Source organism: Anomaloglossus baeobatrachus, chromosome 11 (assembly GCF_048569485.1).
Source record: "Anomaloglossus baeobatrachus isolate aAnoBae1 chromosome 11, aAnoBae1.hap1, whole genome shotgun sequence".
Lineage (NCBI taxonomy): Eukaryota > Metazoa > Chordata > Amphibia > Anura > Aromobatidae > Anomaloglossus > Anomaloglossus baeobatrachus.
Genome location: NC_134363.1, coordinates 73,806,375 through 73,950,553, shown reverse-complemented (window position 1 = coordinate 73,950,553; position 144,179 = coordinate 73,806,375). Strand labels below are relative to the sequence as shown.

The 144,179-nt window shown below is 47.8% G+C and overlaps 1 protein-coding gene and 1 long non-coding RNA gene across 3 annotated transcripts; both read left to right on the top strand.

The window, feature by feature from the left end:
* Positions 1 to 52,123: 52,123 nt before the first annotated feature.
* Positions 52,124 to 53,782, top strand: LOC142256716 (uncharacterized). The gene is made up of 3 exons (XR_012727562.1): positions 52,124 to 52,211; positions 52,917 to 53,067; positions 53,181 to 53,782. It is a non-coding gene; the product is annotated as an uncharacterized LOC142256716 (long non-coding RNA).
* A 28,290-nt stretch (positions 53,783 to 82,072) lies between these two features.
* Positions 82,073 to 141,374, top strand: LOC142256055 (uncharacterized). Of its 2 annotated transcripts, XM_075327556.1 has the most exons (6): positions 82,073 to 82,250; positions 101,407 to 101,699; positions 118,057 to 118,398; positions 119,643 to 119,746; positions 134,135 to 135,092; positions 140,031 to 141,374. In XM_075327556.1, the coding sequence occupies exons 3-6, from the start codon at positions 118,077 to 118,079 to the stop codon at positions 141,203 to 141,205; spliced, it is 2,559 nt and encodes an 852-aa protein (XP_075183671.1). In that variant the 5' UTR covers positions 82,073 to 82,250; positions 101,407 to 101,699; positions 118,057 to 118,076; the 3' UTR covers positions 141,206 to 141,374. The 2 variants fall into 2 exon arrangements, with proteins under 2 accessions (XP_075183671.1, XP_075183672.1); XM_075327557.1 differs by lacking the exon at positions 101,407 to 101,699.
* The last annotated feature ends 2,805 nt before the right edge of the window (positions 141,375 to 144,179 follow it).

Below are 144,179 nucleotides of genomic sequence, written 5' to 3'. Positions count from 1 at the left end.
TAAGGCACAGAGGAATGTCGGAGTACAGTTGTTCGATCTGCAAGGTACTACTTGAGCATCTGGGCAAATTTAGGATTTCTTGTGGCACTACCCCGCACCTCAGGGGCTGTGGTACGTGAGGGGCTGAGAAAACTGTCCCACATCTTAAAGACTGTTCCCCTACCTCTGTCGGATTGGACTTGTGCCCCTCACGGCTGTACGCCTTGGTTGTCCACTGATTCCTGACCTATGACGCTAGCGTTTTGTGAGGGGAATGCTTTGCCTACTTCCGTGACTATGGCCTTCCGGAACTGCAGCATTTTGGCTGACCTCTCCGCCTCAGGAATAAGAGACATAAAGTTCTCCTTGTAGCGTGGGTCTAACAGTGTTACCAACCAGTAATGATTGTCGGCCAAGATGTTCTTAACGCGAGGGTCATGAGACAGGCAGCTTACCATAAAGTCAGCCATGTGCGCCAGACTCTTAACAGCCAACACTTCAGTATCCAGACCAACACGATGACTGAACATGCTGTCCTCCTCCTCCTCCTCATCTACCCTGTCCTCTGGCCAGCCACGCTGAACTGAGGATATGACTGGTGTGCATGTCATATCCTCAATTTGGCCGGAGAGTTGCTCCATGTCTTCATCCTCCTCCTCCTTGTCATAGTCCTCCACTGCACGTTGTGATGAGACGAGGCTGGGCTGTGTGTTATCACCCACACCCACTACTGTTTCTTGCTCCAACTCATCGCGCTCCGCCTGCAATGCATCATGTTTGTTTTTGAGCAGAGACCGTTTTAGAAGGCAGAGAAGCGCTATGGTGACGCTAATAATGGCGTCATTGCCGCTCACCATCTTGGTGGAGTCCTCAAAGTTTTGGAGGATGGTACATAGGTCGGACATCCATCTCCACTCCTCAGGTGTTACATGTGGAGTTTGACCCATTTTCCAACGGCTTAGGTGATGCAGGTACTCAACAACTGCCCTCTTCTGCTCACATATCCTGACCAACATGTGCAGAGTTGAATTCCAACGCGTGGGGACATCACACACCAGTCTGTGAGCCGGAAGATGCAAACGACGCTGAAAGCCAGCAAGGCCGGCTGAAGCAGTAGGTGACTTTCGAAAATGTGCAGACAGGCGGCGAACTTTTACCAGCAGATCAGACAGCTCTGGGTATGACTTTAGAAACCGCTGAACCACGAGGTTGAGCACATGGGCCACGCATGGAACATGTGTCAGCTGGCCTCGCCTCAATGCCGCCACCAGGTTCCGGCCATTGTCACACACGACCTTTCCTGGCTTTAGGTTCAGAGGTGTGAGCCAGTGATCTGCCTGCTGTTGCAGAGCTGTCCACACCTCTTCTGCATTGTGGGGTTTGTCACCTATGCAGATTAGCTTCAGCACAGCCTGTTGCCGCTTCGCCGAGGCAGTGCTGCAGTACTTCCAGCTTGGAACTGGTGTGGAGGGTAAAGTGGATGAGAATGCGCAGGAGGAGGAGGAGGCTGAAGAGCATGACATTCTGGAGCTGTAGAGTGTGGGTGAAACCCTGACTGAGGTAGGGCCTGCAAACCTTGGTGTGCGAAGGACGTGTTCCGTCCCTCGGTCAGAATGGGTCCCAGCTTCCACAATATTAACCCAGTGTGCTGTCAACGAGATGTAGCGGCCTTGCCCACAAGCACTTGTCCACGTGTCTGTGGTTAGGTGGACTTTGGGTGAAACAGCGTTGTTCAGGGCACGTGTGATGTTTTGTGACACGTGGTTATGCAATGCGGGGACGGCACACCGGGAGAAATAGTGGCGGCTGGGGACCGAGTAACGTGGGACAGCTGCCGCCATCAGGTCGCGGAATGCTTCTGTCTCCACCAGCCTAAAAGGCAACATTTCCAGCGCAAGCAGTCGCGAAATGTTAGCATTTAGAAGTGTGGCATGTGGGGCGTTGGCAGTGTATTTGCGCCTGCGTTCAAAGGTTTGCTGAATGGATAACTGAACGCTGCGCTGGGACAAGGACGTGCTTGATGATGGTGTTATTTCTGCGTGGGCAACTGCAGGTGCAGGGCCGGAGGAGGCTTGTTCGAGGGCATCATGAACAGGGGATTGGCTCGAATGCACAACAAGTGAAGACGTAGCAGTGACATCAGCAATCACTACTCCTCGACTCTGTTGTACATCCCACAAAGTCGGGTGCTTGGCTGACATGTGCCTGATCATGCTGGTGGTGGTCAGGCTGCTAGTTTTGGTACCCCTGCTGATGCTGGCATGGCAGGTGTTGCAAATGGCCTTTTTAGAATCATCTGGAGCCAACTTAAAAAACTGCCAGACTCGGGAAGACCTAACATTTGTACAGGCACCTTGTGTCGTGTTGTTGTTCCGGGTAATGGTTGCCTGACTTCCGCCTGGGGCCACCACACTGCTTCTTACTGCCTGTTAGGATGCAACGCCTCCTTCCCCCTGTGCACTGCTGTCCTCGCTCTGTATATCCTCCTGCCAGGTTGGGTCAGTTACTGGATCATCCACCACGTCGTCTTCCTCTTCTGCACCCTGCTCCTCCTCCTGACTTCCTGACAATTGTGTCTCATCATCGTCCACCCCTTGTGGAGACACGTTGCCAACTTCGTGAGAACGTGGCTGCTCAAATATTTGGGCATCTGTACATACGATCTCCTCATGACCCACTTCAACAGGAGCTTGCGAGAGGCCAGAATGTGCAAATGGAAACGTGAACAGCTCTTCCGAGTGTCCAAGTGTGGGATCAGTAATGTCCGTGGACGTGTACTCGGCCTGGTGGTAGGAAGGAGGATCAGGTTCCGAAATGTGCGGTGCAGTATCACGGCTACTGACACTTGACCGTGTGGAAGACAGAATGTTTGTGGTGGTGCCAATCTGACTGGAAGCATTATCCGCTATCCAACTAACAACCTGTTGACACTGGTCTTGGTTCAAGAGCGGTGTACTGCTGCGGTCCCCAAGAATTTTGGACAGGACGTGCGAGCGAGTAGATGTGGCCCTTTGTTGTGGCGAAATTAGAGCTTGCACACGACCTCGGCCTCTGCCTGCACCACCATCACATCCACTTCCTTGTTCGTTGCCAACGCCCTTGCGCATATTGCAATGCTGTGCTGACGTGTATTATTCACTAGACTTGTGCGTTATATACTAGTTTGTGCAAAACGCAATTAAGTGCACCTGTACGCTGCCACCGACTGCCACACACGTGCGTTTTTTAAATGCAAGCACGGACGCAATAAGAACCTAACAGGTTTTTAGGAGCGACAATTACTGAGAAGTCTGACACTATCAGACACTGCTGACGTGTATTATTCACTAGACTTGTGCGTTATATAATAGTTTGTGCAAAACGCAATTAAGTGCACCTGTACGCTGCCACCGACTGCCACACACGTGCGTTTTTTAAATGCAAGCACGGACGCAATAAGAACCTAACAGGTTTTTAGGAGCGACAATTACTGAGAAGTCTGACACTATCAGGACTGTTTTAGACTGTGTACACCAGCCCCAGATATGATGAAGGCTGGTATACGGTCACCACTAGGAATGGCTATATACCCTGCCTGCCTGCCTGCCTGTATACAGCAACAATAGTCCTGAGAAGGACTCTTCTGGTCACTGACCTGTATTCCGACCTGGCTATACCCTGCCTGCCCTGCCTGTATACAGCAACAATAGTCCTGAAAAGGACTCTTCTCCTGTACTCTGACCTGGCTATACCCTGCCTGCCTGTATACAACTACAATAGTCCTGAGAAGGACTTCTGGTCACACTGTTTGCAGCCCTGCTACGGAAATAACTATAAAGGGCCGCAAACCTTTCCCTGAAGCAGCAACCCTCTCCCTGCACTGACTGTCTGGATGGCTGTGAGCAGAGCACAGCGCGCCCGCCGGTATAAAGGCTCGGTCACGCTGTGCGGGCCGGCCAATCACTGCAATTCCACAACTAACAGGGCTGTGGCATTGCAGTGGTCCGCCAGCCAATCCCTGCATGAGGGCTGGCTCTCAAAAGAGCGCCAACATGCAGGGATGAAGACCACGAGTACAGCACGAGTATCGCGAGATTACTCGGTCCCCGCCAAGTAGCCCGAGTACAGTGATACTCGTGCGAGTACCGAGTAGTGACAAGCATACTCGCTCAACACTACTAGTTACCTCTGAATGTACTGTAGATGGTATAGATACATTGAGATTTATCTGGATATAATGTGACAGTCGTTGTGCATACATGTGAGTCAAATTTTTGAGGTAGATATTTAATTAGTACTGACCATCTATATATATATTTAGCGGTATATGCAGAGCCTGATTAAGGTTGGTGGGGGCCCCTGGGCAGAAAATCTGGTGGGGGCCCCATAAACGTTAACATTTTTAGCCATAACAGTAGAGCGCGAACTGTAGCATTTAGATATAAATCCAATGAATATCTTACCCTGTTCTGCCACATTCAGATTTACAGTACTACAATACAGATACAGTCCATGTTAACTCACAGCTGTAACTTATACACACAGTACAATACAGACACAGTCCAGGATCACTCACAGCTGTCACTTATACACACAGTACAATACAGATACAGTCCAGGATAACTCACAGCTGTCACTTATACACACAGTACAATACAGATACAGTCCAGGATAACTCACAGCTGTCACTTATACACACAGTACAATACAGATACAGTACAGGATAACTCACAGCCGTCACTTATACACACAGTACAATACAGATACAGTCCATGTTAACTCACAGCTGTAACTTATACACACAGTACAATACAGACACAGTCCAGGATCACTCACAGCTGTCACTTATACACACAGTACAATACAGATACAGTACAGGATAACTCACAGCCGTCACTTATACACACAGTACAATACAGATACAGTCCATGTTAACTCACAGCTGTAACTTATACACACAGTACAATACAGACACAGTCCAGGATCACTCACAGCTGTCACTTATACACACAGTACAATACAGATACAGTCCAGGATAACTCACAGCTGTCACTTATACACACAGTACAATACAGATACAGTCCAGGATAACTCACAGCTGTCACTTATACACACAGTACAATACAGATACAGTCCAGGATAACTCACAGCCGTCACTTATACACACAGTACAATACAGATACAGTCCAGGATAACTCACAGCTGTAACTTATACACACAGTACAATACAGATACAGTCCAGGATAACTCACAGCCGTCACTTATACACACAGTACAATACAGATACAGTCCAGGATCACTCACAGCTGTCACTTATACACACAGTACAATACAGATACAGTACAGGATAACTCACAGCCGTCACTTATACACACAGTACAATACAGATACAGTCCATGTTAACTCACAGCTGTAACTTATACACACAGTACAATACAGACACAGTCCAGGATCACTCACAGCTGTCACTTATACACACAGTACAATACAGATACAGTCCAGGATAACTCACAGCTGTCACTTATACACACAGTACAATACAGATACAGTCCAGGATAACTCACAGCTGTCACTTATACACACAGTACAATACAGATACAGTCCAGGATAACTCACAGCCGTCACTTATACACACAGTACAATACAGATACAGTCCAGGATAACTCACAGCTGTAACTTATACACACAGTACAATACAGATACAGTCCAGGATAACTCACAGCCGTCACTTATACACACAGTACAATACAGATACAGTCCAGGATAACTCACAGCTGTCACTTATACACACAGTACAATACAGATACAGTACAGGATAACTCACAGCCGTCACTTATACACACAGTACAATACAGATACAGTCCATGTTAACTCACAGCTGTAACTTATACACACAGTACAATACAGACACAGTCCAGGATCACTCACAGCTGTCACTTATACACACAGTATAATACAGACACAGTCCAGGATCACTCACAGCTGTCACTTATACACACAGTACAATACAGATACAGTCCAGGATAACTCACAGCTGTCACTTATACACACAGTACAATACAGATACAGTCCAGGATAACTCACAGCTGTAACTTATACACACAGTACAATACAGATACAGTACAGGATAACTCACAGCCGTCACTTATACACACAGTACAATACAGATACAGTCCAGGATAACTCACAGCTGTAACTTATACACACAGTACAATACAGATACAGTCCAGGATCACTCACAGCCGTCACTTATACACACAGTACAATACAGATACAGTCCAGGATCACTCACAGCTGCCACTTATACACACAGTAAAATACAGACACAGTCCAGGATCACTCACAGCCATCACTTATACACAGTACAATACAGACACAGTCCAGGATCACTCACAGCCGTCACTTATACACACAGTACAATACAGACACAGTCCAGGATCACTCACAGCTGTCACTTATACACAGTACAATACAGACACAGTCCAGGATAACTCACAGCTGTCACTTATACACACAGTACAATACAGATACAGTCCAGGATCACTCACAGCCGTCACTTATACACAGAAAGTAGAGTTACTCACATATTTTTAATTGATCCCAATGTTAAGGCAGCCAGGGACGGCTCCAGGTTTTTTTGGTCCCCGGTTGAGTCTCAGTGGGCCCCATCCACACACAGACACGCAGATACACATACAGGCATACGTACATATACATATTTGAAGACAAATTCACAAAAATACATTTAAACAGACAAATATATGCACAGTCATATACACTGACATACATGCAGACACAGACGCATTACAGGTATTAATATGGAGAAGTCACAAGCAGCCTCACTCACCTCCCCCGCTTGTTTCCAGCTCCTCCAGGACATATGGCTGTGTTGCATGATGGCCATCAACAACAGACATGACTGCACACCATGCACACTGACACAGCATTGCTGTATATACATCACAGGAGGGGCTGGGGCCTACAATATATACATTACAGGGGGGACAGGGGGCATACACATTACTGGGGGGGGCATAGACGTTACTGGAGTGGCAAACAGCTCTGGTGGCGTACACATTACTGGGATGGGCGGTTTAGCGCTCTGGGGGACCCATATAGTTCTGGGGTGCCGCATAGACTGCTCTGATTCATATATACACACATACAGCTCTGCTTCACACACACACACACACACACACACACACACACAGCTCTGCTTCACACCACACATCTTTTTTCAGCTCTGCTTCACACACACACACAGCACTGCTTCACACACACACATCTTTCTTCAGCTTTGCTTCACACACACAGCTCTGCTTCACACCACACATCTTTCTTCAGCTCTGCTTCACACACACACACACACACACACAGCTCTGCTTCTCACACACACAGCTCTGCTTCTCTGCTTCACACACACACAGCTCTGCTTCACACACACACAGCTCCGCTTCACACCACACATCTTTCTTCAGCTCTGCTTCACACCACACATCTTTCTTCAGCTCTGCTTCACACACACAGCTCTGCTTCACACCACACATCTATCTTCAGCTCTGCTTCACACACACACACAGCTCTGCTTCACACACACGGCTCTGCTTCACACACACTCACACACACACACAGACACACACACACAGCTCTGCTTCACACACACAGCTCTGCTTCACACAACACATCTTTCTTCAGCTCTGCTTCACACACACACACACACACAAACAGCTCTGCTTCACACACACACGGCTCTGCTGCACACACACACACACAGCTCTGCTTCACACACACTCACACACACACACAGCTCTGCTTCACACACACAGCTCTGCTTCACACACACACACACACACAAACACACACAGCTCTGCTTCACACACACAGCTCTGCTTCACACACACACACACACACACACACAGCTCTGCTTCACACCACACATCTTTCTTCAGCTCTGCTTCACACACACACACACACAGCTCTGCTTCACACACACACGGCTCTGCTTCACACACACACACAGCTCTGCTTCACACACACACACACACACACACACACACACAGCTCTGCTTCACACCACACATCTTTCTTCAGCTCTGCTTCACACACACACACACACACACAGCTCTGCTTCACACACACAGCTCTGCTTCACACACACACACACACACACACACTCTGCTTCACACCACACATCTTTCTTCAGCTCTGCTTCACACGCACACAGCTCTGCTTCACACCACACATCTTTCTACAGCTCTGCTTCACACACACAGCTCTGCTTCACACCACACATCTTTCTTCAGCTCTGCTTCACACACACACACACACACACACACAGCTCTGCTTCACACACACACACACACACAGCTCTGCTTCACACCACAAATCTTTCTTCAGCTCTGCTTCACACACACACACAGGTCTGCTTCACACACGCACATGGCTCTGCTTCACACACACACACGGCTCTGCTTCACACACACACACACACACACACAGCTCTGCTTCACACACACACACACACACACAGCTCTGCTTCACACCACACATCTTTTTTCAGCTCTGCTTCACGCACACAGCTCTGCTTCACACACACACGGCTCTGCTTCACACACACACACAGCTCTGCTTCACACACACACACAGCTCTGCTTCACACACACACACAGCTCTGCTTCACACACACACACAGCTCTGCTTCACACACACACATACACACACACACACACCGGACTGCTTCACACACACACCGCTCTGCTTCTCACACACTCACACACAGCTCTGCATCACACCACACATCTTTCTTCAGCTCTGCCCTTACCTGCTCTGATGCCATCCTCCTGCTGCTCCGGTATAGGCCGCCATCCTCCTGCTGCTGTTCCGGTGCCGCGGCCATCCTCCTGCTCCGGTTAGTCTCCTCTCCTGGCCGCGCGTGGGTCTTTCCTCCGTGGCCGCACGCGTGGGTCTTTTCCTCCGCGGCCGCACGCGTGGGTCTTTTCCTCCGTGGTCGCGCGCGTGGGTCTTTTCCTCCGCGGCCGCGCGCGTGGGTCTTTTCCTCCGCGGCCGCGCGCGTGGGTCTTTTCCTCCGCGGCCGCGCGCGTGGGTCTTTTCCTCCGCGGCCGCGCGCGTGGGTCTTTTCCTCCGCGGCCGCGCGCGTGGGTCTTTTCCTCTGCGGCCGCGCGCGTGTGTCTTTTCCTCCGCGGCCGCGCGCGTGTGTCTTCTCCGCCGCGGCGTCCTGCTGTGACGTCCGCGGCGTCCTGCTGTGATGTCCGCAGCATTGGACGCCGCAGCAGAGCAGGGAGCAGGCACACCTCTGACCCCGGAAGTACAGGCGATGGTACTTCCGAGGTCAATCAGCGTCCTGCACCCGCAGTTTGTTTTTGCGTCTTAGAGACGCAGATACAAATAAATGTAGGTGCTCCCCCCCCCCCGAAAACACAGCTGATTTAGACTGTCTTTACGGAGGGGGAGCGGGTGTGAAGAAAAGAAAAAAAATTGCTGACGGGTGGCAAGTATGGCCCTGGTGGTGGGGGCCCCCCTTGGAAGCTCTTTTGGTGGGGGCCCCGGGGCTGAAGCCCCGCCTGCCCCGCCTATAATCCGGCCCTGGGTATATGTATAACTGATTGCTGTCCGTACATACAGGCTTTGAGTAAGCCACGTTTTTTCATTAAACTACCAGCTCAGTGTTTGTAAGGAAGGTAATTGAACCCTCCAAGTATTTTCTTGCTAATTTTTACAATTGGGAGTAACTGAAACCACAAAAATTGATTACATGAAATGATCATATAAATCTGCAATGTATTATATTTAAGATATGATCCTGTCTTGAGAATAACAATTACCAAGCATATATTGTTGTTCCCTACCATTACCTGCACTAATGAATAATTATATTTAATAATAATAAAAATTAAATTTGTATTCAATTATGTGTTTGGGCTTTTATGATCGCTTTCTCCTCCTTTCTTCGTTTTGATGGCGTAGACGTAGAAAGACTCACAGGTAAAAATAAATCCTGTAATAGGAATGCCTGAGCCCGTATGTGGGGGGAAATCAGACTGCACTTCTGGACATTATTGCACTGAATACAGTACACTGAGGTAACAGCTCCACACATAACATTTTGCCTCCTTTCACTTATTTCTTCATCACAGTTTCTTGTTTCTCCTCGGTCTCTCTTCCTTTTATTCTAGGACTATGCTGCCACCTTCTGGCCATCTAATATTACTACTCTATGTCCTTTTTTCCTCCATATGCTAATATTTGGAATCTTGTATTATTATTTTTTCCTCCATATTATTACTTTATTAATGGAGTATTTTACTGTCTTGTTGTTTGTAAATTCCAGGTGTCAAGCAGCGGGCCGCTGACCTTCCCATCTAGTAAAATCTAATGTATACATACAGTTAGGTCCAGAAATATTTGGACAGTGACACAATTTTCGCGAGTTGGCCTCTGCATGCCACCACATTGGATTTGAAATGAAACCTCTACAACAGAATTCAAGTGCAGATTGTAACGTTTAATTTGAAGGTTTGAACAAAAATATCTGATAGAAATTGTAGGAATTGTACACATTTCTTTACAAACACTCCACATTTTAGGAGGTCAAAAGTAATTGGACAAATAAACCAAACCCAAACAAAATATTTTTATTTTCAATATTTTGTTGCGAATCCTTTGGAGGCAATCACTGCCTTAAGTCTGGAACCCATGGACATCACCAAACGCTGGGTTTCCTCCTTCTTAATGCTTTGCCAGGCCTTTACAGCCGCAGCCTTCAGGTCTTGCTTGTTTGTGGGTCTTTCCGTCTTAAGTCTGGATTTGAGCAAGTGAAATGCATGCTCAATTGGGTTAAGATCTGGTGATTGACTTGGCCATTGCAGAATGTTCCACTTTTTTGCACCCATGAACTCCTGGGTAGCTTTGGCTGTAGCTTTGGGTCATTGTCCATCTGTACTATGAAGCGCCGTCCGATCAACTTTGCGGCATTTGGCTGAATCTGGGCTGAAAGTATATCCCGGTACACTTCAGAATTCATCCGGCTACTCTTGTCTGCTGTTATGTCATCAATAAACACAAGTGATCCAGTGCCATTGAAAGCCATGCATGCCCATGCCATCACGTTGCCTCCACCATGTTTTACAGAGGATGTGTGTGCCTTGGATCATGTGCCGTTCCCTTTCTTCTCCAAACTTTTTTCTTCCCATCATTCTGGTACAGGTTGATCTTTGTCTCATCTGTCCATAGAATACTTTTCCAGAACTGAGCTGGCTTCATGAGGTGTTTTTCAGCAAATTTATCTCTGGCCTGTCTATTTTTGAAATTGATGAATGGTTTGCATCTAGATGTGAACCCTTTGTATTTACTTTCATGGAGTCTTCTCTTTACTGTTGACTTAGAGACAGATACACCTACTTCACTGAGAGTGTTCTGGACTTCAGTTGATGTTGTGAACGGGTTCTTCTTCACCAAAGAAAGTATGCGGCGATCATCTACCACTGTTGTCATCCGTGGACGCCCAGGCCTTTTTGAGTTCCCAAGCTCACCAGTCAATTCCTTTTTTCTCAGAATGTACCCGACTGTTGATTTTGCTACTACAAGCATGTCTGCTGTCTCTCTGATGGATTTTTTCTTTTTTTTTCAGCCTCAGGATGTTCTGCTTTACCGCAATTGAGAGTTCCTTAGACCGCATGTTGTCTGGTCACAGCAACAGCTTCCAAATGCAAAACCACACACCTGTAATCAACCCCAGACCTTTTAAGTACTTCATTGATTACAGGTTAACGAGGGAGACGCCTTCAGAGTTAATTGCTGCCCTTAGAGTCCCTTGTCCAATTACTTTTGGTCCCTTGAAAAAGAGGAGGCTATGCATTACAGAGCTATGATTCCTAAACCCTTTCTCCGATTTGGATGTGAAAACTCTCATATTGCAGCTGAGAGTGTGCACTTTCAGCCCATATTATATATATAATTGTATTTCTGAACATGTTTTTGTAAACAGTTAAAATAACAAAACTTGTGTCACTGTCCAAATATTTCTGGACCTAACTGTAAATCGGAACGTATTCATTTGTTACCTGTATTCTGTATGATATTTTGCCACCATTATGATTGTATTTTCCTATTATCTAGTGTTATTTTATTTTCTGTTTATTCTTGCAGCTCACATTCTGATGAAGGTCAATTGTATGTGATTGAAACGTCAATTTTTTTTTTTTAAACAATTGCTATTAAAAACTTTTCCTACATTTCTTTTTTGAGTGTTGAGTTTATTTTGCAACATTATTTTGGACTGAACCCCTGCTCGAGCACCACACCTAGAAAGCGTTTATGAATTGCTTATTTATTTCTTGTTATTTACCTCCTTCCCTTTTGCACAATCTGGGTTATTGGCAATAGCAAAATATATGAATTTTGATTCTGCAACTTTTTATGCCCTTTATCACTTCATATCTATTTATTCATCACAATTAGGGTTATGTGTATTATAAATTATTAAAAACATAATTCTTTTCACCAGTTCACTTTGTGCATCTGATACAGGCTATGCGCAATTATTGCAGATTAAATGTATTTACAGTTGGATTTTATCTACTGCAGAGACCTTTAGTGGGTAATATTGCATTTCTTTTTATATGTGGGACATGTTTATCAATTATTGCATTTGGGGTTTTTTTTGCCTTACTAATTGAGAGATGTAATATCTCCCTACATTTGCTTTTTTCTTTTACCATGTGTATTTCTGCATCTCTTGTGCTTTGTACATGTGGGCAATTTTTCTCTGGAGGGATTAGTTTCATTGTGTATATCCCCTTCTCTTTTATCTATGTGTTTTCTATCTATGTGCTATATCATTTTTTTGTGTTATAATAAAGTTTACTTAAAACTCATCTTATTTATAGGTTTACCTGCGGTCACAGGTGGAGGACTGTGGGAACCTCCAGCTGTGACTGTAAATAACCTGTGACATCACTGCTCATCGCTTTGGCTCATTCTCTGCCTGAAGCTCACAGCAGGCTGTCATGTTTTTCAGTAATGTAGCAGAGCCGGAATTGTTGTGGGACCTTGTGTGGATTACGTCTCACCTGGGTGTTCCTGAGGCTAATAAAGGGGTGAAGGAGGTGTTTTTTTATATTTTAAATAAAGGTTGTTTTGGTGTTTGTGTTTGTTTCTTTTACTTACAGATTAGTAATGGGGGATGGGAGGATTTCAGATGCCTCCCATTACTAATCTAGGGCTTACTGGCAGCTGTGAGCCATTATTAATCATTATCACCGCACCAGGGTAATTGGAATGAGCCGGGTAAAGTTACGGGACTGTCAAATCTAATAAATGTGGCAATCCTGGGTGGCTGCAGGCTGCTATTTTTAGGCTTGGGGGGCCCAATAAGCATTGATCTCACCAGCCTGTGAATACCAGCTATCCGCTTTATCGTGGCTAGGTGTCAAATTGGGGAGGACCACGGGTTTTGTTTTTAATTATTTAAAAAAAAAAAGCCACTTGCCTTCTGGGGGCTGCAGCCAGTAGCCGTATGTTTTATCTGTGCTTGGTATCATAAAAAGGGGGACACTATGCTACTTATTTTATTTATTTTTACAGCAATATAAAACAGACAGCATCTGATTGAAATCAGTCAGACATGCTATTACACAGGGTGTGCGCGCGGTCGGACTGCAACCAGAGACGTGGGGACTGCCGGTAGGCAGGGGCACATTGCATATGTGAGGTTAATGAGTTGCTATGGAAGTAGCGTTGGTGCAGCATGGCGACTTGCAAGTATAACGCGCTTGCTCCAATCCCTTTATTCCTTCTACCACTATTTTTAAGCACTTGATTTGGGTTCCTATAGACTTACATGGGGACCAGCGTTCGGCCGATCAATATCGGGCCTGAACCATTTTTTTGTTTTTCCTCTTTAAAACCTGATTGACCCCACCAATCCCGGGTATCTGTAAGTCCGCAGTCACTACTCATCACTAAAAACGGCAACACCAAAAAGGAAAAGTCAAGACATCTCAATGAACATTCACTGATGGAATCCTTGGAAAAGCGGCTCTGAGACACTTAAGAAATATCTGTACATCCACAACTAAATCACTGCCACCCTACACCATAACCTCTGGAGAGCCAGTGTGATGGGCCATTAAAGAAAATGTCTAAAAAAAAAAAAGAAGTTTTTAAACAATTGAAAAAATGTGGTATTAATATTTAAATTAAAAAAATCATTTGTTTAATGGTATAATATCTGAAAAACAATTAAAAAAAAAAGGTTTTAATACTTTCCACTTTTATACACTAGGTGGAGCAGCTGCTGAAATTCACCATGAAAGCCTAGTGTACTGCTAGCTCACATTATGACTGCGGGAGGGGTCTGATACTTGTCTGGTGACTCCTCCCCTTATGGGCATATACAAAAGCATAAGGGACGTTAAAGTTTAGGCCCACGCTGCAGACATTACTGTAAAGTGATACTGAGATGTGGGCAGTAATCACAGAGGATGGATGAGACCAATTCTATTAGTTGGTTTTGCTCGCTATATTACGAGCAGAGATTGCATACGCAGACTGCAACACCCGTTGGAATTAGGGACAGAGCGCAGGGAAGAGAATCAACCTGGACGAGGTTATATACGCGACATTCATCACCCAGGACGGGGATAGATACTCAGCTCAGTGGCCCATATCATACATGGAATCCCAGATTCTTGGCTCTGTTCAGTCACTGTAATGCCTTATTCAGATATCTGTGTGCAGGAACATCTGAATGAGGGTTTTACTGCCACGTCTGCACAGATTTCTGATACACTTTGCAGACGCGCAGTGAAGCCTCATTCAGACTTCACTGCACACAGACATCTGAATGAAGCATTAGGCTATGTGCCCACGCTGCAGATTTACCGCGGATTTTGCCGCGGATTTACCGCGGATTTGCCGAAAATCTGCAGCAGCGGCACTTCCAAGCCATTTCAATGGCATTTTGGAAATGCTGTGTCCATGCTGCGGATTTTTCCGCTGCGGATTTGCCGCGGATTTTGATGCGGAAAAATCTGCAGCATGTCAATTGTTTGTTGCGGATTTTGGTGCGGATTTGGGTATATAATGGGGAAAAAAAAAAATCCGCATCAAAATCCGCGGCAAATCCGCGGGTGCGGATTTGCCGCGAAAGTCGCGGATTTTCAGGCAGAAAAGTCCGCAGGTACATTCTACCGTGGACACATAGCCTTACACTGACTGAGCAGAGCCAGTGCTCGATGCACAGCAGTAACATACCCCTGCAGTGTTCAGAGGACAATATTATAGAGTATAGGGCATCAGCCTGACAGTGAACTATTACTTCCAGTTTACCGAACAGTTCAACAGTGGAAAGTTACCACCACAGTTCTGTTCTCATGACTTAGGGCAGCCCACAACACCGTGGTAGTCTGGTATTCATAATACAATACCAGACTGCCAACTTACTGCCACAGCCCTGGAGTTCCTGTATTTTCACCTCTTGTCCTGCGCCACAAAACACTGAGCGATGAAAGGGAAACTTGTACTTCAGAGCGCAGCACCAACTCCTCCCAGAGCTGACAACTGCACAGCTCAGAGGGTGTGTCCAGTTCACAGCTGAGGCAACCAGTGTAGAAGATGGAGGTCGACGTCCGACCACAGTCTCTTGTGCCCAGGGGTTGCTGTGTTAGCAATAAATGTTGTGCTCAGACACTCAAACATCTGCAAATCAAAATGCCAGCCCCCAGGAAATAAATGTGTAAACAGTACATGTAATTTTGTATTAAAATATTTTATTACATAATCAATAATTAAAAAAAAATAATTCAATGCACTCCTTGAAGCTGATAACACTCTTAAAAGCTTTAATGGTGCAGACCAAGACAACAAAGGGCTATCCTTAACAGAAACGAGTCCCACTTTTGTCTTGGACACAATGATAGCCTGAGATTCATCTCGAAAAAAGGTGGACAACACCATGAAGAGGCATTCACGAGGGAACAGTGCACTGGTCCTACTCCCGGGATTATCGTGATGATCTGGTTGTGCACCCCTGTCCTAATGTACAAGATCCTGATTTCATATTATTTGGTCACAAGACCCTCCGGCCATGTTCCAGTTTCTTCCAGAGTGCACAGAAAGCGTGGACAGGTCACTACAGCATAGGAGTACAAGCAGGGTGACGAGCGCGGTCACTCGTAAGTGGTTGCAGGAATAATGAGAAACTGCCGGTGATGCTCCATATGTTGTAGAAGACTTGTGTACATAGTTGAAAAAAGGAGAAGTGTGAGTAGCGTCCTCAGAGAATATATAGTGTATACCTAAGGTGGAAGAGGGGTACAATTGGAGAGTGTAGAAGAGAGAGGGCATTTATAGTCAGATATAGAGGTGTATATCTTTGGGGGCTCCTTGAGGGGGGTGGGGAGTCCCTTCAATGTATAAAAAGGATTTGGCATGAGTATAAAGGTTTTGTGCAGTAGGGTAGACCTCTGCTCCCAGTTATGGGGTCCCAAATAATGCATGTCTGTACTGTGTGAGTTTGGGAAGTCAGTATTAGTGGGGCCCTGTCTCTGTGGTGTATTCAGGAGAGTTTAGAGATTATTATTATTATTATTATTATTATTTAATATGTTTTTCTCTGGTTTGAAATCTGTAAAAGTGGTTTATATTTAGTACTTCTGTTCTCCGGCATGCATGTCAGTCCTGCACAACCACTTTTAATGATCAGGTGATGACTATTTGCAGCCTCCAGACTATATGGTTCTCTGTATTATGTAAAGGGTTATAAAGTATTCAGATATGCCAATAAATAAACTTGACCAGTTTACGCCATCTTTAAGAGGTTCTCTGGGAATGTGATAAAAATGGCCCTCATTCCATATTTCAAACTGCATCCCACCAGTGTCACATATCAGGATGGGTCACAGAAATAACAAGCACAGCTCAAGAGATGTGTCAGAGGAGCAGCATCTTGAACAAATATGCATCACTCAGCTGCTGAGCAGGACTGACATGAGAGAAAGAATAAATCTTCCTGCTGGCTGAGAACAATGTTTTTTTTTCTCCAGCCTCAGTCCTGCTGCATGCACTGTCCCATGCTAGGACACTGGCAGCCTGAAAAAGCAGAAGAGGAGGACAAATAAGCACAGGGGAGGATGAAACAGGAAAAAAATAACAATAGTGAACAAATAGATTTATTATGTCCTCTACCATCACAGCCGTATCCAATGAAGTATGTTTTTTTGTAACGATGCTCCTCCAACAGTTTAAAATATCACAAGTAACAATGGGCGAGTGCACTGGCCACTGCTCGGTACTCGGTCAAGTATCAGGGTGCTCGGCAGTGTATCGCAGGTACTCGGACATTCCGTTTGTGAAACATCAAACACAAAGCATGGGCTTGTTTCACTGAATGTGTGCAGCTTTCAGTCTCTGAATGGCTCTCCCTGGTGTAAAACATTTTCACATGTAGTATATTCCAAATATAAACAAAAAAACCTGCCCTCCCTTCCCCAAAAACGCTTGTTATAGCTGGCTGTATGTGGACACAGAGCCAAACTGCCAGTCATTGACTTCCTGATACAGTAGAACCTTGGTTTACGAGAACTATCCGTTCTGGGAGTGTGCTTGTAAACCAAGATACTCGTCTAGCAAAGCAAAATTTCCCTTAGGAAATAATGGAAGCTCAGACAATTTGTTTCACAACTTGTTCAATGTCCCATCCTGGTCCCCTATTGTGCCTACCCATACCCATTGCTCACTTTACCCTCCGTTCCCTCACCCGCCTCCTGGTTCTTTTAGTCCGCAGGTACAGGATGTGTATCGGGTAACCATCGTGACCGTTGCGAGAGCTTCCGCTTTCAGCGCTTCAGCAGCGGACATCATATGCAGGAGCTGCTTGCGTGATTGGTCAGCGCACTACCTTTGAGAAGCGTCTGACAGCGGAAGTTCCTCCATCGTCGCAATAGTTATCCGATACACATCCTGTACCTGCGAACTACAAGAACCAGGAGGCCGGTGATGGAAGGGAAGGTAAGGTAAGGTGAGAATAATACGTGTGTGCGTGTTTGTGTGGACTGCAAGAGCGGGTCACAGCGCTGTTAAAGTATGGAACCAGAAGTGTGTGCAGTATTTGCTTATAAACTGAATTACAAATTTACAGCAAACTTTGCTCATAAAGCGAAATACTCACACACCAAGTTACCCGTAAACCGAGATTCCACTGTACTTATTACTCAACTTGAGCCTGTCCGAGCTTTGACCTGCTCAACTCGAATAACAAGCACTCAAGCACTGTAGTGATCATTCAGCATTTCGAGCACAAACATTACGCCCATCATTAGTCACGAGCAGTAGGTCTTCAGGCTACACCAGGGGTCTCAAACACGCGGCATGCGGCCCCTGAGGCTGTTTGTTGCGGCCCGCAGACCCCGTGACAAATCGCGGCTCTATGCTGAGGGTCGGCGCCGGCAGGACTTTACTGCATTTGAATCCATCTGCGGTGCCGCGCAAGGAGCTGTCAGTTCTATCCCAGTTGCTGCTGCTGTCTGCCAATCAGATGCAAGGAGGTGACGTCATACAGCGACGTCACTTCCTTGCATCTGATTGGCAGGCAGCAGCCATTGGTCCAGACACAGCTCCTCTGCGCTGCACCGCAAATGGAGTCAAATGCAGTGAAGTTCCTGCCGGCGCCGACCCTCAGCACAGAGCCGCAATCATCACGGGCCGCAACAAGCAGGTAAGGTACGTGCTCAAGATCAGGACCCGCTGCGTGCTGGACACAGCGCTTCCTGATCGGCGGGGCCGCAAGTCTACTCCTTAAGAGACCGCAGCTGCCCGTGCCTGCGATCAGGGGTTCGGGCTGCTGCGGTCTCCTCGCTGTGCTCTGCCTAGGGAGGACGCTTCAGACGCCGCAGCATAAATTCACATGCTGCGGCCTCTGGAAGCCACACCGCAGTTCCGTTTTCACTGCGGGCCGTACACGCACAGTGGGCATGGGATTTTTAGAAATCCCATGCCCACTGTGCTTTTACCATACATAGCAGGGTTTTGGACGCAGCTGAAGCATGCTGCATCCAAAACTCTGCAAGTACTGATCGTGGGCACACAGGGAACGGAGGAAAGGTGAGGAGATTTTTTTTTTTTGTTTGCGTATTACTAAGGGATGGCCACAATACTACAGGGATGGCCACAATACTACAGGGATGGCCACAATACTACGGGAATTGGCAGAATACTACAGAGCACAATACTACAAGGATGAGCACAATACTACAAGGATTGGAACAATATTACTGGGCACAATACTACAGGGCACAAGGATGGGCACTATACTACTGCATACCTCCCAACCGTCCCGGATACAGCGGGACAGTCCCTCTTCTGAGCCTTTGATCCCGGGTCCCGCCCGTGAGGCTGTTTATCCCGGGCTCCACCCACCCACTGTAGCCCCGCCTCGCTGTTTCTCCCTTCTATTCATTACAGAGCCGACCGCGCACCTACTCCTGTGACTGCTGCTGAGGTATGAATCACCCCCTGCAGCAGAGCGACCCCTCCCTGCAGCAGAGCGATCCCCCCTCCCCCAGAGCCGACCCCCCCAGTCCTGGAGCCTGCGTTTCTCTGCAGCTGTTCTCTGATTCCCCGTGTGCGGCTTCTCACTGCTGCAGATATGTGGCGCCCCTGACCTGGTCAGGCACTACTGAGTACTGCACCCATGCTGGGGACAGTACAACACAGGTAATCCAGAAGGCTGACCGGGGTGTGGAACACAGGCGCATAGTGATCAGGTCTCACACATGTACCCATGAGAGGACCCCTGGGGGTCCCAGGAGGGGGCAAAGCCTATACCTCCACTGGAATAGTGGCAGGGGGTCAAAAGCCTCCATCTCCTCTCAAGGGGTGTGGTGGAGAGTCTGGTTGCTAGGTGGCGTAGGCAAGAACAGGAGAGGAGGAGCAGTGAGTCAGTTAGGGCAGAACTCCAAATGGCTCAGTGAGGAGCAGACCTGTGGGGCTGTTGCTGTCTAACAGCGCCCGCGCAGTGGCTACTGACGGGGGAGAACGGTCAACTAGGAGTGCTACCTGAAAGCCAGCTTCAGCTAGAGAGAAAGCACGGAGTGGGAAGTAAGGAGACTGCTAGAGAGCACCAGGCCCAACCGGGCGGCAGATCCCGAAGCGAAGATAGATCCAGCTTTCTTCTGCTAAACCTGCCGGTGTGGGGCTCTCAAAGCCCACACCACAACACCACAAAAGCCGCAGCCACGTAACCGCAGTGAGGGCCCATAGGTCACAGGAGGCAAGCAGCTGGAGTGGCCTGGTCCGGGGAACAAGCACACGGCAAACAACAAGGGGGGAGAGGCTGCAGCATCTTCCCTGGGTGACCCCCATAGGGACTCAAAGTCGGGGTCACCCCAAACCACCGAGGGCTAAGGAAGGCGAGTCAGTAGTCACCCTCATAAAGTCAGCCTGAAGGATACCTGGTTCCTACCTGGTTCATCTCAGCTACGCCCGGGTTACTCACCCTGCCACCTGAAGTGAGTAAAAACCCTGAAAGACATTCCTGCCTGTGTGGTCATTCTGCGCCTTGTGGTACTACAAACCTACACAGGGCCCTGGGGCTTGCCTCACTCTCAGGAGGCTACTACATCTAACTGCACACACCATCAGCCCCAGGCGACCCTCAATCTGCAGTGGCGGTCCCTACTGGCCGCAATACTGAGAGTGGCGTCACGATCAAAACAGAAGATTTCCTACCAGTGACGGAGATCCAGCAACGTGGAGTCCCTGAAGGTAACGCACAGACACCGACACTACACCTGCGGGGCTTCACATCTGGCGTCACGAACAGGATAAGGACTAGACCTGTTCAGACAGGTGACCATGTGCCTGGGCGGTCCGCTTGGAAAATTGGAAGCGCCGCCATATTGCCACCATGAAAAGCGCGCTGAAAAACAACAGCAGCCCGCGCTGGGAGAAGTTACCGCCCACGAAGAGGTGTGGCTACCCAGAGATCCCCTGCAGAGTTCTGAGCTTGCGAGCGAAGAGAGCGGAAGCGTCCGGAGACGGCGGAGCAGAAGAGAAGCCAGCAGCTTGCTAATGAAGATGGCGTCTGAGAGCAGAGATCCAGAGCCAGGCTCCGCTGCCTGGTGGTGTCGGGAGCTTGCCGAGTTCTGCGATCAACTAGAAGCCAGGGTCGGAAGGCTGATCAGAGAGGGACGCGAGGAGTTCCTATGGATGACCGCAGCGGTTCGGGCCTACGAGGAGAGAGCCGCGCACCGAGTGCCAGATCGGGCGGTGACAACTCAGACCCCGATGCTGCCAACGATGGGTGAGTCGAGTGATGCCCCGGCTAGCGCAAGTGCCCCGACCCCTACTGCCACGCCCGCGGTCCCTGAAGAGGCGCCTGGCGCGGCGACGCTGAACCAGGCCGCAGCCACGCCAGGTGCGGCCCGCCAAGCCCCGGCCGCCGCAACGATGCCCTGCTCGGCCCGCCAAGCCCAGGCCGCCGCAGCGATGCCCTGCTCGGCCCGCCAAGCCCCGGCCGCCGCAACGATGCCCTGCTCGGCCCACCAAGACCCGGTCCCTGCAGCGATGCCCAGCCCAGCCTGCACAGACCCCATCGCAGCTGCGACGCCGATCCAGGCCGCCGCCATACAGGGCGCGGCCCGCCAAGACCAGGCCGCCGCCATGCCAGGCGCGGCCCGCCAAGACCAGGCCGCCGCCATGCCAGGCGCGGCCCGCCAAGACAAGGCTGACGTACCATTTACCCCGGCCTGCAAGGCCAGAGCAGACAAGGCTCCCCAGGTTCAGGAAGTCCCTGCTAGGCAATCCCTGGTAGGTGAGGACTCCGCATACTGGCAGCTAAAAGCCGACCTGGAAGCTAAGTTCCCACGGGAGATGGTGGAGCGGTACATGCTCCCTCCGCACACCCCAAAGAGTATCCCGACAGCTCCCGCAGCAACCACGGCAAAGAGTTCCCCACCTGGGCCGGCAGAAAGAAGTCCATCCCCAGCACTGCTACCCAAGGAGTGCCAGGAAGAACTAAGGGGGGGAGGAGGCCAGGAGGTTGAGGGGCTGACTCCAGAGCCATACCCAGAGCCAGAGATGCTGCCTTATTCTCGCTGGGATGAGGAAGACCTGACACCATCTGCAGAAGAAGAACTGCCCAAAAGCCTTACTTGGGAGTTTGTGAGCTGCACCCTACAGAATCCAGCCCGTAAGACACACCGCAACAGAATGCAACTATCCTCTGCACCGTCATCTCCAGAGCAGAGAGAAGTCACCGCCAGAGACCTGCAAGAAAAACGAGCCCTGAGAAGGTCCAAAGCCCAGGCCAGAGGACCCCTTTTCAGAGGAGTAGTGGAGGATTTTAATCTGAGAAGTGGATATGGATTCATCGTAGCACCTGGTATCAAAGAAGGGATATTTGTCAACAGAAGAGATGTGAGAGCTCATCTGCCTAGAGGACACCCTGGCAGAAATCTAAAGATGGGAGATTCAGTCCAGTTTACTATGCATCAAGGCGAAAGAGGATTGTATGCCCTGGACGTAACACAAAGTCCTAAAGAAAGAGAAGGAAGACAAAGCAGAGAAAAAGAACCTACGGATGAGACGACCACAGACGACGACAGAGAGCAGGAAAGCAGCAGGTGCCACCGCCATACAGGCTCAAGCCCTGGTAAAGAGGAGTAAAAGTGAAGTAAAGAAAGAAGTTACCAGTTAAAGTTTTGATAAGTTTTGGTTTGCAACGTTCTCAAGTTCAAGTAATGTGCCCACAAAAACTATTGTGAGAAAAACCATAAACCTTAAGGCTATGAACTGGCTATAGCCACAAACTCTCGCAGTGTAAATAGTTACACCAGAGGGCACCACCGCCACCAGAGTCAGCCTGTTTAGGGGCTTGGCTCGTCTGCAACCAGGAGGAGCCCGTCCGTATATAGGGCCTTGGCTCACCTGCGACCAGAGAGCATGCCTGTTTATGGGGCCTGGCTCTCCACCACAAAGAGGGTACCTGGTCAGCACCAACTGTGGAGGCCGCCTCTGCATCCTGCCAGAAGAGGCTGAAGGCGCGGATCCACCAGGCCAGGTATACCCTGAAACCACCAGCCCATGTAAGCCGCCTCTACATCCTGCCAGAAGTGGCTGAAGTCGCGGCCAACGTGAAAGGGTTTTGGGTGGGTTAACGGACTTGTGGGTGGAGGGTGGTGATGTATGGTACCTGGTGCTTTTAAATGTTTTACATGTTTTAATGTTTTATGCATTTTAAAATGTTGTCTTGCAGCCCGAGGACGTGCTGGTGATAACTAAGGGGGAATGTGGCGCCCCTGACCTGGTCAGGCACCACTGAGTACTGCACCCATGCTGGGGACAGTACAACACAGGTAATCCAGAAGGCTGACCGGGGTGTGGAACACAGGCGCATAGTGATCAGGTCTCACACATGTACCCATGAGAGGACCCCTGGGGGTCCCAGGAGGGGGCAAAGCCTATACCTCCACTGGAATAGTGGCAGGGGGTCAAAAGCCTCCATCTCCTCTCAAGGGGTGTGGTGGAGAGTCTGGTTGCTAGGTGGCGTAGGCAAGAACAGGAGAGGAGGAGCAGTGAGTCAGTTAGGGCAGAACTCCAAATGGCTCAGTGAGGAGCAGACCTGTGGGGCTGTTGCTGTCTAACAGCGCCCGCGCAGTGGCTACTGACGGGGGAGAACGGTCAACTAGGAGTGCTACCTGAAAGCCAGCTTCAGCTAGAGAGAAAGCACGGAGTGGGAAGTAAGGAGACTGCTAGAGAGCACCAGGCCCAACCGGGCGGCAGATCCCGAAGCGAAGATAGATCCAGCTTTCTTCTGCTAAACCTGCCGGTGTGGGGCTCTCAAAGCCCACACCACAACACCACAAAAGCCGCAGCCACGTAACCGCAGTGAGGGCCCATAGGTCACAGGAGGCAAGCAGCTGGAGTGGCCTGGTCCGGGGAACAAGCACACGGCAAACAACAAGGGGGGAGAGGCTGCAGCATCTTCCCTGGGTGACCCCCATAGGGACTCAAAGTCGGGGTCACCCCAAACCACCGAGGGCTAAGGAAGGCGAGTCAGTAGTCACCCTCATAAAGTCAGCCTGAAGGATACCTGGTTCCTACCTGGTTCATCTCAGCTACGCCCGGGTTACTCACCCTGCCACCTGAAGTGAGTAAAAACCCTGAAAGACATTCCTGCCTGTGTGGTCATTCTGCGCCTTGTGGTACTACAAACCTACACAGGGCCCTGGGGCTTGCCTCACTCTCAGGAGGCTACTACATCTAACTGCACACACCATCAGCCCCAGGCGACCCTCAATCTGCAGTGGCGGTCCCTACTGGCCGCAATACTGAGAGTGGCGTCACGATCAAAACAGAAGATTTCCTACCAGTGACGGAGATCCAGCAACGTGGAGTCCCTGAAGGTAACGCACCGACACCGACACTACACCTGCGGGGCTTCACAGATACACGGGGAGTCAGGACGCTGAGGAGACCGTGCAATCAGCGCTTCTCTCTCCTGCAGATAGCACTGGCCAGTAATAACCTATGCAGAGTGACATCTGCAGGCTTCTATTACCGATCAGTGGTCTCCTGCCTGTGGAGCAGAGCTGCTGGGTCCTAGCTTCCCAACAACTTCAGCTCTGCTTTATCCTGGCTGCCCTACCAGTTAAAGGGAACATGTCAGCAGAAATTTCACAATAAAAGTAATAGATTCCCCTCTCCAGCTCCTGGGCTGCTTCTAGAAAGGTTCCTGTTGTTATTGTGCCCCCTTTGAGACCTACAAAAATACTTTATGAAGTCTTACCTTTTTGTATGCAAATGTGTTTTTATGGTCACGGGGGCGGGCTGTCTGGCGTCCGTTATTCCCCCTCCTGCCGCTTTACGCAGTCCCCCATTGCTCATTTACATACACAAGAACGCCTTCCTCATGTAACTGTCCTCCCGAAGATTTGCGCATGTGAACGCTTTTTCAGGTGATTGCGCAGGCACGAGATTATGGGCGGCGCTGTGATTGTCATCAGCAGCGTTAACCAAGTACCCGCCCATAATCTCGTGCCCGCACTTTTCCCTCTGACTCCACCGTTATGCGCAAGTGCTGGCCATATGAACCATGTTACCTATTACCGCTTGCACGAGATTATGGGCGGGTACTTGGATGACTTTGCTGATGACAATCACAGCGCCGCCCATAATCTCGCGCCCACGGTAATAGGTAACATGGTTCATATGGACAGTGCTTGCGCATAACGGTGGAGGCAGAGTGAGAAGCGCGGGCACGAGATTATGGGCAGGTACTTGGATGACGCTGCTGATGACAATCACAGCGCCGCCCATAATCTCGCGCCCACGGTAATAGGTAACGTGGTTCATATGGCCAGTGCTTGCGCATAACGGTGGAGGCAGAGTGAGAAGCGCGGGCACGAGATTATGGGCAGGTACTTGGATGACGCTGCTGATGACAATCACAGCGCCGCCCATAATCTCGCGCCCATGGTAATAGGTAACGTGGTTCATATGGCCAGTGCTTGCGCATAACAGTGGAGGCAGAGTGAGAAGCGCGGGCACAAGATTATGGGCAGGTACTTGGATGACGCTGCTGATGACAATCACAGCGCCGCCCATAATCTCGCGCCTGCGCAATCACCTCAAAAGCGTTCACACTTTGCACAGTGCTCAGTCCCGCGAGAGTGGCACTGGGCATGCACAAAACTTCAGGAGGACAGTTACATGAGGAAGGCGTCCTCATGTATGGAAATGAGCAATGGGGGACGGCGTACAGCGGCAGGAGGGGGAATAACGGACGCCAGGCAGCCCGCCCCCGTGACCATAAAAACAGATTTGCATACAAAAAGGTAAGACTTCATAAAGTATTTTTTTAGGTCTCAAAGTGGGCACAAAAACAACAGGAACCTTTCCAGAATGCAGCCCAGGAGCTGCAGAGGGGAATCTTTTATTTTTTTTGCTAAATTTCTGGTGACAGTTTCCCTTTAAAGGGAACCTATCAGGTGCAATCTGCACTCAGAGCCAGGAGCAGTTCTGGGTGTATATTGCTAATCCCTGCCTAACCGTCCCTGTATACACTAGCATAGATAAAGGCATCTATAGAAAAAGTATTTTTAAAGAGCTTATATCTTATGCTAATTAGCGCGGGGACTAGTCCCAAGGGCGTTACTTCACTTGGCTAGTCGGCTCACATAGCGTATTAGTACTCACACAGGGGCGTAATAACATGCTAACATGCTATGCGAGCCGACTAGCCAAGTGAAGTAACGCCCTTCGGACTAGTCCCCGCGCTCATTAGCATAAGATATAAGATCTTTAAAAATATTTGTTCTTGATCTCTTTATCTATGCTAGTGTATACAGGGACGGTTAGGCAGGGATTAGCAATATACACCCAGAACTGCTCCTGGCTCTGAGTGCATATTGCACCTGACAGGTTCACTTTAAAGGGAACCTGTCACCAGATTTGGGGCCTATAAGCTGCGGCCACCACCAGCGGGATCTTATGTACACATTCTAACATGCTGCATACCTCCCAACCGTCCCGGATACAGCGGGACTTTCACGCTTTACGTTGTTTGTCCCGTTGCCACGGGCGGGACGGCCGGCTCCCGGGCTCCGCCCACCCACTCTCTCTCCGCCTCCCTGCTTTTCCCTCCTACCATCCTAGTAGACGTGGCATAGAGAGGAGCGCTGCCTGTGCTGCTGCTGGTACAGTAAACTAATCTCCCCAGCGCTGATTTCCCTCCCTCCCCCCTCACCCCCGGCCGGAGCCTGTCTGTGCGGTCGGCCGGCCGCCTGTCTGTGCGGTCGGCCGGCCGCCTGTCTGTGCGGTCGGCCCGCCACCTGTCTGTGCGGGCGCCCCCCTGCCGCCTGTCTGTGCGGGCGCCACCCGCCGCCTGTCTGTGCGGGCGCCCCCCGCCGCCTGTCTGTGCGGGCGCCCCCCCTGCCGCCTGTCTGTGCGGGCGCCCCCCCTGCCGCCTGTCTGTGCGGGCGCCCCCCTGCCGCCTGTCTGTGCGGGCGCCCCCCTGCCGCCTGTCTGTGCGGGCGCCCCCCGCCGCCTGTCTGTGCGGGCGGCCCGCCGCCTCATTGTGCGGGCAGCCGGCCGCCTCTCTGTGCGGGCGGCTGGCCGCCTCTCTGTGCGGGCGGCCCGCCGCCTGTCTGTGAAGGCGGCCGGCCGCCTGTCTGTGAAGGCGACCGGCCGCCTCACTGTGCGGGCGACCGGCCGCCTCACTGTGGCTGCCTGCGTGTCCGTGCTGGAGGCCCGCCGGCTGCCTGCGTGTCCGTGCTGGAGGCCCGCCGGCTGCCTGCGTGTCCGTGCTGGAGGCCCGCCGGCTGCCTGCGTGTCCGTGCTGGAGGCCCGCCGGCTGCCTGCGTGTCCGTGCTGGAGGCCCGCCGGCTGCCTGCGTGTCCGTGCTGGAGGCCCGCCGGCTGCCTGCGTGTCCGTGCTGGAGGCCCGCCGGCTGCCTGCGTGTTTGTGCTGAATGGGTGTGGATGGGGAGTGGATATGGGCGTGACTGTGAAATGGGTGTGGTTAGGGGGCGTGGCCTAAAAATTTGCCGCGGCGCGCTACGCGCGCCGCAAACTTTGTCCCTCTTTTCCTTCTTTAAAAGTTGGGAGGTATGCTACTGGGCACAATACCACAAGGATGAGCACCTTACTACAGGGCACACGGATGGGCACATTACTACAAGATTTTGGCTAAGATTACTATATGATGCTGCTAATTGTAAAACAATTACAAGAAGGTGATAAAATGTAAAAAAAAAAAAAAAAATCCTAAAGCATGACTTTTTTTATTTACATTAAAAATGCTTTTCTGTATATAAACTTAACAAAAAAAGTGCAAGTTTGTTATAATAAACAAGCAAAAAATGTTTACAAAAGTGATCCAAGATGTATAGAAAAAAAAAAAAAACATGGATTCATTAAAAATGTTCACTTTGTCCTGCAAATAATGCGGCCCTCCTCTTTTTTTTTTCTATATGCGGCCCATGCACCCAGCTGAGTTTGAGACCCCTGGTCTACACCATCCACACACTCAACTAGGTCAGGCTGGAGTTTGAAATATGTGAAAAGGCGATTATCCAGCAAATCTTTTCATAAAATCATCCTTTATTAGGATCCATAGACTGAAAGTACAGATCAAGACAAAAATGTCAGTGTTTAAAAGTTGTTTCTTTTTTGCAGTTTGAAATGTGTGACGAGACTATCACATTTACGGAAAAACCCTTTAAAGATAAAATTAAGCTAGTTAGTTTTATTGTTTAGTGCTTTGGCATATCTGAATGCTGTATCACCCCAAGTATAATAAAAAGAACCAAGAAGTCTGAAGGCTGCAAATTAATAATCACCTAATCAATAAGAGTGGCTGACCAGGACTGACAGACGACTGGAGGACAGAACTACTACGTATAGACAAGCAGGGTCTGCCCGCAAAAGCAACGCCTAGGAAAATTGTGCACAGGAAAGTAAAAGCAGCATTGCTGTGCATGTGTTTCATCTTGTCCCTCAGCAGCATCTAAGAGAATCTGTCTGCACATGTCCTTACAGAGCGCAAACCTGCTAATAAAGGACTTTGTCATTAATAGGGATGATCGCATATCACAAATATTCGGCAATAATCGGCTTCGCGAATATCCGACGAATAGGTCGCCACTATGCAAATATTCGATGCACTATGTAAGTCTATAGGAAGCGCGACTAGTTGCTATTCGGCAGCTATTTCGGTTTCCTATAGACTTACATTGCGCATTGAATATTCGCACAGTCGAATAGCGGCGACCTATTCGTCGAATATAGGCGTAGCCGAATATTTGAGGTATTCGATCATCCCTAGTCATTAATACACCACAGATCCAAATATACAGACAACCCCAAAAGTCACACAACACAGACCACTAGACATGCAATACTGAGGACCCCATAACAAAGCAGAGGTCTACATTCCTGAGGAAAAGCTTCAGAGGAGAAACCCCTTTATACACACCCCAAACACTTCTCATACAATAGAAAGACCCCCAAACTGTAAACCCTACATATCCCACCATTATAAATCTCCCTATATCCAACCAGACATCACCTTCAGCATTATACCCCCCCCCCAAATCCCACCACAGGATTCCCCCGTCCCGCAAATATTATACCCCCCCCATATCCCACCACAGGAGTCCCCCCCCCCCCATATCCCACCACAGGAGTCCCCCCTCCCGCAAATATTATACCCCCCATATCCCACCACAGGCGCCCCCCCTCCCGCAAATATTATACCCCCCATACCCCCCATACCCCACCACAGGAGCCCCTCAGCATTATACACCCCCTCCCCCCCCCCAGCATTATACACCACCATATCCCACCACAGGCTCTCCACCCCCCCCCAGCATTATACACCACCATATCCCACCACAGGTTCTCCACCACCCCCCCCAGCATTATACACCACCATATCCCACCACAGATTCTCCCCCTCCCCCCCATCATTATACACCACCATATCCCACCACAGGTTCTCCACCCCCCCTCCCCCCCATCATTATACACCACCATATCCCACCACAGATTCTCCCCCTCCCCCCCATCATTATACACCACCATATCCCACCACAGGTTCTCCACCCCCCCTCGCCCCCATCATTATACACCACCATATCCCACCACAGATTCTCCCCCTCCCCCCCATCATTATACACCACCATATCCCACCACAGGTTCTCCACCCCCCCTCCCCCTCCCCCTCCCCCCCATCATTATACACCACCATATCCCACCACAGATTCTCCCCCTCCCCCCCATCATTATACACCACCATATCCCACCACAGGTTCTCCACCCCCCCTCCACCTCCCCCCCATCATTATACACCACCATATCCCACCACAGGTTCTCCACCCCCCCAGCATTATACACCACCATATCCCACCGCAGGTTCTCCAACCCCCCCATCATTATACACCACCATATCCCACCACAGGTTCTCCAACCCCCCCATCATTATACACCACCATATCCCACCACAGGTTCTCCACCCCCTCTCCCCCCCATCATTATACACCACCATATCCCACCAAAGGCTCTCCACCCCCACACCCCAGCATTATACACCACCATATCCCACCACAGGTTCTCCACCCCCCCATCATTATACACCACCATATCCCACCACAGGTTCTCCACCCCCCCCAGCATTATACACCACCATATCCCACCACAGGTTCTCCACCCCCCCCAGCATTATACACCACCATATCCCACCACAGGTTCTCCACCCCCCCCAGCATTATACATCACCATATCCCAACACAGGTTCTCCAACCCCCCGAGCATTATACACCACCATATCCCACCACAGGTTCTCCAACCCCCCCAGCATTATGCACCACCATATCCCACCACAGGTTCTCCACCCCCCAGCATTATACACCACCATATCCCACCACAGGTTCTCCACCCCCCCCAGCATTATACACCACCATATCCCACCACAGGTTCTCCACCCCCCCCAGCATTATACACCACCATATCCCACCACAGATTCTCCTCCTCCCCCCCATCATTATACACCACCATATCCCACCACAGGTTCTCCACCCCCCCTCCCCCTCCCCCCCAGCATTATACACCACCATATCCCACCACAGGTTCTCCACCCCCCAGCATTATACACCACCATATCCCACCACAGGTTCTCCACCCCCCCCAGCATTATACATCACCATATCCCACCACAGATTCTCCACCCCCCCCTCCCCCCATCATTATACACCACCATATCCCACCACAGGTTCTCCACCCCCCAGCATTATACACCACCATATCCCACCACAGATTCTCCACCCCCCCCTCCCCCCCAGCATTATACACCACCATATCCCACCACAGGTTCTCCAATCCCCCCCAGCATTATACACCACCATATCCCACCACAGGTTCTCCACCCCCCCAGCATAGGTTCTCCACCCCCCCCAGCATTATGCACCACCATATCCCACCACAGGTTCTCCACCCCCCCCAGCATTATACACCACCATATCCCACCACAGGTTCTCCACCCCCCCCAGCATTATACATCACCATATCCCACCACAGATTCTCCCCCCCCCAGCATTATACACCACCATATCCCACCCCACAGATTCTCCCCCCCCAGAATTATACACCACCATATCCCACCACAGATTCTCCCCCCCCAGCATTATACACCACCATATCCCACCACAGGTTCTCCACCCCCCCAGCATTATACACCACCATATCCCACCACAGATTCTCCACCCCCCCCCCCTCAGCATTATACACCACCATATCCCACCACAGATTCTCCACCCCCCAGGATTATACACCACCATATCCCACCACAGATTCTCCACCCCCCCTCCCCCCCAGCATTATACACCACCATATCCCACCACAGGTTCTCCAACCCCCCCAGCATTATACACCACCATATTCCACCACAGATTCTCCCCCCCCCCCTCCCCCCCAGCATTATACACCACCATATCCCACCACAGGTTCTCCAACCCCCCCAGCATTATACATCACCATATCCCACCACAGGTTCTCCACCCCCCCAGCATAGGTTCTCCACCCCCCCAGCATAATACACCACCATATCCCACCACAGATTCTCCCCCCCCAGCATTATACACCACCATATCCCACCCCACAGATTCTCCCCCCCCAGCATTATACACCACCATATCCCACCACAGATTCTCCCCCCCCCCAGCATTATACACCACCATATCCCACCACAGGTTCTCCACCCCCCCAGCATAGGTTCTCCACACCCCCAGCATTATACACCACCATATCCCACCACAGATTCTCCCCCCCTCAGCATTATACACCACCATATCCCACCCCACAGATTCTCCCCCCCCAGCATTATACACCACCATATCCCACCCCACAGATTCTCCCCCCCCCCAGCATTATACACCACCATATCCCACCACAGATTCTCCACCCCCCCAGCATTATACACCACCATATCCCACCACAGGTTCTCCACCCCCCCCCCCCCCAGCATTATACACCACCATATCCCACCACAGGTTCTCCACCCCCCCCAGCATTATACACCACCATATCCCACCACAGGTTCTCCACCCCCCCAGCATTATACACCACCATATCCCACCACAGGTTCTCCACCCCCCCAGCATTATACACCACCATATCCCACCACAGGTTCTCCACCCCCCCCAGCATTATACACCACCATATCCCACCACAGGTTCTCCACCCCCCCAGCATTATACACCACCATATCCCACCACAGGTTCTCCACCCCCCCCAGCATTATACACCACCATATCCCACCACAGGTTCTCCACCCCCCCCAGCATTATACACCACCATATCCCACCACAGGTTCTCCACCCCCCCAGCATTATACACCACCATATCCCACCACAGGTTCTCCACCCCCCCCAGCATTATACACCACCATATCCCACCACAGGTTCTCCACCCCCCCCCAGCATTATACACCACCATATCCCACCACAGGTTCTCCACCCCCCCCCTCCCCCCCAGCATTATACACCACCATATCCCACCACAGGTTCTCCAACCCCCCCAGCATTATACATCACCATATCCCACCACAGGTTCTCCACCCCCCCAGCATAGGTTCTCCACCCCCCCCAGCATAATACACCACCATATCCCACCACAGATTCTCCCCCCCCAGCATTATACACCACCATATCCCACCCCACAGATTCTTCCCCCCCCAGCATTATACACCACCATATCCCACCACAGATTCTCCCCCCCCAGCATTATACACCACCATATCCCACCACAGGTTCTCCACCCCACCCAGCATAGGTTCTCCACACCCCCAGCATTATACACCACCATATCCCACCACAGATTCTCCCCCCCCAGCATTATACACCACCATATCCCACCCCACAGATTCTCCCCCCCAGCATTATACACCACCATATCCCACCCCACAGATTCTCCCCCCCAGCATTATACACCACCATATCCCACCCCACAGATTCTCCCCCCCCCCAGCATTATACACCACCATATCCCACCACAGGTTCTCCACCCCCCCCAGCATTATACACCACCATATCCCACCACAGGTTCTCCACCCCCCCCAGCATTATACACCACCATATCCCACCACAGGTTCTCCACCCCCCCAGCATTATACACCACCATATCCCACCACAGGTTCTCCACCCCCCCAGCATTATACACCACCATATCCCACCACAGGTTCTCCACCCCCCCCCCAGCATTATACACCACCATATCCCACCACAGGTTCTCCACCCCCCCAGCATTATACACCACCATATCCCACCACAGGTTCTCCACCCCCCCCAGCATTATACACCACCATATCCCACCACAGGTTCTCCACCCCCCCAGCATTATACACCACCATATCCCACCACAGGTTCTCCACCCCCCCCAGCATTATACACCACCATATCCCACCACAGGTTCTCCACCCCCCCCAAGTTATACACCACCATATCCCACCACAGGTTCTCCACCCCCCCAGCATTATACACCACCATATCCCACCACAGGTTCTCCACCCCCCCAGCATTATACACCACCATATCCCACCACAGGTTCTCCACCCCCCCAGCATTATACACCACCATATCCCACCACAGGTTCTCCACCCCCCCCAGCATTATACACCACCATATCCCACCACAGGTTCTCCACCCCCCCCAGCATTATACACCACCATATCCCACCACAGGTTCTCCACTCCCCCCCCACCCAGCATTATACACCACCATATCCCACCACAGGTTCTCCACCCCCCCAGCATTATAGACCACCATATCCCACCACAGGTTCTGCACCACCATAGGTTCTTCTCTCCCCCCCCCCCAGCATTATACACCACCATATCCCACCACAGGTTCTCCACCCCCCCAGCATTATACACCACCATATCCCACCACAGGTTCTCCACCCCCCCCAGCATTATACACCACCATATCCCACCACAGGTTCTCCACCCCCCCCAGCATTATACACCACCATATCCCACCACAGGTTCTCCACCCCCCCCAGCATTATACACCACCATATCCCACCACAGGTTCTCCACCCCCCCAGCATTATACACCACCATATCCCACCACAGGTTCTCCACCCCCCCCAGCATTATACACCATCATATCCCACCACAGGTTCTCCACCCCCCCCAGCATTATACACCACCATATCCCACCACAGGTTCTCCACCCCCCCAGCATTATACACCACCATATCCCACCACAGGTTCTCCACCCCCCCCAGCATTATACATCACCATATCCCACCACAGATTCTCCCCCCCCCCAGCATTATACACCACCATATCCCACCACAGGTTCTCCACCCCCCCAGCATTATAGACCACCATATCCCACCACAGGTTCTGCACCACCATAGGTTCTTCTCTCCCCCCCCCCAGCATTATACACCACCATATCCCACCACAGGTTCTCCACCCCCCCAGCATTATACACCACCATATCCCACCACAGGTTCTCCACCCCCCCCAGCATTATACACCACCATATCCCACCACAGGTTCTCCACCCCCCCCAGCATTATACACCACCATATCCCACCACAGGTTCTCCACCCCCCCCAGCATTATACACCACCATATCCCACCACAGGTTCTCCACCCCCCCAGCATTATACACCACCATATCCCACCACAGGTTCTCCACCCCCCCCAGCATTATACACCATCATATCCCACCACAGGTTCTCCACCCCCCCCAGCATTATACACCACCATATCCCACCACAGGTTCTCCACCCCCCCAGCATTATACACCACCATATCCCACCACAGGTTCTCCACCCCCCCCAGCATTATACACCACCATATCCCACCACAGGTTCTCCACCCCCCCAGCATTATACACCACCATATCCCACCACAGGTTCTCCACCCCCCCCAGCATTATACACCACCATATCCCACCACAGGTTCTCCACTCCCCCCCCCCACCCAGCATTATACACCACCATATCCCACCACAGGTTCTCCACCCCCCCAGCATTATAGACCACCATATCCCACCACAGGTTCTGCACCACCATAGGTTCTTCTCCCCCCCCCCCCAGCATTATACACCACCATATCCCACCACAGGTTCTCCACCCCTCCAATATTAACCCCCTACTATATCTCACTACAGGTCACCCCAGTATTATACCCTCCACCATAGTCCACTACAAGTCCCCCATGCCCCAGATTAAACATCTGCCCCATATCATACCGCAGGCTCACCCCTTACATCCTACCACAGGCTGCCCCCAGAATTTTACACAAACACATACATCCCCCCCAACTACCACCTCCATATCCCCGACAGCATGGGACACCCTTCAAATCCACCCACAGACATCCCCCCACAAAATGTGTTACACTCTGAGGATCATTGTCTTCGCCCCTTTTCCCCTGTAACTTCCCACCCGCAGTGAATGAACAGAGCAGAAACAGCGCGCGCCTCACAGCTCCGGAGCCAGAAAAACACGCCCACAAGTGACCACGTGACGAAAATGGCATACTTGAAGCAAATACATAATAGGAGGTCAGATCAGCACGTACGCCCCTCTTCCCTAAAGAGAGGACGGAGCATTGCCCCCCCCCTCCCCCCCCCGGGGCATTTGCGGAGGCCTGCATGACCCCTGATTGGTGGGGAGGTCAGGGTGTCATGGGTGGGGGGAGGGGGAGCGAGCCCGTTTTGAAAGGATTGGATGGCCAAAGGGGAGGAGCGGCACTTTCCCGCTCCCCTGGCTGAAGGAAGAGTCGCAGCCACCTTACCTGCGGCAATGGAGTCGGTGGAACAAATCCTGGAGCGGCTGAGAGCGGCGGCTGGGGACCATCCTCCAGGCTGGCTGCAGGCGTCTGTGCAGGGACTCATCGGAGGGAGTCGGGAGGCGGTGGGGGCTCCCCCCCCACGTGAGCGGCGCCTCCGTAGATCCATATGGGGAGATAAGGTATGCACACCAGTGACTATGGAAGGGGAATACATGGAATAGCAGAAACTGCTGTGTGAATACTGACATGAAAAATCCAATAGCCATTTGTAAGAATGAAATGTGAAAAATGGAACCTGCATTACTGCCATGAATATATGAATAAAGAGAAATTTAGCTACTGAATTGATCAATGCAGAAGAGCCCCAACACTACGCCAAAGTATTTCTCTACGTTGGGGTCCCTAGCTTGTGTGTGTCCTCTCATGCAGTTAAAAAACTTACCGTGTATGGGACGCTGAGACCCAGGCTATATATGCGTATAATGTGGATTGGCAATAGGTGTGTATGGGGAGGGTTCACAAACGAAAAACTACTAACATTAAGGAATAACGTTTGGAACTCCATTCTATGTCTGAACTGGGTGCAAAAAACCTAAAAAAACATCACTATGGGGAGATAAGGTATGCACACCAGTGACTATGGAAGGGGAATACATGGAATAGCAGAAACTGCTGTGTGAATACTGACATGAAAAATCCAATAGCCATTTGTAAGAATGAAATGTGAAAAATGGAACCTGCATTACTGCCATGAATATATGAATAAAGAGAAATTTAGCTACTGAATTGATCAATGCAGAAGAGCCCCAACACTACGCCAAAGTATTTCTCTACGTTGGGGTTCCTAGCTTGTGTGTGTCCTCTCATGCAGTTAAAAAACTTACCGTGTATGGGACGCTGAGACCCAGGCTATATATGCGTATAATGTGGATTGGCAATAGGTGTGTATGGGGAGGGTTCACAAACGAAAAACTACTAACATTAAGGAATAACGTTTGGAACTCCATTCTATTTTAACTGCATGAGAGGACACACACAAGCTAGGGACCCCAACGTAGAGAAATACTTTGGCGTAGTGTTGGGGCTCTTCTGCATTGATCAATTCAGTAGCTAAATTTCTCTTTATTCATATATTCATGGCAGTAATGCAGGTTCCACTTTTCACATTTCATTCTTACAAATGGCTATTGGATTTTTCATGTCAGTATTCACACAGCAGTTTCTGCTATTCCATGTATTCCCCTTCCATAGTCACTGGTGTGCATACCTTATCTCCCCATAGTGATGTTTTTTTAGGTTTTTTGCACCCAGTTCAGACATAGAATGGAGTTCCAAACGTTATTCCTTAATGTTAGTAGTTTTTCGTTTGTGAACCCTCCCCATACACACCTATTGCCAATCCACATTATACGCATATATAGCCTGGGTCTCAGCGTCCCATACACGGTAAGTTTTTTAACTGCATGAGAGGACACACACAAGCTAGGGACCCCAACGTAGAGAAATACTTTGGCGTAGTGTTGGGGCTCTTCTGCATTGATCAATTCAGTAGCTAAATTTCTCTTTATTCATATATTCATGGCAGTAATGCAGGTTCCATTTTTCACATTTCATTCTTACAAATGGCTATTGGATTTTTCATGTCAGTATTCACACAGCAGTTTCTGCTATTCCATGTATTCCCCTTCCATAGTCACTGGTGTGCATACCTTATCTCCCCATAGTGATGTTTTTTTAGGTTTTTTGCACCCAGTTCAGACATAGAATGGAGTTCCAAACGTTATTCCTTAATGTTAGTAGTTTTTCGTTTGTGAACCCTCCCCATACACACCTATTGCCAATCCACATTATACGCATATATAGCCTGGGTCTCAGCGTCCCATACACGGTAAGTTTTTTAACTGCATGAGAGGACACACACAAGCTAGGGACCCCAACGTAGAGAAATACTTTGGCGTAGTGTTGGGGCTCTTCTGCATTGATCAATTCAGTAGCTAAATTTCTCTTTATTCATATATTCATGGCAGTAATGCAGGTTCCATTTTTCACATTTCATTCTTACAAATGGCTATTGGATTTTTCATGTCAGTATTCACACAGCAGTTTCTGCTATTCCATGTATTCCCCTTCCATAGTCACTGGTGTGCATACCTTATCTCCCCATAGTGATGTTTTTTTAGGTTTTTTGCACCCAGTTCAGACATAGAATGGAGTTCCAAACGTTATTCCTTAATGTTAGTAGTTTTTCGTTTGTGAACCCTCCCCATACACACCTATTGCCAATCCACATTATACGCATATATAGCCTGGGTCTCAGCGTCCCATACACGGTAAGTTTTTTAACTGCATGAGAGGACACACACAAGCTAGGGACCCCAACGTAGAGAAATACTTTGGCGTAGTGTTGGGGCTCTTCTGCATTGATCAATTCAGTAGCTAAATTTCTCTTTATTCATATATTCATGGCAGTAATGCAGGTTCCATTTTTCACATTTCATTCTTACAAATGGCTATTGGATTTTTCATGTCAGTATTCACACAGCAGTTTCTGCTATTCCATGTATTCCCCTTCCATAGTCACTGGTGTGCATACCTTATCTCCCCATAGTGATGTTTTTTTAGGTTTTTTGCACCCAGTTCAGACATAGAATGGAGTTCCAAACGTTATTCCTTAATGTTAGTAGTTTTTCGTTTGTGAACCCTCCCCATACACACCTATTGCCAATCCACATTATACGCATATATAGCCTGGGTCTCAGCGTCCCATACACGGTAAGTTTTTTAACTGCATGAGAGGACACACACAAGCTAGGGACCCCAACGTAGAGAAATACTTTGGCGTAGTGTTGGGGCTCTTCTGCATTGATCAATTCAGTAGCTAAATTTCTCTTTATTCATATATTCATGGCAGTAATGCAGGTTCCATTTTTCACATTTCATTCTTACAAATGGCTATTGGATTTTTCATGTCAGTATTCACACAGCAGTTTCTGCTATTCCATGTATTCCCCTTCCATAGTCACTGGTGTGCATACCTTATCTCCCCATAGTGATGTTTTTTTAGGTTTTTTGCACCCAGTTCAGACATAGAATGGAGTTCCAAACGTTATTCCTTAATGTTAGTAGTTTTTCGTTTGTGAACCCTCCCCATACACACCTATTGCCAATCCACATTATACGCATATATAGCCTGGGTCTCAGCGTCCCATACACGGTAAGTTTTTTAACTGCATGAGAGGACACACACAAGCTAGGGACCCCAACGTAGAGAAATACTTTGGCGTAGTGTTGGGGCTCTTCTGCATTGATCAATTCAGTAGCTAAATTTCTCTTTATTCATATATTCATGGCAGTAATGCAGGTTCCATTTTTCACATTTCATTCTTACAAATGGCTATTGGATTTTTCATGTCAGTATTCACACAGCAGTTTCTGCTATTCCATGTATTCCCCTTCCATAGTCACTGGTGTGCATACCTTATCTCCCCATAGTGATGTTTTTTTAGGTTTTTTGCACCCAGTTCAGACATAGAATGGAGTTCCAAACGTTATTCCTTAATGTTAGTAGTTTTTCGTTTGTGAACCCTCCCCATACACACCTATTGCCAATCCACATTATACGCATATATAGCCTGGGTCTCAGCGTCCCATACACGGTAAGTTTTTTAACTGCATGAGAGGACACACACAAGCTAGGGACCCCAACGTAGAGAAATACTTTGGCGTAGTGTTGGGGCTCTTCTGCATTGATCAATTCAGTAGCTAAATTTCTCTTTATTCATATATTCATGGCAGTAATGCAGGTTCCATTTTTCACATTTCATTCTTACAAATGGCTATTGGATTTTTCATGTCAGTATTCACACAGCAGTTTCTGCTATTCCATGTATTCCCCTTCCATAGTCACTGGTGTGCATACCTTATCTCCCCATAGTGATGTTTTTTTAGGTTTTTTGCACCCAGTTCAGACATAGAATGGAGTTCCAAACGTTATTCCTTAATGTTAGTAGTTTTTCGTTTGTGAACCCTCCCCATACACACCTATTGCCAATCCACATTATACGCATATATAGCCTGGGTCTCAGCGTCCCATACACGGTAAGTTTTTTAACTGCATGAGAGGACACACACAAGCTAGGGACCCCAACGTAGAGAAATACTTTGGCGTAGTGTTGGGGCTCTTCTGCATTGATCAATTCAGTAGCTAAATTTCTCTTTATTCATATATTCATGGCAGTAATGCAGGTTCCATTTTTCACATTTCATTCTTACAAATGGCTATTGGATTTTTCATGTCAGTATTCACACAGCAGTTTCTGCTATTCCATGTATTCCCCTTCCATAGTCACTGGTGTGCATACCTTATCTCCCCATAGTGATGTTTTTTTAGGTTTTTTGCACCCAGTTCAGACATAGAATGGAGTTCCAAACGTTATTCCTTAATGTTAGTAGTTTTTCGTTTGTGAACCCTCCCCATACACACCTATTGCCAATCCACATTATACGCATATATAGCCTGGGTCTCAGCGTCCCATACACGGTAAGTTTTTTAACTGCATGAGAGGACACACACAAGCTAGGGACCCCAACGTAGAGAAATACTTTGGCGTAGTGTTGGGGCTCTTCTGCATTGATCAATTCAGTAGCTAAATTTCTCTTTATTCATATATTCATGGCAGTAATGCAGGTTCCATTTTTCACATTTCATTCTTACAAATGGCTATTGGATTTTTCATGTCAGTATTCACACAGCAGTTTCTGCTATTCCATGTATTCCCCTTCCATAGTCACTGGTGTGCATACCTTATCTCCCCATAGTGATGTTTTTTTAGGTTTTTTGCACCCAGTTCAGACATAGAATGGAGTTCCAAACGTTATTCCTTAATGTTAGTAGTTTTTCGTTTGTGAACCCTCCCCATACACACCTATTGCCAATCCACATTATACGCATATATAGCCTGGGTCTCAGCGTCCCATACACGGTAAGTTTTTTAACTGCATGAGAGGACACACACAAGCTAGGGACCCCAACGTAGAGAAATACTTTGGCGTAGTGTTGGGGCTCTTCTGCATTGATCAATTCAGTAGCTAAATTTCTCTTTATTCATATATTCATGGCAGTAATGCAGGTTCCATTTTTCACATTTCATTCTTACAAATGGCTATTGGATTTTTCATGTCAGTATTCACACAGCAGTTTCTGCTATTCCATGTATTCCCCTTCCATAGTCACTGGTGTGCATACCTTATCTCCCCATAGTGATGTTTTTTTAGGTTTTTTGCACCCAGTTCAGACATAGAATGGAGTTCCAAACGTTATTCCTTAATGTTAGTAGTTTTTCGTTTGTGAACCCTCCCCATACACACCTATTGCCAATCCACATTATACGCATATATAGCCTGGGTCTCAGCGTCCCATACACGGTAAGTTTTTTAACTGCATGAGAGGACACACACAAGCTAGGGACCCCAACGTAGAGAAATACTTTGGCGTAGTGTTGGGGCTCTTCTGCATTGATCAATTCAGTAGCTAAATTTCTCTTTATTCATATATTCATGGCAGTAATGCAGGTTCCATTTTTCACATTTCATTCTTACAAATGGCTATTGGATTTTTCATGTCAGTATTCACACAGCAGTTTCTGCTATTCCATGTATTCCCCTTCCATAGTCACTGGTGTGCATACCTTATCTCCCCATAGTGATGTTTTTTTAGGTTTTTTGCACCCAGTTCAGACATAGAATGGAGTTCCAAACGTTATTCCTTAATGTTAGTAGTTTTTCGTTTGTGAACCCTCCCCATACACACCTATTGCCAATCCACATTATACGCATATATAGCCTGGGTCTCAGCGTCCCATACACGGTAAGTTTTTTAACTGCATGAGAGGACACACACAAGCTAGGGACCCCAACGTAGAGAAATACTTTGGCGTAGTGTTGGGGCTCTTCTGCATTGATCAATTCAGTAGCTAAATTTCTCTTTATTCATATATTCATGGCAGTAATGCAGGTTCCATTTTTCACATTTCATTCTTACAAATGGCTATTGGATTTTTCATGTCAGTATTCACACAGCAGTTTCTGCTATTCCATGTATTCCCCTTCCATAGTCACTGGTGTGCATACCTTATCTCCCCATAGTGATGTTTTTTTAGGTTTTTTGCACCCAGTTCAGACATAGAATGGAGTTCCAAACGTTATTCCTTAATGTTAGTAGTTTTTCGTTTGTGAACCCTCCCCATACACACCTATTGCCAATCCACATTATACGCATATATAGCCTGGGTCTCAGCGTCCCATACACGGTAAGTTTTTTAACTGCATGAGAGGACACACACAAGCTAGGGACCCCAACGTAGAGAAATACTTTGGCGTAGTGTTGGGGCTCTTCTGCATTGATCAATTCAGTAGCTAAATTTCTCTTTATTCATATATTCATGGCAGTAATGCAGGTTCCATTTTTCACATTTCATTCTTACAAATGGCTATTGGATTTTTCATGTCAGTATTCACACAGCAGTTTCTGCTATTCCATGTATTCCCCTTCCATAGTCACTGGTGTGCATACCTTATCTCCCCATAGTGATGTTTTTTTAGGTTTTTTGCACCCAGTTCAGACATAGAATGGAGTTCCAAACGTTATTCCTTAACCTCCGTAGATCCAGACCGCCGGAGCGGTTATCCCCTGAGGTGACTCCCCGGGCCCAGCGACGCACTAGAAGCCCCTCCGGGGACCCTCCAGGCCGGGCGCCATGTGCCAAAAAGTCCAGCAGGCCCCGGTCTGGGAGGAATTCAAGAGTGCGGCCGGGTCCACCGGTGGAGAGCAGGCCTCTGCTGGAGTTGGGGGCGGGGCCTGCTCCCACTGTGTCAACGGTGGATGTCGGAGCTGCGGCGGGGCGCTCTGGTGATGTGCCTGCCGAGCGCCCTGAGCCCTGTCTGCGGTGGAGGTCGGATGAGGGGGCGGGCCCCAGCGGAGGGGGCGGATCAAGACGGCTGGGATCGGTAGTGCACCGGGCCTGGCGCGCAGGGCCCTCATCAGCAGAGGCCCCGAATGACGGGGGGGCCCCGTGTAGTGGGATGGGGGAGCTGCGTCGGCAGGATCCAGAGGACCGCAGACAGCCCCCTGTTGCAGCCGGCTGGGGGGGCGGACATCAGCCACAGGATCAGCTCCTGGAGGGATCTTCCGGCCCTGCAGCAGCAGGGGCCAACGGCGGCGAAGCGGAGGTGCGGAGCCGGGAGTCTACAGAGCAGCCGGAGGGACGTCAGGAGTCTGGTGGTCCGGCTGACGGGGCCTCTACCCTCGTGCAGCCCGGTGAGTATGCTTCTATGTCTTGTTTGTCTGCCCAGTATTGTCAGGTACAGAACGCAAGGGGGGATGTAGGTCACCCAGGGTTTAGGCAGGGGATAGCCACGGGGGGTGGAGGATATGTGTCAGGAAGGGGGGAGGTGGTAGAGCTTATAGGTTGTGTGCGTACGTTGCTGGAGCGGATTGGGGGGGCACGGGAACACTCAGGGCCAGTGGGGGCTTGGATTAATCCACCTCCCTTGGGCATTAGTGAAACGCCGGTTGCAGGTATTGCTTCCCCGGTGTCGGTGTCGGTTCAGACGGAAAAGAATAAGGAGGACAGGCTTCATTTAGATGATCGGGCGCGGGGCGAGGTTTTCGTCTGTTTTGAGGGTCCCTTGGGTTCCCATCTTAAGACAGAGGTGAGGGAGAAGATATGGAAGGATGAATACGTAGAGATCTTCTCCCTGCTGCCGTTGTCAAAATTTAATTTGGACAAAGGTAAAAAGGATGATAGCAAGAAAGAAGAGGAGAAGAAGCGGCGATGGCGCTTGATCCCTCAGACGTTCACTAATTGGTTGCAGGCTTTTGCTATTTTGGCGAGTGTGATAGGCGAAAAGGCGCCGGAGAACTGTTCACATTTGTTTTGCTATATGGACTCTATTGGAGAGGCTTACAGGGTATATGGGGGACAGACATGGCTTAGGTATGACGAACAGTTTCGTCAGCGGAAGGCCGTTCGACCTTCTATTGGATGGGACCAAAAGGACATCGGGTTGTGGTTACGGGTTATGGCGCCGTCTAGGTATGGCCAGCCCTTTCAGGGCGGGGCCGGGTCTACCGGCCAGTCCGGAACGCAGGGTGCCGGTAGTCAACAAGGTCAGGGGGGATCGCAAAAGCCCGGCGTGTGTTGGCAATTCAATGAGGGGCAATGCAAGTTCGGGGCCACCTGCCGTTTTAAGCACCTCTGTACCCATTGTAATGGGACCTCACATGGAGCGGCAAAGTGCTTTAAGAAAGGCAAATCCAAGCCCGGCACCACTCATACCCAAGGGTCTGACGCCGGTGAGCTTAGCCGCGATGCTTCCGTACCTAAATAGGTACCCTGATAGGGAGAAAGCTGAAGTTTTGCGGTTGGGATTTGGGGAGGGTTTCAGAATTCCGGCTCCCAATTTTAATGTGCCGGCGGCGACGAAGAACCTTTTGTCAGCTTACCAGCATTCGGTGGTCGTGGCCGAAAAATTAGGCAAGGAAGTGGCTTTGGGGAGGATGGCGGGGCCGTTCCAGGCCCCTCCTTTTCCTGATCTGGTGGTCTCGCCGTTGGGGGTGGTGCCAAAAAAGGAGCCGGGAAAATTCCGGCTGATTCACCATCTGTCTTACCCAAGAGGTAGGTCGGTAAATGACGGGATACCAGCTGAACTGTGTTCGGTGGTTTATACATCATTTGATGAGGCCACAAGATGGGTAAAAAAATGTGGAAAGGGGGCACTTATGGCTAAGACGGATATTGAATCAGCTTTTCGGCTTTTGCCAGTGCATGCAGATTGTGTCCGGTTGTTGGGTTGCTTTTGGGAGGGGGCGTATTTTGTAGATCGTTGTTTGCCCATGGGGTGCTCAATCTCATGCGCATTTTTCGAAACGTTTAGTTGCTTTTTGGAGTGGGTTGTTCGGGACGTTTCGGGCTTGTCAGCATTGGTACATTACCTCGATGATTTTTTGTGTGTAGGTCCTGCCGATTCGGCGCAGTGTGCCGGGATCTTGACAACTATGGAGTGGGTTGCGGACCGATTTGGGGTCCCCTTGGCGCCTGAAAAAACGATGGGACCGACTACTAGTTTAAGTTTTCTGGGCATTGTAATCGATTCAGTGGCCTGGGAAGTCCGGCTTCCTGAGGACAAGGTTGCGGCCATGAGGGACGAGGTGGCAAGGGCACGGCGGGTGAAGAAACTGCAATTAAGGGAAGTGCAGTCCCTACTGGGAAAACTTAACTTTGCTTGTCGGGTGATGCCAATGGGCCGGATTTTTTCGCGACAACTTGCCAGGGCAACGGCGGGGGTGCTTGCTCCGCACCATTACGTTCGGTTATCAGCAGATCACAAAGCGGACTTAGCAGTTTGGGGACAGTTTTTGGAACACTACAACGGTCGTTCCCTGATCATGGAAGATGCAGTGGACAATTTTGACTTGGAGTTGTTTACGGATGCGGCGGGCAGTTCAGGTTTCGGAGCTTTCTTCCAGGGTCAGTGGTGTGTGGGTCGGTGGCCAGACAACTGGACGGCTGCAGGCTTGACAAAGAATGTGGCGCTATTGGAACTTTTTCCAATAATGGTGGCACTTCATCTTTGGAGAGGCCAGTTGGCAAACAAGAAGATTCGTTTTAACTGTGACAACATGGGGGTGGTGCTGGCGATTAATCAGTTTTCGGCGTCCTCTCCTCCAGTCGTTCGGGTGTTACGGGAATTGGTATTGGTTTGTCTGCAAATTAACGCATGTATTACGGCGACTCATGTGCCAGGTGTTCAGAACCTAATAGCTGATTCCCTCTCTCGTTTTCAGTGTGATCGGTTCCGGGTTTGCGCACCAGAGGCAGAGTCCAGCGGGTTGGAGTGCCCAGCACACCTTTGGAACGTGGTCTTCGGGCAGCGGGACTGCTAATTCGGGCGTCCTTGTCGGGTAACACGTGGACAGCATATCAGGCAGCATGGGGGCTGTGGGAGCAATGGTTGCAGGGTGGGGATTTTTCTGAAGAGGATCAGTTGGGAATATTGTTGGAAAAGTTGGGGGAAGCGGCGGTAGCAGGGTGGTCGGTTGCGAAGGCAAATCGTTTCATGGCAGGGTTAGCATTTGGTTTCCGGTTACGAGGGTTACGAGATTTAACTAAGTGTTTTTTGGTTGTACAGGCGTTGAAGGGTTTTCGCAGAGGACGAAAGCTACTGGATGGTAGACGACCAGTGTCATTCGGATTATTGGAACGGCTGGGTGGGGTGTTGGGGGAGGTCTGTTCATCTCCGTTTGAGGAACATTTGTTTAGGTTGGCGTTTTCATTGGCGTTTTTTGGAGCCTTGCGGGTGGGGGAATTGGTATCTCCCAGTAAGTTGTCCCCTGGGGGTTTGAGTCGTGGTGACATTATGGCGGTGGACAGGGGAATTGAATTTTGGATAAGTAAATCTAAAACTGATCAACGGGGGGCAGGGAAGCGAGTGTGTTTGGGAGCGGTTAGGGGATCGGATATGTGCCCGTTGAGGTGTTTCAAGAATTTTGAACAGATTAGTAAAAAGGTGGACGGCCCGCTGTTACGTCATGACGACGGGTCTTTCTTATCACGATATCAGTTTGTGAGTGTTTTCAGGGCGTGTTTGGAGTCGTTGGGGTTAGATCCTAAGTCTTTCGGATCGCATTCTTTTCGCATAGGGGCGGCAACAGAAGCATCCATGTGCGGTTTGTCTGAAGACGCGGTTAAACAGATTGGTAGGTGGAAGTCGGGGCGTTTTAAGTTATACGTCCGCCCCCAGGCGGTGGTCGGAAACTGAGTGGGGACTCTTACGGTGCATGGGGGGGGGGGGGGGCGGCCGGGGTGTGGGTGTTTCGTTTGAGGGTATCAGGCACTAAAATGGTTGTTTGTGCTTTTGTATTGCAGAAACACCCCTTCCCTCCCCCCCGCTGGTCTGGATCCTGGGCCATTCCTACGTGTATTGGGGAGCCCGGCGAGCGGATGCGAGAAGGAACGGGAGACAGTTAGGCTTCGCCAGGGACGTGGCTCTAGTACGATGGCTCGGGGTTCGGGGGTTAGGGTGGAGCAGGGTGTTACAAGAGGTGCATAAACATGCCCGATTAGACAGGCCTCCTGAAGTGTTGGTCTTGCACATTGGGGGAACGATCTAGGGGAAAGGCCTTTCAGAATCCTAATAAAAGACATCAAGCACGACTTGTTGCGGCTATGGGTGTCTTTTCCAGGGATTACGGTGGTTTGGTCAGAGATGGTGGCGAGAAGGAGTTGGCGGAAAGCGCGGTCTGTTGAGAGGCTGAACAAGGCGCGGGCAAAGGTTAATAGGGCGATTTCAAAGTTTGTTAGTCGGAATGGGGGTGTTTGTATCCGGCATGTGGAGTTGGAAAGGACGGAAGAGGAATTTTGGTTGGCGGACGGGGTACACTTAAATGCGGTAGGGATCGATTTGTGGGCCCTTGGCCTGCAGGGAGGTATTGAAAGGGCCCTGAGGTTGAGGGGGGTCTCAGGCACTTGAAGGTTGTCAAGGTGCCTTCGTTGTGGCGTGTTATTGGTGGGTCCTTGAAGTTTGGTTTAAAATTGTTCGGGGAATCCATACGGGTGTGGATCCCCTCATTGGCACAATTGCTGGTCACCTGGTGATTTGGAGGGGAATCCCGTCGGGGATATCGGGGCCCCTGTGGGTGTGTTGGGGTTAACGAAGGATTAACCCTTACAGTTTGGTGCGCCTGAGCCAGTGTGGGTAACGGCTGGGAGCAAGTTGGTTTTATGGTTCGGTTTATGGGAATCACCAGGGTTGTAGCTTCAAGGACCTTACCATATTGCAATTTTATTGGTTATGTATTTATGTTAATAAAATGGCTGCTATGGCCAGAATTATCCAAAAGATATTCGGTGTCTGCGTAGTCATTTTAGATAAGAATGGGAATGGTGGAAGGAGACGGAAGGAAGACCGGAGTCAGCAATTCCAGGGTCAAGAGAGGACGGAGCATTGCCCCCCCTCCCCCCCCCCCGGGGCATTTGCGGAGGCCTGCATGACCCCTGATTGGTGGGGAGGTCAGGGTGTCATGGGTGGGGGGAGGGGGAGCGAGCCCGTTTTGAAAGGATTGGATGGCCAAAGGGGAGGAGCGGCACTTTCCCGCTCCCCTGGCTGAAGGAAGAGTCCCACCCGCCCTCCCTGATATTTTTGGTATGTTTGGGTGTGCATCATATAGGAGACGAGGGGGGGGTGGGGGGGGTTTCTCGGGTCGTAGTGGCTGAATGGCGTGTTATTGGTGGGTCCTTGAAGTTTGGTTTAAAATTGTTCAGGGAATCCATACGGGTGTGGATCCCCTCATTGGCACAATTGCTGGTCACCTGGTGATTTGGAGGGGAATCCCGACGGGGATATCGGGGCCCCTGTGGGTGTGTTGGGGTTAACGAAGGATTAACCCTTACAGTTTGGTGCGCCTGAGCCAGTGTGGGTAACGGCTGGGAGCAAGTTGGTTTTATGGTTCGGTTTATGGGAATCACCAGGGTTGTAGCTTCAAGGACCTTACCATATTGCAATTTTATTGGTTATGTATTTATGTTAATAAAATGGCTGCTATGGCCAGAATTATCCAAAAGATATTCGGTGTCTGCGTAGTCATTTTAGATAAGAATGGGAATGGTGGAAGGAGACGGAAGGAAGACCGGAGTCAGCAATTCCAGGGTCATGTATCCGTTATCATGGTGATTGCCAACGTTACTTCTGCAGGTAATCGCTCCAGAGTTTTATTCGTGTCACTTCCGCCGTGTTGATCAAAGGCTCGATAAAGCGATGCGACTATCGCCTCCAACTCGCCCCTCAAGAAACGGAGGTGACAGCCCCACCTCAGCAGTAATGTCTGCACGTCACAGCGCGGACGGTTATTGGCTCCCGAGCCTGAGCTTTTAGGCTATGTTCACACGTTGCGTTTTTTACCGCGTTTCTGCAGCGTTTTTGGCAGCAGCGTTTTTGGGCAAAAAGGCATGCGTTTTTGTTTTCCAGCAAAGTATATGGGAAAAGCAGAAATCCTGTCTGCACTTTGCTTTTTTTTCTGCAGCGTTTAATTTGCATATTTGTGGTCAAAAACCATGCTGAAAAAGAAGCAGCATGTCAGTTGTTTTTGCCATTTCTGCAGCGTTTCCTTAACATTGGAGTCAATGAGAAATGGCAAAACGCAACCAAAACCACAATTCCTGCGTTTTACATGCTTTTTACCTGCTTTTCAACTGCGTTTTTGGCTCCAAAAACGCATGCTTTTCTGGCCAAAAAGTAATGGATTCTAATGTTCCTTTACACACACACAATAACCGAAAATTTAAATGTAAAAAAATAATAAATTTTAGCTATTTTTCTGTTAAAATGTGCATAACCACTATTATTACATTAAAATTGATAATTTACCATATAATTTTATTAAAAGTTAATTTTATACTTATTTTCTCTTTTTTTATTCTTTTTGACTAATTCAACTTTATTTCTCAGTGTCTTGATCTCAAAAACGCATCTGCAGAAACGCAGGTGAAAACGCAGGTAAAAAGCGCTAAAAACGCACTAAAAACGCGGTAAAAACGCATGCGTTTTTAGCGCTAAAAAATGGTCAAAAGCCATTTGGTCAAAAACCAAGGGAAGGAAAACGTGCAGAATAAACTGCAGGTACACCGACGCAACGTGCGGACATAGCCTTACAACTGTTGTAGAACCCTCACATCATGGTCTGCTGCAAGAAGGGAAGAATGTGCTCGATTGCTTTGGCCTGAGCAATGGCGCCGCTCCTCTCCTCAGGGCTGATTCTACACAACGTAAGGGTATGTGCGCACGTTGCTTTTTACCTGCTTTTTACCTGCTTTTTTGCTGCTTTTTCTTCTGCGCTGTTTAATGCCAAAATGGATGTGTTCTTCTATTCAAGCAAAGTCTATGGGAATTTGGGTTTCTTGTTCACACTATGTTGTTCAAAATGTTGCCTTTTTGTGGCAGAACTTTGGTCAAAAACTCAGCTTTGCAGTGCAAAACCCAAATGGCAAAAAACAATTGACATGTTGCTTCTTTGAAAAGCTGAGTTTTTGACCAAAGTTCTGCCACAAAAAGGCAGCATTTTGAACAACATAGTGTGAACAAGAAACCCAAATTCCCATAGACTTTGCTTGAATAGAAGAACACATCCATTTTGGCATTAAACAGCGCAGAAGAAAAAGCAGCAAAAAAGCAGGTAAAAAGCAACGTGCGCACATACCCTAAGGGTACTTTCACACTTGCGTTTTTGTCCTTCCGTTACAATCCGCCCTTTTGGAAAACAGCGGAATCCGTTAACGGATTCCGCTGTTTCCCATAGACTTGTATGGGTGACGGATTGTACCAAAAGGACCTGCGTTGCTTCCGCTGGGCGACTCTCCGTTGCTTCCACCCAGCGGGAGGAACGCAGCTTGTAAGGCTAGTTTCACACTTGCGTTGAACGGGATCCGTAGCATTGCATTGTGTGACGCATGCAACGGATGCGTTGCATATAGTGGCACAACGCATGCTACAGATCGTACAAAATAACGCAGTCCGTTGTAGTTTTTTTTTCCTTGACTTTACACATCTGAGCATGCGCAGTTGTGTAAAGTCAGGTGCGTTAACGGAATCCGTCAAATGATGCATTCTAACGGAATCCGCCACCATAGGCGTCCATTATAAAAACAACGGACGCCTAACGGATTCCTGCAGATTGCGGTTTTTTGACACTCCGCCAAGCGCAGAAAAACGTTACATGCTGCGTTCCATCCGCCCGACGCAGCGTCAAAATAACGACGCTGCGTCGTCCAGCGGATGCAACGCAGACACTTGCGTTACAGTGCGTCGTCCATACAAGTCTATGGAGAATATCGCAGTGCGTTAACAGACTGCACTATTCTCCATAGTGACGGACTGCGCTGAACGCAAGTGTGAAACTAGCCTAACGTTGTTTTCAGCAGCGGAATCCTCTGGATTTCACTGCGCTTGCTCTTTTTTTTTTTTTTTTTTTTTTTTTTAAATCACAAACTTTATTTTGGCTTGCGGTGGCCGAACATTTAGTTGAGCGCTCGGCCATCGGCAAGTGACAAGCCCGCCGGCTGCAGGGAGCGATCAGCTGGCGGCCGGCTGCGGGGAGCGATCAGCTGATCGGCCGGCTGCGGGGAGCGATCAGCTGATCACCCGGCGGCCGGCTGCGGGGAGCGATCAGCTGATCACCCGGCGGCCGGCTGCGGGGAGCGATCAGCTGATCACCCGGCGGCCGGCTACTGGGAGCGATCAGTTGATCAGCCGGCGGCCGGCTGCGGGGAGCGATCAGCTGATCAGCCGGCGGCCGGCTGCGGGGAGCGATCAGCTGATCAGCCGGCGGCCGGCTGCGGGGAGCGATCAGCTGATCACCCGGCGGCCGGCTGCGGGGAGCGATCAGCTGATCACCCGGGGGCCGGCTACTGGGAGCGATCAGTTGATCGTTCACAATAGTCTGCCGCCGGTAAAACTAAAAAAAAAAATCAAAACGGATTCAGTTGTTTTGATGCATCCGTTGCATCCGTTGTGCCACTATATGCAACACATCCATTGCATCCGTCACACAACGCAATGCAACGGATGCCGTTCAACGCAAGTGTGAAACTAGCCTAATACAAATAAAAAAACGGATCAGGACTTCCACTAAGTGTGAACAGGTGCAACTAAGCTACATAAATGTGTACAGCAGAACTCTAAAATGCTGAGATATGACAACATTGACTAGGGATGTTGGCACTGCCTTAGGCCTGCGCCACACATCCGTGTCTCCGGTACGTTTTTGGCATTTTTTACACGTACCGGAGACACGTGCTGATGTTGACACATTATTTGTAATATAAAAAGCCTCACGTCAGTGTTTGCGCACGGAGCGTGTGTCCGTTCCGTGCGTACGTATGAGCGTGCCGAAAAAGCGCTGACATGTCCGTTTTCCACCGGCATAACGTCCTCACGGATCCATTAAATCCTATGGGTCCGTGTTTACACGTACGTGATACGGATGGCCTCCGTATGCTATCCGTGTGGTCCGTGTCCGTGTTTTCATTAGAAAGGTTGTTACAATCTCAAATACTTTCAGGTGGCGTAGCTAACATATTTTTTTTGCACAAAACTAACTATGCATTTGCAGAAGGAGTGAGCAAGCAAGCAGTTGTAGTTCTGTGTATTGAAAGATATATTTTGAGCAAAATTTCGCCTACGAAATATAATAATGGCACCACGGGTGGACACGGAGAAACTGATAACAGCTGTCGAGACTCACCCACCATTATGGGATACACGTGTTGATGGTTACCATGACCGACTGACAGTTGACCGCCATTGGAATCAAGTAGCTGAGGAAGTGTACCCCAATAATGCATGGGCTAGATGTTCGCCTGCAAAGCGTGCTAAATATGGTAAGTTGTTGTATGTTTTTATATTTTTTTATTTAATATATATATTAGGATTTTTAAAATAATTACAAACTGTGAATGTGTTGTTATAGTTATGTTGTCTTTTAGTTAAAAAATATTTGTGAAGAATTGGTATATGTCCTACTCTATATATTGAGTTCATGTTAAATTTTTAAAAAGGTAACCAAACATTTCATAACTTACAAAAATCAAAGTATACTTATTTTTGTAATCTGCCTTTGAATTCTTCATGAAGTTAATTAACTAACTGATTAAACTGTCATGTGTTTTTAATTTCCCTGTTTTATGAGTCTAAGTTTCGTATCACAATTTCAAATCATGTTTTTTTATTTTTAATATTTTTATTTTATTTAGTTAAATGACATTTCAATATCATGACCTACATGAATAAAATAATATTTCTAGGACTTTTTTGCCAAATGTTATTGGACAAAAAAAAAAAAGGAAAATTTTAATATATATGACAATTACTTCAAAGATAATTTAACAGAAATATTATTTTGTTATGTGTGAATGTCTAAAAATGGTTTTGAATGAAGAATATATTACAAAAATTTTTGTCCTCAAAAGTATTTGGCCAACATGATTTGGTTAAATAGTATATTACATTTAGCAAACATTATTTTAATTAATGTGTGCAGATTTATGGTGAATGTTGCAAGTGACATATTTTTAAAAATTACACAGTTGACTTGGTGAAAAGGCGTTGGCGTTCTGCACGTGATCAGTACCGAAGGGAGTACAACCCTATACCATCCTCATCCAGCCAAGGCCGCAAACGCAGATATGTTTATTATCAACAAATAAGCTTCCTAGCACCCATCTTAGAAGTAACACAGTAAGTTTTTTTTTTTTTAAAAAAAAAAAAAAAAAAAAAAAAACTTTACTTCATGAAGATAATTGTAAAAATATAAATGTTAAGATTGTAATATGTTGTCTCTTTTCTTATAGAACGGAGGATAATCTAGACGATTCAGATGATCAACCAACAGCTGGTCCCTCTGCTACAGCCACCTCAGCATCAGAACAAGAACCTGGCAGAGAAGACAGTGAAAATCCAGAGATTCAACAAGATGCAGCAACTGAATCACATGAGGGTGGGACAGAGAGTGCACAAACCAACACCCAAGCCTCATCAACACAACAAACAACCACACCAGCTACACAATCAACACAAACAAATGTACTTCCACGTTTTGCACCACAACCTCTACGTGCAAGAAGAATCCGCAGACCTGAGGAAATGAGATCCTTACCGGAAATAATTGACACACGCATTATTCACATAATGAACACTCTGATTCCTGAAACAGATGCCGAGCGCTTTTGTCGGTCTTTATCTTCTAGCCTAACCAAAATTCCATCCGATAGGCAGGAACGTGTACGTGCTGCTATGCTGACCCTACTTTCAGCTAGTCAGGCAGAACAGGAACCAGTGAGAGTATATGAGGCCATAGAAAATTGGCGTACCATTATGCAACAACATACAGTCCCAAACACAACAGACAATCAAAATACAATTTCAACACAAACAACAATGGCAACTGTAATAGTCAATAATCCAGTATTACAACAATCTGGTCAACCTTCTATTGCTTCAAGTACGTTATTCCCAACACCAATTAGACAAGGGTATGTTGCAACCAATACTGGTGCCTTAAGCACTGTACAAAGTGCAACCTCACAGCAACCCATCAACTATATGAATTTACAACCCACTCCAAGTACTAGTTACTTTACTCAACCCACAAATATTGGTGGTTTACCTAACTTGTTTCCTGGTTCAACATACCCACAATCATTCATGATGCCTCATTATCCAATCACAACTATGTTACCTACACCACACTTACAAACATCAGTCAACTATCCTCAAGGTCAACAACATACACACACACAATACCCAATTACCCATGTAGATCCACAGGTGTACTCAACATCAGGCAATGTGTTGGGACAAACAAGCATGCAACAGACTGTTCCACACAATACTGTAGTTAGTAATAGGAATGTTGTTCAGCAAACAACTGCTTCCATTCCTGAAAATACTATTTCTGAGGCCACACAAAACAACATACTCAGCAACACTCAGGTTACTTCACTAGAAGATCTTGTTGACTTATGATACACATTTTTGGTAATCTTGACATTCAAATAAAAAATATGATGAATGAGTCAAAATTTCTAAAAAGAGGGATTTCCAAAAATGTGTCAACTCTGAGTTTAAAAAAAAAAAAACACATGTGTGATTATATTTAGTGACGGATCACATATGTTTGATGGCATGGTTTTTTTTTTAGTGTTAGGAACACATTTGTACCCAACCAATTGGATGGTTAGATTACTTCTTATATTCTCAAAACACAGTTTACATTTATTATGTCTATGTCAATGTCCAACATGAGAGCAACTTAATTGGTCGTCAATTTTACAACATTGTAACCAATGGACACAATTTTGAAAATGTACTCTTGTAAGTAAATTATATTTTTAATTTTCGAAAGAATACCATAAAAATTTACTTTTTGTAAAATTTAACAGAAGATGAACAATATGTTCATTTATTATTTTTATGTGACAAAAGAACACCATTACTTTATGGATTAATATGCTTATTATTAATAAAAAAATATGTTTGTGAAAAAAACTATCATGTTTATTATTTAAATTTAAAAATAATATTGCATTTTTTCTATAGACGTTTAACATTATTAATGTTGTAAGTTTCAAATAACAACAAAAACATGATAGTAACACAGAAATTTACAAAAACATACATACAACATTCAGAAATCCATGTTGTTAACATAAATGTCAGTTGATGATTAACGCATTTTCACTTTAATACAAGTAAGATTTAAGCTCTTAGATGTTTAGAAATAATTAAACATTTTCGTATAAGAAAAAATATTAAATTGTTATCTAAATAAATCCAAGACAATCTTAACATACATCACTATTATTATTATCATCAAAACAATTAAAGTAATCAGTAAATAAATTTCTAATTTGTAAACCAGATGTCACGGAATTATGAGACATAGGTTCACCTGTTGGATTAACAACATGGTTTATCTGCAATTCATCATCCACATAACTTCCTCCTTCATGTATCCGACAGAAATTGTGAAGCACTATGGTAGCCTTGAGGACAGATGTGACAAAGTTTGGGTGCAACTGAATAGTTGTCTGATAAATGCGCCATTTGTTAGCTAAAATACCAAATGCACACTCCACATAACGTCTTGCTTTAGTTAGCCGATTATTAAAGTACTGTTTCCTGTCATCAATGGATCTCCTTGGATATGGTCGCATAACATGTTTGGATAATGCAAATCCTGCATCTGCTACCATCACATATGGTGCCAACGGTCCAGATGTACCAGGTAGGGCAACTGGTGGGGGGATCAATAATGCATTTTCTTGCAGGCGTTGGGCTAATCTTGATGAACGGAAAATACGGGCATCTGAGGCACTACCATAGGCCCCAATGTCTGCATAAATAAAACGGTATTCTGTGTCAACCAATGCCAAAATAACAACGGAAAAAAACCTATGAAAATTGAAATAACGTGACCCAGAGTTTGGTGGCTTTTTAACTCTGAAATGCTTGCCATCCAAAGCTCCTATGCAGTTAGGAAAGTCCACAGAGTCCTTGAAGCCCTTAGAGATTTTCAACCAATCTTCTCTGTTTGGCTGAGGCATCATTTGTTCTTTTAAATGTTGCCATATCATGTCGCATGTGTGACGTACTATAACGGCAATGGTTGATCTCCCCAACAAAAAATCAAAATGTAAAGCACTAAAAGATTGACCAGTCGCCAAGAATCTATGAAAACAAGACAAACAATGATTTACAATTAACAACAATATGTTATTTTAAATTAAACCAATCAAAATAAAACACAAACATTGATTCAACACAGATATTAGATCAATAAAGATCAATTACACATTTCAATGTGAAAAATAACACATTTAAAAACAATTTAAAAAAAAAAAATATATACCTCAGAGTCACCATGAATCTCTCCTCTGGGGAAATGGAAAGCCGCATCCAAGTGTCCTGATGTTGCAAATGAGGTCGTAAAATATTTAGTAAGTAATCAAAACTCTCAACTGACAAACGGCAGTATGAAAAAAACTTATCTGGGAAATTCCGTAACTCAAAAAATAAAGTATGGAAATGACCATGCATAGGTCGCATCATCATTAGTGGATGCACCCACAATCTGGTTCTTCTTACATTATCATAATGCAACATGTGCCGTCTAACGCCAAAACGACGAGATATAATCCAACATAAAAACACTAAGGCCTCCGTGGATAATGGCATTGCGACAATTTTTGTCTCAACACATAGGTGCTCCAAGGCAAAATACAAGCAGGAAACAGTTTATAGTTAACTTATATTTATGTCCTAATCACATACACCTATGTGTCATTTAATTCCAAGTAATCACCATTATCTCAATGTGTGAAACATGTGAAACACGCACAAAAAACGGACTGCACACGGAACACACACTGACGTATTTCACGCACAGGAAAACGCACACACGTACACACGTATGACACACGATATGCATACGGACACTACACGGAGGGGAAAAACGGACTGCAAATACGGAACACGGATACAAAAAACGGACTACAGCAAACGTACGTTTTTTACACGTGAGTGTGGCAGAGGCCTTACTGCTACTGGAAAGATCAGGTACTTGGGGGGAAAAAACACAAATTAGCCAGTTTGTAAACCTCTAGTCAATGTTGGCATGTTTTAGCTTTTCAGAGTGCTGCTGTATATATTTTTGCACCTATACTTGTCACAGATTCTCACTTTGATCTAAACCATCTGTGCAGAGGCTTATCTTCAGCAGAGGCAGGGAAGCTGGTCAGAGGTCATGGGAAGATGGATGGAAGGAAATAGAGGAAAATCCTGGAGAAAACCTGGTAGACGCTTCAAAAGACTTGAGACTGGGGATTAGGCCTCTTCTCCACTAGCGTTTTTTAAATCACAGCGATACTCGGCTCAAAATGTGAGTCGAGTATCCTGCGTGTGGTCTGCGTACAGTGTGTGTTTTGTTCTTCACATAGCATCCGTATGACATGTGAGCGTCATGCGTGTGCTATGTGAGTTATTAGGTAAGCAGTGTAGGGCTGGCTACGGGAGAAATCTCCTGTAAAACCAGTCCTGGCCACAGTTACCTGCACTCAGCTCTAGAGCTGTAACCTGAGCTCCAGCGTCTGCCTGATCTGTCTGCAGCTGTGCTGACTGACCAGCAATCGCCGGGGAATCCATCACTCGGCGCTCGCTGTTCAGGCTGCACTCTGGAGCTCAGGGGACAGCTCTGGGGTTCAGTGCAGGTAACAGCGGTCAGGCCTGGTTTTACAGGAGATTCCTCCGGTAGCCAGTCTGACCCGGTATGCAAGTGTCAGGATCCGTGTGACATGCGCATGCCACCCGGATTCTGACTTGCATGGGGGTGAGAGAGCTGAGAATCGCATCAAATCGCAGCATGCTGCGATTTTAAGGAGAGCCCGTGTATCGTCTGGAAAAAAAGGGGAAATGGAGACAGCATCATTAGAAACCATTTGCAAGATTGCAAACCGTTTCTCAATGCGAGGGAATTTGCAGGACAAAAACGCTAATGGAGAAGAGGCCATAGGTTCACCCTCCAGTAGGACAACGACCCTAAATATGCTGCCAGAGCTACAATGGATGGTTTAGACTTAGAGCAAAGCAGATTCCTGTGTGTGAATGGTCCGGACACAGTCCAGACCTAAATCCCATTGAGAATCTGTGACAAGATTTCAAAATTCCTGCTCACACACATCTCCATACAATCTCACTGAGGTAGAGCAAGTGCGCAGAGAAGAATAGGCAAAAATGTCACCTCTAGATGTGCAAAGCTGGAGAGACATCCCCCAAAAGACTAAAGGGCGCTTTACACGCTACAATATATCTTACGATGTTTCGGCGGGGTCACGTCGTAAGTGACGCACATCCGGCATCGTAAGTATGATTGTAGCGTGTAAAACCTCCGTGCAATTGCGATTGAACGAAAATCCGTTCATCGCATGCACGTCGTTCATTTCTCAAACATTGAACGTGCGGTTGTGCAATGTTCCCGAGGCAGCACACAACGCAGTGTATAACACCCCGGGAACATTGAACGACAGCTTACCTCCGTCCGCGGCTCCCGTCGACAATGCGGAAGGAAGTGGGCGGGATGTTTACGTCCCGCTCATCTCCGCCCCTCCGCTTCTATTGGCCGGCTGCCGCGTGACGTCGCTGTGACGCCGAACGTCCCTCCCACTCCAGGAAGTGGATGTTCACCGCCCACATCGAGGTCGTATGGAAGGTAAGTACATGTGACGGGGGTGAATCGTCTGTGCAGCACATTCAACAAATTGAACGTCCACACATACGATGGGGGCGTTGCAAATCGCATACGATATCGTATGCGAAATTGAAAGGTGTAAAGCAGGCTTTACAGCAGTAACTGCAGAGAAAGGTGGTGCTACATAGTATTGACTGGGGATGAAAACAAATGCACATGACAATTTTCAGATTTAGGTTTTAAAAAATATTTAGAAAACCATAATTTTCTTTACACTTCACAAATACTTTCTACTATGTGTTGAACAGTATATCACAAAAGTGAGTACACCCCTCACATTTTTGTATTTTATATTTTTTCATGGGACAACACTGAAGATATAACACTTTGATAGAATGTACAGTGTCAGTATACAGCTTGTATAACAGGGTAACTTTGGTGTGTCCTCTAAATAATACACAGCTATTAATGTCTAAACCGCTGGAAACAAAGTGAATACACCACTAAATGAAAATGGCCAAGTTGTGCCCAATTAGACTTTTTTAGAGATGAGCAAACCCGAGGTTTGGTGTTCATACTGAACACAGACTGTACAAAACAAAACAGAGTATGGATGCTTTACGTATGTAAACCACTCGCACAAGCATCGCTGTGCTGAGCCCAGTACGAGCTGTTTGCAGTGTTTGATCGGCTCGCACTGGGGGTAACAACAGTGTGATCGGATGTAGTGTGCACCAAAATAAATAACCCTGGCAACCTGCCCCCAGAAGTGTTCCATTCTCTAGACATCTTACCTCCCCGATGTCATGTGGCTCATTAGTATTACGAGGTCTCAGGTGTGAATGGGGAGCAGGTATATTACATTCGGTGTTATCGCTCACACACTCTCATACTGGTCATGGAAGTTCAACATGACTCCTCATGGCAAAGAATTCTCTGAGAATCTGAAAAAAAAAGAATAATTTCTCTATATAAAGATGGCCGAGGCTATAAGAAGATTGCCAACACCCTGAAAGTAAGCTGCAGCACGGTGGCCAAGACCATGCAGTGGTATAACAAGACAGATTCCACTCAGAACAGGCCTCGCTATGGTCGAACAAAGAAGTTGAGTGCACATGCTCAGTTTCATATCCAGAGGTTGTCTTTTCAAAATAGACATATCAGTGCTACCAGCATTGCCGCAAGGGTACAGGGGTGGTGGTCCGTCTGCCAGTGCTCTGACTATATGCTGCACACTGCATAAAACTGGTCTGCATGGCTGTCATCCCACAAGGAAGCCTCTTCTAAGGTTGGTGCACAAGAAAGCCCACAAACTTTTTGCAGACGAAAGACATGACGCATCTATAAGGGATAAGCAGGTTATCCTGCAGAAACACCCCCCGTACTATATCTCCCTAAATAAAGACGAGAACCACGACTTTATTGCAGGAATGGCCACAGTTTTATTTTACCGTATATATGTATACCAAAACTCGTGGCCCAACATGCCACTCAATTGTTCAACTTAACCTTATACATATATACCCGTATAACCAGAAACACCGATAGATCCGTCCGAGAGGCAAACCATCATTCCTAACCCCCCGGCCGTAACCTCCAAACCGGCCCAGAGGACCACCTCAACCGTGATCACCCGGCCCAAGGTGAGGGGTAACAACGTTCCATCGTTAATTACCCCTACCCAGAACCTGCGGGACCTCCGCCCACAAGTTCCCATCCACTCCGAAGCCACTCCCCTTGAGCGATTTCGTACCAAACAACCGACTGTCGGTACTCCCAACCTCTCAGACGGACCTATCACCCCGCTGTGACAACAATAGATTAGCAACTCAACCTTGTATTCTCCTTTATTCCTTTTTTTTTTTTTTTTTTTTTTTTTTATAAATTTTTTTTTTTTTTTGAAAAAACCATCACCGTTTCACTTTTTTTTTTTTTTTTTTATAAACATATACATAAAAATTATATATCAGGGCGGGCGGGTGGGACACAGAGATCAAGCGACGAAAGGGGAGGTGATCAGTACACCCCCCTCTCTTATACCTCTCACAACACCCCACCCCATCCTTGCTCCCCCCCCAATCCCCTTACAGCTCCCTTCTACCAATCCTGTACTCCCACATATCCCCCATCCCATGCAAACCCATTAACCCTTTCCTAACCTTGCACCCTCCCGATCGTCATGGGGTCCATTCACCCCTATGGGGCTCACTGCCCTTCTTGACGCATCTATAAGGGATAAGCAGGTTATCCTGCAGAAACACCCCCCGTACTATATCTCCCTAAATAAAGACGAGAACCACGACTTTATTGCAGGAATGGCCACAGTTTTATTTTACCGTATATATGTATACCAAAACTCGTGGCCCAACATGCCACTCAATTGTTCAACTTAACCTTATACATATATACCCGTATAACCAGAAACACCGATAGATCCGTCCGAGAGGCAAACCATCATTCCTAACCCCCCGGCCGTAACCTCCAAACCGGCCCAGAGGACCACCTCGGCCGTGATCACCCGGCCCAAGGTGAGGGGTAACAACGTTCCATCCAGTGGCGTAACTACCGCGGTCGCAGCGGTCGCGATCGCGACCGGGCCCAGGCGGTTTGGGGCCCGCGGGGACCCGGCAGATCAGCAGCCAGCTCCTCTCAGTGAGAGAGAAGCTGCGCTGATCTATCACAGTGCACGCGCCCACTATATGACCCGCTGCCGCCCCCGACACCGGGCCCTCCTGCCCGATGTCAGCGGCGGCACCGGGGCCCCCCTCCCCCGTCACCGCGCACAGTAATAATGAAGCAAAGAGCGGCCGGCGCCGCTCTGCATCATCATTCTGCCCCTGTGCCTGTGCGGTGACCAGGGCCGGCGTCAGCACCCGGCATATGCCGGGGCCCTGGAGAGCCGGGGGGGCCCACTCGGCCTCGTCAGCTCTGGTGCACCTTGGCCGGGGCCCACTCTCCTTAGTTCTGCGGTCCCCGGGCCGAGTTCCGGGGACCGCAGTCCTCGGCAGGAATCTGCGGCGCCGTCTCTTTAAGGCGCGCAGACTTCCTGGTTTGAACTTCATCTGTGGGCGGAGCTACAGACCGGCATCCTGCTCAGTCCCACAGATGAGAGTTGCAGTGCCAGCCAGCGACCCCCAGCACAGCGTGTCCCTCCGGCGCTGTGTGGGCCCCCTCTCCACCGTGACCTGAGCGGTATGTGCCCTCCCCAACCCCGATTTATGCCCCCCCCGGAGCCGCGGGTGTCTGTCTCTGTCTGTATGTAGCAGAGCTAGGTGTGTATGTATATAGCAGAGCTATGTGTGTATGTATATAGCAGAGGTATGTGTGTATGTATATAGCAGAGTTATGTGTGTATGTATATAGCAGAGCTAGGTGTGTATGTATATAGCAGAGCTATGTGTATGTATATAGCAGAGCTAGGTGTGTATGTATATAGCAGAGCTATGTGTATGTATATAGCAGAGCTAGGTGTGTATGTATATAGCAGAGCTATGTGTATGTATATAGCAGAGCTAGGTGTGTATGTATATAGCAGAGCTATGTGTGCATGTATATAGCAGAGCTATGTGTGCATGTATATAGCAGAGCTAGGTGTGTATGTATATAGCAGAGCTATGTGTGTATGTATATAGCAGAGCTATGTGTGTATGTATATAGCAGAGCTATGTGTGTCTGTATATAGCAGAGCTATGTGTGTATGTATATAGCAGAGCTAGGTGTGTATGTATATAGCAGAGCTATGTGTGTATGTATATAGCAGAGCTATGTGTGTATGTATATAGCAGAGCTAGGTGTGCATGTATATAGCAGAGCTATGTGTGCATGTATATAGCAGAGCTATGTGTGCATGTATATAGCAGAGCTATGTGTGTATGTATATAGCAGAGCTAGGTGTGTATGTATATAGCAGAGCTATGTGTGTATGTATATAGCAGAGCTATGTGTGTATGTATATAGCAGAGCTAGGTGTGCATGTATATAGCAGAGCTATGTGTGCATGTATATAGCAGAGCTATGTGTGCATGTATATAGCAGAGCTATGTGTGCATGTATATAGCAGAGCTATGTGTGCATGTATATAGCAGAGCTATGTGTGCATGTATATAGCAGAGCTATGTGTGCATGTATATAGCAGAGCTATGTGTGCATGTATATAGCAGAGCTATGTGTGTATGTATATAGCAGAGCTAGGTGTGTATGTATATAGCAGAGCTATGTGTGTATGTATATAGCAGAGCTATGTGTGCATGTATATAGCAGAGCTATGTGTGCATGTATATAGCAGAGCTATGTGTGCATGTATATAGCAGAGCTATGTGTGCATGTATATAGCAGAGCTATGTGTGCATGTATATAGCAGAGCTATGTGTGTATGTATATAGCAGAGCTATGTGTGTATGTATATAGCAGAGCTATGTGTGTATGTATATAGCAGAGGTATGTGTGTATGTATATAGCAGAGTTATGTGTGTATGTATATAGCAGAGCTAGGTGTGTATGTATATAGCAGAGCTAGGTGTGTATGTATATAGCAGAGCTAGGTGTGTATGTATATAGCAGAGCTATGTGTGTATGTATATAGCAGAGGTATGTGTGTATGTATATAGCAGATCTAGGTGTGTATGTATATAGCAGAGCTAGGTGTGTATGTATATAGCAGAGCTAGGTGTGTATGTATATAGCAGAGCTATGTGTGTATGTATATAGCAGAGCTATGTGTGCATGTATATAGCAGAGCTATGTGTGCATGTATATAGCAGAGCTAGGTGTGTATGTATATAGCAGAGCTAGGTGTGCATGTATATAGCAGAGCTATGTGTGCATGTATATAGCAGAGCTATGTGTGCATGTATATAGCAGAGCTATGTGTGCATGTATATAGCAGAGCTATGTGTGCATGTATATAGCAGAGCTATGTGTGCATGTATATAGCAGAGCTATGTGTGCATGTATATAGCAGAGCTATGTGTGCATGTATATAGCAGAGCTATGTGTGCATGTATATAGCAGAGCTATGTGTGTATGTATATAGCAGAGCTAGGTGTGTATGTATATAGCAGAGCTATGTGTGTATGTATATAGCAGAGCTAGGTGTGTATGTATATAGCAGAGCTAGGTGTGTATGTATATAGCAGAGCTAGGTGTGTATGTATATAGCAGAGCTAGGTGTGTATGTATATAGCAGAGCTAGGTGTGTATGTATATAGCAGAGCTATGTGTGTATGTATATAGCAGAGCTATGTGTGTATGTATATAGCAGATCTAGGTGTGTATGTATATAGCAGAGCTAGGTGTGTATGTATATAGCAGAGCTATGTGTGTATGTATATAGCAGAGCTATGTGTGTATGTATATAGCAGAGCTATGTGTGTATGTATATAGCAGAGCTAGGTGTGTATGTATATAGCAGAGCTATGTGTGCATGTATATAGCAGAGCTATGTGTGTATGTATATAGCAGAGCTATGTGTGTATGTATATAGCAGAGCTATGTGTGTATGTATATAGCAGAGCTATGTGTGTATGTATATAGCAGAGCTATGTGTGTATGTATATAGCAGAGCTATGTGTGCATGTATATAGCAGAGCTATGTGTGCATGTATATAGCAGAGCTATGTGTGTATGTATATAGCAGAGCTATGTGTGTATGTAGCAGAGCTAGGTGTGTATGTATATAGCAGAGCTATGTGTGTATGTAGCAGAGCTATGTGTGTATGTATGTGGCAGAGCTATGTGTGTATGTAGCAGAGCTATGTGTGTATGTATATAGCAGAGCTAGGTGTGTATGTATATAGCAGAGCTATGTGTGTATGTATATAGCAGAGCTAGGTGTGTATGTATATAGCAGAGCTATGTGTGTATGTATATAGCAGAGCTAGGTGTGTATGTATATAGCAGAGCTATGTGTGTATGTAGCAGAGCTAGGTGTGTATGTATATAGCAGAGCTATGTGTGTATGTAGCAGAGCTATGTGTGTATGTATGTGGCAGAGCTATGTGTGTATGTAGCAGAGCTATGTGTGTATGTATATAGCAGAGCTAGGTGTGTATGTATATAGCAGAGCTATGTGTGTATGTATATAGCAGAGCTAGGTGTGTATGTATATAGCAGAGCTATGTGTGTATGTATATAGCAGAGCTAGGTGTGTATGTATATAGCAGAGCTATGTGTGTATGTATATAGCAGAGCTATGTGTGTATGTATATAGCAGAGCTATGTGTGCATGTATATAGCAGAGCTATGTGTGTATGTATATAGCAGAGCTAGGTGTGTATGTATATAGCAGAGCTATGTGTGCATGTATATAGCAGAGCTATGTGTGTATGTATATAGCAGAGCTATGTGTGCATGTATATAGCAGAGCTATGTGTGTATGTATATAGCAGAGCTAGGTGTGTATGTATATAGCAGAGCTATGTGTGTATGTATATAGCAGAGCTATGTATGTAGCAGAGCTATGTATGTAGCAGAGCTATGTGTGCATGTATATAGCAGAGCTATGTGTGTATGTATATAGCAGAGCTATGTATGTAGCAGAGCTATGTATATAGCAGAGCTATGTATGTAGCAGAGCTATGTGTGCATGTATATAGCAGAGCTATGTGTGTATGTATGTGGCAGAGCTATGTGTGTATGTATGTAGCAGCGCTGTGTCTGTATGTATGTATCCAGCAGAGCTGTGTGTGTTTGTCTGTATGCATGTATGATGTGTATCTATGTATGTCAGTGTATATGACTGTATAGATGTGTCAGTTCTATATGTATTTTTGTGAGTTTGTCGTTAAATATGTATATGTATGTGTACGTATGTGTGTCTGCGTGTGGATGGGGCCCACTGGGACTCTTCCGCCCGGGGCCCACAAAAAACTGGAGCCGGCCCTGGCGGTGACGTCACTCCTGTGTGACTGCTGTGCTGAGTGCACAGAGCGCAGGGAGGGAGGACGCCGACCGCAGCATCGGGAGGACGAGCAGCAGTGGAAGGAGGAGAGCAGGGAGTACAGCATCAGTGGAACAAGGAGACGTCAGGACAGAGCAGCAGTGGAAGGAGGAGAGCGGTGAGTACTTGTTTTTTTTTTTTTATATATATATGAGTACACGGTGGTCAGAGGCCTGGAGTGGGGAGGCTGCATTATACTGTACATGGAGGCCTGGGGTGGGAAGGCTGGATGATACTGTACATGGAGGCCTGGGGTGGGGAGGCTGCATCTGTACATGGAGGCCTGGGGTGGGGAGGCTGCCTGATACTGTACAAGGAGGCCTGGGGTGGGGAGGCTGCATGATACTGTACATGGAGGCCTGGGGTGGGGAGGCTGCCTGATACTGTACATGGAGGCCTGGGGTGGGGAGGCTGCCTGATACTGTACATGGAAGCCTGGGGTGGGGAGGCTGCATGATACTGTACATGGAGGCCTGGGGTGGGGAGGCTGCCTGATACTGTACATGGAAGCCTGGGGTGGGGAGGCTGCCTGATACTGTACAAGGAGGCCTGGGGTGGGGAGGCTGCCTGATACTGTACAAGGAGGCCTGGGGTGGGGAGGCTGCATGATACTGTACATGGAGGCCTGGGGTGGGGAGGCTGCATGATACTGTGCATGGAGGCCTGGGGAGGCTGCATTATACTGTACATGGAGGCCTGGGGAGACTCCATTATACTGTACATGGAGGCCTGGGGAGGCTGGCAGCATTATTATACATGGAGGCCTGGGGAGGCTGGCTGCTATATTATACATGGACGCCTGGGAGGCTGGCTGCTATATTATACATGGAGGCCTGGAGAGGTTGGCTGCATTATTATATATGGAGGCCTGGTGAGGCTGCATAATAAACATGAAGGACACCTTATACATTGAATATAGAGGTGTAATATACATAGAGGTCTATGAGGCTGCATTATACTGAAGGTCTATAGGGCTGCATTAAAATGGAGGTCGGGGGGGGGGGCTGTATAATACAAAATGAAGGGACACCTTATACATGGAATATAGGGGTGAATTATACATGGAGGAGTATGGGGCTGCATAATACCATCTGAAGTTTTATGGGGTTGTGTTATAATACATATAGGACTATGGGGGCTGCATTATAATATATGGAGGACTATGGAGCCTCCCTTATACATGGACTATGGAAGTGCATTATAAAACATGGAGGACTATGTGGTGCAGTATAATATATGGAGAACTATGGGGTGAATTTTAATACATGGAGAACTATGGGAAATGCATTATAATTGAAGGGCTACTTTATACATGGAGGATTATGGGGGTGCATTATAATATATGGAGGACTATGTATCTGCATTCTAATATATGAAGGGTTATGTGAGACCCTTTATACAATTATTTGGAAGGCTATGTGGGGGCTGTTATAGTATTTTGAGAACTTTATACAGGGGGGACAAAGATACAAGTATGGGATGGAAATGTTTTGTGCTGAGGGAAAAAGGCTCTTTCCCTCAGCAGCCAACTTTCCCATGCTCTGCTATACATCTCTCAGCACCCAGCTTTCCCATGTTCTGATATACATCTCTCAGCACCCAGCTTTCCCATGTTCTGATATACATCTCTCAGCACCCAGCTTTCTCATGCTCTGATATGGGAAAGCTGGGTGCTGAGGACAAGATAAATATCAGAACATAGGAAAGCTGGGTGCTGATAGAGGGATTTCAGGGTGCTGTGGGTGAGAGCCAAGTGTCAGCGTCATTATCCTGTACCCCGAGTGTCAGTGTCTTTATCCCTTACCCCATACCTCCCAACCGTCCCGGATACAGCGGGACTTTCACGCTTTACGTTGTTTGTCCCGTTGCCACGATCGGGACGGCCGGCTCCCGGGCTCCGCCCACCCACTCTCTCTCCGCCTCCCTGCTTTTCCCTCCTACCATCCCAGTAGACGTGGCATAACAGAGAGGAGCGCTGCCTGTGCTGCTGCTGGTACAGTAAAATCTCCCCAGCGCTGATTTCCCTCCCTCCCCCCCCCTCACCCCTGGCCGGAGCCTCTCTGTGCGGTCGGCCGGCCGCCTGTCTGTGCGGTCGGCCGGCCGCCTTTCTGTGCGGGCGCCCCCCGGCCGCCTGTCTGTGCGGGCGCCCCCCTGCCGCCTGTCTGTGAAGGCGACCGGCCACCTCACTGTGTGGGCGACCGGCCGCCTCACTGTGGCTCCCTGCGTGTCCATGCTGGAGGCCCGCCGGCTGCCTGCGTGTCCATGCTGGAGGCCCGCCGGCTGCCTGCGTGTCCATGCTGGAGGCCCGCCGGCTGCCTGCGTGTCCATGCTGGAGGCCCGCCGGCTGCCTGCGTGTCCATGCTGGAGGCCCGCCGGCTGCCTGCGTGTCCATGCTGGAGGCCCGCCGGCTGCCTGCGTGTCCATGCTGGAGGCCCGCCGGCTGCCTGCGTGTCCATGCTGAATGGGTGTGGATGGGGAGTGGATATGGGCGTGACTGTGAAATGGGTGTGGTTAGGGGGCGTGGCCTAAAAATTTGCCGCGGCGCGCGTAGCGCGCCGCAAACTTTGTCCTTCTTTTCCTTCTTTAAAAGTTGGGAGGTATGCCTTACCCCAAGTGTCTGTGTATGTGGAGGGGGGGCCCAGGTCTAAACTTTGCACCGGGGCCCATCCAACTCTAGTTACGCCACTGGTTCCATCGTTAATTACCCCTACCCAGAACCTGCGGGACCTCCGCCCACAAGTTCCCATCCACTCCGAAGCCACTCCCCTTGAGCGACTTCGTACCAAACAACCGACTGTCGGCACTCCCAACCTCTCAGACGGACCTATCACCCCGCCACAGGCCGGCCAAGTGACACCCTTACTTGCCCCCGAGCCCCCCACACCCCCAGTGCTTGCTCTAGGCCATCCCTCAAACCCAACATCCATAAATCCAGACCCACATCAGTCAGATGAACCCCATCTCTCCTCAGATACTGCTCCGTGGACTCCTCCAATTCTCTATGCCGCACCACCAACCCCCCATTTCTCGCCACAAACCTGCCAATAGCCCGGTTCAGCTTGCTCCGGGCCCTATTAATACGGTCTACCGACCTCCCAAAACGCCACTGCGTCCGAGCTATAATGTCTGACCAAACGATAACTATGCCCGGGAACGCCCTCCACAAATGCAACAGGTCCAGCTTAATATCCCTTTTCAATTCCCTCGCCGACCTCACTCCCAAATCGTTCCCCCCCACATGCAAAATTAACACATCAGGGACCCGATCCATCCGGCTATAATAAGCCACCTCAGGGCGCACTCTACCCCAGGTCATGCCCCGAATTCCGAGCCACTTTACTCGAGCTTCCGACACCGACACTCCAAGCTGCCGACCGTCACGTCGCACATCCGCCCGTAACGCTCCTCAATACACATAGGAGTGCCCGAGGATCCACACAAGACATGGACCTAAAATACAAAGACCACGAATAAAAACAGCAACAGAACAAGAAATTGCCCCACAAAACCGGCATCAAACACCAACCTTGAATCCCCCACCCCTGACCATCACCTGACCAAGTGAGGCCTAATGTACAAACGGAACCTGGAAGACTCCCACCTCCCAATCCGCCGGATACAGTCCTCACTCAAACCCCACCTGGCGGCCTCCGTTGCCGCCCCAATCCGGAAAGAGTGAGACCCGTACTCACGTGGCTCCTCCCCCACCCTTGCTAGAGCCATCTTCAGCACCGCATTGAATTGATACCGCGACAAAGCCAATCCGTCCGCATGTCTAAGAAAAACACCAGGGTAACCGCCGCGCACTTTTAAAAACTCTGACACATGTAACACTGGGCACAACTGGTGCCCCGATAAAGCGAACAACACTACTAAGCGCCCCCGGCCCCTCTGATCAGTCTTCGAAAAGCGAAGCCGACATTCCACTCTATCCTCCCCCAGCATTACATCACCCAACAGCAAACCACCCATCTCTTGCTTAGTCGGGCTGACCAATTCGCCAATACGAAAGGCCCCAAAAAACGCCAGTACAAAAGCTACCGAAAACAACACCCGCTCATAAGGAGACGAACATAACTCCCCTAAACACCCCACTAAACGCACCAACAATGGCAATGACACCGGCCGCCTAGAGTCACGCGACTGAGCCCCTTTCCGAAAACCCTTCATTGCCTGTCGCACCAGAAAATCCTTAGTTGCGTCCCGAACCCCTTGCATCTGGAACAAAAAGGCCAACGCCGCCAACTTGCAACCAATCACCGAAACCGACCTGCCTTCCGAAAAATCCCCACTTATTAACATCAGTACCCCCAATACTCGACCCTTGTAACCCGACTCCATGAACTCCCTACTTTCCAACTCTGCCCATTCCTTCCACACCGCCTGATATCGGCACCAAGTAGCCTCAGACACCGATCTCCGAATTCCCTCAAATGCTATACCGATGCCAGGTCCCACAGCCAGTTCGGGCAAGGTTCTCCCTCCGCGTCCGCTTCCGGCACCAGCTTCCTGAACCTGCAAAACTGAAACCGTGATAGCGCATCAGCCACCTCGTTGTGAATCCCAGGCACATGCCGAGCCACCACGCAAATGTTTAAATCCAAGCAACGCAACACGAGATGCCTTAAATACCCCACAACCGGCGAGGATTTTGCCGACAGTGCGTTGATGGAATGCACCACCGCCATGTTGTCACAATGCATGCAAACCCTTCTTCCAGCAAAAACAGGGCCCCACAACTCCACCGCCACAATAATGGGAAACAATTCCAACAGCGCCAAATTCCTCACCAAACCTGCTTCCACCCAACGCTGCGGCCACTTTCCCACGCACCAGCGCGTTTAAAAAATTGCTCCAAAACCCGTCGCCCCAGCAGCATCAGTGTACAATTCCAGCTGGCTATTGGACACTGCCTCGCTCATCCAAAGGGTCCGACCGTTGTACCGGTCCAAGAACTCCTCCCACACCAACAAATCCCCTTTCATCATTTTTGTCACTCGGACAAAGTGATTTGGAGCTTTTACCCCCGCGGTTGCGCCCGCCAGTCTCCTATTAAATATCCGCCCCATCGGCATAATGCGACAAGCGAAATTCAATTTTCCGAGCACTGACTGCAACTCGCGCAACCGCACCTTCTTGGCCTGAGACAAAAACCGCACCGACGCCTTCAAATCCAACAGCTTCCCCTCCGGCAACCGGCATTCCATTGCCAGTGTATCAATTTCGATACCTAAGAAACATAAAACCGTCACCGGCCCTTCTGTTTTGTCTTTTGCCAACGGAATACCCAGGCTACGCGCGATCCGCTCTAACGTGAACAACAACAAGGAGCAAACCGAAGAGCCCGCCGGACCCACGCAAAAGAAGTCATCCAAATAGTGAATCACCGAATGGACTCCTGCCACCTCCTTGACTACCCATTCCACAAACGTACTGAATGCCTCAAAATAAGCACACGAAATGGAACAGCCCATCGGCAAGCAACGATCCACATAGTATTCACCATCCCACATACATACATGAAAGCTCTCTGGATGCACCGGGAGTAAACGAAAAGCTGCTTCCACATCCGCCTTTGCCATCAGGGCCCCCCGCCCCGCTACCCTTACCAGCTCCAAGGCCCTATCGAACGATACAAAACATACCGCCGACAATTCCGGTGATATCCCATCATTCACCGACAATCCCGCCGGATAAGATAAATGATGAATGAGCCGAAATTTGTTCGGCTCCTTCTTAGGAACCACCCCAAGGGGGGGAAATCCGTAAATTGGAAAATGGCGGGTCCTGGAATGGGCCTGCCATCCTTCCCAACTCCACCTCCTTCTGCAGCTTTTCCTTCACCACCGCCGGATGTTCTTTTGCGGACCTCAGGTTTCCCGGGCGAAACACCGGCGCCTCAGATTCAAACGGAATCCGAAAGCCCTCCGTAAAACCCCGTTCCAACAACTCCGCCGCCCGAACATCCGGGTATCTACTTAAATAGGGAATCATCGCCTCGACCCTCACTGGCGTCCTCCCTTTTTCCAGACCCATCCCCCGCCTTTCCTTTCCCTTTCTTGAAGCACCTGGCCAGAGGGTGGGACCCTCCACATCCGGAACACTCGTGTTTGAACCGACAAGAGGCCCCGAACTTACACTGTCCCTCGTTATACTGCCAACAAGCTCCCTTTTTCTGTCCAGCCGAGGACCCGCCGCTCGCACCCGGGCTCCCGGCACCCCCTCGAAAGGGCTGAACCGGCGCCGTCATTAACCGCATCCACAAAGAAATATCCTTGTGGCCCCACTGGACTCCCGGCCGCAGAGCCTTCCGTTGCCGGAACTGCTCATCATATCTCAACCACCCTAAACCGCCGTATACTCTATACGCTTCCCCTATCGCATCCATATATCCAAATAGGGCGGAACAATGCTCCGGCTCCTTTTCCCCGATCACGCTGGCTAAGATCGCAAAGGCCTGTAGCCAGTTAGTAAACGTCCTCGGGATCAACCTATACCTCCGTTTTTCCTCATCCTCCTTCTCCTTTTTTGTATCACTGGGCTTTACCTTATCCAAATTAAACTTTTCCAAGGGAAGCAGGGAAAAAATTTCCACATACTCCCCTTTCCAAATCTTTTCCCTCACCTCCTTTTTCAAATGAACCCCTAACTGACCTTCAAAACACACATAAATTTCACTCCTCGCCCTATCATCCAAGCGCACAACCTCATCCTCCTTTTCTTTTTCCTTTTCCGCCTCCTTACTTGCGCCCCCGGAAGCCGCCCCACCTGCCTCCTGTCCCGTACCTGCCGCCGAGGTCGGGTCCCCCGCCGCAACCTCGCGCACCGGCGCCTCTGTCCGCACCACCTCCGTGGGGCCCACCCACGCCCCCACCGGAGCCCCAGGCCCAGTCCGACTAACCCGTTCCGCAGACAACCCCTGCAACACCCCCATAAGCTGCCCCCAAAACTCCGGACCCGGTAAACCAGACTGCCCGACCGCACTCGCCCCCAGCGCAACGCGTCCCGCGACGGAACCCCCGCCCCCGCTCGCGCTACCCACAGCATGAAACAGTTCTGTTGTCTGCTCACCAGGCTGCCGTTGCGCCGACCCCGGAACAGCCGTGCCACGATCTTCCTGCTGCCGCTCCGTCCGACCCGCCGCTGCTCCTTCTTCCTCGCTGGAGTCAGATGCGCTGCCGAAATCCTCAGGGGGGACCAGCGAGGGGACAGCCCGCACCTGGCGGCCGTCGACCCCCACGGTCACCGCACCCTGCTCGTCCGGGCGACTCCTGCTTGACCTCTTCCGTTTCTCCCGCCGTGGCGCCCTGCCGCCGTCTTTCCTCGCTGTAGTCGTGCCATCCTGCTGCGCCGCCACTTCTCCTGCTGTCCTCAGAGGGCTCTCTCCCTGCCGACTGCAGGAAGGCCGTGCCGAGCTTGCTCCTCGCCGGGACCCTCCCCCAGCATGCTCCTCGCCGGGGGGGACCGTGACTACCGATCTCCTCTGTGCCTGCGGGCCACCGTACCCCTCCTCCGATCTCCTGACCTCGCCGCGCGCATCCGCTCCCGTCCTCCGTCCTGTAGCTCTCCCCTGCGGCCTGCAGGGAGTCTCCTCCGGCAATCCGGCACGCCGAGCGCCACCCCCAGCCGGCACATCACTGGGGGCTGCCGTCATCCATGCTCCGGTCCGATGCTGCGCAGGCCGCGGATCGGAAGTGGGCCTCGCCGAGGCTCCGCCCACCCCCGACCCACGGGATCTCCGACGCGGATTCCTCCCGGTGGCCGGCTGCTCCCCTAGGTGAGTGGAAGGGCTCCGCCGCTGCTCCGGAGGGTCCCCGCAGGGGCTCCTTGATCGTATTCTCCCCCTCCAGCTGGGGGAGTAGCGCTCCGGTGGTCGCGCCCGCCGAGCACGTAGCATCGGCCCGGGCGCTGGAACAGCAGGCGGCGCCGCTCCAGCCCCACAGACCGCTGCCAGCTGCTGCCTCAGGGCATCCACTCCTAATACCTCAGAGGCCCCCCGCACCATCTCCAGCAGTTCAGCAAGGGCAGCCATGGCAGGAGGCAGCAGTACGTCCTGGGACACAGAGATCAAGCGACGAAAGGGGAGGTGATCAGTACACCCCCCTCTCTTATACCTCTCACAACACCCCACCCCATCCTTGCTCCCCCCCAATCCCCTTACAGCTCCCTTCTACCAATCCTGTACTCCCACATATCCCCCATCCCATGCAAACCCATTAACCCTTTCCTAACCTTGCACCCTCCCGATCGTCATGGGGTCCATTCACCCCTATGGGGCTCACTGCCCTTCTTGGATCCAGTAATCCAAGATAAACTTATTTGGTTCAGATGTTGTCAAGCTTGTGTGGTGGCAACCAGATGAGGTGTATAAAGACAAATGTGTCCTGCCTACAGTCAGGCATAGTGGTGGGAGTGTCATGTTTTGTGGTTGTATGAGTGCTGCAGGCTGTGGGGAGCTACAGTTTATTGGGGGAACCATGAATGCCAAGATGTACTTGAAATGCTAAAGCAGAGCATGATCTCCCTCTTCAGAAATTGGTATGCAGGGCAGTATTCCAACATGATAATGACCCCACACACATCTCCAGGATGACCATGGCCTAGCCAAGGAAACTGAAGGTAAAAGGTGCTGGATTGGCAAGGCATGTCTCAAGACCTAAACTCTATTGAGCCTCTGTGGGGCCTCCTCAAACGGAAGTTGGAGGAGCACAAGGTCTCTAACATCCACCAGCTCTGTGATGTCGTCATGGAGGATGGAAGAGGATCCAGCGGCTCCTGTGAAGCTCTAGTGACCTCCATGCCCAGGAGAATTAAGGCAGTGCTTTAGGGATGTACTCACTTTTTTGCCAGCGGCTTAGACATCAATGGCTGTTGACATATTAGAGTAAATAGAAAACTGTGGAAGGCAATAGGGTCTTACCTGGTAAAATTCTGTATAGGATAGTGGCTCATCTTATAAGGTTGTGTGTCACAGAACCTGTAACAGATACAAATTACAGCTGCCGGAGATGCCTCGGACCCCAAGGCCAGATATAAAGGACAGGAACCAGGAGAGTGGTGTATTTGGTGGCCTTCCTAAAGAAAACGTGTAGAATCACTACCAAAGTCGTAATAAACCGCCTTCATCTACATCCAGCGTAAAGGCTTTTATCATCTATTTTCAGCAGCGCTGATATATAAACACTATTCTCCTGGTTTCTGTGCATTATTTAGAGCAGGGTTCCCCAACTCCAGTCCTCAAGGCCCACCAACAGTGCATGTTTTCAGGATTTTCTGTATATCTTATCTGCAATTTTTGGGTTGGTGTTAAGGTCCAGTCACACTAAGCAACTTACCAGCGATCCCAACAACGATAGGGATCGCTGGTAAGTTGCTAGGAGGTTGCTGGTGAGCGTCACACTGCGACGCTCCAGCGATCCCACCAGCAACCTGACCTGGCAGGGATCGCTGGAGCGTCGCTACACGAGTTGCTGGTGAGCAGCCCCCAGCGCCGCGTGGAAGATGCTGCGCTTGGTAACTAAGGTAAATATCGGGTAACCAACCCGATATTTTCCTTGGTTACCAGCGCACGCAGCTACACGTGCAGAGAGCAGGGAGCAGCGCACACTGCTTAGCGCTGGCTCCTTGCTCTCCTAGCTACAGCACACATCGGGTTAATTACCCGATGTGTCCTGCAGCTACATGTGCAGAGAGCAGGAGCCAGCACTGACAGTGAGAGAGGCGGAGGCTGGTAACAAAGGTAAATATCGGGTAACCAAGGACAGGGCTTCTTGGTTACCCGATGTTTACCGTGGTTACCAGCCTCCGCAGAAGCCGGCTCCTGCTGCCTGCACATTTAGTTGTTGCTCTGTCGCTGTCACACACAGCGATCTGTGCTTCACAGCGGGACAGCAACAACTAAAAAATGGCCCAGGACATTCAGCAACAACCAACGACCTCACAGCAGGGGCCAGGTTGTTGCTGGATGTCACACACAGCAACATCATCGCTGCTACGTCACAAAAGTTGTTCGTTAGCAGCGATGTTGCTAGCGATGTTGCTAGCGATGTTGCTTAGTGTGACGGGGCCTTTAGGGGCTGAACACATTTCTACAGATTCTGGCAATGCCACTTGAGCCTATGAAATTACGCAGCATGCTAATGAAGGTGGGAGGGGGCTCGGATCAAATGTTTGCCCTAAAGGCCCCAAAGACTGTAGAACCCCCACTGCTCACACAGCTTTGTTATGCATACAGTTTATGCACTGACATTACCATAACTATCTCTACTGGTAACATGGAAGTTAAGTACTGCAGCAGTGAGTGTATAGCAGAGCTGTGTTTGCAGTATATACACAGCAGAGCTGTAACCGTGTACTCTGACTTCTTTGATGTTCTGCTCCTTTTCACCTGCTCCTTTTCTCCCGAGACTTGTGCAAAGAGCACTGCTGACTTCAGTTATAATAAGATTAGTCCCTAACCTGGACTCCCCCCATTGCCAGACACCCGGCAAGGCTGACAAGTATACATTTTCCCATACTGCTTGCACTGTGGCTTCTTCTGTCTTGTCTAAGGAAGACTAGCAGCAATATAAATCTGACACAATCACACGACTTATTGCAACTTATGACAATCAGACTGGTAAGGTTATATGTATCTTAAAGGGAATCTGTCACCAGGTTTCTGCTCCCATCTGAGAGCAGCATAATGTAGAGACTGAGGCCCTGATTCCAGCGATGTGTTACTTACTGAGCTGTTTGTTATCATTTTGATAAAGTCAATGTTTTATCTGCTGCAGATCTAGCAGATATACAGAGCTCATGAATATGCTGGACTACTCAACAGCAGGCCAAGTAGTCCTGCAATGATAATGATAATCTACTACTGATTAATCAGTGCTTTCATCAAAACTACACTAAGCAGTGAGAGAAACACTGCTGGAATCAGGATTTCTGCCCCTACATTATGCTGCTCTCCAACTAAGTGGCAAAAACCCGGTTTCAGATTCCTATTAAAAGGAATTATTGGGGGATTCTCAAGGCAGACTCCAAATTTTTGTGACCTAATTTCCCAAACACGACCAGTGATTTTAATGAGAGGCAGATCTCTGGGTGATCAATTGATCCGTAGTCATTATATTCCACCAAAACCTGGACCTGGTTAGACCACAAGATTATTGGTACATTCAGGGTACATGTCCACAATCAGGATTAGTGTTTTTGACACAGCATATTTTTACAGCAGCCAAAACCTTGCATAGTACATTACAAGCACAGTGGATGGGATTTATAGAAATCTCTGGGCCACTGTGCTGCATAAACTGACCTGCCGTGTGGGTTTCATGTCCACAGCATGTCAGTTTCTCATGCGGAGATGCTTGAGTCTCCTGCGCGGAAGAACGCAGCAGACACAGCAAAAATATACTGCATCCAGAACGCCACATAACCCTGTTGGTGGGCACGTACCCTTAGATTAGGTCTTTAAAATTCTGCTGCTACATAAATCCCTCCAAAAATTTAACAAGCCCTACAAGTTATCAAATGAGGGAAGGACAGCATCTGCAGCGAGCTTGTATGTTCTCCCAGGGTTTCCTTCGGGTTCTCCAATTTCCTCTCGCACTTTAACAACATACTGATAGGGAATTTAGATTGTGAGCCCCAACAGGGACAGTGATTCTGATCTATGTAAAGCGCTGTGGAATTAATAGCACTATATAAGTGAATACATTTATTATTAATTATTATTATTATTATTTTGCCAACTGTAAAGCTGCATGAGTGGTGTACCTCTGCTCAAGCACATGGTCTTAATAGCTATATGGGTAAAACCAAATATCTATTTTTTGTGTGCATTGGTGATCACTTAGGGGACATCAGTCCAGGGAGACCTACATCCCTAGCACAACAAGTCCAATAGGAACATGGAGGGAATGATAAACGAAATACATCTAGGTCCAGTGCGCACTTGCCGGCTTTTGCCGCGGATTTCCTGCGGTTTTGCTGCATGTTTCGCTGCAGAAAATGTTCATAACATCTCTGCAGTGAATCACCAGCAAATCCGATGGGAAAAAAAAATGCTGTGCGCACTAGGCGGATTTTGACAGCTGCATGTTTTGCTGTGGGATTCCCGCAGCAAAAACAATTGCATGTCACTTCTTTTCCGCATGTAGCTGCGGGACTTTACTCCATTGACTGCAATGTAATCGTGAAATCCCGCAGGGAATAACGCAGGCAGCAAATTCTGTGCAGTTCATTGCGTTTTCCTGCATTATTCCCTCCGGTATTTCACATATTCGGGACATACTGTTCATCACTGCCTCTATTTTGCAGGGAAGTGATGTCATTATGACAGGAAGAGGAAGCGGAGCAGAGAGTAAACGCACACAGATCACACTCACACAGACATATAGAATACACATAGAAATCAAACGTACATATAAAAATAAAAAAAACAAAAAAAACGTGGGCTCCGCCGTATTTTTACCTTCCAGCCGAGGTAAACACACAGCGGCGGCCCAGTATTCTCAGGCTGGGGAGGGCGAGGGCCATGGTTAATGTGCCCCCTCCCCTCCTGCAGCCGAGAATATCAGCCTGCAGCTGCCCCGGGACTGTCGCATCCATTATGCGACAGTCCCAGAGTGTCCCCGGATCTTCCAGATTGCCGTGATGCGGTGGCAATCCAGGTAATAAGGAGTTACATGGCAGCGGATCGCTGCCATTTAAGTCCAGGCTTTATCATGGCAGTGTCTATGAGACAGCTTTCATGATTAACCCTCCGTGAGTAAAGTGAATAAACACACACACCGAAAAATCCTTTATTTTAAATAAAAGACAATAAAATCCCCCTCTTTCACCCCTTTATTAACCCCTCCCAACACACAGCTCCAGCGTAATCCACCGAGGTTCCACGACGCATCCAGCCGCGACTGACACACTGTACAGAATGCAGACTCGTAACAAGACTGCAGAGGTAATTACAGGTCATTTCTCACGGTCGGTAATGTGAACACACTACCGACCGTGAGAACTGCAGTGTGTCCTCACAGGGACTCTATCTATTGATTGATAGAGGACAGATCAATCTATTGATTATCTATCCCTCTATCTATACTTCTATCTATCTATCTATTCTATTTATCTATCAATTATCTATTTCTCTATCTATATCAGAAGGAGATGACCTTTTTTTTTTTTTTTTTAAATGTGCTTTATTGCATTAAATGCATGAAAACACATGTACCAACCCGCGGAAAAAACGCACCAAAACGAAATAAAACGCATGCGGATTTCGGTGCGTTTTTTTGCGTTTTTTTTCCGCGGGTGCGGAAATCTTTCAGAGCCTGCACAATTTTCTTAAGAAAATTCCATTTTCTAGTGCGCACAGGGGCTTAGTGTGATTGGAATGGTTTCACCATCTATTATATGAGGAGATGGAAATAGAAAAATTGTTCAATGTGAAACAAAATGGATATACTGGATGGAGTCTTTCAGCCATAAGGATAGTAATGAACAACTCTACTTCACAAGTTTTCTTTACCTTAGGCCTCTTTCACACGTACGTGCCTCCGGTACGTGTTTGGCAGTTTTCTCATGTACCGGAGACACGTACACACGTAGACCTATGTATTCCTATGGTTTTGGACACACGTAAGTATTTTCGCATGGAACGTGTGTCCGTTCCGTACTTACGTGTGTCCGTGTGTTTCTCACGGCAACATGTCCGTTTTCTCTCCGGCATTACGGATGTCACATGGAACGCAAACGTGTCACACGTAATGCAAACGGACCACACGGATGTGTTCCGTGTGACACGCACCGGAGAAAAGACGTGTCTGTGAGAAAAAAAAACAAACCTTTACTCACCTTCTCCAGCCCTGCTGTCTCTGCCGCTGCTGTCACTTGCTGCTGACCGCCGCTCATTGAATATTCACTTCACTGCGGCCGGAAGCAGCAGCAGCGGGAAGTCGGCAGGACCGGAGACCGAAGATCAGCCCCACGGAGAGCAACGCCAGGGACAGGTGAGCAGAAAGTTCCCGTTCTCCATGTGTTATCACGGATAACACACGGAGAACACATGTGTGCCATACACATGGCACACCGAGGGCAATACGCACCTTTGACACGTCTGTGAAAAACGTGCGTGATTTTCACGGAAGTGTGAAAGAGGCCTTAGTGAGAGTTTAATCCACCTCTGCCCCACTACTCTTCCATTGCCCTATAAATTCCTTCATTGGCTCTCAATTCCCCAACAAACCCAGGTCCAACTCCTAACATTGACCTACAAAGTCGTTCATAATCTGCCTCCTCAATAGATCCCCAAACTAATCTCCCAATATCATCTCACAAGTCATCTCTGGACCTGACAAGACCTCCACACTCCCCATTATCCTGCAGACCAAGTCCACAAGGGCAGGGTCCTCTTCCCTCTGTACCAGTCTTTCAGTATTAAGCCGGTTTCAGATGTCCGTGTTTAATCAGGTACAAGTCACACGCATGGTTATGGTCATACATGTGTCATACATGTGACATCCTTGTTTGCATATGTGTGACAGGTACCAGAGAAAACACAGGTCTGTAAAATAAAAAGATTGTCCATATTTACCTGTTTTCTTTGGCTCTGCTGTCTCCCGCTCTCACTCATTATATTCATTGACTATTCACCGCACTCAGGACCTGGAAGCTGGAGACTTCAGTGTCGGGAACAGCGCTGGGTACAACACCGCTGAGGACAGCATCGCGGGGACAGGTGAGTATTCTGCAAGTACAGTGACATCCAGGAGGGCATTGGAGTTGCCAATGAACTCTGATGACATCCCTGCGACACCCGCGCTACAGCTTCACGGGTTCATCAGAGTTCATTGGGAACTATGATGAGTCCCTGATGCTGTCCCTGCGAAGTTCTGGCCTCCAGGTTCTCACACACACACACACACACACACACACACACACACACACACACACACACACACACACACACACACACACACACACACACGGTGCTACAAGGTTCTGCATCCCCACAACAATGCAGGGCCTACGCCCTTAGGCACCCAGAACCTCAGTGCCGGTAACACCAAAAACTCAGGTAATCCCAGTTTTCCTCAACAATCCCCCATACAATGGTACCTAGCTAGGGGGATGGCCAATGGATGGCCGCATAGAGGTGGAGCCACTCTAGTCCACTAGTTGACCAGGTGGGAGGGGCAGACTGTGGAGAGAGTCAGTGACTGACGGAGATTGTGGAGGTGCACAAGCTGTCGTGGGTGAACAGTGACCTGGTACCCAGGAAGAAGTGTTTGCCAGTGGAGTACGGTGGAGTACTCCCGGAACTACGCACCGAGGGGGTACAAGACCATAGTACAGCAAGGAGCTTCAAGCCGACCTGTTAACACCTGCACAGCAAAGGGGACCATCAAGGATCTTGCTGACCCTAAAGAATCCGAAGACTTAGTAGCAAAGAGAGAGCCGGGGACAGGACCAGAGACTCCATCCCCACAGGGTTCACGGTACCGTCAGGCAGACAGAAGTGGACAAACCAAAGAACGGGGATCCCCAGTGTTCCATACCATGGAGACCCATTTACCAGAGACATGTGCACACACATTGTGCAGGGAAGGAACGTACCAGAGAACCAGACTGGCACTGGGACGAAGGGGACCTGGAGGCGAAACTGTATGAAAACACGGCCGTATGAATACCAGTATAGAATAACATGGGTACGTGTGGCATCCGTGTTAAAAACGGATGTCACACGTACCTAAAACACGGACGTCTGAAACCAGCCTTAGTATGTTCTTTGTGTGTAAACCCCTTTTCACATGTACAACACCATGGAATCAATGATGCTCTAAAAATAAATATCTGCATTACTTCAGGGATCCTCCTGAGAAATATCTTCTATAGCTTTGTATTATGTTGGTTAAAGGGAACCTGTCACCAGATTTTGGCTTTCTAATCTAAAACTAGCACCTTAAGCAGCGCCTGTGCTGCCTTCCATGAAGTTGCACGTTACCCCTGACCACCCTGTAGACCCCAAAAATATCTTTATAAAATCTCCCACCCTGTATGTAAATTGACCGGTACACTTTTGGGGGGGGGCATCCTAATCTGCGCCTCCTGGCCCTGCTTTCGCCTTCCTCCTGTGCTGATCGGCGTGGATGACGCCTTGGACACCATCCACATAGGTGGGCAAAATCTCCATATTCCCGACTCACGCAGGCGCACTTCGCTCTGCCTTTTTGCGGGCAGAGCCAAAAACATAGGTGCGCCTGTGGTCCATTGGTGCACACGTCCTATTTGGACTTGTTGGTGTTAAACCCAGATTTATATTTTTATTTGTTATCCAGCCCTTTGTTAATTGCATCAATAGTACAGCACTTTAGTAACCCTCTGTGTTTAGGATGGCGGAGTGCAGACCATGTTTCGCATATGGACATGACATCAGTGTGTTTTTGTATTGTATGGCTTGTGTAGGATTCCTCACACCTTTTTCTCCTCCTCCTCTGTGAGGAAACCTCCTCCACTGGTATCAGTCCCTGACTCACTTCTCCTCCTCCCTACACCATGTGCCTGCTGTAATGCCTCCTAGCTGTGGTCACAAAGGAAGTTTCCTCACTTCCCCCGACCCTGTGTAATGTGCATTGTGTGTGGAACGCACGCCATAGCACACACTGTCTGCAGGAGAGCACTGGTGATCGTTGCTGGTGTGCTTGACTCTGGTTTGGCCGATTTCTCTAGGATTATCGTCTCAAGAACCTTTTGACTGTAAGTGGAAATGTGTGCGATAAGATGCTGGCCATCTTTTTACCTGGTGATTGACTTTTTGCATTCATGTTTTAGCTTTCGATGTATGCCTATTTGTCATCCGTGCTGTCCTTCGCTTGAGTTCACCGTTTTGCACATATTTTTATGTCAGTTTACGTTGTACAAGGTAATCATGTCTGCTTATAAGGTCGGTGATAGACTGAAGTCTTGTGAATCCTCACAGCTCACGTTTCTCCTGACTACACCAACACCCCTCATGTGGTTAAAAACTACTAAATTGGGCACCCTGCCGAGCGCAAAAAGGAAAGGGTGTCATTTTGATGTGCAATTTTTGCTGAAATGGTAGCGGGTGTTATGTCACATTAGGCTGCGCACACATCAGCGATATTATTATTATTATTTATTATTGTAGCGCCATTTATTCCATGGCGCTTTACAAGTGAAAGAAGGTATACGTACAACAATCATTAACAGTACAAGACAGACTGGTATAGGAGGATATTCTGCCGCAATGCCGGATCCGTCAGAAAAGCGGTACAGTTCAATACAGTGGAATCGCGGCAAGATAGGGTCACATGTGAACTTATCTTGCTGCAATTCCATTTAACTGTATTGAACTGTACCGCATTTCTGACGGATTTGGCATTGCGGCAGAATACTGCTGATGTGAAGCCCGCCTCTTCAGAGGTGTCAGGGCATCAGAAACCCCACAAAAGGGGGTAAATTCACCTTTAAGGAGAACCTGTCACCAGATTTTTCCCTATTAAACTAAAAGAATCCCCTTCTGCAGCTCTTGGGCTGCATTCTGTGAAGGTGCACCTTGGCCCTGACTCCCCTTCCAGACCTCAAAAATAACTTTATAAAACTTGACCATTAGGTATGCTAATTACCTTGGTTGGCCAGATGGGTGGGCTCATTTTCTCCTCCTGCCTCCCCCCTCCTGCCGCTGATCGCCGTCCTCCCTCTTTGATTGACGTGATGACGCCTCCGTCATCCTCCTTGTCGTATTTTTAAACCTCGTGCCTATGCAGTTAGGTCTGCTCGTGCAGGCGCAGTTCGCTCTGCCATATCGCGGGCAGAGCAGAAAACACAGCTGCCCTAGCTCGCGCCAATGAGTTAAATGCGCAGGCGCGAAATTATGGGCGGGTACGAGCATGGCGCTGGTGACGTCGACGCTTTGCATGACCTCACCAGCGCCATGCTCGTACCCGCCCATAATCTCGCGCCTGCGCATTTAGCTCACCGGCGCGAGGGAAGCTGTTTCCTGCTCTGCCCTCGATATGGCAGAGCGAACTGCGCCTACACGAGCAAACCTAACTGCACAGGCGTGAGATTTGAAAATGCGACGAGGAGGATGATGGAGGCGTCATCTCGTCAATCAAGGAAGGAGGAGGCGATCAGCGGCAGGAGGGGGAGACAGGAGGAGAAAATGAGCCCACCCATCTGGCCAACCAAGGTAATTAGCATACCTAAGTTTTATAAAGTTATATATGGGGTCTGGAAGGGGAGTCAGGGCCAAGATGCACCTTTATAGAATGCAGCCCAGGAGCTGCAGAAGGGGAATCTTTTAGTTTAATAGGGAAAAATCTGGTGACAGGTTCCCTTTAAGGGAAATAATCTAGAGGGGTGAATAATTTTACACTAATATCTGCATAATAAGTTATGTTTGGAGTTTTTATGGTATTTAAATGTATAATTTGGAAATATATTGTACGGAGTACATCAGGGTAATAAGGAGGTTGATAAGGTAATTCAGAAATTCATTAATGGACATGTAGTATGCATTAAAGATATCCTTTATAAGAAAGACCCAGGTTTTCAGGACTGGATTGTGTCCTTTCGCACTTTTCTGAATACTCTGAACCTTTTCTGTGTTCTAAATTTCTTTGGTGGACCTCATTGATGAAATATTCTGGTACAATACAGGCACTTTTCATTCCAGAAGTTCTGTGGCCCTCCCCTTCTCGATTCCCACCATTCTAGTATTTTGCCCCCCAGACTACAATTGTGCAAAAAGAAAGCTATTCTGTTAAGTACTAGAAAGGAATCGTGGAGGACCCTCAAGGCAAATATGTTAATGCTTTCTGCAAAAAGAAGATGTTGGATATCCGAATGGTCTGAAAGTGGTGAACATATTACAATAACCTCTGTCAACTCACCAGAGCGCCTTCCTCCACGTGATAGCTGTGTTCTGTATATAGCTTAAAAAAACTGCAAAAAGGACTTATGGCTTGCTTTCAAAAATGTTTTTCTTGCCACTATTCCATAAAGGCCAGATTTGAGTAATATATGACTAATAGGTGGTCTGTGAACAGATTCTCCCACCTGAGCTTTGGATCTCTCCAGTTCCTCCAGAGTGACCTCTTGACTACTCCTCAAATTAGTGCTCTCCTTGCTTGGGATGTCAGTTTAGGTGGACCGCTATGTCTTGGTAGGTTCACCATTGTGCCATGCTCCTACCAAACTTGTGATGGTGAATTGAACAGTTCTCTGAGATGTTCAGGGTTTGTGCCAAGTTATTATTTACAGTATAACCTAACCCTGCTTTACTCTTCTCCACAACTTTATCCCTGACCTGTCTGTTTAGGGATCAAACAGCATCATATAAACCAAGGAACAAACCAAACATTTTGAGGCTTTCAAAAAGCAAGCTGAGGGCACTCACCATTCCAGTGCAGCTTATTTTATTTTATCTTGACTATATACATAATGGGCAAAAGGGGAGTGAGGGGGGCACAAAGGATGACAGCACTGTTTTGTACCTCAACTTGTGCTTCAACAAATCAACATTTTGAGGCCTTCACAACACAGCTGTAGTACTGAGAATAAATTGCACACAGGTTGACTTAATTTACTAATTAGGTTACTTCTGGGTGCAATTGGTCCCTTAGGAGTTTATTTATTTAGGTGTATCAGACTACAGGGGCTTAATACAAATGCAAGTACCAATCTTCAGATTGAGATTTTTAAAATTAGAAGTTTTGTATCATTTTCCTTTCACTTCACAAATAGTGTTGGTATCACATAAAATACCAATAAACATGAAAAAATGTGCAGAAGTTCATGGGGTGTGAATACATTTTCAAAGCAGTGGGCATACATAGTGCATGTGGAAATACTGTGTGTGCGTGTGTGTGTGTGTGTATATGTATGTATGTGTGTGTATGTGTATATATATATATATATATATATGTATATATAATATATATATGTATATGTGTGTGTGTGTGTGTGTATATATATATATATATATATTTATATATATATATATATATATATATATATATATATATATACAGTGCCTTGCAAAAGTATTTGGCCCCCTTGAATCTTTCAACCTTTTCCCACATTTCAGGCTTCAAACATAAAGATAAAAATTTTAATGTTATGGTGAAGAATCAACAACAAGTGGGACACAATTGTGAAGTTGAATGAAATTCATTGCTTATTTTAAACTGTTTTAAAAAATAAACTGAACGGGGCGTGCAATATTATTTGTCCCCTTTAAGTTAATACTTTGTAGCGCCACCTTTTGCTGCGATTACAGCTGTAAGTCGCATGGGGTATGTCTCTATCAGTTTTGCACATCAAGAGACTGAAATTCTTGCCCATTCTTCCTTTGTAAACAGCTGGAGCTGAATGAGGTTGGATGGAGAGTGTTTGTGAACAGCAGTTTTTAGCTCTTTCCACAGATTCTCGATTGGATTCAGGTCTGGACTTTCTATTCTAACAACTGGATACGTTTATTTGTGAACCATTCCATTGTAGATTTTGCTTTATGTTTTGGATCATTGTCTTGTTGGAAGACAAATCTCCGTCACAGTCTCAGGTCTTTTGAAGACTCCAACAGGTTTTCTTCAAGAATGGTCCTGTATTTGGCTCCATCCATCTTCCCATCAATTTTAACCATCTTCCCTCCCCCTGCTAAAGAAAAACAGGCCCAAACCATGATGCTACCACCACCATGTTTAACAGTGGGGATGGTGTGTTCAGGATGATGAGCTGTGTTGCTTTTACGCCAAACATATCGTTTGGCATTGTGCCCAAATAGTTCAATTTTGGTTTCATCTGACCAAAGCACCTTCTTCCACATGTTTGGTGTGTCTCCCAGGTGGCTTGTGGCAATTTTTAAACAACACTTTTTATGGATATCTTTGAGAAATGGCTTTCTTCTTGCCACTCTTTCATAAAGGCCAGATTTGTGCAGTGTACGACTGATTGTTTGGACAGACTCTGCCACCTCAGCTGTAGATCTCTGCAGTTCATCCAGTGATCATGGGCCTCTTGGCTGCATATCTGATCAGTCTTCTCCTTGTTTGTGATGAAAGTTTGGATAGACGGCCGGGTCTTGGTAGATTTGCAGTGGTATGATACTCCTTCCCTTTCAATATGATCACTTGCACAGTGCCTCTTGGTATATTTAAAGTTGTGGAAATATTTTTGTAACCAAATCCGGCTTTAAACTTCTCCACAACAGTATCATGGACCTGCCTGTTGTGTTCCTTGGTTTTCATGATACTATCTGTGCTTTAAACAAACCACTGAGACTATCACAGAGCAGGTGCATTTATATGGAGACATAATTACACACAGCCTGCACAGACTAAGGCAGGGGTCCCCAACCTGTGGTTCAGGAGGCTCGTGGCTCATGGCTCCATAAGCTGTGGTTCCTGGCTGTCTGCCAGCATGTTGCCTTTAGCATCTTGTCTAGCAAATAGCTATGAAAAGCAGGTCTCAAGATGTTGAATTATGCAAGTTTCTCCACACTAAAGAGCAGTTCTAAATGTCCATATACTAGCCTAGGGGTTTAGAGATAATTTTAAGTACGGTAAGCTGGAGACAAGATACTACCTATCAGAGAAGGTGATTCTGACAGTGTGGTGGGAGCGATTGGTGTGAGAATATTGAATGGGGGTATTGTAGGAACTACTGGATCTTGGTATACTGTGGGATGTCTGTGGAAAAGCTGGTACTGGGGCCTCTGGGTGTCACTAATGTGAGGAGAGCAGGAGCTGGCTATGCCTCACTAGGTCAGAATGGGTTGGGATCACTGGAGTAAGGTCTGGCCATCCCATTTTCTTTACTAACAATTGAAAGCGTAATCTCACTGGAAAATTTCCCCAAGGGGCTCGACGGAAGTATAATGTATGTTTCCTTATCCCATAATTGTCTTAATACCTCACCCTTGTATTTTTCAGCAGATAGGACCACAATGTTCCCCACTTTATCTGGATAACCTTGTAGTTCATTGAGGACCGCTCTTTGTTCATGGGTTGTTATCCCGTTTGCATTCGGTGGTAATTTTTCCAAAGTCCTTACTGACTAATCTGGTAAATATGTCCACTGCTGGATATAGTGACAAAGGGAGGAATTTCGTGGACCTAGGCATGAGTGAATGTGGAAACACACCTGTAGAGGGAGTCTCTTGTTCCCGAAGCAAATCCTCAAGACTCTGAATGGCGTCCCTCTCCACTTGACTGTCGGTCATTGTGTCCCGCTTCTAACGCCCTTGAGAAAATTCCGTTTTCCAGTGCGCACTGCACTGGAAAACGGAATTTTCTCAAGAAAATTCCGCAGGCACTGAAAGATTATCGCACCCGCAGTAAAAAACTGCAGCAAACCGCACCCGAAAACCGCATGCAGTTTGCTGCGGTTTTACCATGGTATTGTTCGCGATATTGCCGCGGTTTTGCCGCGTGTGGGTTGGTACATGTGTTTTATTGCATTCAATGCAATAAAGCACATTGAAAAAAAAAATAATAATTTCCTTCTGAGATAGATAGTAGATAGATAGATAGATAAAGAGACAAATAGATAGAAGAATAGATAGAGAGATAGGGGACAGATCGCTGCATTTCTCCCGAGCGGTAGTGAGTTCACATTACCGGCCGTGGGAAATGCCCTGTGGTTACCTCTGCTGTCTCGCTGCGAGGCTGCATTCAGCAGTGTGTCAGTGTCAGTCGTGGCTGGATGCAAGCATTGCAGGACGTGGATTACGCCGGAGCTGTCTGTTTCGGGGGGGGGGGGGGGGGGGGTTAATAAAAGGGTGAACGAGGAGGCTTATTTGTGTTTTATTTAATATAAAGGATTTTTCGGTGTGTAGGTTTTTCCACTTCAATTACGGGTTGATCATGTCAGCTGTCACATAGACGCTGCCATGATCAAGCCCGGACTTAGTGGTGGCGATCCGCCGCCATTAACTCCTTATTACCCTGTCTGCCACCGCATCACGGCAACAGGAAGAGTCAGGGACACTCCGGTACTGCCGCATAATGGATGCGACAGTCCCGGGGCAGCTACGGGCTGATATTCTCGGCTGCGGGAGGAGGGGGGCATTAACCCTGGCCCTCGCCCTCCCCAGCCTGAGCATTGAAGGTTGAACTAGATGGACCTAGGTCTTTTTTCAACCTAAATAACTATGTAACTATGTAAATATCGGGCCGCCGCTATGTGCTTACCTCGGCTGGACGGTAAAAATACGGCGGAGCCCTCGTGGTTTTTTTTCTATATTTCCGTTTGATTTCTATTTGTATTCTATATGTCTGTGTCTGTGTGTGAGTGTGATGTGTGTGTTCTGTGTCTGTGATCTGTGCGTTTACTCTCTGCTCCGCTTCCTCTTCCTGTCATAATGACATCACTTCCCTGCGGGATTTCACGATTACATTGCAGTCAATGGAGTGAAATGCCGCAGCGACGTGCAGAAAAGAAGTGACATGCAATTGTTTTTGCTACGGGAATCCTGCAGCAAAACATGCAGCTGTCAAAATCCGCATAGTGCGCACAGCATTTTTTTTTTCTTATAGGTTTTGCTGGTGATTCACTGCAGAGATGTTATGAACATTTTCTGCAGCGAAACATGCAGCAAAACCGCAGGAAATCCGCGGCAAAAAACAGCAAGTGCGCACAGGGCCTAAAAAAGTTTTTTTTAGAATTAATTTATGAGCAAAGAAGTTAACATCCTTCAGAGCTGTAAAAAGATGGAATGGATTGGTGGAAGAAAAAAAATCAGACCTGGTGATAGTACCTCCACCTAAGCATCAGACAGTATGCATGTAGATAAATTAATTACATGCAATCAATTCCCATGTCGTTTACTTGTTCCATATGATGGAAGTTGTCGGTTTCTTTGTTTACCTCGTGCTCCGACAGTCTCTGCAGGGGCATTAGAACACTCTGATGCTCCGGAGGAGGACCCATCACCTGACGACTGGGACAAAAGAGATGTGGACCTAGAGCGTTGCTTCTTACTAGGGTGATTGGAAGAACGTCCTCTACTTTGCTCCGCTCTCCATCTATATGCCCTCTGTGTAAAATACTCCAGTGTGTCCCTATTAAACTTTAGTCCCTGGCCTCATTAGCATATTATAAAGAATCTTTAGAAATACTTTTTCTAAAGATCTCTTTATCTATGTAAGGCTGCTTTCACACTACTTTTTTTTTAGCATGCGTCATGAACGTTTTTTTGATGCAAAAGCGGATCCTGTTTTTGCAAAGAAAAACGCATGCAAACGCATCTGTTATTTTGCAGGATCCTGTCACTTTAAGTTTATGGGCGGGCATTGGAGTCATGTGATCGGGAGTGAGGGGAACTGAATGTGAAAGACTGGGAGCCGGCATCTGACAGCTGTGGAGGCTCGTAACCAAGGTAAACATCGGGTAACTTGCTTGGATACCCGATATTTACATTGGTTACGAGCGTCTGCAGCTGCTAGATGCCGGTTCCCTGCACACGTAACCAAGATAAACATCGGGTAACTAAGACCGCGGTTACCCGATGTTTACCTTAGTTACGAGCGTCCTCCGCTCTAAGGCGGGGGAGAGTGGAGAGAGAGGGTGGGGGAGGGAGGTAGGTGGAGGGGGAGGGAGAAAGGGGGAGAGAGAGACTGATCACCCGAGGCTGGTTTCTGGGCATGCTCAGTAGAGCAAGCAGGATCCTGTCTATCAGCATGCCAGCGTTCACATGCGTTTGCATGCTGTTTAGTCAGGATCCAGCAATTTGCAGTATTTGGACGCAGCTCAAAAACGCATGATACCATGCCTGATGAAGAGACCTGAGTAGTCTCGAAAGCTTGCAATTATTACCATCTTTTCAGTTAGCCATTAAAAGGTATCAACCACTGAGGACTCTCTGTTCTTTTAAACAATTTTTTTTATGAATGCACATGAATATATGAATAATTAAGTCCATTTATTTATTATACAGAGATACACAGGGTCGGACTGGGGTGTGAGGGGCCTACCAGGGAACTTGACTCTGGGGGCCCGCACTATATCTACCATAAACGTTTTTATCACTTGTTCATTTTCGCCTTCTCTCACTATAACATGCGCCTTTTAGCAAACTCTACAGTGCGCAAAAGAGACCTGTGTTGTGCCCTGCGCTGTATCAGAGGATTCCTTGCTCAGCCTCATATTTACTGTAGTTAATAATGGAATCTGTGATTTACAATCAGTTGCAGTTTTTCTTACACACGAACATTCTTTGTCCTCAGTAAACCACCAAGTCTATCAGCCAAATAATATTCAAAGAGAAGCAAAACGGTATCCAACATCTTCACATGGAAAAGTTTACTAACGTTAATCCACCGATGCCACCATTTATCCACCATATAGGGAAATCCACTATAAGGCTATGTGCGCACTAGAAAAGTGATTTTTCTCAAGAAAATTTCTTGAGAAACTTCTGGGAGTTGAAGATTACCGCACCTGCGGTAAAAACCCGCACCAAATCTGCGGGAAAAACGCATGCGATTTTGCCGCGGTTTTTCCACAGGTTGGTCCCTGCGTTTTTTTTATGCTGAACAGAAATAAATAATATAGATAATAGATAATCGATAGACAGATAATAGATAGAGGGAAAGATGGATAGATGAATAGATAGATAGATAGATAGATGAGAAAGGCCTATATAACGTCCCACCCGCCTGCATATTCTAAGCTGGCACCCTTTAGTGACTTTCATGTGGCACTAAAGGGTGCATAGCCTTTATTTAGCCAAAAAATAAATAATTAAAAAAAAAAAATGACGTGGGGGTTCCCCCTATTTTTGTAGCCAGCTAGGGTAAAGCAGACGGCTGCATCCTGCAAACCACAGCTGGCAACTTCACCTTGGCTGGTAATCCAAAACAGAGGGCACCCCACGCTGTTATTTTACATTAAATAAATAATTTTAAAGCAAAAAACGTGGGGTCCCCCCCAAATTGGATCACCAGCCAAGGTAAAGCGGACAGCTGGGGTCTGATATTCTCAGACGAGGGAGGTCCACTGTTATTGGACACTCCCCAGCCTAAAAATAGCAAGCTGCATCCGCCCCAAAAGTGGCGCATCCATTAGAAGTGCCAATCCTGGCGCTTCGCCCCAACTCATCCCGTTGTCCTGGTGCGGTGGCAAACGGGGTAATATATGGGGTTGATGCCAGATGTGTAATGTCACCTGGCATCAAGCCCTGGGGTTCATGATGTCAGGCGTCTATCAGATACCTGACATCACCAATCCAGTCAGTAAGAAATATAAAATAGACAACAAAAAAAGTTTTATTTGAAAAAAAAAACACTCCCCACATTCCCTCTTTCACCAATTTATTGACAAGAACAATCAAATCCTGGTCCGGCGTAATCCAATAAGGGGGGGGGGGTCCCACGGCGATCCATACCATAGTCAATGTCCCAGTCCATGAAGAACAGAATGTTCCCCATTGGCTGGGAGAGCAATGCAGTGACCTGAGCTAACATCAATGGGTCAACCCAGGTCACTGCAGGGCATGACAAGTGCTGCTGTCAGGAGGTTAGATGAAATCATTACCTGCTTTGATGATCTCCTGCAGTCCTGCCATCAGCGCTGTCACTGCCTTCTATGCCCGCTGCGTTGTCAGCAGTATCGCGAGAGCCCGTGACGTCACCGCTAGTGACAGTCTCGGGCCGCTCGCAAGACTGGCATAGACAGCAGTGACCGCGGTGACGTCAGGAGGCAGGAGATCATCACAGCAGGTAATGATCTCATCTCACCTCCTGACAGCAGCGCCCGTCATCCCCACGGCTGCACGCACTGCTGTGTGTCAGTGTGTGCCTGCGCCGCAGCGTGACAAGCTGCCGATACTGCGGGCAGACACTGACACTGCAGGGCAGGTAGCAGCGGGGCTGAAGCGGGACACCGACTGCACGGGCACCTGGAGGTCACACGGAAGTGCTTCTGTGCGGCGTCCAGGGAGTGTGACGTCTGTGTTTACTCTTCTCCGCTTCCTCTTCTGTCATAATGACATCACTTCCTGCAAAACCGCAGGCAGCGATGTACATTACCGCAGGTAAATCGCGGCTATACCGGGGGTATACCGCACATCATTTGCTACCTGCGGTATACCCCCGGTATGTCGCGATTACATTACAGTGAATGGAGTGAAATTCCGGGGGTATACCGCAGGTACCTGCGGAAAAGAATTGACATGCACATTTTCTCGAGAAATTTTCTCAAGAAAATCTTCACAAAGAATTTTCTTGAGAAAAAAACGCAGCGTGCGCACAGCTATTTTTTTTTTCCTATAGGTTTTGCTGGGAAATGTCTGCAGAAAGATTTCAAAGATTTCTCAAGAAATTTCCGCAGCAAAACCGCGGGTAAATCCGCGGGTAAAACGGCCTAGTACGCACATAGCCTAAGAGTCAGTATGTGGTGGTGTGAAGCATTTCTCAAATTATCTGTACATGTCCCCGCTGAATTGTAAAGCGCTGCAGAATATGTTGGCGCTATAGAAATAAAACTTTATTATAACTTTATTATTACTGTTGTGAATACATTTTCCAGTTTGGGGCTCCCTCTTGTGGTCAGTGCTGGTGGTGCAGTTGATTTGTGGAGTGAAAGCAACACACCTGTGGAGGACTGGCAATCAGGCATTTCTGATTGGACTATATAACTGAGCAGTTTCCTCCTGTTACTTGCCGGTTCTCAATGGATATCATGTGTGTTAAGGACATTCTGAACTCAGCCCTGCTCACTACCAGAACTCTTCTCAGATAAGTGGTCTTGTACTTCTACTTTTGTTTCCACTTTCTTGTTGTTTTTTTACTTTGATACTATGATTGATTCCTCTTTTGCCTGTGTGGAGTTCTTGGTGGAATTGGATCATTCCCTGCTGGGAGTGTCTGTATACTTAGCTCCATGATTCTGCAATATCTTTTGTCATGCTTGGTATTAATTTAGTCCCTCATCTATATTAGTGTTTTTGGATCCCAGTAACATCTGAGTGCTGAACTAGTGGGGGAGAGGCTGTGTGACCTTAGGGTTTTTCCATATCAGTCGTGCTGGTATTTATTAGGGTTTTTTTTAATGCTGCAGACAGTTGTTCTTTCCTATCCTTTCCTATAAAGATAATTTGGGCCTCACCTTTGCTGAATTTGTTTTTTTCTAGCTTTGTATTGTGTTTTCCTGTATCACCATAGTCTTTACATGTGGGGGGCTATCTATGTCTTTGGGGATTGCTCCGAGGCAAATTAACTTTCTTATATCTATCTATAAGAATATTTAGTTCTCCGGCAGTGTCGAGACGACTAGGTCATCGTAGGCTCATCCCACGGCTACTTTTAGTTGTGTGTCAGTATTAGGTCTGCAGTCCGTTAAGGTTCCAGCCACTGTATTACCTTTTGGGTTTCCGCATTTTTTGATCCTCCTCGGTCCCTGAATCATAACACATTACCCTCCAATACACTCTTCCATTTGGAGACTCTGGTGAATATTTGTCTTCTCATTCCATCCTCACAAATTTACATATGGTAATTAACAGGTAATGATCGGCCACCAGTGTCTGTAATGGATGTGAAGAGCCCTTCTGTGGGGACAGAGGCCCTCTAAAAGCCTCACTATGGTTTTCAAACTAGTTTTACATGTTGGATAAACCCTTTACTAGTCCTGTATATTCTGACAATACAGCGTCATAGGCAGATCAGGCTTTTTTTTTTTTTACATAAACAGTATTTATACTGAAGCCCCCTGAAGAGTGATTGCATATAGCCTAAGATACTGACACTGGAGGTACAGGATGCTGTCACTGACGCTGGAGGTACAGGATGCTGACGCTGGAGGTACAGGATGCTGACGCTGGAGGTACAGGATGCTGACGCTGGAGGTACAGGATGCTGACACTGGGGGTACAGGATGCTGACGCTGACACTGGGGGTACAGGATGCTGACGCTGACGCTGGGGGTACAGGATACTGACGCTGACGCTGGGGGTACAGGATGCTGATGCTGGGGGTACAGGATACTGACGCTGACGCTGGGGGTACAGGATACTGACGCTGGGGGTACAGGATACTGACGCTGACGCTGGGGGTACAGGATACTGACGCTGACGCTGGGGGTACAGGATACTGACGCTGACGCTGGGGGTACAGGACAAGACCTTTGGGGTACAGGATAATTACTCTGGACACTCGGTTATTTTCCCCAGGACCCAGCTTTTCTATGTTCTGATAGCCATCTTTTGTTCAGCACCCAGCTTTCCCATGATATCAGAGAATGGAAAAGCTGGGAGCTGGGGAGCTGAGGACAAGATGGATATCAGAACATAGAAAGGCTGGCTGATGAGGAAAAGAGCCTCTTTCTCTCAGCTCAGCACCCAGCTTTCCCAATCCCTTCCCATGCTCTCACTGCTGCTATCCCTCTCTCCCTAATCACTACTGATATATGGTTACTGTGTGGACTTCACCCACGTCATGCAGTAGGGACTGGTGCATACACCCTGCACCCCCATATCACACACACCCAGCACCCTCATGCCCTGCATATCTCAGGCAGACTGGATGTACCCCAAATTACACCTCTCTCAAACACACTGAAACCGCATGTCCCACACACACAATATCCCTTAACACCCCTGTCAGTCTGGACCCCCCATATGCCACTTATCCTGCCCCCCATTCCTCATTACCGAGCACATCTTCCTCGGTATCTCTTGCCCGGCTCCTCCCACACGGTCACATGAGCATGACATCATGGCAGGTCCTGGCTGCTAGACCACCACATGCAGTTTCTTCTTCTCAGAAACAGCTTCTGCTCTGCCCCTGCCGCGCTGACTGCTCATAAGCTCCGGGTGCCCCTCCAGGTCAGGACCGCCCCCTCTGCCCCCCTCTGTACCTATTGGCACTGTCATAATCTGACTGCTGCATACAGTGTCATCACCTGCGGTGGCTGCCCGACGGTTTGCTTTCACACATCCGGTTCTTGTCATCGGACACAATCTGGTGTGTGTCTGATGCAACAGATCCGTCGCAGATTGTGGTAACCCTTACGGTTGTGGTAACGTGTGCGGGCTGTGAGGTCAACTGAGTTCAGATCAGCCGACTTCAGCACACGCTGCAATGAAGGGTAACCCAAGCAGCTACTGGCTGCTAACCCCACTGCTTGGTGTTACCTTCACTGGCAATGGAAAATCCAAGGAAGCCCCCTTTTTTTTTTTTTATTTTTTGCACAAAAACTAAGAAAAAAATGACGTGGGCTTCGCCATATTTTTGTATTCTAGCCAGGCACAGCAGGCAGGTGCGGGCTGCCCCCAACCCCCAGCTGCCTATTTGTATCCGGCTGGGAACCAAAAATATAGGTAAGCCCCTTTTTTTAATTATTTCATGAATTTCATGAAATAATTAAAAAATAAACGACGTGGGCTTCGACCAATGTTTGTGTCCAGCCGGGGAGGTAGCCTAGGCAGCTGGGTATTGGAATCCGCAGCGCAGGATGGCCCAAGCTTTCTGGGCCCCCTGCTGCGAACTTCAGTCCACAGCTGCCCCAGTAAATGGCACTTTCATAGAAGCGTCATCTTCTGGCACTGTAACCAACTCTTTCAGTTGCCTTGGTGCCGGGTGGCATGCTGGGTAATAAGGGGTTAATACCAGATTTGTTTTACCAGCTGATATAAAGCCCAAGATTCTTAATGTCAGGCCAAGTTTGACCCGGCCATTAAGAATCTCCAATAAAGGGTTAAAAAAAAGATATCACATAGAGAAAAAATACTTTATTAGAAATAAATGCACAGACACACTTAGGGACTCCATCTTTATTACTTCCTCTCACCCTTCCACGATCCTAGTCTTCTGTCACTGATCTAGCTCTGCTGTATCAGAAAACACGGGGGAGGAACTACTTTCTGAGCATGATCAGTACAGAAAACTGGATCCTGCCGATCAGAAGCGGTGACTTTCAGTAGAGGAGGATCCGGCACTCATTGAACTACATTGCAGGTACTGCTGCAATATGAAGGATCCGGTGAGATGCAGTATTTTGACTGAGATCAAAAACGCAACAAGTAGTGTATTTGAAACCATATAAAATACCGCAAAACAACAGATCCAGTGTATGCCACACGCAACCGCATGTGACCACATATTGCCGCGATTCCATTGCAAATGTATTGAAATGACAACACATTTGTAAAGGATACAGTTTTGCAACAAAAAAACATTCATGCCGCATTTGAAAAACCGCTGATGTGAAAGCACCATAAAACTGATGCGACAGATCCGGTAAAAAAATGTATCCATTGTAGCAGTTTGTACCGAGAATCCAGCTGTGGCCATGGGTAACCTGAGTGACCTCACTGCTGACATCGCGACTCACTTCAGTTGCTTCGTGGAGCAAGCAGCGAGCAGCGGTGCTCTACGGCCGCTCCTGTCAGCTTCCGATGTAGCAGAGCTGAATGCGTCGTGGGACCTCGTGTGGATTACGTCGGACCTGGAGGGGTATTTGGGGATTTTAATAAAGTGAAGGAGGGGTTTTTTTTTTGTCTCTTATTTCAAATAAAGGATTTTCCGGTGTTTGTGTTTACTTTCACTAGAGTTTAGTGATGGGGGGTGTCTCATAGACACCTTCCATCACTAAGCTAGGACTTAGGCGGGCTTTGCACGCTGCGACATCGGTAACAATGTGTTACCGATGCTGCAGCGATAGTCCCGCCCCCGTCGCACGTGCAATATCTAGTGAAAGCTGCCGTAGCGATTATTATCGCTACGGCAGTTTCACACGCACATACCTGCCGTGCGACGTCCCTCTGGCCGGCGACCCGCCTCCTTCCTAAGGGGGCGGGTCGTGCGGCGTCACAGCGACGTCACACGGCAGGCGGCCAATTGAAGTGGAGGGGCGGAGATGAGCAGGATGTAAACATCCCGCCCACCTCCGTCCTTCTCATTGCAGCCGGCGGCAGGTAAGGTGAAGTTCCTCGCTCCTGCGGCTTCATACACAGCGATGTGTGCTGCCGCAGGAGCGAGGAACAACATCGCACCTGTAGCTGCACCGGCATTATGGAAATGTCGGAGGCTGCAGCGATGATACGATAACGACGCTTTTGCGCTCGTTCATCGTATCATCTAGGATTTACACACTACGACATCGCAAGTGACGCCGGATGTGCGTCACTTTCGATTTGACCCCACCGACATCGCACCTGCGATGTCGTAGTGTGCAAAGCCGCCCTTAGTGGCAGCTATGGGCTGCCATTAACTCCTTATTACCCCGATTGCCACCGCACCTGGGTAATTCGGGATGAGTCGGGTAGAGTCCCGGGACTGTTGCATCTAACGGATGCAGCATTTACGCGCGGCTGCTGGCTGATATTTTTAGGCTAGGGGGCTCCCCATAATGTGGGGCTACCCATCCTGAGAATACCAGCCCTCAGCCGTGTGGCTTTACCTTGGCTGGTATCAAAATTGGGGGGGACCGCACGCCGTTTTTTTAAATTATTTATTTTACTGCAAGATTTAGATCAAGCCACCGGCGGCTGTGATTGGTTGCAGTGAGACAGCTGTCACTTAGCGTGGGGGCTCGTCTAACTGCAACCAATCACAGGCGCCGGTGGGCGGGGGATGCAGTGAATATGAGATGGAATAATGAGCGGCCGGCATTTTCAAAGCAGGAGGAACCGCGGGAGCTTCGTGACAGCTGTGCAGCAGCACACTGCGCCGGTGATCGGTGAGTATGAGAGAGGGGGTGAGAGGGAGAGACCGACCGAGAGAGATCGACAGAGAGACCGAGAGACAGAGACAGAGAGATCGACAGAGAGAGAGATATATTTTCTAACCAGAAAGGAATTTACACATCCAAGCATGCTCAGTTAAAAGAAACGGATCCGTCGGTGGAATGCGTTTTTTGCTTTCATTTTACAAGATACCGCACGGCGCGGTGCGTTTTTTTTGCCAGTGTCAAAAAACGTTTCCTTGTGCGTCCTTTCCGGCAGCCGGACACAGGCATTTCGCCGGATCCGGCGCACGCCAGATGAATCGCGATGCCTTGCATCACAATCCGGCGCCAATACAAATCTATGACGAAAAGACCGCAACAGATGCCGGATCCGGTTTATCTGCAAATCGCCGGATTGTGCCTGATGGCAAAAACTGGATGTGTGAAAGCACCCCAAGGAGCCGTGGCTGCAGGTCATTTTAATACACCTGGCGGGGGGACCCTGCAGGGTGTCGGAGACAGCTTAGTTTGAAAACAAGACTTCAGGTTATGTAAAAAAAAGCTGAAACAGCACTCACTGATATTTGCTGTGAAACACTCTGGTGTTTATTTCAAATCAGAGGATACATGCTGCGGTGTTACAGGGAGGGAAGGGAAATGGTCAGCACACAAAGACAATGGCCGTTTCGCCCCTAGGGGTGGGGCTTCAACGGGTCTTTGGTAACACCAGAGTGTTTCACAGCAAATATCGGTGAGTGCTGTTTCAGCTTTTTTTCACTTAACCTGAAGTTTTGTCTGATGATCCTTATGAATAAGCACCCCGTAGCTGTATATTGAGATGGTCCTCTCTGGAAGTCTCTAAAATATTGACAGCGCAAAGAAAAAGTGTTAATTACGATCAGTGGTGTTTTGTTTAAAGATGGAAAATCCGCTTGTTGGAGCAGTGCCCTGCTTTTTCCTTCTATGAATTACTACTAGTTTGAAAACAAGGTCGGGGTCTACCAGGGGTTTCCCCGCTACCCCGGCAAGCCAGACCGACGCTGGAGGTACATATACGGTAGCTCCTAGTTCAAAAACAATATAATGAGTTAAGTATTGTGATCATATGTGAACAGTTAAAAAGGAAAAATAATAAAATAGCAAAATAAAACAATCAGTTTTGCCAAAAATATTATTTGTTTTGAAAGTCCAATAGTCTTACATAGATGAAGGAGGAGAACCCAGGACTGTGGCTCTGAAATCGCTATACAGAATATGGGAATATGGGAGAGATGCATTGCTAGCATGTCGAGTAAGGAGACTTAATCGCGATGCAGTGCTCTGGGAAATTAAATATGGTCTCTGAGGAAGCAATTTGCATATATAGATAACTAGGAATTGATAAACATTCAACCGGATCCCTTCTGGGGAAAAAAAATAAATTTGAGGCATAAAGGCAACAGTGTACAAACAGCCTATATGTGATCAGCAGCAAACGGACTACAGGCTTTTAGCAAAATTAATACATTAATCACTTGCCTACCTTTGGAGGAAGGGCAAAGCAGGTTGTGCCTACCTGCCGGGCTGGTTTGTCATGTTTTGGTTGTAGAATATAATTAGAATATTTTCCACAATACTGCGTGCCAGTGTAATTAGCCTGCAGCCTCTAGCACATTGCATTTCCAAAATAATTTGTGGTCCTTACAGTGATATTTGATTTATGGAAAATGATTAATTCTGTTATTTACCATATCTGAATCAACTCAATATTGAAATTGCAACAGCAAGAACGAAAAAGTCGGGCAGTTACAGAAATCACAGCATGATAGACATGTCAATGATGGGGAAGAGGGGACAATTATAAAAACATCTCAGATTTATTCATTATAGCATATGAGCACCAGACTCGCGACAACTCAGGGACAAAGCTTCAGCATAGGCCGCAATCTTAGGGGGTGCAAGCGCATAATCCTCCCAGGTCTAGCAAACCCAGAAGCCTCGGCCTAGCAACCAAAGCCTGGAGAGTCACCACTGCCAACTCTGGTCCTCATCAGATTTTCGAATTGGATGGGTGGTGTTGAGAAGGCAGAGGTGAGAAGAGGGGTGTTTTATTTTCTTCTTTAATATGAGCACCAGACTCATGAAAACGCGGGGACTTCTTCGGCATAGGCTGCAATCTTAGAGAGTGCAAGCGCATAACTTTCCCAGGTTTAGCAAACCCAGAAGCCTCAGCCTAGTAACCGGGACCTGGAGATCACCACTGACAACTTTGGACTTCATCAAATCTTCGGATTGGATAGGTGCTGGTGAGGAGGCAGAGGTCAGAAGTTTTTTATTTTTTTTCTTCTTTTAAAGCACTGCTGGAGTCACCTGCCCTTCCGGTGGCTTCATCTTCTATTGCTGCTGCTCCTTTCGGACTATGCAGATTTGTGCCTGCTGGCAGCTCCAGAATTTTATAGAGGGAGCCAGAGGTCACAAATAAATAGAAGTTTGAGAGCCTCGTTCTGGCTCTCAGACTTGTATTGAGAGCTTGGGATATAACTTCTGACACAATATGGCAACGCAGGACTGGAGCCATGCTTAAAGGGAACCTGTCACCACTTTTTCGGCCTATAAGCTGTGGCCATCACCACCGGGCTCTTATATACAGCATTCTAACATGCTGTACATAAGTTCCCAGGCCGGGGGCATAACAAAAAAAACACTTTATAATACTTACCTAAGGGTCGCGCGGTGGGCCTAATGGGCGTCTCCGTTGTCCGGCGCTGGCGTCGCCTCTTTTCGTCATCTTTGTTCTCCTTCTCTAGCCGTGGTGCATGACGGGTTCGACGTCATACCCACTCGCCGGTATTCAGGTCCTGAGCAGGCGCAATTTGATCTGCCCTGAGCAGACGCCCATTAGGCCCACCGCGCGACCGTTAGGTAAGTATTATAAAGTGTTTTTATGTTATATCCCCGGCCTGGGCTCTTATATACAGCATGTTAGAATGCTGTATATAAGAGCCTGGTGGTGGTGGTGGCCGCAGCTTATACGCCAAAAAAGTGGTGACAGGTTCCCTTTAAAAAGCCAGAGGCAGAGTATAATACCAGGGGGCAGGAGACTTGGATTTGTAGTGAGTAGTTTTTTTCCATTTGTTTTGATTTTGTTGTAAGAGTTTATGTAATACAAGGACTATGTAAATATCTACATTTAATAAATCAATTGATAGAAATAGCTTTGCCCTATCTGTATCCATTAATCTAGGAAAACTCTTCATTGACAAGGTTTTCAAAATTAAGAGCACACACTGCAGACTAGAAATGTATTCGAGACCAAGCATTACATAAAGAGAAGTGCTGCCAGCCATGGATGAGGAAGTAGAGCAGCAATTGGCTGTGAAAGGCTCGTGATTGTGTGTAATGCTGCTGAAACGAAACTCGAGAGAGAAAGGAAAGGGATCAGAGAGAAACCAAGCGGGTCTGACCGGTGAAGAAGCTCTGACCGATGAAGAAGCTCTGTCCTTGTCTGGAGGGTACATTATGTGTAGCATCCAAGATGTAAGTAACCTTACCATTTCTTACCATATTCACCTGCACTGTGGGAAGGGGTTAATGATAACCAATGTGCCTTGTTGCCTTAGCCTTTGTCTAAGACTCTGCTTCGAATGGAGACACTCGCAATTCATTATTGTTTTTATTCCTTTTATTCAAAGTAAAAAAAATTTGGATTTTAGATTATTTTTGCTTCAAATTTATATTGGCTTTTCTACGATTTTATTTTTCCTTACTCTAGTTTGCATATTTTTTACATTTATTCTAACATATGGACATAGCTTTCACTATTCCAGATTTTTTTAGCAATTCATAAATTGCAACTTTTCAAAGAATTTTTTTTTCCTTTTTGTACGCAATGGCACCGTAATTCACTAGTGCAGTACAAAGTCTGGCTCGTTGTTGTTTAATGACTACTTTGTGACGTTTTAAGGCTATGTTCCTATTAGTTTGGTGATTTTTTTTTTTTTTGGCCACTGATTATTTTTGCTGCGTCAAGAACGCACAGTTACAGCAAAGATTATGGGATTTATAGAAATCTCCTGCCCACTGTGCTTCTTTTACTCAGTGTAAAGTGACCTGTGGTGCAGGTTTAAAATCGGCAATATCATTCGTACGTCAAGTTTTCTGCGTAGATTTCCCCATACACTTGCATTACATGCAGAAAAAAAAATCCTTGCATTTCCATAAAGCCTCTTTCACATCAGTTTTTTGCTATCAGGCACAATCTGGTTTTTGCCTGATGCGACGGATCCGTTGCAGGTTGTGGCAAAACTGATGCGACGGATGCGGTAAAAAAAATGCATCCGTCTCATTTTTTTCCTTTCAGCCCAAAGGTTATTTGCTATAGAGAGAGAGAACTTTTTTGTGACTAGAAGTAAATTTACACAACGTCTGGGCATGCCCAGAAACAAAAAAACTGATCCGTCATCTGATTCCGTCATTTGACGGATGACGACTGATCTGGCGCCCATAGGCTTCCATTGTAAAAAAAAAAAAAAAGACAGACTGTGCCAAATCCGTCTCCTTCCGTTTTTTTTCGCTGGTCCCAAAAAAACGTTCCTTTGGACGTTGCTTCCGGCGCCCGCACAGACAATTTTTGCCAGATCCGTCGTACAACGGATGAAATGTGAGGCCATGCGTCACAATCCAGCGCTAATAAAAGTCTAAGAAAAAAAAATGGATCAGGCGCCAGACCCGTTTTTTTTCCCAATTCGCCGGATTGTGCTTGATGGCAAAAAACTGATGTGTGAAACAGGCCTAAAAGAAATGCAGCAAAAATGCATGTAATCCAGGAATGAAGTTTTGTCAAAACCAAATACTAGGAAATATCAAAAACTGTTGAGTGCAATATCATCTCCCTTGTAGGTTGGAAGCCCTTGTGATCAGCTAGGCTCTCCTCTTCTCCACGTGTAGTCTCCAAGCAATTATAGGCTCCCTAGTATTAATGTTTGCATAAAAGTTCTTAACAGCAAATCCAGTTTGTTTTTTGAAAACTCAATGAAGTTGGGGAATTTGAATTTCAACACACACACACACACACACACACACGCGCACACACGCACACACACACACACACACACACACACACACACAGTGACATACACACCCACACAGAAAGACATACACACAGAGAGACACACCCACACAGAGACATACACACACACACACACACACCCACACAGAGAGACACACCCACACAGAGACATACACACACACACACACACACACACACACACACACACACACACACAGTGATTCTATGTTTGACGTTAGTGACTATGGGAACTGAACCGTTCTGTATTTGTTCTCTTTTCTCATAGACCATAGAGCAGTTGAACAATGCTAATCAGCTTACCATGTAAACATTACAGCATCCTACATTTGGCCGCCTGTGTCACCTTCCCCCAACTGGGTTCCCAAACTGTGAGAACATTGTGCCTATTTAAAGGGAACCTGTCACCAGATTTGATGATTATAAGCTGCGGCCACCACCAGTGGGCTCTTATATACAGCATTCTAACATACTGTATATAAGAGCCCAGGCCGCTGTATAGAGCGTAGAAATGACTTTATAATACCCACTGTGAGGTAGCGTCGTCGGCTGCGCTGCAGAAGACACGGGATCCAGGCACCAAGGTTCACAGCACACGGTTTATTATCCAAAGAACAAGTCCACAATAGTACATATGTGCCTTCCCAGCAGAGAACTCAGGGAGATGTGATCACTCCCTCACACCCGGCACACCTGCCCTCGTTCCTGTTTCCTTTTAACCCTTCCTGAAGCCTGTAGGGAAACAGCATTAACCCCGGAGTGGAGTTGCTTTCTATCATGGAGTGAGCACAACCGGGGCGAGACATACCGGCCGTCATAGATAACCCCGGTCACAGTCTCACATACCCCCCCCCCTCAGTTCAAGCGTGCGGGGTTGAACTCCTGCCATCAAACACGGGCCGCGGGACAAGGCATCGGCGTTGCCCTGCAACCTACCGGCCCGGTGTTCAACCGTAAACCGGAAGTTCTGCAGAGAAAGGAACCACCGGGTAACCCGGGCATTCCGTTCCTTGGCGGACCTCATCCAGACCAATGGAGAGTGATCCGTCACCAAGCGAAACTGCCGTCCCAGCAGGTAATAGCGTAGGGACTCCAAGGCCCACTTGATCGCCAGGCACTCCTTCTCCACTACGCTATAATTCCGCTCGGGAGGGGTGAGCTTCCTACTCAAGAAGGTGACGGGGTGTTCCTCCCCCTGAACCACCTGAGACAGCACTGCCCCCAGGCCGACCTCCGAGGCGTCAGTCTGTACTATGAACTCCTTCCGGAAATCAGGGTTGACCAGAACGGGCTGTCTGCACAGGACCTCCTTCAGGGCCCGGAAGGAGTCCTCGGCCTGCGGAGTCCAGCGCACCATGACGGACTTCTTGCCTTTGAGAAGGTCCGTCAAGGGGGCTGATAGTCCCGCAAAATCTTTTACAAACCTCCTGTAGTACCCCACGATACCCAGGAAGGCCCTAACCTGCTTCGTGGTCAGGGGTCTAGGCCACTTCTGGATCGCCTCAACCTTGTTAATTTGGGGCTTAATCACTCCTTGGCCTATCACGTAGCCCAAGTAGCGGGCTTCCGTGAGTCCCAATGCACATTTCTTGGGATTGGCTGTCAATCCGGCTGTTCGAAGCGCGTCCACCACCGCTTGTACCTGTTCCAAGTGGGTCTGCCAATCGGAGCTGTAAATATGATGTCATCCAGGTACGCTGATGCATACGCCTGGTGGGGTTCCAGCACTAAGTCCATCAACCTCTGGAACGTGGCCGGAGCGCCATGTAACCCAAAAGGCAAGACAACATAGTGGAAGAGACCCTCCGGCGTAACAAAAGCGGTTTTCTCCTTGGCGGACTCCGTCAGTGGCACCTGCCAGTACCCCTTGGTCAGGTCGAGCGTGGTAAAATATCGCGCCTGTCCCAGCCTATCAATCAGCTCATCCACCCGGGGCATGGGGTAGAGATCGAACTTGGATATTTCGTTCAATCTCCTAAAGTCATTGCAGAACCTTAAGGAGCCATCGGGTTTTGGTATTAGGACAATCGGACTAGCCCATTCACTCCGGGATTTTTCGATGACCCCCAGGCGTAACATTGTCTTTACTTCCTCCGATATGGCTTGTCGTCGAGCCTCCGGTACCCGGTATGACTTCAGGCGTACCTTCAGGTGGGGCTCGGTGACAATATCATGTCGTATCAGACTGGTCCTACCGGGCAGCTCAGAGAAGACATCGGGGTTCTGCTGAACCAACCGTCTGGCCTCTCGCCTCTGTTGCTTGGTGAGGGCTTCTCCAATCCTTACTTCCGGTTCGTCCTCTCCGGAGGTCGCTGGAGCCGGATGTGAACGACCCGAAGAGGAGGGAGGTGGGGAAAAAACAGCCATCAGGCTTTCCCGTTCCTGCCAAGGTTTTAATAAGTTGACATGGTATATTTGTTCAGGTTTCCGCCTACCGGGCTGCAATACTTTATAGTTAACCACCCCGACTCTTTCCTTTATCTCGTAGGGGCCATGCCACTGAGCCAGGAATTTACTCTCCGCCGTGGGGATCAATACCAACACCCGATCCCCGGGATTAAAGGTCCGCACGGTGGCTTGTCTATTGTAGCGGCCGCTTTGCGCGGCCTGAGCCTCCTGTAAATGCTCCTTCACAATTGGCATGACCGCGCTTATGCGGTTCTGCATACCCAAAATGTGTTCAATCACACTTTTATGGGGGGTGGGCTCCTGCTCCCAGGTTTCTTTTGCCAGGTCCAACAATCCCCGGGGATGTCGCCCGTATAACAATTCAAAAGGCGAAAACCCCGTGGATGCCTGTGGCACCTCTCGTATGGCAAACATCAAATAGGGAAGCATCATATCCCAGTCTTTCCCGTCTTTTGAAATCACCCTTCTTAGCATGGTTTTCAGGGTTTTATTGAATCGTTCCACTAAACCATCCGTCTGAGGATGATACACAGACGTACGCAACTGCTTGATCTGGAGTAGCCGGCATAGTTCTTTGGTCACTTTAGACATGAATGGAGTCCCCTGATCCGTAAGGATCTCCTTGGGCAACCCCACCCGGCAGAACACAGCAAACAACTCCCGAGCTATAAGCTTTGCTGCAGTATGTCTGAGGGGTATCGCCTCTGGATACCGGGTGGCATAGTCAACGATCACTAGGATATGCTGGTGCCCTCGAGCAGACTTTACGAGGGGCCCCACCAGATCCATCCCTATCCGTTCAAAAGGGACTTCTATAATGGGTAACGGTACCAACGGACTGCGAAAGTGGGTCAGGGGTGCGGTAAGCTGACACTCCGGGCAGGTTTCGCAGAACCGTTTTACCTCCCCAAAGACCCCGGGCCAATAGAACCTTTGCAATATTCGCTCCTGCGTTTTCTTGACCCCTAGGTGACCACTCATCAGGTGTTTATGAGCCAAGTCGAGGACCCGCCGGCGATACGGCTGGGGCACCACCAACTGCTCTACCCCTACGCCCCGTATTTCATCTACCCGGTAGAGTAAATCCTGCTTAAGAGCGAAATGGGGGTATCTTACCTGGGCACCAGGCAGCTGTGCCACCCCGTCAACTACTGTCACCCGACTCCGGGCATGTATTAATGTAGGGTCCTGGAGTTGGGCTGTCCCAAACGTATCCGGGGACGCCTCCAACTCCGGGATGGGCTCGACCGTCTCAGCCTCTCCTGCCAATACCTCTAGGGGCGACCTATCAGGTTCACATCCTGTCCCTATCATGGGGACCCCTACGGCAGGCGTCCCGGATTCAGGATTGTAGGGCTCAGGTCCCGGACTGACCAATAACTGAGGGGACTTAGGAGGTCCCTTCCATAAAGTCCAAAAATAGGGCAGATCCCTTCCTAGGATCACATCATAGGGAAGAGTATTAATAAGTCCCACCTCATGTTGCACCTGACCGCAAGGTGCTGTGATGGTGACTATCCCCGTGGGATAGTCTCGGCGGTCCCCATGTATGCAAACCACCCCCACGGTACGTCCTGTGGCCTTTACTTTAGCCCTTAGGGTTGATCGCACAAGGGTCACTAAGCTTCCGGAATCCAACAAGCCTGTAACCGGACATCCATTCACCTGTATTTGGCACAAGTGGGGCTCAGTCTCTGGGTAGACCAGGTCAGCGGTACACACCACCTGAGCATACATTGAACCCCGTCGGGTAACCGCACAATCCATGGGCTCCGTGGTGAGGGGACACTGGGCTTCCATATGTCCCACCCACTGGCACCGCCAACATCTAATAGGGAAGGACACCCCCTTGACGAGTTGTCGTTTAGGGTACATAGTTTTCCGGACCTCAGGGACGGAGGGTGCGGCCTCAGACGGGACGGTAGCGGACTCCCGCACCGGTGTCAGCGGTGGGTCCTTGGCCCTAGGCTTGGAGGGGCCGGACCGACGGGCGGTACGCAAAGTCTCAGTGTCCCGTATCAAGTCCTGCGTAGCCACATGCCGCTCTACCAGGCATACTAATTGGTCCAGGGTACTTGGGTCGCCCTGTCCAACCCACCGTTGAATGGTGACGGGTAAAGTGCATACAAAACGGTCAACAACTACCCTTTCTACCATTTGCGCCGGGCTCAGAGTGTCAGGCTGCAACCACTTTTTTACGAGATGCAACAAGTCATAGGCCTGGGAGCGTACAGGTTTGGTTTCCTCAAAGAACCACTGATTTACCCGCTGAGCCCGTACATAGGTATTCACCCCCAACCGAGCCAGTATTTCGGCTTTCAGGGTCACATAGTCAATGGCGTCCTCGGTACAGAGGTCCAGGTACACTTTTTGGGGTTCCCCCGTCAGATAGGGCGACAATACCTCAGCCCACTGCGGGGTCGGCAGCTTTTCCCGCTCGGCCACCCGCTCAAACACCACCAGGAACGCTTCCACATCATCACCCGGGGTCATCTTTTGCAACGCTTGTCTCACCGCTTTCCGGACGCTGCCGTCGTCACCCGGTCCCTGGGTTGTTGCTGCCGGTCCGGTACGGATCGACTTGGCCAGGAGAACCATCTGTTCTTGGTGCCTTTTTTCCTGCAATTGCAAGGCTTGCTGCTGACGTGCATTGGCCTGATCCATCTGTTCTTGGAATTTTTTTTTCAGCACTTGCAAGGATTGGAGCAAGTGTGCATTGGTCTGTTGCTGCTGTGCATTAGCCTGTTGCTGCTGTGCATTAGCCTGTTGCTGCTGTGCATTAGCCTGAGCCAAATGCTTTAGTATGTCCTCCATGGCGTCGCCGGGTTTGGGCTGTAGTATAGCCGCTCGAATCCAGGACATGCGCAGCTGGCTCACCAGGGATGAATGCTACACCTCACCGGCTGTCATGCCCGCCGATTCTCCACCATATGTGAGGTAGCGTCGTCGGCTGCGCTGCAGAAGACACGGGATCCAGGCACCAAGGTTCACAGCACACGGTTTATTATCCAAAGAACAAGTCCACAATAGTACATATGTGCCTTCCCAGCAGAGAACTCAGGGAGATGTGATCACTCCCTCACACCCGGCACACCTGCCCTCGTTCCTGTTTCCTTTTAACCCTTCCTGAAGCCTGTAGGGAAACAGCATTAACCCCGGAGTGGAGTTCCTTTCTATCATGGAGTGAGCACAACCGGGGCGAGACATACCGGCCGTCATAGATAACCCCGGTCACAGTCTCACACCACATAAACGGTCAGTACAGTGCAGATGGGTCAGATGGGTGTCTCTGTTGTCCGGGTGCGGGGCCTCCTCTTTCGGCTATCTTTGTCACCCTTCTTCTGAAGCCTGAGTGCATGACGCGTCCTACGTCATGCGCACAGGCCGGCATTGAGATCCCGCTCATGCGCACTACAATACTTTGATCTGCCTTGCTCAGGGAAGATCAAAATGCGCCTGCGCAGGACCTCAATGCTGGCCTGTGTGCATGACGTAGGACGCGTCATGCACTCAGGCTTCAGAAGAAGGAAGACAAAGATGGTCGAATGAGGAGGCACCGTACCCGGAGAACGGAGACACCCATCTGCACCACACTGACCGTTTAGGTATTATAAATGGTCGGTGTGGTGCAGATGGGTGTCTGTTAATCCCTTTAAAAAGGGTTTTCTTGTTGGGCCAACCCTCGTAAAGGCAGATCTGTCACAAAGATTATGCTGCCCAATCTGTGACAAACCCCCTTTCCTTATGTATAGAGAAAAGCAGAACAGAACTCCAATGTCTTATACATTTGCCTCAAATCATAGATTTATTGAAATGTTCCAAACTCAAAAAATACCATCACATTTGGGATCAAAAGGCCCTTTATCAGGTTAGGTGTCAAGAAGTCATGAGGATCCTGCTGAGAAGGTGCTACACATGTGGTCAAAAATTTTGGTACTCCTTGTTTAATGAAAGAAAAACCCACAATGGTCACAGAAATAACTTTGAATCTGACAAAGTGATAATAAATAAAAAATCTATGACAATGAACAAATGAAAGTCAGACATTGCTTTTCAACCATGCTTCCACAGAATTTAAAAAAAAAAAACTTATGAAACAGGCCTGGACAGAAATGATGGTACCCCTGAAAATAATGTGACAAAAGGGATATGTTAACTAGTTAGCATCACAGGTGTCTACAATCTTGTAATCAGTCAGTGGGCCTGTGTATAGGGCTACAGATACTCACTGTGCTGTTTGGTGACATGGTGTGTACCACACTCAACATGGACTAGAGGAAGCGAAGGAAAGAGTTGTTTCAGGAGATTAGAAAGAAAATTATAGACAAGCATGTTAAAGGTAAAGGTTATAAGACCATCTTCAAGCAGCTTGATGTTCCTGTGACTACAGTTGCACATATTATTCACAAATTTAAGATCCATGGGACTGTAGCCAACCTCCCTGGACGTGGCCGCAGGAGGAAAATTGATGACAAATCAAAGATATAGATAATACAAATGGTGACAAAAGAGCCCAGAAAAACATCTTAAGAGACTAAAGGTAAACTTCAAGCTTAGGAACATCAGTGTTAGATTGCACCATCCATCGTTGTTTGAGACAAAGTGGACTTCATGGGAGGTCCAAGGACCAAGGAGGCCACCATTGTTGAAAAAAAAATAAATCATAAAAAAGCCAGACTGGAATTTGCCAAACTACATGTTGACAAGACACAAAGCCTCTGGGAGAATGTCCTATGGACAGATGAAATGAATATAATCAATGGCACTTCCTTAGGATGGCAGATAATGTGCTCTATAGGTTCCAAGGCCAAGATGCTTAATATTAACACTAGGCACTCCCGAATTGATGCTGTGATTCTTTTAGAGATTAAATGTGCATAAGAACGGTGGATACCGCGCTACTCACAGGCACCCTCAAGTCTTCTAATGTGCAACTGATGTAGCTCTACTGGAGACCGAAAACATTCTTATGCACATTTAATCTCTAATAAAGAATCACAGCATCAATTCGGGAGTGCCTTGTGTCAATATTAAGCACTATGGACAGATGAGACAAAAAAATGGAATTTTTTGGCAAGAGACATCAGCTCTATGTTCACAGACAGAAAAATGAAGCATATCAAGAAAAGAACACTCTTCCTACTGTGAAACATGGAGGAGGCTCTGTTATGTTCTGTGGCTGCTTTGCTGCATCTGGCACAGGGTGTCTTGAATCTGTGTAATGTACAATGAAATCTGAAAACTATCAAGGGATTCTAGAGAGCAATGTGCTGCTCAGTGTCAGAAAGCTTGGTGTCAGTCGCAGGTCATAGGTCTTGCAACAGGATAATGACCCAAAACACACAGCTAAAATACCCCAAAATGGCTAAGAGGAAAACATTGGACTATTCTGAAGCGGTCTTCTTAGAGTCCTGACCTAAATCCTATTAAGCATCTTTGGAAAGAGCTGAAACATGACATCTGGAAAAGGCAATCTTCAAACACAAGACAACTGGCGCAGTTGGCTCTTGAGGAGTGGCCAAAATACCTGTAGAGAGGTGCAGACGTCTCATTGACAGTTACAGGAATCATTTGATTGTAGTTATTGCCTCAAAAGGTTGTGCAACAAAATATTAAATTGAGGAGGAAACCATCATTTCTGTCCGGGCTTATTTCATGAGTTGTTTTTTTTTTTTTCTTTAAAATTCTGTAGAAGCATGGTTGAAAAGCAATGTCTGACTTTCATTTGTTCATTTTCATAGATTTTTCTTTTTGTTTATTATTACTTTTGTCAGATTCAAGTTTATTTCTGTGACCATTGTGTGTTTTTCTTTAATTAAACAAGGGGTACCAACAATTTTGACCACGTGTGTAAATGGTGGAGTTTACTGGTGGTAAGTAGGAGCGCCAGTGAGCTGCGGTGAAGCCCCAATTCAGTGACTGGGTCTTACTTGTGTCTGGTTTAGATACCTGGAAACAAAGTTCAGGTGTTTCACTTTAAAATGTCCCATCTTTCGTTCTCTTCTTAAGGCCTCTTTCACAAGTACGTGCCTCCAGTATGTGTTTGGCAGGTTTCTCACGTACCGGAGACACGTACACACGTAGACCTATGTATTCCTAATGTTTTGGACACACGTAAGTATTTTCGGACGGAACGTGTGTCCGTTCCGTACTTACGTGTGTCCGTGTGTTTCTCACTCCGACATGTCCTTTTTTCTCCCGCATCACGGGTGTCACACGGAACGCAAACCTGTCACATGTAACACACACGGACCACACGGATGTGTTGCGTGTGACACGCACCAGAGAAAAGACATGTGTCTGCGAGATAAAAAAACAAAACATTACTCACCTTCTCCAGACCTCCTGTCTCTGCCGCTGCTGTCACTTGCTACCGACCGCCGCTCCTTATGCTCATTGAATATTCACTTCACTGTGGCCAGAAGCAGCAGCAGCGGGGAGGCGGCAGGACCAGAGAACGAAGATCAGCACCACGGACAGCGACGCCAGGGACAGGTGAGCAGAAAGTTCCTGTTCTCCGTGTGCTATCACAGAGAACACACGTAGGCCATGCACATAGCACACCGAGGGCAATACGCACCTTTGACACGTCCGTTAAAAATGTGCGTGTTTTTCAGGGACGTGTGAAAGAGGCCTAAGAGCTGATGGGAGAACCTAATACAGCCGGTCCCTTCAAAATTGGAAAGCGAAGAGGGGGACAGGTGTTAGCCAACATTACGTAGGGGCCAAAAGGCTACAGACGATAAATGCCTATATGGTGCATAGAGGTAGATCTGATACTCCATCCCAATGAAAATTTCAGTTTTTAAATGTATTTTTGGGTGTAGCGGGAGAGGCAACTGAGCTGAAAAGCTAAAAGTTCAGATAATAGTTAATACCAATAAGCCTTTCCCTTTGATCATACTAGTAAAGAGACTTGAAAGCTGATTAATGTGGTTGAGCCAATGATTCAGATTTAGCTGCCTCTGAGACTGGAGGAACATTTTAGTCATTCTCTCTCTGACTATGAATCTATTTTTGTGAATGCGATGTCATTATTTTGTTAGTCAAAAAATGAAAATCACAAGCGCATATGTAACCGTGGGCATTGAGGGCAGCTGCTGGTCCGGCATGAGATCCGGCATGAGTTACAGGCAACGTATTTGTACCGCCCCGCGCTGCTCGGATCCAGGCTTGTTGGTGGGTGGCTCGAGCGCCTCCGGACCCGGAGTCACTTCGCTCTGAAAGGGGATGCTGGCGCTTTCGGTGGGGGTTAGGTAGATGCACGGCCGGAGCCGCGCTTGAGTTCGTGACGCCACCCACGGGATGTGGTGAAGGTAGAAACCACCGCTGCAGTTACGGGACACCCAGGGGGAGATGGTAGTGCATCCAGATGTTAACCCCTCCGTGGGCAGGGATGATGACCCCGGGACCCGTTGGGGATAGCTGGGCAGTGCAGGGCGATGTGCGCGGCCGGAAGGCACTGTTGTACTCACTGTTATTAACACACACACAAGTCTCTGGTAAACCAAGTTGATGGTGGTCGGTGCCCGCAGCCGGCTGCGGTCGGGTCCGCCATCCGGATGGTGGTCTCTGCCTTTCTTCTGCACCGTGTTGTGTAGCTGTAGACTGCCTGCGCTTCAGCGATGGGAGTCCGCTCCCTGGCTTTGTGTATGTCGTGAGAGCCCTTTTGCCCGCTGACGCTGGCCCGTGGGATCTCTCTGCCTGTGTGGTGGCTTTCTATCCCCCTCGGTGGGCTGTTGTCTTCAGTCGGGACTTGGGTGGGAAAGGACCTATAGTCCAGACCGCAATCAGTTAATTAACTCAGTCCAGTGGATTCTGGACCTCGTTTCAGGGTCTGAGTACCCCCCTGTGTGCTCCGGTTTCCGAGTCGGTTCCCCGGGTCGGTACCGGTGGGCCACTACCCTGTCCTGGTCCACCACTGTTCCACCGAGCCATCTTCCTGGCTCCTGCAGGCTGAGGCCACCGCTTGCCTCCTAGCCAAGATGTTCAGGCTACGACCCTCACACCTGTTAGACTGTCACTGGCCTTTCTCACAGGCCTCACCTTCTCCACTCCTCACTCACTCTCAACTCCGACTAGACTAGACTCAGACTGTTTACTTTTTCCTGCTCAGGCCCTCTGACCTCCTTGGTGGGCGTGGCCAACCACCTGGCTCCACCCCCTAGTGTGTTCATCAAGCACTGAGGGAGGTGACTAGGGTTTTTGTGGTTGGCTGATGACTCCTTTTTAGGGGACCGGTGTTGTGTGGGACATGAACTGTGACTACCTGGCTAGTCCAGGGCGTCACATATTGGCCTGTGGACTAAGTGAGAGGGATGACAAACAGAGCTCGTGTTTAGTCTATTTGTAGGACCCAGTCCAGCAGCCAGTTCAGTCATATGTGGCCATCATATGCAAGCCCTGAAAACCGCTACCTCACTCCTGACATTCGCAGCTCTTCACATGTGTAATCAAAAATTTCAAGGTGACAGATGGGGTATATAATAGAAATAAAGTACGGCCACTCCATAAAGGCATCAATAGAAGGCAAAAGAGAAGGAGTATTAAATGGCCAACCATATAGTCAGAAAAAATCATCAGGACCATTGTCATTATAATATAAAAACTAAGAAAGTTTATTAGATACAAATTCAGACAATGGTAAAATCACATTAATAGAAAAAAACATGATAGATAGGAGAACAGTCCCAGACAAATAATCCCAAAACAGGAGGACATCAACCCAATGTAGTAAAGGCATATACAAAGAATGGGCAAGCAGCACCCAGAAGATGTAGTAGAGGAAGTTCCTCTGACTGCAAATACAAAAAATTGTCCCTAGAACAAGGCTGCTTACCCATTACAAAGTGCAAAAGTGCTTAAATAGTGCCAGGGCAGAAGTCCAGATATTAGTGGGAGAAGCCCCAACGCGTTTCGCTTTGCGTTGCTTCTTCGGGGGGCAGTGCGTTTTGGGATTATTTGTCTGGGACTGTTCTCCTATCTATCATGTTTTTTTCTATTAATGTGATTTTACCATTGTCTGAATTTGTATCTAATAAACTTTCTTAGTTTTTATATTATAATGACAATGGTCCTGATGATTTTTTCTGACTATATGGTTGGCCATTTAATACTCCTTGCCTTCTATTGATGCTCTTCACATGTGTAGCGCATTAACGATGTCGTAACACCAGACCAGCCAGTCAAAAGAAGGGTCGCAGATGCTGGCTATAAGGGCTCGCATCCAATAGCCACAGAGTGCTGGATACGGTCCTTCAAATCAATTTGCATCAGCTTTTGGAAAGTGTAATGTGGTAAGGGGACTCAGAAAGGTGGGTGTGAGAAGCAGATAGGAAGAGAACTCTAGTCAAAGAAGTCCAGTCCAAAGAACACTTATAAAGAGCTGAGGGATTTCTGATGCAACAGCTCCCTGCACCGCCCGATGACTGGAAGAGAGCTATATCACTTAATTTTCTCTCTATAGCCTCATTTCCTAAATATATTGTTGAACATGTTTAACCCCTTCATTCCAGAGCCTGTTTTCACCTTCCTGACCTTTCCATATTTACCATTCTGACCGACGTAATAACTCTGGAACGTTTCTAACGGATCCCAGTAATTCTGAGACTGTTTTGTGGCATATTGTACTTCATAACAGTGGCATAACAGTGGCAAGTTTAGGGCAAATTTTTTTGGAGCTTGTGAAATGTATCGAAAGTTTGGCAAAAATTTAGCAAATTTTAAATTTTTATTTCCTTAAACTAGAAAGTTGTGTCACACAAAATAGTTAAAAAAAAACATTTACCACATTTACTTTACATCTGCACAATTTTTTAAATGTTTTTTCGTTAGGAAGTTACAACGATTACATTTCAGCAATTTTAGGGGGTAGGGAACCGCATCACATTTGAAGTGAGCAAGAAGCCTAGGTAACAGAAAATTCCCCAAAAGTGACACCATTCTAAAGACTGCACTCCACAAAAATTGCACCAAAGTTTATTAATCGTTAAGATGTTTCACAGGAACTAAAGCAATGTGGAAGGAAAAGGAAATTTTACTTTTTCCCCACAAAAATGTTACTTTAGCCCCACACTTTGCGTTTTCACAAGGGTAACTGGAGAGAATGCACAACACAATTGGTTGGACAATTTCTCCTGAGTACACAGATACCCAATATGTGACGGAAAACTACTGTTTGGGTGCACAGCAGGGCTCAGAGAGGAAGGAGCACCATTTGACTATGACCCCAGAATTGGCCATGTTAGCTGGAATAAGTTATGAATGCCATGTCACATTTGAAGATCACCTGACATGCCAAAACAGCAGATACCCCCCCCCCCCCCCCCCACAAGTAAACCCATTCTGGAAACTACATCTGTCAAGGAAATCATCTTGGGGTGTTGCGAGTCATTTTAACCTTCAAGTGATTCACGGAATTGTAAAACATTGGGCAGTCAAATAAAAAATACATTTTTTTTTTCCATTAAAATGTTGCTTTGGCCCCAAAGTTTTCATTTTCAAAAAGGGTAAGTTCAGAAGGGAGTTCACATCTAGTTGGAATTATTTGGTGTTATGGTTCAGTCTCCTTTTGAGTCCCGAACCGGTCCAGTCCCATCATTGACTCCCACATTGGGATTGGTCGACTCCGCAGCGCCACCTGTCCGTTGCTCGATATGTCGGGCTGACAGGCATCAGGTGAGTAGAGTCTTGTACCATCCTGAGCCTAAGTGCTCATTTAGTGTTACTGCACATGCGCGGGTTCCCGCAGCTTCTCCAGGCATGTGCGTGACGTCATCGCTGATGCGACGGACGCTGATTGGCTCGCGGTGACACGATGGCTGCTGACTGGTCGCGGTGACGTGGCAGCCGCGGGGTGGTCGCAACCGGCGCCATTACCACATGCCATGTGCCCTAGGCCAGGGAGGCAGCCATAAAAGGTCCGTAATCATGCCCTTCGGGCGCCAGCATCATTGTCTATTGCTGCAGCTCAGTGAGCAGACTGTGCTGCATGTATGCTTGGGTTCCTGCGCCATTTTAATGCAGTGTTTGTGGTAGCTGCGCGTATGTGGTTAGGACAGAGTTAATCAGGGCTAGGCGCCAGTACCAGGTATTCGTATCTCAGTACACCTGTATTTTGGCACTGTGAGGGTCAGTCTCTGTCCTATCAGTCCTCGGGCATCCGGTAACGCTAGCTGGTGGCCCACATGGTCTGACGTGCCTCCTATGCACGTGACCGTTAGTCTGCAGTGCCAGTGGCAGACTTACCTGTAAGTGAGCTAACTGAGCTATACTGTGGCTTGGTTTTTTTGCTGGACAGGATAGCGACATTTTCAGCGATACCATATTTACGGTATTTACATATGATTTTTTTATCCCATTTTATTACACGGTCATCTGAACTATGAAAAGACAGTTTTTGCTACGATTTTTTTTTTTTTAAAGTGTTTACTGAAGGGGTTAATTAGTGTTTCAGTTTTATAGATCAAGTTGTTCTTCACGCAGTTATACCTAGAGTGTACGTTTAATTTTGCAGAAATATAAGTACCATATTCGGTTTATAAGACGCACCCGAAATTTAGAGGGGAAAAAAAAAGTTTAAAAAAAAAAAATTGGGTCAGTCTTATAATTCGGTGGTGTTTTGCCAGGAGCGGGTGGCATCGGTGGTCACAGGAGGCAGGAGCAGTGGTGGAACAGGGAGATGCTGCAGGCGCTGCGCTGTAGCGACAGGCGATGTGCTGGGGCTGCGGGCGCCATCCTGAAAATGTCAGTGGTGCGGAATTTAAATAATGGCGCCTAGAGTCGGTGCTCTTGGCTCAAGATCTCATCTGCGCATGCGCTGCCTTCGGCCCATTGATCTCCCAGCAGTGGACTTAAAGGAGATTTGCGCCTGGAGGTGGCGCGTGCACAGATGAAATCTTGACCAAGAGCTCCATCTGCGAATACACCAACTCCGGGCACCATTATTTTGAAGTCCACACCAGGATGGTGCCCACAGTCCTAGCAGAGCACCCAGCAAAGCGCAGCTACTTCACAGCACCCGCGGCATTGATCCTGCAACACCTCTCCACCATCCCCGGTAAGCAACATTTGGATTATAAGACGCACCCCTTATTTTCCTCCCAAATTTTAAGGTGGGAAAGTGTGTCTTATAATCCAAAAAATAATGGTATTTATTGGTATTTTTCTTTTTTATTGTGCCTTGATGACATAAATATACATACTTTTGTGGGACCCCCTTCCCAACCAAAATGAAAGTGTACGTCAAATGTCTTTAAGGTGCTAAATTGCCATTTACCTGCAGTCTTATCACTATGACGGTAGTGTTTTTTTATTTGAAAGGTTCCCTTTTAATATTTTAGCTGTTTGATTTTTGGTTTTTTTTGATACCCGTTATATAAACTTTCTTTTCTTTTACAGCGTTTCCTAAACTGAAAACCATGGATGAGATCCTGAAGTCGGAGATTTTCGTTGTCGTATATGGCAAAGAAGAAGGAGTTTCTTTTGCAGAATTTGGTGGACTCTTCCGTCAGGTTCATGGCTATTATCTTAAATTGTCAAATTACGGCTTCACCTCAATGAGGGCGTTATTAAATGACATGAACGATTTGGTTGAGGTCAAAAATATAAATGGACAGCAAATAATAAGGTGTAAATCGCCCTCAGAACATCATGTAGTGGTCTCAGGTGTGAACACATTACCTGAAGAAAAAGAGCAGATCTCAGGAGGATCAGCAGGACCTTCATCTGGACCACCTTCAGGTAGGCATTAACATTGTAATTACTGATGATGGTACGTCAAATTCGTGACTCACCTTTATGCATTTCAAATGTCTTTCTGTTTTTGGATTTCAATGAAATTGTCCCATTCTGATGACATTTTGGGCTACTCTATTCTTGGATATACAAGTTGCGCCTTCTGCAGTATAACTTATTCACCATCCTTTAGAAGTCTCTATATACATCTTTTTGTGTGGGATGCTGCCAAACATATACACTGTCTACTGGTATTGTACCGACTCACATGTTAAAGGGGTAGTTCACTAATTAGCATTACTGGCCACATCAATATAACATTCAGAAACAAGGCTTCTCTCAAATACCTTGTGTTGGCAATAGTGCCTCTGAGTGGCGCTATTGTGGTCGCTCATCCCCATCACGTGACCCCAGGCTCCATGACCTCTGAAATCCAGTGATGTGACGTCAACTTCCAGTTGACCCGATATCACCAAGGTCCTCCCCAGTCTCAGTGACTGGGTTGTGGATGGAGTTTCACCGCACATCACAGCCCAGCATCGTTTCTGTTTGCAGAGCTCTGCAGTGAAGGAGGGATGGTGCGAGATGCTGGGCTGTGATGACCTTTGAAACTCCGCCCACAGCCAAGTCACTCACTGAGACTGGGGCTGACCTCGGTGATGTCTGGTCAACTGGATGTTGACGTGACATCACCGGATTTCAGAGGTGACGAAGCCCGGGAGTCATGTGACAGGGACAATAGTGCTGCTCAAAGGCACTATTGCCAACACAAGGTATTTGAGAAAAGCCATATTTCTGACTATTATATTGATGTGGCCAGTAATGCTAACTAGTGATCCACCCCTTTATAGAAACCTGTAGAAATTAGTTTACTACCACATTATCATGTATTAGTATCACAAAAATATACTGACCAAACGTGATTTAAAAGGGCACCTGCGCCATTAATTTGGATACATTAGTCTAGACGATATATTGGCATCCTTAGAAGAGCCCAACCACCTTTTATAAATTGCCTGGCTGAGTTCAGTTGTCAGTTCCCAAAATTAAATCCTCTAAGTATATACTATTCAGTGTGTGCAATGTTGATTTTCACCGTTAGGCTTCAGAAATTATTTTGTTATATCTGACATACCTTGCAGATTTTTGATTACAGATTACGATTACTTTATTGCATCACGCAAAACAATATGAAATAGTTGTGGAAGAAAAAAAACCCCATAAATAATGAATTTAATTATATCTGGTAGGTCCCACTGTTAAAAAAATGGACCAAGTGCAACCAAAACTGCCCATCCAACAGAACCCAGTAATGATGAGCACAAAACCGCCTGTCCAACAGAAACAAGTAAAGGTAAGCATGGTAAACACATGACAGCAGGTTTTTGCTATGTAATCAGTATGATGTAAGGGCGGAGACCCTGATTCCAATGATGCGTCGCTTATTGAGCTGTGTTTTTCAGTTTCAATGAAATCAAATCAGTAGGAAAATATTAAGTGATTAACTCATGTGCAATACAATCCCTTTTAAAAATCAATCTTTATTAAATAATTTTAAAATCGCCCAGGTGATTTAATCCAAAAACTCAAAAGGTAGCTCAAATACTTATTGATAAAAAAGAGAGCTACTATAGGTCAGGTACAGCCCAAAATTTTCAAGTTATGTAGGCAGATATGATCATAACAAAATGACAAGCCAGTACAAGCCTCTCTGCACTCCAGTGACCCTAATATGTCACTGTGTCTGGCTCTGCCTATCAACGGAGGGTATGACGCCTTAACGTAGCTGGGCGCCCCCGTTCCTCGACGGCTGACCCTCACTCTCCCTAAATAGCCCTACTAATATAATGATAACTTCTGTACCTGATACATCATTTTCAATTTGTACTTGGAGGATAAATACCTCAATGTCAGTAATCCAGGTACAGAACAAATGACATCTGCTGCCACAATACACTTACAGCATGTCAATCAAAAAACAAATGAGGATAAATGTACTTCCCTCAGGTTGATGCTATTTGTATGGCCTCGACGCGTTTCCCCGCCCGTCATCGGATCATCAGGAAGCCCAAGGGGATTGATAGCAGAAGGAAGATTCCAGCATCATGAAAATATTAAGTGGACTAAAGGCCACGTCTCACTAAGCGACATCGCTAGTGACATCGCTGCTGAGTCACGGTTTTTGTGACGCAACAGCGATCTTGCTAGCGATGTCGCTGTGTGTGACATCCAGCAACGACCTGGCCCCTACTGTGAGGTCGCTGGTCGTTGCTGAATGTCCTGGACCATTTTTTGGTCGTTGTTTTCCCGCTATGAAGCACACATCGCTGTGTTTGACAGCGAGAGAGCAACGATCTGAATGTGCAGAGAGCCGGCTTCTGCGGACACTGTTAACCAAGGTACACATCGAGTATCCAAGCAAAGACTTTGCTTGGTTACCTGATATTTACCTTGGTTACCAGCGTCTGCAGCTTCTAGAAGCCGGCTCCCTGCTCCCTGCACACATAGCCAATGGAACACATCAGGTAACTATAAGAAAAGCGGTTTGCTTAGTAACCTGATGTGTACTATGGTTACCAAGCACAGCGTCGTTACATGGGTCGCTGGTGGGTGATCTCTGATCGCTGTGGAGATCTGCCTGTTTGACAGCTCATCAGCGACCATGTTGCGACGCTCCAGCAATCCCTGCCAGGTCAGATCGCTGGTGCGTCGCTAAGTGTGACGGTACCTTAAGGGTGGTGTCACACACAGCGACAGCGACGACAACTATGTCGCTGCTACGTCACCATTTTCTGTGACATTGCAGCGACGTCCCGTCGCTGTCGCTGTGTGTGACATCCTGCAACGACCTGGCCCCTGCTGTGAGGTCGCCGGTCGTTGCTGAATATCCAGCTTCATTTTTTGGTCGTCGCTCTCCCGCTGTGACGCACACATCGCTGTGTGTGACAGCGAGAGAGCGACAAACTGAAGTGAGCAGGGAGCAGGAGCCGGCGTCTGGCAGCTGCGGTAAGCTGTAACCAGGGTAAGCTGTAACCGATATTTACCTTCGTTACCAGCGTCCGCCGCTCTCACGCTGCCAGTGCCAGCTGCCTGCTCTCTGCACATGTAGCTGCAGTACACATCGGGTAATTAACCCGATGTGTACTGTAGCTAGGAGTGCAGGGAGCCAGCGCTAAGCAGTGTGCGCGACTCCCTGCTCTCTCTGCACATGAAGCACAGCGACGCGTGTCGTTATGATCGCTGCTGCGTCGCTGTGTTTGACAGCTAAGCAGCGATCATAACAGCGACTTACAAGGTCGCTGTTGCGTCACAGAAAATGGTGATGTAACAGCGACGTCGTTGTAGCTGTCGCTATGTGTGAACCCAGCTTAAGTGTCTCCTGCCTCCTAGTAAACCATTTTTTGTAAATCCACCAGCACCACTAATTAGCAGCTTTCTGACAATGTACACAAACGTCACTGCCAGATCTGTAGCAGAGAAAACTGTTTCCTGGGAGAAGCAATTCTGATAGAATCTCTAAGTGATAAATCACTGGAAGCAGAGTCTTTGCCCGTACAACCAAAATGCTGCCTTTACCTACGGTATATTATATCCATAAAAGTTGGGTTTTACCTTTTTCTCTCTGATGTCTTCAAAAACCTTTTCATCTATGTGAACATTTGATGATAGAGAGACGACCGTGGCAATTCTATCTTTGAAAACTAGTGACAGGTTCAGGACTAGAATCACTCATTACCATCTTAGGTTCTATATTTAAATGTAGTTTAATTTCCTTTAGGACCTTAGGAGTTAATGATTTTTGTTGCCAGCAGTTCCCAGCAGACCATTTCAGATGCAGCTGCTTTGTAGCCATGCCCCTTCAGCTATAAGTAGTAGTGTTTTCCCAGCAGTCCTTGCTAAAGATACAAATCCATTTGTTCTCTGGCCGCCTTGGTGGAAGGTCTTGTGAAGGAGTGTTCCAGTAGCTGGACATTATCCTTTTTTTGTTGCTGTTTTCCCCGATTTGTCTTACCTTTCCTTGTGTCATAATTGTTACTTGTTTGTATATGTTTATGTATATGATATGTATATGTATATGAGCCTCCTGAATTGTAAAGCGCTTCGGAATATGTTGACGCTATAGAAATAAAGGTTATTATTATTATTATTATTGTTATATTAGTGCAGTTGTGAGGCTAGCATCTCTCACCTGCCTCTCAGTAGTCAGGGCATCTATAGGGTTTCTCAGGTTCCTGACTAAGAGAGTAATGACAGCTATTGATGAGAATAGGAGGTGTCCGATCTACCCCTCTCACTAGAGCTAGGTCCCACTGTTAGTGTCCCCAGTGTTCCCCCATATTTGTATTGTTTGTTGTATTTTTGTCGTGTGTAAGGTCTCCTGTAGATCTTAATGCACGTGCCACTCTGCCGAGTATGAGATGAAGGGAAGCAAAAAGTCATTATTTAGTGTAAAGGAATGATTTGTTTTTTTTCTTTTCCATAGCGATAGATTGAGCTTGGATTAAAGTAATTTATAGAATTTTACCTTTTCTTATGTGAAACAAATGTGCACTGTGGCCAAGATGTAAGATCAGTTAAGGAAGAAGAACCTCCAGCCACATGCCCACAATGAGTATTGTTTGTTTACCTCACTATTTGTAAGCTAAAACCAGGAGTGGATGAAAAATGCAGACGTGGTGCCCGTGTTTCTGTGACGCCCTGGTCCCCAGGGGTCACAAGTCACTACACAACACCAGCCACCCCCCTTCCCTGGACAGGGCACACCAGTCAAACATTAAACCCTTGTTGCCACCCTCCAGGGTTGATGTCCACACCAGGTCGGGTGGAGCAAGGTGTTTGGCCCCGCCCACCGAGGAGTTCACAGCCTGGAGGCGGGAAAAACACAGTGGTCAGTCCTGTGGTGGTTTGTAGTGAGTGAGGAGTGAAAACTGTTGGTGTCTGGGTCTAAACCCAGGCACATCCAGCAAGGTCGGCAGACGGTGGTGGCCGTCTGCAGGAGTTGGCGAAGGTCAGCAGAACCGTAGGACCGGGGTCGGGCGGTCGCCCGCCGGTACCGAAAGGGGAAGCAGATTGGAGCCAAGCACCAGGCAGGGTACTCAGACCCCGACTAGGCTTAAAGCCAACCTCTAGTCAAATTCTCTGATTGCGGTCTGGACCTCAGGGGTTCATTCCCACCTAAGTCCCGATTGAAGGCAACAGCCCAACCGTTCCGGATAAGTGCCACTGCCAAGGGCCAGAGATCCAAAGGGCCAGCGTCTGCGGGCAAACGGGCTCCTCCGGCACCTATACGTCGGGGAGCGGACTACCGGTGCCCAGGCATTGGAGTCAAAACACAAAACACAGGTGCAGGGAACAACAGCCACCATCAACCCATCCAGGGAGAACACCGCAGCTGGCTGCGGGCTCCGTCCATCCAGCCGGTTAGTTTACCAGAGATTCTGTCCGTTTGTGTCTGAGTGAGTACACCAGTGCCGTCTGGCACCGCGCTGCGCTGCACCGCGATCCTGCACCCTGCCAAAACCCATCCTGAGGAATCCAACCTCCTACCGGGCCCCGGGACCAACAGCCCCTACCCACGGAGCGGCCAACACCTAGCTGCTCCCCGCCATCGCTCCCGGGAACCCCGTCACCAGCACCAGTGGTGCCCACCGTCACCACAACCAGTGGGTGGCGTCACGAACACTCCATCCATCCCCGACAATCCAACTCCCCTCCGTTTTCACTCGTGGGCGAGGAGCGCTGCTCGAGCCCCGGGTCCGGCCCCGCTCGAGCCACTGAGGAGAAGGCACCGGATCCGAGTGCGATCTCCCCGAGCAGCCCCCGCGACTGGGAAAGCTGGCCCCCGCCCTCGACATTTCTATTATTCTTTTCCTTTGATTTTTCCACTCCTGGTTTGGCCTACATATACGGCGGTAACAAAAACTCGACTGTCATGAAAATATAAGCAGATATGTTAATGGTCTCTGGATCAGGAGTGATTTCCCCCTCCCTCCAGGGCCCTGCCAAATTAACAGCCTGCAAAAGCTTTCCTTGTCAGGGGATGTAACGGATACATTTTAATTAACTTACAACACCTCTCTCTAGTACTTCAAAGACCCCCTGCATAGCAAGAGACGCTCCGACTACAATCTGTATACACAGGGGCAGAGTACAAGCTTCCTGCAGAAAAGATAAAAAGGCTAGGGCAGCCGTATTGTCTCCGTTGGGGAAGTATTAATATCGCGAAATACATATGTCCCCCAGATATGGCGGGCATACCGCTGATCTCAAAATTCCATAATGCACATATCACATATTTCAGCTTACTCGTAGGACATACGGAAGAGCCACAAATTAATATCTGCCCAAAAGCACATACCGGATCCCCCTAGTGTGGTATCCACCTTCTGCTAAAATCATAATATAAAATATGAGGGTAATATCGTCCGCGTGGGATGCCCCCCCACGGAGATATGAGGATGGTGAGGATTCCATAATTTTGGAAGAGGGAAAACCCCCTCCCTTACATGATGTCAGCAGAGGTGGGGGCTGCGGGTGGGACAGAGGTTAATAAAAGACAATGTCTCCTTACCCTCTGCGTCAATGCCCAGAGGATTTACATTCTGTGTATAGGATTGTCCATTTCCTGGGGTGCCTCTCCTGTATATCTGGGCCATATTCCGTATCCAGGTGTAGTAATCTTTCATTTTTCCTTTCTATTTTATGTAACTGTATACTGTATTTGTATTGTTCCCTTTTGTAAATTCTTGTATATTTTTATAAACACTGCCTTCTATTTTAGATTAAATATATAAAATGTAATAGTTTCTTTCCTCATGCTCTATATATGAATCCAAAACCCGAAGGGCCTTATGCTATCTGTAACGGGTGTCCGAAATACAGTCATGTGAAAAAGTTTGGGCACCCCTATTAATGTTAACCTTTTTTCTGTATAACAATTTGGGTTTTTGCAACAGCTATTTCAGTTTCATATATCTAATAACTGATGGACTGAGTCATATTTCTGGATTGAAATGAGGTTTATTGTACTAACAGAAAATGTGCAATCCGCATTTAAACAAAATTTGACCGGTGCAAAAGTATGGGCACCTCAACATAAAAGTGACATTAATATTTTGTAGATCCTCCTTTTGCAAAAATAACAGCCTCTAGTCGCTTCCTGTAGCTTTTAATGAGTTCCTGGATCCTGGATGAAGGTATATTTGGCCATTCCTGTTTACAAAACAATTCCAGTTCAGTTAAGTTTGATGGTCGCCGAGCATGGACAGCACGCTTCATATCATCTCACAGATGTTCAATGATATTCAAGTCTGGGGACTGGGATGGCCATTCCAGAACATTGTAATTTTTCCTCTGCTTGAATGCCTGCGTAGATTTGGAGCGATGTTTTGGATCATTGTCTTGCTGAAATATCAATCCCCTGCGTAACTTCAACTTCGTCACTGATTCTTGCACATTATTGTCAAGAATCTGCTGATACTGAGTAGAATCCATGCGACCCTCAACTTTAACAAGATTCCCGGTGCCAGCATTGGCCACACAGCCCCAAAGCATGATGCAACCTCCACCAAATTTTACTGTGGGTAGCAAGTGCTTTTCTTGGAATGTCGTGTTTTTTTGCCTCCATGCAGAACGCCTTTTTGTATGACCAAACAACTCAATCCTTGTTTCATCAGTCCACAGGACCTTCTTCCAAAATGTAACTGGCTTGTCCAAATGTGCTTTTGCATACCTCAGGCGACTGTTTGTGTCGTGCTTGCAGAAACTGCTTCTTTCGCATCACTCTCCCATACAGCTTCTCCTTGTGCAACGTGCGCTGTATTGTTGACCAATGCACATTGACACCATCTGCAGCAAGATGATGCTGCAGGTCTTTGGAGGTGGTCTGTGGATTGTCCTTGACTGTTCTCACCATTCTTCTTCTCTGCCTTTCTGATATTTTTCTTGGCCTGCCACTTCTTGGCTTAACAAGAACTGTACCTGTGTTCTTCTACTTCCTTACTATGTTACTCACAGTGGAAACTCACAGTTTAAATCTCTGAGACTTTTTGTATCCTTCCCCTGAACAACTATGTTGAATAATCTTTGTTTTCAGATCATTTGAGAGTTGTTTTGAGAAGCCCATGATGCCACTCTTCATAGGAAATTCAAATAGGAGAACAACTTGCAAGTGGCCACCTTAAATCCCTTTTCTCATGATTAGATACACCTGCTTATGAAGTTCAAAGCTCAATAAGGTTACAAAACTAATTTAGTGCTTTAGTAAGTCAGTAAAAAGTAGTTATGAGTGTTCAAATCATGACCAGCTGAGGGAGTATTCTCCGGTCGTGATGTATGTGTTACCAAACCCCTTATACTATAAATAAACACACGGACTGCATGCGACTTGGTTCAAATGGCCACAGCAGCCTTTTATTGCCTATTGTTCACAAACTAAGCACCTTAGGGACGCAGTCCAACGGGCGACCCAAAACAACACACATATAACAATAGACAATGCCAATTACATGACCCTCCCGGGGGCAGGCCCAGTCCATAACTACTACTCCCCTTGCCCCTGGCCGCAACACACCGACCCAGAGACGAGGTGCCAATCACCCACGGATGCACACCCCCACACTTTGGCAGAACCCCGTGCCTGCCACATCCCGGAACCGAGAGCCACCATACCGAGACAATGACTCCCGGTCCAGTTACCAGTCACTTCCAACCTCTGGACCAGACCTACCCCCCCCGGCGCTGTGACAAATAACATCCCAACATCCCAAACCACGTCCCCCAGATGACAACACAAAAAAGGGAGGGTGGGCGGGGATCTCTTGGCGTCCGGAAGAAGAAGAGGAGGTAACCCCCTCCTCTCCCAGACTAACCCTTTCCCTAGTCCTCCTCTTCCTCCCAAGCTAAACCACCCCTTAATGCCATATTAGGCCTGCCAAGCAAACTGTCCCTATTAACCCCATCACTCCCTAACTCCCCCTTGGTCATGTCGCCCCTCCTCCCCAGGGGATCCATGGCTGTCTTGACCAGCTGAGGGAGTATTCTCCGGTCGTGATGTCTGTGTTACCAAACCCCTTATACTATAAATAAACACACGGACTGCATGCGACTTGGTTCAAATGGCCACAGCAGCCTTTTATTGCCTATTGTTCACAAACTAAGCACCTTAGGGACGCTGTCCAACGGGCGACCCAAAACAACACACATAACAATAGACAATGCCAATTACATGACCCTCCCGGGGGCAGGCCCAGTCCATAACTACTACTCCCCCTGGCTGCAACACACCGACCCAGAGACGAGGTGCCAATCACCCACGGATTGACACCCCCACACTTTGGCAGAACCCCGTGCCTGCCACATCCCGGAACCGAGAGCCACCATACCGAGACAATGACTCCCGGTCCAGTTACCAGTCACTTCCAACCTCTGGACCAGACCTACCCCCCCCGGCCACAGGACAGACCACGTGACACCTTACGTGGCCTGGACCCGCCACACACCAACAGCTCGCTCAACACCATCCTGCAGGCCCAATGCCCATAAATCCACTCCAATGTCGTTGAGGTGCACTCCGTCACCCCTCCGAAACCGCCAATCTGCCGGCTCCAACTCCTTGTGCCTCACCACAATCCCACCGTTCCTGATCACAAACCTGGCAACCACCCGATTCACCTGGGCCCTGGCCTTATTGACCTTTTCCACCGACCGAGCCCCCCTCCATGACAACCTGGTCACTATGTCTGACCACACGACAATCAAACCCGGGTCCTGCTTCCACAACCGCAGTAAGTCAATCTTTATATCCCAGATCAGATCCCGTGACGCCCGGACTCCCAGATCATTACCTCCCACGTGTAATACCAGCACATCCGGAGGCCGGTCAACCTTACAATAACGACCAAATTCTGGGACCACCCTGCCCCACTCCATGCCCCGAACACCGATCCACCGAACAGTCGCCTGCCCTCGATCCAGCCCTAGCTGCCGACCATTCGGGCGAACCGCCGCCCGCCAAGCACCCCAGAACACGAAGGAATGCCCCAGAATCCAGATTAGGCACATCCCTACAACAAAGAAAGACAACGAAAACAGAAATTAAAAACCAATAACAACACCACCATCAACGCCTCTCATGAAAAACCCATTCTACCTCCGTCCTCTAACACTTGTACATTACCCCCTCTTTTTTTTTTTTTTTTTACATATAAAAACCACTTCCAAACCGCCAAACCACCTGTACCTAGACCAAAGTTACCATAATGCTACAACAGCTGCGGCCTCACGTACCGCCGAAAACAAGAAGATTCCCATCTACCAATATGCTTTACCACCTCATCTCCAAGCCCCCAACGAGCGGCCTCCGTAGCTGCCCCTATCCGAAAGGAATGCGACCCGAAATCCTCCGGGCGCTCCCCCACATTCCGCAAACTTCGCCGCAGAACCGCTACAAACTGGAACCTTGATAAAAAGGACCCATCCACGTGCCGCAAAAATGGGCCCGGTAAACCTCCCCTCATGGCCATGAATTGCTCCACCAAACGTACTGGGCACAACTCCTCCCCCGGGACCGCGTATAACACCACCAACCTACCCCGACCCAGCTGATCCGTTTTCGACCGACTAATCCGGCAGTCCACCTGATCACCGCCCACTCGCACATCCTCAAGCAGCAACCCGCCGCCTGTCACCCTGGACGGGCTTACCAACTCACCGATCCGGAAAGCCCCATAAAAAGCAAGACCGAAAGCTGTTGTAAACAAAACAGTCTCGTAAACCGACTCACAAATGCCGCTCAGGCCCCCCACCAACCGCCTCAACAAACCAAACGATACGGGACGCCTCTTGTCCCTCTCCCGCACACCACGGCGGAACCCCCGCAAGGCCCGTCGAACCCGAAAATCCTGCGAAACATCTTGTTCCCCTCTCATTTTTAACCAAAACGCCACCGCCGCCACCCGATGCGCCACGGCCGACGCCAATCGCCCAGCCGAGAAATCCACACTCACCAACGCCAGTAATGCCACCAAGTAATCCACGCTTACCCCATCAAACATCCGACCCAGCAACTCCTCCCATTCAGCCCACACCTTAGCATATCGGCACCAAGTCACCTCAGTCACCGAATTCCGAATCAATTCTGAGATCACCGCCTCACCAGATTCCATAAATCCACGGGACACTCCACTCCGACTTCGTCCGCCCAAGGCAGTAGCGCCCGAAACCTGCTGAACTGAAAACGAGACAAAGCGTCAGCCACCCCATTGTCAACTCCCGGAACGTGCTTTGCCACCACCTGTACATTCAGCTGCAGACATCTCAACACTAAATGCCGCAAAAACACCACCACTGGCTCCGACTTAGCCGACAAGTTGTTAATAGCAAACACCACCGCCTGGTTATCACAATGGAAGCAAACCTTCCTCCCGGCAAAACGCGACCCCCACAGCTCCACTGCTACCACGATAGGAAATAGCTCCAACAGAGCCAAATTCCTGACCAAACCGCTCTCCCGCCACGCCTGTGGCCACCGACCCACACACCAGTGACCTCGAAACACGGCCCCAAACCCTGCCGACCCAGCCGCATCGGTGAACAGCTGTAACGCCCCGTTAGACGCCACCTTCTCTATCACCAGGGCCCGGCCATTGAAACACTGCAAAAATTGGTCCCATACCAAAAGATCGTCCTTGATCGCCTTCGTGAGTCGCACGAAATGTGTCGGCGACCGCACACCTGCCGTCGCCGTTGCCAAACGTCTCGCAAAAACTCTCCCCATCGGCATAATCCTGCAAGCGAAATTCAATTTCCCAAGCAAGGACTGCACCACCTTAAGCCGCACCTTCTTTGCCGCCTTCACCCCTGCCACCGCGGCCCTCAAATCACGAACCTTCTCCTCCGGCAACCTACATTCCATGGCAATAGAATCAATCTCAATCCCCAAAAAACGCATCACAGGTGCCGGGCCTTCCGTCTTATCGGGGGCCAAGGGAATTCCGAAGCTGTCTGCGACTTTCTGCAACGCAAATAACAACCCCGCACAAACCATTGAACCCGCCGGCCCAACACAAAGAAAATCGTCCAAATAGTGAATAATGGACGTGAGCCCAGACACATCCCGAACCACCCACTCTACAAACGAACTAAACGCCTCAAAATACGAACACGAAATTGAACAACCCATTGGCAAACAGCGATCAACATAATAACTGCCATCCCACCAGCAACCTAACAAATGCTGACTATCTGGATGAACCGGTAACAACCGAAACGCTGCTTCCACATCAGCCTTTGCCATCAACGCACCCCGACCCGCAGCCCTGACCAGGTCCAACGCCTTGTCGAACGACACATAATATACCGCCGCTAACTCCGGTGCAATGCCATCATTCACCGATAACCCCTCTGGGTAAGACAAATGATGGATAAGCCGAAATTTGTTCAGCTCTTTCTTCGGCACAACCCCCAACGGCGAAACCACCAACTTCGAACACGGCGGGGCGTCATAAGGACCGCCCATTCTGCCCAAAACCACCTCCTTTCTCAGCTTCTCATCCACCACATCCGCATGATCCCGAGCAGAACGTAAATTACGGTACGGCGGGGGCGATGGACTAACAGCCGACGGGATACGGAAACCATCAGAAAAACCAAACCATAACAACGCCGCTGCCTCGCCGTCCGGATACCTATTTAAAAAGGGGGCCATCGCTTCTACCTTCACCGGCGTCATCCCTTTTTCCAACCCCGTCACCCGCTTTTCCTTTCCCCTTTTTAAAGCACTTGGACAAGCTATGTCCTCCCCCACAACCTGAGCATTCATGCTTAAACCGGCATGCCGCTCCAAACCTGCACTGCCCCTCATTATATTGCCAACAGAAACCTTTTTTCTGACTTGCCAGGGACCCGGCCCCCGGTCCCCCGGCACCCCCCCCGAAAGGGATGAGTCGGTGCCGACATCAGTCGCATGCATAAGGAAATATCCTTATGGTCCCATCGCATATCCGGCCGCAACGCCTTCCGCTGCCGGAATTGCTCGTCGTAACGCAGCCACGCCAGCCCGCCATAAACCCGATAAGCCTCCCCTATCGCATCCATGTAACCAAACAAGGCCGAACAATGCTCCGACTCCTTCTCCCCGACCACGCTCGCCAAAATCGCAAACGCTTGCAACCAGTTTGCAAAAGTCCGAGGAATAAGCCTATAACGGCGCTTTTCCTCCTCGTCCTTCTTCTTTTTGGAGTCGCTCGGCTTAACCCTATCCAAATTAAATTTCTCCAGGGGAAGCAATATCTCCACATATTCCCCTTTCCAAATTTTTTCCCGCACCTCCTTCTTTAAATGAGCCCCCAGCAGGCCCTCAAAACAAACATAAACTTCGCTTTTAGCCCTATCATCTAGGCGCACCACCTCATCCTCCTTCTCCTTTTCTTTTTCCTTTGCCCCCTCCGCCGCACTCCCCCCTGCGCCCCCCCTTCCGCCGCGCCCGCTCCGTCCCCCCCTCCCACCGCCGCCGCCCCCCGACCTGTCGTCCCCACCCACGCCGCCGCCGGTGCCTGCGCCGCCCCCCCCCCAGCCCCGGCAACCGCCGCCAACCCCTGCAACAGCCCCAACAACTGGCTCCACACTGCTACACCGCCGGGCGCTGCCGTGTCCACAGCCGCCCTCCCGCCCCCGACACTCCCCGCCAGCGCAGCCCCTGCCGCCCCCGCTGCCGTCTCACCCAACCGCGGCTCAACGTCCCCCGATACCGCAGCCTCGCTGTCCTCCGTCTGCCGACCATCCGACTCTTCCGACAGCACGACCTCCTCATCCTCGCCGCTGACATCTTCTTCCATCCGACATCCGGGGGGCGCCGCCGCGGCACCCCCCCCCACCACGGCCGCCAAACCGGGCCGCCGCGTGGGCAGTGCCGTCCCCGCTCCGTCTCTTGCCCTGGGGCGACAGCCCAGGAGACCGTCCTGTCCCCCGCGCCGGCACCCCAGGCCTCGACCTCTTGCGCCCGCGCCCACCCCCTCGCCGACTGCCAGGGGACTCTGGACGCGGACTGATGGACGCCCGGCTCTGGATCCCAGCCGTCGCCGCCTCTGGCCCTCCTGGGCCGCTGCAGGCCTCCTGCCGCTGGGTCCTCCCGCTCCCACGGGACACCGCCACATCCGGGGGCTGCGCAGCGGTCCTGAGTGACCGGGCGGTCGCCGCATGGCTCACGCCGTCACCCCTGCTCACTGCCGCGCCAGGGTCAGGCACCACAGACCTCCCCCTGGCGCTGGACCTACCGCCGCCTGCAGCCCCTCGGTCCCCCCGCCGACTGCAGGGGGAACTGCTGGCCTCCCTCCCTCGCCGAGCGCGCTCCCGACCTGGAGCCGCTGCCGTCACTGGAACTCCAGCCCGAAGGCCGGGACCGGAAGTAGGCCCCACGCTGGCCACTCCCACCTCCCGACCACTGCGGCTGGAACGCAGATTCCTCCCGCTGCTGCTGGGAGCAGCAGCCGGACTGCGCTGCTGCTCGGCCCGCTGCGGAGGGTCCCTGGAGGGGCTCTGGCATCTCCTCCTCGCCCCCCCCGCACCCGGGGAATACCTGCGGGGGGGCCGCGACTGGCGCACACCACGGCTGGGGGAGCGAGGGGCAAGCGCCGACGGGTTAACCCCGGCAGCCCTGATGTGGGACTGCACTGCCAGGGGCCCGTGCGCTGCAATGGCTGCTGCAATCAGGCGCTGAAGTTCCTGGAGATCAGCCATGGTGACTCGTGCTGCTGATCTCTTGGCGTCCGGAAGAAGAAGAGGAGGTAACCCCCTCCTCTCCCAGACTAACCCTTTCCCTAGTCCTCCTCTTCCTCCCAAGCTAAACCACCCCTTAATGCCATATTAGGCCTGCCAAGCAAACTGTCCCTATTAACCCCATCACTCCCTAACTCCCCCTTGGTCATGTCGCCCCTCCTCCCCAGGGGATCCATGGCTGTCTAGAAATTGATAAGGGTGCCCATACTTTTGCATCGGTCAAATTTTGTTTAAATGCGGATTGCACATTTTCTGTTAGTACAATAAAGCTCAATTTCAATCCAGAAATATTACTCAGTCCATCAGTTATTAGATATGTGAAACTGAAATGGCTGTTGCAAAAACCCAAATTGTTATAAAGAAAAAAGGTTAACATTAATAGGGGTGCCCAAACTTTTTCACATGACTGTACCTGTAGAAAGTTTCAGTGGCAGCGTAATTATTCTTACATAGAATTATTGGGGTGCTATCAGTAAGGGTACCGAGGTGTGTATGTATGTATGTATGTATATATATATATATATATATATATATATATATATATATATATATATATATATATATATATATATATATATATATATATATATATATATATGTATATATATATATATATATGTGTGTATGTATGTATGTATGTGTTTTGTGTACATATATAATATTTTCCATTAGCAGGAACCCATGATATATACATTTACCCTTGCTGTGAGACCTTCAATATTGTCCGGCAGTTCCAAAATTGACCTGACAATAAAGGGGCGCTAGAGAGTAGTCATGTTCTTGACAAATCCGTTAACAGCGGGTGGGATATCTGAGTGACTCCCCCGGCTGTTCGTGACATCGACAAATACTCATCAATTATACGGGCCTAATAGGTGCACAGTAAGAGCGCCACCATCTTCTTTGCCAATTTTTGTGAGTATTTGTGCAAACTTGAGAAAAATGTTTTGTTTTGTTTTTTTAACAGGTGAACAGCGCTAACCTTGACACCGGCAAAAAGTCTAATGAAGCTTTAAAATCTCAATACAGTCAACCTGATAAAAACGCCATTCCTGCAGTAAAGCATACAAACAGCCCCCAACCAAGATTGTCATCAACTGAAAAGACTGCCAAAATAACTAAAACTCCAAAGAAGAATGGCTTTCCCGCTCCCCAGAAACCACTGACCTCCAAGCTTGTACCTTCAACCCCAGCAGTAAAGGTTACCACTGCAACAAAGGCTGCAAATACAACGGTTTCTAACCCAAAGCAAAAAAATAATTTCACATTTGTAAATCCAAAATCAAGACCAAACTTTCAAAATGTCAACCCAGGCAAGCCAAATTTAGCAGCGACTGGACAAAATAAATCAGGTTTGGTGCTAAAGCCTGGCACTTCAAAGAGCAGCCTTATCACAGCAACTGGACAAAATAAAAAAGTAGGTTTGTTGCCGACTCCTAGTACGTCAAAGGGCAGCCCATTTTATATCAACCATGTACCACATGTAGTCCAACCTGGCATCCAACCAAATATCTCGTATGCATCTGTCTGCAAAAGTAATCTCAACATGAACCCGTTCCATCATAGCGGACAACAATTTCCGCCGAATAATCCAAGATTCATAGTGGACTCCAGGGTTAATTCGGCCAATGTTCCTCAGTCATCTAGAGCAGAACATAGACCCTCAATACAGCCAAGTGCCATCATTAAAGAAAACATTGAGCGGCTACTGAATCAGCATCACAATGGCCTTTCAATTTTCCAACTACAAAAACTTTATCTAATAAAGTTTCACCAGCAACTTAAATTCAGGGGTTCAACTACACTGAAACAGCTCTTGGTGGATCTAAAGGATGTTGTGAAAACAGAAGGTATAGGAGTACAAATGCTTGTGTATCCAGTTCTTGCAAAAAAAAATCCAAGCATCCTTGCCAATGGAAATCAAGGTAATTTCCTTAAAGGGAACCTGTCACCAGATTTGACAACTATAAGCTGCGGCAACCACTAGTGGGCTCTTATATACCGCATTCTAACATGTTGTATATAATTGCCCAGGCCTCTGTGTAGAACTTAGAACTTAAAAATTACTTTATAATACACACTTACGGGACGATGGGTTGTAGACCGGTTAAATGAGTGTCTCCATTCTCCGGGTCCGGTGCCTCCTCTTTCAGCTATCTTTGTCTTCCTGCTGAAGCCTGATGCATGACGTGTCCTACATCATGCACACTAGTCGACATTGAGGTCCTGCGCAGGCGCACTTTGATTTGCCATGAGCAGGGCAGATCAAATTATTGTACCTTGGGTTGTCATGACAAATAATGAGCACGGTCTACCAGGCGTTCTCAGTGTCACACTGATAGGGGTAATGTGTTCCATAATTGAAAAACTACTGCGCTAACTGATTGAGTGGGAAAAGGGAGTGAATGGTTAGACCTAAATCTAGGCATACAAATCTGGAGACACAGCAGGGAGTTGGTAAACTTATTTATTGTATAATCATTTAAGATAAAACACAAGTTTTAAAATTATAAATCAAAACAAAAAACCTCTGCGTGGAGGTATTGTTGAGAGGGTCCTGGTGAGGAACTTAGGGACAGAAGGGGAGGCTTGGGACCTGTTAGGAATACAAAATGACAGGAATGAATGCAGGTATACTGATAATAGGAATAATGAGGATCTGGGTTAAATACTAATTACCTGATGGTTATGAACACAATGAGGATGAAAATGTAGAATTTGTGAAAATGACAACAGGAGAAGAGAACAACTTTTGGGGTTTCCCCTTTTATGTAGGAACCTGTAAACCAAAATAAGTAGATTAGTCTGTGTTGACAGTCTGCTCCACAGTGTGGGGGCTTCCTAAAGGGGGAGAGGGGGAAACCTACCAGTACTGGTCTTTTGAGTGCCTGTGTATTTGCTTTTGGAGGCCTGATAGATGAGCGATATTTAGGAAAATGTCCTAAACATATTAGTAGATTGAAATTAGTATTAATAGATAAACCACAGGAATACAAGTGTTACTGGTGGTGATAGAAAAATACCTTATGATATGAATGCTGTCTATAGGATACAATATGTGTGCTGATTTCAGCAACTACATAGAATAAAGATTGGAGTATCACCTGGTAAAAATGGTATAAGATATTGAAAGGGTATGAATAGAAATGATATAATCACATGAAATATCAATTATTATCAATTTTTATACTGTCCCTTATTTTTATATGGTTATTTCATGTGATTATATCATACTCTTTAAATATCTTATACCATTTTTACCAGGTGATACTCCAATCTTTATCCTATGTAGTTGCTGAAAAAAACTCCGTGACACACCTGTGGTTTCAATATGGTCACTCACTCCTAGATTAATTCATTGAGGGGTGGACTTTGTAAAATGGGGTCACTTACGGTGGTGTGGGGTTCTCAAACTCAACATTGATTCCGCTAATTATAACAGCCAATTTTGCATTCAAAAAGTCAAAGTGGTGCTCCTTCCGAGCCTTGCCATTGGGTCTTTTCACCACATATGGGGTATTGGTGTGCTCAGGAGAAAAATCGCAAAACAAGTTGTATCGTGCATTTTGTAAAAATTTCCCACTGGGGTTAAAACAACATTTTTGTGGGGTGGGAAAAACTAATATTTTTTCCTTCCATATTGCTTTAATTCTTGTGAAGCACCTGAAGGGTTAATACACTTTTGTGATTTTCAGCAGCTTGAGGGGTGCAGTTTTTAGAATATCACTTTTGAGTATTTTGTCACCTAAGCTCCTCAAAGTCACTTTATTTTTTTAATTTAGGGACCACATCACATTTGCTTTTGTGAATTTTGTTGGTATATGAGAAATTGCTGATAAGGTAGAAGGGTTCTGGTTTAAGGGCAAAAAATTAAGTTTGAAAATTGCGTAATTTTCAAAATGTTTTCTAAATGTCCCAATTTCTTTTTTCTTCTCACAAATAAATGCAAAAAAAATCCTAGTTTTCCACCCCCCTGAAGTACAATATGTCACACAAAACAGTCTCAGAATCACCAGGTTATGTTGAAGCATTCAAGTTATAACTAGTGGAACTCTCAGAAAACCGGGACTGGCGGGTCCCTGCTGAATTTTTAAAAATTCGGATCCGGTCCAGAATTTGGTACCTATACATATGAAAACCAGAATCCGTTGATCAAAAATGTTGGTAGAAGGGCTAGGGGGGTAGGAGCGCACGCGGTATACTCACCGAATCTCCGTCATGGCGGCAAGCTACTTCCAGGTCACTCTTTCAATTAACCCTCATTGAATATTCACTGCTTTCCCCACCAACCGGCGCGTGTAATTGGTTGCAGTTAGATGCGCCCCCCACCCTGGGTGGCAGCGTGTCGGCTGACTGCAACCAATCACAGGCACCAGGACGGCTGGTGAGCGGGGACAGCAGTGTAACTGTCTACGGGTTAGTATCGTGGTATAAAAATAAATGAATAAAAATCGGTGCAGGGTCCCCGTATTCTGATATCAGCACAGATAAAGCCCTCAGCTGTCGGGCTTTATCATTTCTGTGTATCAAAATAAGGCTGGAGTCACACACTTCCACGAGTCTCATCGCATCACCCAGCAGCTGCACACTCTCCTTACAGGAGTGTGCGGCTGTATACAACTACATGCAGCTGACCCGCTCCTGGCAGGAGAGTGTGCGGCTGCTGGGTGATGCGATGCGAGACTCGTGCAAGTCTTTCACAAGTGTGACTCCAGCATAAGAGAAACCAAATGGTGTTTTTTTTTTTTTATATTTAAATAAATAATTAAAAAGATGACATGCAGTTCCCCCAAGCCAATATAAAGCTGACAGCGAGGACTGTTTTCTCGGGCTGGGGAGGTCCAGCCTAAAAACTTCAGCCTCTAGCTGGCCGGAATTGATGCATGCATTAGATGTGACAATCCCAGAGCTTTACCGCGCTATTCCCATTTGTGCAGTGGCAATCGGGGTTAATAACAGCCCACAGCTGCTACTAAACCCTAGATTAGTGATGTGTCTATGACATCCCCATCACTAATCTGTAAGTGAAAGTAATTAATTGATTGCTCTCAGTGAGAGAAACAAAATTAAAATTTTGTAGTTGTGATACCTTTTAATGGCTAACTAAAATAAAAATAAAATATGATGTTATAAAGCAAGCTTTCGAGACATCTCAGGTCTCTTCCTCTTTATTTTATTTTTATTTTAGTCAGCCATTAAAAAGGTATCACAACTACAAAATTGTAATTTTTGTTTCTCTCACTGAGAGCAATCAATCATTTTTCAACTGGCTAACACGGTACCAAAACCTTTTTCTTTTAACTGAAAGTAAATAAACACAGAAATAAAATACAAAAAAGCACCCCCTCTCACCACTTCATTAACCCTAATGCGGGCGTCACTTGATACGTTCTATCGTGCGATCGTACGAGCGATCGTATCCTCCCCCGTCGTTTGTGCGTCACGGGCAAATCGCTGCCCGTGTCGCACAAAGTCGTTAAACCCCCGTCATACGTACTTACCTGCTGAGCGATATCGCTGTGGGCAGCGAACATCCACTTCCTGAAGGGGATGGGACGTTCGACGTCACAGCGACGTCACACAGTCGCCGGCCAATAGAAGCAGAGGGGCGGTAGATGAGCGGGACGTAAACATCCCGCCCACCTTCTTCCTTCCGAATTGCCGGTGGCCGCAGGTAAGCTGCAGTTCATCGTTCCCGGCGTGTCACACGGAGCGATGTGTGCTACCCCGGGTACGATGAACAACCGGCACAAAGATACACCATTTGTCACCGATTTGCGATCGTTCTGACACGCTCGTAGGTGTCACACGAAACGACGTCGCAAACTATGCCGGATGTACGTCACGAAAACCGTGACCCCGAAGACATATTGCGCGATAGATCGTCTCGTGTGACGCCCGCATAACACACCCCTGCAGGTCCGACGTAATCCACACGAGGTTGCATGACAATTCAGCTCTGCTACATCTGAATATCACAGCAAGCAGCCATAGAGCAGCATGGCTGCCCGCTGTGAGTGCAGAATGAATGAGCCGCTCTGAGTGGTGACTGGATGCAGGGAGATGCGTCAAACAGGCTGGGGGTGCATCTGACTGCAAGCAATCAGGCCGGCCGGTGGGCGTGCATAGGAAATGAGCGGCACAGGGAGGCCATGGGAGCAGCGTACAGCCGGTCGAAGCTTTGGTAAGTATGAAGCGCTAGCTTCATACTTATTTTTCTTTATTTTTTTCCTTTTTTTTTTTTGAGATCCTGATCAAACAGCCAGCACCTGGGCAACTTTGAAACCACGCGGATGCGAACTTTCAGTCTGGGTCTGCCCAGCCCTAGTTATAACCTGTCAGTGACACTAGTCAGAATTGGGGGGGAAAAAAAAAATGGCCTCATCATGATGTTGAAAACCGCTCTACCCAAGAGCATGGTTAAGGGCATAAAAATTCATAGTTTGAAAGATGCGAAATTGTCACATGTAAAATTTTAGTAAATTTTCATAAATTGCAAATATCAACCAAAAATATACCACTAAAATAGTACAAAGTGTCACAAAAAAAAAGTCTCACTTACTGGGATCCACTGAAGTGTTCGAGTTATTACTACATAGTGACACTGGTCAGGATCGTAAAATGTGGCCTGGTCAGGAAGGTGAAAACAGGCTCAGGGTTGAAGGGGTTAATATGAGTAAATGGTAATTTTTAAAAAAAAAACACCTTTAAATATAAATGTTTATAGTTACAATACTATTTACTGCTTCATTAGAGGAGTTAATGAAAGCCCTAAATCTTAAGTGTCCCGCTTATCAATAATTATGTATACGAATAGTAAAAGCTAATTGACGGTTTGTTGGTTTGTTTTTTTTTTTTTTTAGATCCTGCACTACAAGTTGCTGTATCTCTGCTTCCTAAAAAAGACTTACAGGCGGCGGTTTCATCAAATAAACTTTCTGCAGATTCATTAAAATCCCAAAATGCTGAACTGCAGGAGGCTGCACATTTTCCTCTCAATGATGATGCCATTTTGTTCTCTGGGCCAAGTACCATAAATGGACCTTCTCAAAATCCTTCTCAGGAGTCAAGTTTACCTCAAATAATTTTACACTCATCAGGTTTTTCATTTCTGATGGAACAACAGATACCGGACCTTCATAACAAAGGAAAAGGAAGGGAGTCAGCCAAAAGTCCTGATTGTCGGAATGAGCAAAAGACACCGTATCACAACAACATGTTAAATGGTGGAGAACTCTTGAAATTAATACAACCAAGTGCCAATGAAAGGACATTACCGGACATAAAACCTCATGAATCATTGGTTCCTAAGGTACAGAACACTGAGCGCATAGGTTCACCCCTGCCTACAACTACTGCACCATGCCACCCCCTCAACAAGCACATAAGTTTGCAGTCACACAACACCATGCCTGTAATAGGGACACATGGGCAAGTAGTATCTACTGCTTTACAAACAAATGTCCAAAGTGCAAATGTTTTGGACATCTCAGAATATCCAGCATTACCTACGAGAATCCATTTCAAACCCAAATCTGTTCTTGCTCCAATAGAAGAGCCTCCTTCAAAACCAAAAAGCAACTCTCAAAGCAGAGAACAAATTGAGCAAGTGGTGCCATCCAATGGAAAGGATGTCCAAACCGTAACGATCATTGAGAAAACATCACAAGATGAAGCAAAGATTTCCCCACTCACCAAGGACTCCACAAAAACTGATGACCAATCTATGCCTGGCACCGATCAAGTCTTATTAATGTCATCAAGTGTAGACGAAAAAGCCGATATACATCCCAGTGAACAAGAGCAAAGCAAGACGACTCTGCAAACACAGGAGTGTGGGGACTTTTCTGTTCCCGAAAGGGTCGCTGAAACTTGGACTTTATCTTCAAAACCAAAGCAGGAACTTGTAAACTTGCAGAACCTACCCATGCTGGAGGAGGTTTGTGTAGAAGAGAGAGAACTGGAAAACCATTGGGAAATGACAGAACAAGACAACACATGGCAAACAAGCGAGAAGCAGGTCTGCTGCATCCTATGAAGCCCAAAATAAAAAAACTGAATATTAATAAACTGTTTACAGTAGTTACCAGACACTATGGGGGTACTTTCATAGAGCAACAGTTTAAAAAAAATATAATTTAAATAGCAAACTTAAAACATATATTAATGTGTATTTAATTTTTAGATTAAAAGAAGCGTTTTTTGTAGTAACATTATTACTTAGAAATTGTTAGCTAAAACATAATGTGAGTGTAAAGTCATATTTGTCACTTGGTCAGATTTGGATATACCCACTCCTTCCCCCACCACCGTCGCCAATCAGTGGTAAGCAAGGGACAGTTCTTTATCCCACACAATCTATCCAGGCAAACTGATCTTCATGGCTGCCCAATACTGCAGCTTATTTCCACACAGGGTAGCCGAAGAGAATTTCTCAGGAATTACGGGCACAACATATTCTGCCTCATCCTGCTTGAAAAAAGCCATCAGAAAATGCTCAAAAAAATGAGCAGAAGTATTTCTGTGACGCCCTGGCCTATAGGTCGTCACATTGTATTGTGCAATCTGCCCTTCTGCACAGTATCCACCCTCCTTGGTTACGGATCCTGGTCCTTTGGTGTTGCTGACAGCTTAGCCAATCAAAATCCTAGGAACACTTCCCACTTGATCCTACCAGACACACCATTGGGGGGCCTGAAGGGAATAGGGCCACCCATATGGGGGGTTGGTGAGCAGAAAGTGAGGACAGTGACAGTTGAGAGTTGAGAGTGAAGGAGAGAGGAGGTGAAGTGGCTCTCGTGAGGAGAGGCCACAGAATAGAGCTCCTGTGTACTAGGTGGCAGACGTTGGGCTGGGCCTGGTAGGAGCTGAAACCCGGTCGCAGGGGGACAGTGTCAAGGGGCACGGACTGCTGAGGAGGGCAGCCGGTGGCCTTGAGCTATCACCGGGCAGGGGCTAGGGCAAAAACGGGGTACGTGGACCCCAGGCCAGAAAGTAGCTTCACGCGTTCTGGTAATTTCCCTGACGGGGGTGAAGACTTCAAGTGTCATCCCCAACCCGCTCCAAAATCGGGGTACTAGCGCACCGATGGGATCGGACTTTCCCACTACAGTCCAAAGAAATTCTACGTGTGAACCCTGAGAGCAAGCTCACTCCATTAGCCATACGGTTGAGCGGGACCCGGAGAGTTTCATACCAGCGGGTCCAATCGAGACTAAGGTGCCAAGGACAGGGCCACAGACCAACAGCAACACCAAGGGCATGGATCCAGGTGTGGTCCCCGCAGACTGCAGTGGTGCTCAGAATTCTGGTTTACAAGTGGTCGGTGTGGTTATTCTGGGACTGAGTGAGCACATTGGAAACCCCTGTTCCTATCCCCCAACAGCACCCAAACACCATCAATCATCAACGGGCCCTGGGACACAAACCCCCTACCCACGGAGGGGTTAAACATCAGGCTGCCACACCATCGTGATAGGCCTCCCCAACAGCAGCGGTGGTCTCTCATATTACCACGCACCGTAGGTGGCGTCACAAACTTTCCAAAAAGCCCCCTGTACATATCTTCCCTCCCCCCCCCCCTTCTTTAAATCGAGTGGCCGCGCGAGCCCCGGGTCCGGAGACCCCTTGAGCCACCGCGTATCCGAGTAGCAGGAGCAGTCCGGCTGCTTGCACAGGGGCGGTACATTTCTATGTAAAAACGCCTTGCTGACCCTATGTTCACACTTTCGGACATCTTTTAAGTGCTTCAGGATTTTAGAAACACCAAGTGGTTAATACAAGCAACAGGTCCATTCCTTTGGTATTGTCCGCTAAGGCTGGTTTCACATCAGCGGTATTCTGCAACACTGCTGGATCCGTCAGAAATGCGGTACAATTCAATACAGTTAAATGGAATAATGGCAATATAAGGTCACATGCCGCCGCATGTGACCTTATCTTGCCGAGATTCCACTGTATTGAACTGTACCGCATTTCTGACGGATCCGGCATTGCGTCAGAATATCGCTGATGTGCGCGCAGCCTAAGACCATGTTCAATTTTACAATGTCAAAGTCAATAGGAAAAGCTACTAAGATTCCAGACTGCTGGAGAATTTTACAATACTTTTTGCATAAAAAGTTAAAAAGAAATCCATTGGAAAACACTCCACAAAAAAAAATAAAATCATCCAAATCCTTCATAAAATTCTCAGGGAACAAGAAAAAAGAAAAATCACACACACGCACAGGTGCTTCCTGAAGTGTTATCTGCTAAAAAAATAAAATAAATATATAATATATATTATCTTTGTGTCTCTATCGAGTTTAAAATAGAAAAAAAAACTGTGTGCACGCATTATCAATATAGTAAGCAACAGATAAATCAGGGTGCATGATCTATGGAGGGCTCCTCCATTGCCTCGGTCCGACGTGTTTTGACAAAACAAAAAACATTAGTATTTAATGCTGAAATAATATTGGCAAACAGTTCTCAAATACCTCATGAAGAATCCAAATAATATTGTGAGCTACCCAAATAACACCATAGAATTGCCTATCCTGCCATAGCACGCACACACAAAAGGTGAATTTGAGTCTTGTACATACATTAAAAAAAATATATAAATACACGTTTGGTTTGGCCGTGTATGGTTTGGTATGGCCTTGTTCAGAAAGCTAAGATCTACCAAAAGCAAATTAATTTGATTGGTAAGCAACATAATGGGAAAACACAAAAACAAGGCAATCGAAACATTGTATGTAACCCCAAATGGTATTAGTAAAACCATCAGCCTAGCGCACACATCAGCTTAGGGCACACTAAAAAAAATTTAATAAAATGACCATACCAGAATTTTTCTCCTATTACAAACAAAACCTATATATGCTGTGTTTTTGTTTTTATCAAACTACTTGAACTGACCTGGAGAATCATATTGACAGGTCAAATTTACTATATAGTGAACAACATGGTACACAAACGATTTTGGAATATAGGGCATGTCAGTGTTTTACTGAATGCACCCTGAC

What these genes read in the sequence shown, in the direction of transcription:
- LOC142256055 (XM_075327557.1), top strand. Translation starts at nt 118,077, where the DNA reads ATGGATGAGATCCTGAAGTCGGAGATTTTCGTTGTCGTATATGGCAAA. An exon ending in TCCAACAGAAACAAGTAAAG is followed by an intron (nt 119,747 to 134,134) that starts GTAAGCATGGTA and finishes TTTTTTTAACAG; the next exon opens with GTGAACAGCGCTAACCTTGA. An exon ending in CCTTGCCAATGGAAATCAAG is followed by an intron (nt 135,093 to 140,030) that starts GTAATTTCCTTA and finishes TTTTTTTTTTAG; the next exon opens with ATCCTGCACTACAAGTTGCT.